The sequence below is a fragment of the Tenrec ecaudatus genome, chromosome 6, assembly GCF_050624435.1.
Source record: "Tenrec ecaudatus isolate mTenEca1 chromosome 6, mTenEca1.hap1, whole genome shotgun sequence".
Lineage (NCBI taxonomy): Eukaryota > Metazoa > Chordata > Mammalia > Afrosoricida > Tenrecidae > Tenrec > Tenrec ecaudatus.
In genome coordinates, this window is record NC_134535.1 from 75,757,461 (window position 1) to 75,879,356 (window position 121,896).

Genomic DNA, 121,896 nt, shown 5'->3' on the forward strand with positions numbered 1-121,896 from the left:
ATTGGCTCCTGGTGACTTATCATCGCAGATCCCTCTCATATTTAGTCTGTAGCAAAGAGGGCTGCCTCATTTCAGGTGTGTCTCTTCCCTTAGGCACAGGTCAGGTTCATGGCGAATGCAGGAAGATAAAGGCCAAGCCCTCTTCCCTCCATTCGGGACAACTCTGAAGGGGGCATCGTGGAATCAGCACAGGCTCGGTTGCAATTGCAAGAGCCTTCATTCTTCCCCCTCCCTGGCCTGTCTCCCTCAGGGCTTGTTCCTGAGTCCACTCCCCAATAAATCTCTCAAAAGCACACACATCTCTGGCTCAATGTCTGGGAAGTGAAGAATTAACCTGACTTGAAGAGCAGTAGGGCCTTTGTCCTCCAGTCCTGGGAGATAATCGTTCAGATCTTGGAATGTCGTGTCTTTCTGCCTACACGAAGGCTTTGGCCACGGCCTTGTCCAACACTGTAGTTTATGATGGGGGTGTCAGTTCTACCTCCAAGGGCACTGGAGACTGGAGACTGCAGATCAGCCACGTAGGCAGTAAGTGACGTGTGGCAGCGTGAAGGCATAGATAAGCTCTCCTGGTTGGCAATGCTGCATGTGTACCGTCACATTATGACCGATCAAGTTGACGCTCTCCAGGACTCCCTGAGGAACGAGTGACAATAAAGTTCTGTATTTGGATCCCTCTGGGGTTCTGCTCCATGTGTCTCTTTGGCTGACTGAATCATTTCTCTGTAATCAACTGTAACCAAGAGTCAACAGTTTCCAGCAAATTCTGTGAGCGCTGCTAGCAAATTAGCAAACCTGAGGGTAGTTTTGGGAAAACTTCCCCAAACTTTCAATTCCTGTACAAATGAGACTGTTTCCTTTAACTCTTTAATGACCTGAACTTCTACAGAAAGTGTTTCAAGGGACACTAATTACTGACCCGAGACACTAATTGTTCAGAGTATTTTATAGGCATATGTACATATATATACTTTTTAAATAAAAAAATCTAAGTGACCTTGGGTTTAACAATTTTTAGGTAAAACACTAAAAGAGCAGTTCATGAAAGAAAAAAATGCTAAGTTAGACTTCATTAAGACTAAGCTCTTCTGCAAAAATTAGAGAAGAAAAGTCTATGGTTAATTGTGTTGATTTACTTTTTCAGATTGATTTGTAGGAGCTTTTAAGATTTTTTAAATTGTTACATAAATTAACCCATTTATTACAGGCCAGAGAGGTTTCAGATAGTGGAGCTTCTACTGGTCTTTCAATTCCTTCAGTCTTCTGATGGTAGACTTTACTGTGACAGCAGAGGTGGTATTGTAGGTCCAGGCCCCCCCCCTACCCCCCCCCCCCCCCCCCCCCCCCGTCCCCCGCGACTGTCTTCATGCAGGAACCGCAGTGCCAGATGCCCACGGCGTGTCTCTTCATCTTGGTTTTGCCGCAGAAGGAGCAAGTGTACTTGGCATGTTGGCTGATTTCAATTTTCTTCACCATTTTCCTGAGGGAGGCGCAGTAACGGGTCCCATATTTGCCCACGATCCCGACCTTCTTGGTGCGTTTGGCCATCTTGCGCAAGCTAGTCCCAAACCAGAGAGAGCGCTTTTAAGATTTTAACGGATGTTAACAGTTAGTCACATACTAAATACCTTTTCTCCAAATCTAAGATGATTGGAAAATACACCATATGTAAAAGACAATTATGAAAGAAAAAAATAGATCCTACACTGTCAGACACTGCTAAGATGCCATTAATCACAACTCATTTTCTTAAAACTAAATAGTTTCCTTTTCCGTTTTTAAAAATCATTTTATTGGGGGCTCTTACAGTTCTTATAACATTCCATACATACATCAAATATATCTGTCATACATACATCATGTCATTCTATACATCAAGCATATTTGTAAATATGTTGCCATCATCATTTTCTAAACATTTACTTTCTATCTGAGCCCTTGGTATCAGATCCTCTTTTTTTAAAAAAATTGTTTTATTAGGGGCTTATACAATTCTTATCATAATCCATCCATCCATACATTGTATAAAGCACATTTGTACATTCATTGCCCTCATCATTCTCAGAACATTTGCTCTCCATCTAAGGCCCTTTGCATCAGCTCCTCATTTTTTCCCCTCCCTCCCCTCCTTCATGAGCACTTGATAATTTATAAATTATTATTTTGTTATATCTTGCCCTGTCCGACATCTCCCTTCACCCACTTTTCTGTTGTCCGTCCCCCAGGGAGAAAGTCACATGTAGATCCTTGTAATCGGTTCCCCCTAAATAGTTTTCTTTGAAAAAAAAAAGTGTTTTTGAGTGTCAGGGGAGCCAGCTCTTGACAACAATCATGTGTCTGGGAGATGCAATTGTATGGCTATAATATATAGAGATGACAGTAAAGTCATGGAGAATAAGAGAGATAGGAGAGAGAGTGAAATAACGGAGTCGGACACATTTCATGGTAGCGTGCTCACCTCAGCCCCTCTTGGTGGTCCATGTGGCGATGCGGGGTGGGGGTGGGGGAGATTGGAGAGGGGAGGAGAGCAGGGATGGAGGGAAGGAGGGAGAGGGAAAGAGGACCAGAGGAGAGCATGTCCTTATTGTTTGGGGGCTTTTCAAGGTAGCCATTAGTCATGCATATTCAGGAGTTACATACTTCACAAAGTGGGTGGTAATCGGTAAAGCCCCTGAGCTCACAGGTGAGGAAACCTAATACCTGCATTCAGGGAAAGCACGAGCGGGGATGGGCTCCGCAGTGGGAGAAAATCATCAGGGAAGGTCGGCTTTATTATATGCACATTATTTAATTAGGTGTGATTTTGAAGGGAAGTGTTTTCATAGTTTAAAAGCAACAACAAAACCCCACAAACAAGCAAATGCAGAACACTAGATAAATCACACCCTTAAAATAAAAAACAAGGGGAATAAATCAATCCGATTATGTGCTAGATTAGTTCCATGAGCATATGGATACAAAATTAGTTACAGCCCTTGGAAGGGGGAATCTAAAGTTGAGGAGCCCTAGAGCTTAAAATTCACTGTGACCCTAGCTTGCCTAGTTCTCCCTCCGGCCTCTAAGTGAGCCCTCAATGAAATGCTTCCCAAAGTCTCACGCTCAGCATCCCTCTGGAGCCCATCCCTGCTCCAGGCTGAGCGGGTGACTCTGCACCTGCTGCATAGGTGGCATGGCGAGCCTTCCTTTTGCCATCCGCCTAGAAGTGACTTTCACCGCCTCCTTTTTCCTTGATCTCAACCTTTCTTAACCTTTCCCCCCTCTTGTTTTTGTGCAGAACACATTTCTAAGAAAGGGATAAACTCCAAACCAAACCCATTGCCTTCGAGGCAAATTCAACTCTCAGTGGCCCTTTAGGACAGAGTAGAACTGCTTCCTAAGATTCCTAAGGTTGGAAATCTGCATGGGAGCAGACAGCCAATCTGCCTTTTGCAAAGCTGCTAGTCGATTTGAACTGCTGACTTTTCCATCAGACGACCAGTGCAGACTCCAGAAAGTCACCTGGCCTGTGAGAAAGGGTATGTAGGAGAACTTGCATTTCTGAAGAAGTCTTTTATTCTGCATTGACATTTGATCTGTAGTTTAGACATGAAATTCTAGGTTAAAAATAAATTTCCTCAGAAATGTGTAAACTTGCTTCTTTATGTTTTCGCTTTAATATGGCATTGAAAAACAAATGCTATCTGATGTCTAGTCCTTTACACATCACTTGTGCCTTCTTTGTTAAAGCTTTTGGGATCCCCAGTTTAACTCAATGTTTCAAAAGTTCTTGATGATGTACATTCGTATACATTTTATTTATTTTTCTAGGTGTTTGGCATGCCCGTTTAATTTAGATACCAACCTCTGCCTGTCTGTACGATTGACTCCACAGTTCTTTTCTTTCCATTTGCTGGTCTCCTTTTTTTAGGTATTGAATATTTTGTGTTTATACCTCAGTGTTTAAATCTTTCCACCTCTACTGAAGTTGTTTTTACCTTTTTGTTCTATTTTCTTTCTTTTTCTTTTTTCTGAGACTAGTGATGTGAAGAAGTCCCAGGCAATATTCTGCTCTGAGGAGGGCGGGGAAGGCACTGTTTCTCCATGCTTCACAACACAGCCTCAAAGCCCTTTACCGAAGAGCTGGGCTAATTCATAAAGATTACATCACCAGCCTAGCCCAAACCAAATTCACGGGCATCGAGTCAGTTCTGACTCATAGCGACCCTAGAGGACAGGGAAGAACTGCCCCCTGTGAGTTTCCAAGGCCAAAACTCTACAGGAGTAAAAAGCCTCATCTTTTTCTGTGGAGTGCTGGTGGTTTCAAACTGCTGACCTGGAAGCTGGCAGCCCAACCCGTAACCACTATGCTACCAGGGCTAGTGGAGATGGTTATAAGTACTTTGAGGGAAATAAAAAGGGTGATCTTTCTGAGAGTGTCCTGGGAAAGTGTCTCTGTAGGAAGATACCTCCTTGTACTTGAGCTAAGAGTGAGGGGTCAGGAAGGGGCTGGTTTATGAAAAGACAAAATGGAGTTGCAGAGAGTCTTCCCAGGACTCCCCTCTCCTCAGGTCATCTCCTCATAGATGTCACCTTCCCAACTTGGCCACCTCCGTCCTACCCAGGGACATCGATTTGTTCCCCCTCTGCAGGCAGGGCTGGTTTCAGAGGATGGTCCTGAGAGAATGGACTGTCTCCATCTTTGCACGGTGAACCTTCCCAGTCAACCTCATCTAAGAGCTCCACCCGATATCATTGCCTTAATTACTAAACCTGAAAGCCACCCCGCCGAGAGAGAGAGAGAGAGAGAGAGAGAGAGAGAGAGAGAGAGAGAGAGAGAGAGAGAGAGAGAGAGAGAGAGAGAGGGAGGGAGGGAGGGAGGGAGAGAGGGAGGGAGAGAAGGGGCACTATCTCTATTTTCTTTCTTTGTTCCATTTTCTTGGCCAGTTTCTCACCTTCATTCCCAACTTTTTTTCCCTAACTTTTCTTAGTGAACATTTTTTTTTCTGTTCATATGTTGCTTTTAAAAATTTCTTTTCTCTTTTATTTTTAAAGTCATTTTATTAGGGGCTCTTACAATTCTTATCACAATTCATACATCCATCCATTGTCTCAAGCACATTTGTACATTTGTTGCCATCATAATTTTCAGAACACTTGCTTTCTACTTGAGCCCTTAATATCAGCTCCTCGCTTTTCCCTCTCCCGCCCCTCTCCCCCTGCCTCATGAACCCTTAATAATTTATAAATTATTATTATTTTGTCATATCTTATCCGACATCTCCCTTCACCCACTTTTCTGTTGTCCATCCCCCAGGGAGGAGGTTATATGTAGATCTTTGAAATCTGTTCCGCCTTTCTATCCCATCTTCCCTCCAGGCTCCAGGTATAGCCACTCTCACCACTGGTCCTGGATCATCTGTCCTGGATTCCCTGTGTTTCCTGTTCCTATCTGTACCAGTGTACATCCTCTGGTCTAGCCATATTTGTAAGGTAGAATTGGGATCATGATAGTGGGGGGAGGAAGCGTGAAACAAGTAGGGAAAGTTGTATGTTTCATCATTGCTATCCTGCACCCTGACTGGCTCCTCTCCTCCCCGCAATTCTTATGTGAGGGGATGTCCAGTTGCCTACAGATGGGCTTTGGTTCTCCACTCTGCACTCACCCTCATTTACAATGATGTAATTTTTTTGTTCTTGAATGCCTGATTCCTGATCCTTTCGACACCTCATGGTCACACAGGCTGGTGTGCTTCTTCCATGTGGGCTTTGTTGCTTCTGAGCTAAATGGCCGCTTGTTTATCTTCAAGCCTTTAAGACCCCAGACACTATATCTTTTGATAGCCAGATACCATCAGCTTTCTTCACCACATTTGCTTATCCACACGTTTGTCTTTAGTGATCATATCAGGAAGGTGGGCACCTACTGATATGACTTTTTGTTCTTTGATGTCTGATACCTGGTCCCTTCTACACCTCTTGGTCACACAGGGTGGTATGCTTCTTCCATGTGGGCTGTGATGCTTCTGAGCTAGATGGCTTCTTGTTTACCTGCAAGCCTTTACTACCCTAGATGCTATATCTTTTGATAGTCGGGCTCCATCAGCTTTATTCACCACATTTACTTATGCACACATTTGTCTTCAGCGATTGTGCTGGGAAGGTGTGCATCATGGAATGCCAATGTAATAGAACAAAGTGTTCTTACATAGAGTAAGTACTTGAGTGGAAGTCCAATGTCCATCTGCTGCCTTAATACTAAACCTATAAATATATGCACATAGATCTATTTCCCTGCTATCCTATATAAATATATTTACATATGTACATGCCTGTATTTAAGCCTCTATAAATACCCTTTTTCTCCTAGTTCTTTCCTCTATTTCCTTTTACTTCCTCTTGTCCCACTATCATGCTTAGCCTTCATTTGGGTTTCAGTAATTTCTTTCGGTTACATTGCCCTTGCTGAATCCCTACCAGGCCTCTCACACTCTCATTGCCACTAATTTCGGATCACTTATTGCTCCCCTGTCCCTGGGTTGGTCAACCCCACCTCCTTACCTCCACCTTCCCCTCTCCTATGTCCCCCGGAACCATCGGTTCCGTTGTTTTCTCCTCCAGACTGTTCATCCAGCCTGTCTTATCGAGATAGAGCTGCAGAGATAATAATATGCACCAAAAAACAAGGCATAGGAAGACAAAGCAACAAAAGAGAACACAACCATGACAACAAAGAAGAAAACCAATGACCCAGAAAAGAATAAATTAATTTTAGAAAAAGAAAAAATTTAAATTATTAAAAAGAAAGAAAAACCTGTAAATAGATCAAGGTCTGATTTTTGACACCTAGGCGTGTCCTCCAGTCAAGTCCGGTGGGGTGCCACGTTCTGGCCCCTGAGTCCATCCTTTACACTCCCTCGGGAGCTCCCTGCTCTGCTCCCCCCGTTGCTCTGTCTCATGCCTTCAGTGTTTTGCCTCAGTGTCGCAGGGTCAGTCTGGGTCAATCCTGACACGGAGTCTCCAGTTTTGTCCCCTCTAGGGCCATGGGTCAGCGAGGGACGGCGTGTCTCACTCATAGTGGGATCAGCCATATGGTCCACTCTGTGCATTGGCTGTTCAGAGTGAGGATATCGTCCTCCAGGCCTGGTGGACCAGGATGTGCTCCACTCTCTCTTCCTCCCCTTCATCTGCTCCCGTGTGCTCTGATCAGACATGTCCCTCTCCCCTAGCTGCAGCTTCAGTGCCGTCCTCTCAGGTAAATTCTTCTCAGGGAGGGGTAGTTGTCCACGTAGCTGGTATGGGGGCTGAGCTCTCAGGCTCCTCCACTGACTCCCCCTCCATGCTGGCATGCTGTATTTGCATCCGGGAACACTGGATTTTGGTCCCTCTTTCCCTGTGGAGACACAAACAATACCCTCCCCTTTCCTCCCCCACCTCCTTTTTCTTACTGTACATTTTTTTTTATTAATAAATCTTTTTATTGGGGCTCATACAACTCTTATCACAATCCATACATACATCAATAGAGCAAAGCACCCTTATACATTTGTTGCACACGTTATTCTCAAAATTCGCCTTTCACTTGGGTTCCTGGAATCAGCTTGGTTTTCTTTTTTTTCTCCCCTCCCCCTCCCTCCTGAACATTTTTATTTTGGCTATTTACTTCTGGTTTTCATGACCTCTTCCTTATTCCTTGATTTCTTAAAATTACACCCTGTTCTTGTGTCATGGTGTTGATGTTTTCTCTTATCTCACTGAAGATACTAATTATATATTGATGTTCTTGTATCGTTTGTTGTTGGTTGGTTATAATCTCTACTGCCTTCAAGTCCTTGAGAGAGAGAGAGAGAGAGAGAGAGAGAGAGAGAGAGAGAGAGAGAGAGAGAGAGAGAGAGAGAAGAGTCTGCGTTTTCCATGCTGGAAAATTTTCTCACATGTCTTGTGAATGGTGACTGTCCATTCATATGTGAGGCTGCGGGACTCAAAAAGTTGGCCAGCAGCTCTGTGTGTCCGAGACATGTTGGTGGACAAACTTGACTGTGCGGTGAGCGGGCGGTGAGCTGGCTTTATCGTGAAGCCACCCAGACATCAGCATCTCTGTTTTCTGTGGAGTTAGTCGGTGACTCTAAGGATGGGTTCTCTGCATCCTGGAAACTGAGAGGTAAAAGGGGTCCCATTTCTGGGGACGGTGACTTTTAGTAAACTGACTTTCAGACTGGTTCTTTGTCTATGTTCTATTTATCTGGAGAAAAAACATCACACTTCCTGCTGGAAAGGTACCTGGAGAAGGAGGCACACTCGAGGGAGGATCTTATTCACACCGTCAGACAGTTTTCCTGGTTTTAGTCTGATCTCGCTGGGCCTTTAGGCTTCAGCTTCCTTCAGGCTGTGAGGTAAGCTACCATGCTGCTTCTTGGCTTCTTTCTTCAAGAGACATTTTGATATTTCCCATCCACTGTCAACTCACCTCCTGCCCTCTTTATTTCTTTTCTAGAAGGAAGAATTTGAGAGGAAAGAATGGACATAAATCCTTGTGCTCTGTTTACATGTTTCAAAATTTTTTAAATTTTAAATTATTTTATTGGGGCTCGAACAACTCTTATCACAATCCATACATCCATCCATGTGTCAAGCACACTTGTACATTTGTTGCCCTCATCATTCTCAAAACAATTGCTTTCTACCTAAGCCCTTGGTATCAGCTCCTCATTTCCCCCTCCCTCCTCAGTCTCCCCTCCCTCATGAATACTTGATAATTAAAAATTATTATTATTGTGTCATATCTTACACTGTCCGACGTCTCCCTTCACTCACTTTTCTGTTGTCCATCCTCCAGGGAGGAGGTTACATGCAGATCCTTGCAATCGGTTCCTCCTTTCCACCCCACCCTCCCTCCACCCTCCTAGTATCGCCACTCTAACCACTGGTCCTGAAGGGATCATCCATCCTGGATTCCCTGTGTTTCCAGTTGCTATCTGTACCAGTGTACATCCTCTGGTCTAGTCATATTTGTAAGTTAGAATTGGGATCATGATGGTGAATGGGTGGGGGAAAGCATTCAAGGACTAGATGAAAGTTGTGGGTTTCAGCATCGTTGTTACACTGCACCCTGCCTGGCTTATCTCCTCCCCATGACCCTTCTGTAAGGGGATGTCCAGTTGCCTACAGATGGGCTTCGGGTCTCCACTCTGCACTCCCCATCAATCACAATGATATGAGTTTTTGTTCTTTGATGCCTGATACCTGATTCCTTAGACACCTTGTGATCACACAGGCTGGTGTGCTTCTTTCATGTGGGCTTTGTTGCTTCTGAGCTAGATGACTGTTTGTTTACCTTCAAACTTTTAAGACCCCAGACACTATATCTTTTGATAGGTGGGCACCATCAGCTTTCTTCACTGCATTTGCTCATGCATGCATTTTGTCTTCAGCAATCGTGTCAGGAAGGTGAGCATCTCAGAATGCCGGATTATTAGAACAGTGTTCTTGTGTTGAGGGAGTACTTGAGTAGAGTCCCAATGTCTATCTGCTTCCTTAATATTAAACCTATAAGTATATGTACATAGATCTATTTCCACATCTTCATGGATAAATATAATTACCTGTGTACATGCCTGCATTTAGACCTCTATAAATGCCCTTTGCCTCGTAGTTCTTTCCTCTGTTTCCTTTAACTGTCTTGTCTCACTATCGTGTTCAGCCTTCATTCGGGTTTCAGTAATTCCTCTCAGATACATTGCCCTTGATTAAGCCCTACGAGGTCTCTTACACCCTCTTCGCCACAGATTTAGGTTCACTTGTTTTTCCTTTGTCTCTGGGTTTGTTAACACCATTTCCTTTCCCCACATCCCTCTCTCCCATGTCCCTGTAGAACTGTCTTTCCTGTTGTTTTCTCCTCCAGATTGTTCATCCAGCCTTTCTTATTTAGACAGACCTGCGGAGATAATAACATGCACAAAAACAAGACAGAACAAAACCAAGCAACAAAAGAAAACACAACAACAAGCCCATGACAAACAAAACACAAACAAACAGAACAACAAGAAAGAAAAGCTTGTAGTTAGTTCAAGGATTGTTTCTTGGCCTTTTAGGAGTATTTTCCGATCAAGTCTGATATGGCACCAAACCCTAGCCCCAAAGTCTATTTTTGATAATCCCTGGGGACTTCGTTGCTCTGTTCCCCTACTGTTCTGTTCCACGCCCTTAGTGTTTTGCCTCGGTGTGGTGGGATCAGATTGGACACAATTCCCACACTGTGTCTGCAGTGTTTTCCCTTGTAGGACTATGGGTCAGTGAGGGATGTCCCATGTCATAGTGGGACTGGCCATATATCTCTGTGGATTGGCCGCTCTGAGTGGGAATATCGTCCTCAAGGATGTGCTCCACTCTCTCTTCCTCACCCTTCATTTGCTCCCGTGTGTTCTGATCATACATATCCCTCTCCCAGAGCTGTAGCTTAAGTGCTGTCCTCTGGAGTAAATTCTTCGGAGGCGGGAGAGTGGGGGGCGGTTGTCCACGCAGTTGGGATTGGGGCTGGCCCCTCCATTTATTTGGATTTTTTGGTTAACATTTCAAACTAATCCCCCCCCCCCGCCCCGCTTATGAATGTTAAATGTCTATGTGATCATAATGGCTTCAGGTTTTATTTCATGTCAAGAAGCACCTTTTACAAATACTTTTAAGGTTTTTGTTTGTTTGCTTTGGTCCTGGAATTTATCTGAGTTCATTTAGTGAGGCGGATGGCCTCTGGATGGTGCAGTCTGTTAAGCTTGCTTGCCTACAGCAGGCCAGCGAATTATTTCATATGGCTTTTCTACCCATTGTCTCTATAACTCCTACCAAATGACCTTTTATTTTGGGTCTGGGTGGCAGAAGGTGGAAGAAGATACTGGAAGGATTATTTGCTATTTGCGAATGGTTAAGAAGACTCTTTGTGATTGTCGTTCTGCTGGGTATGACACAGGAGTGGAGATCTCATTGCCAACAGGAGCCAGGAGTGGAGCACATCCCCTGCACCCTGAGGTCCCTGTGAAGTGATCCTCCTTGATCCAGAAGACAGCTTTGACATCTCTGGAGTGACAGAAGAGCAGCAGCAGCAGCACCAGGAGCTAGAGTGGTGGAATTCCCAACCCAGAGAGCAAATGAAACCGAGTGCTTTGGGGCAGGAGGCTGGCTTGTGGAGTGGGGTGTGCGCATCTGAGCACTTAATTCAGGGGGCTGGGTCTGTTGAGCTGCAGAGCTGGAGCTGAGCGCCCTACAGTTGGCTCTCAGGGGTGGCATGCCCTTGGGGTATTTATTAGAAACCCTGAAAGAATTTTATAGCATGTCTTCACCGAACAACTCTGTCCTGAGCATTTCTACCTGAGTTACATATACTCTGTTAACTTCCACAATAAGTCTTATCATCACGAGCGTTGCCTGTGAGTTCTGCGTGGCCACTGCAATGATGGTAGAACCTAGATGAAAGTGCTGTGGGAGACAGAGTCACAACTAGCCCAAAGGTTCAAGCTTCAAACCCACCAAAGCACCCAGGAAGACAGGCCTGCTAATGCACTTTCAAAAGGTTACATCCCTGGAAACCCCATTGAATGGTTCTATCTGCATACATGGGATTGACCTGATAGCAACGAACAACAAAGTGGGCTTGAGAGCAGGCTTTTCCCTTTTACTGATTAATCAGTTCTCCTAACTCTGCTCATTGAAAAATGGACTTCTCCTCGCTCACTTGAAACACCTTATTATGTACTAACTTCTTAAGCATATTCTGATTCCTTGATTAGTGAATCATACTCGTTAAAAGTTGAGGACGGACATTTGTTTTTGCTCCTAGGTACTATCCTAGTAATTTTTTTATTCTGAGATATCTTAAAAACAAACTTCATTTTTTAGGGGACCATTAGGCTTATGGAAAAATGATACAGGAAATATATAAACCCTTGATTGTTTGGGTGCAAGTGCACAGGACCTTTTCTGTCACTTACTGGGAGTCATCGAGTCGATTCTAACACACAGTGCCCAGTAGCACAGGGTAGCACTGCCTTTGTGGGTTCTTTAGACTGTAACTTGTTGTAGGATTAGAAAGCCTTGTCTTTCTCCAGAAGAGTGCCTGGTGGTTTTGAACTGCTGACCTAGTGACTAGCAGCCTAAAATGTAACCCATCCACCGGGACGCCTCACAGGAGCATTTGTAGCAAGTTAATTTTGTTATTATTATTATTATTAATTTAAGGAGCTTTCAAGCTATAAAAAGGAATGGAGAGAACAAAGGCATGAGCGAGCAAACCAAACACATATGTCTGATAATCTTGGAACCTGAGTTTCAAAGGAAAAGATAGAGATATGGATGTAGAACTGGCAATGTGGGGAAGCTGTGCAAAAATGGCTAGAAAAGAATCAGATGGGTGAATTGCCAGCAAACCTGATGTAATGCCGCCATATTGAACTCTTGCAAGCAGCCTTCCAGACAGCAGTCACACAAATGCACACTGGTGGCTGGAAATGAGAAACACCGAAGACAACATCTTCATCCACACAGCCCAGCCATTATCAGGGACCACTATCACTCCTATATCCCCTAATCATCAATCACAGCAAATACCAACCAAATTAACCCTCCATTGTGCTACACAAAGAGTTAAGACCTGAACCCACACTCACATTCTCCATCACACCCACCAGAAAATATGAGTGATGAGTGCCTAAGAACACACTGACATATAATCATGAATTAAACACAAATACAACACCACAATGTCTTGGAGACAATAGATAATTTCACTTCACATATAAAAACAAGACAGATTGGCTTACACAAGTAATCAGAGGACAGAACCAGAAGATCTTTCTCAGGAAGAAAATGTATTGGGACCACTTGACAGGAATCCAAACTCCTTTGGCAGCTTGAGAGGAAGATCTACAAAAGCAGGGAAAGCAGACAAACTAAAAAAAATACAAAACTTAGAAGAATTCAGGAAAACACTACAATAACAAATTGACATCATAGATGAAAATTTAAACTATACAAAAAGAAGATAAATAATAATATTTTAGAAATAAGAAATACACTGGGAAAGCTACAGAGTAGAATTAAATCAATGGAAAGCTGAATTAGTGACCTTGAAGACAAATTTCTCAATGCAAATCTGCTGGAGTAACAATCAGATCAGAAAGAAAAAAATAAAGAAGAAAGTACTAGAATTGACACCATCAAAAGGAGTCCTTTTTGTGGAATCAGAATTCCAGAAAAAGAAGAGACTCAAAAACAAACACAGAGAAAATTGTGGAAGCGTTGTTGAAAGAAAACTCTGAGTTCATGAAAAGATACTCATGGAAGAAGTTGAACAAATCCCACACAGAATATACGCCAAGAAAAGCACCAAGATGAACCATAATCAAGACAAAAAAGAGCAATAAGACTATGCTGACTTTTCAAACACTATACAAATAAGAAGGCAATGGGATGGGATATATAAACCTGAAAGAAAAAAATTTCCAACCAAGAATCCCATGTCCAAAAAACTTGTTCCACAAATATAACAGTGAAATTGGGATGCTTTCAGATAAAAATTAGATCAGCATTGCAAGAAATACTAAAGAGAATTTGTTGCACAGACAACAACTCAAAATTAACATACGCAATGCCATTCAGAAGTCAACTCAGGTATAGATGCACCCAAAATAAAGCCAAACTAAAAAAAACAAGCTTACTGCCATTGAATCGATTCCAACTCATAGCAAACCTATAGCAGTCAGGCAGAAGGGGGAGTTGGCAGGGTAGGCTAGTGAAAAGATACCCAGAGCTTGTGAAAACACTTCAAGGACACTGTGAGAGGCCAGACCTCTCCCTCCCCTTCGGTGGCCTTCTAGTCCAAGTGCAAAAGGCTGACCATTACAGACAACTTTAAACATTGTTTCTTAGCCCGGGATCTGCAGACAACAAAGTTGCAGTGGAAAATTCCCCAGCTACTCCCTCCCCTAGACCGGAGATATAAAGCACCTCACCTCCCTTCCAGATGGCACGTGGGATGTGGAGGGTCCCCAGCTGGGTACCTGAGAACCTCTCCCCGGAGCTCAGGACACTCCCTTCCCTTTCACTGTACTCCCTCCCTCCTGGGCAGCGTGACTTCTCTGGCCCGAATTTAGGGACCTATGGACCTCAGCCAGGAGCTCTGAAACAAATCTTTGAAACTGTTTTCTGCCTTTGACTTCTTTCTTTCTTTCCATCCCCAAATCTACCTTACAATAGTGATTCTATAAAACAGAACTGCCTCTGTGGGTTTCCAAGGCACAGATTTTTACAGGAGCATAATATCATTTCTTTCTCCCATGGAATGACTGATGGGTTTGAATTGCTGACTTCTTAGCTAGCAGTCCAGCATGTCATCCATTACATCACTAGGGATGTGTTAAAATACACTTACAAGACTGAAAACAGGGAACTGGTGATGTAACTTTCTAATGAAGACTGTTACAAAGTAAAAAGAGGGAATAGTTACAACATTTCCAGCTGGAAAGGAAGTCAAGTAGATTTCAGGAACTAGGGTGAAAGGGAAGGCAATATGTGATAAGAGGAATATTGGCAAAGGATTATGCATGCAAAGGAGGACACTGGAAAGAAGGCAAGAGTTAAAGGTGACATGCACAAATACTATTATATAAATAATCTTGAAAATATGCATGGTGATCTGTGAGTAGATGTATGAAAAGACTTGCAGGCTCAGTGAGGAAGAGTAGAAATAGACTCACATAGAGATAGAGGTTTGAAATTTGCACGTGACTATTTATCAGCAAATACATCCATGAGTGCAGTAGAGCACATGGGGGGGCAAGCGAAGTTATAAAACTTCTTAGATGGACTTCTGGTAAGATGGCGACTGAGTAACACATACCAGAGGGACTCCGCAGAAATCAGCACAAGACAGTCACTAAGAGGGAAATTCCACACTGCCAGGTCACAGGAGGAACATCATAAAGATAAGTAGGCACAGATCCACTAGGTGTTGAGAAGCTGTGGGTTTTTGGCTTATCACGGTGGAGGTCAGCTAGGGCTTAACCTTAGCCCCGCCACTGTCTCAGCCACAGCTGAGATTCTTTGGAGTTGGCCCAAGGGATTTATCTCAACACAGTCACAGTGCTGCTGCCTTGGGGCAGGGTTTAAACCCCTCCAGCTCCACAGTCAGAGGTCAAGGCCCAGCTAAATTGTTACCTTTGTTTCCCTCTCTTCTCTCTTTCCCACCAGTCTCAGCTTTGTTTTGTTCCTTTGTATCTCCCTTTTTCTTTCTACGCCACTGCCAAGTTCTGGGTCGCTCACCTTAGCTTAGGGTATTTATGCCTGCCCTCTACCCAGCTGGGGAGCTCCACCCTCTGCATCATAACACAAGGTTGGGGAAATCTCACCCACCTTCCTCCAGGGGAAATTCTGCCTGCTCACGCACCTGTCCTCTGATGCGTCTATACCCACCTTCCTCTGGGGTAAATCCTGCTCACCCTTCTCTGGGGGAAATCCCACCTGCCTGCCTGCCCTCTGCAGTGCATAATACGCAGCTGGGGAAATCATGACCATCTTCTTCCAGGGTAGTCCCACCTGCATGGCTTGGGGAATTCCTACCACCGTCCTCTGCACTCCCACGTGACTGAGGTAACTTCCTGACACTTTCCATAGTGCCTCACATAGCCTAAGGCAGCTTGGTCAATGCTCTCTAGAGCGCCACGCTGCTGCAAGAGCCTCTGCCCAACCCATGCAGCGATATAGTTGACCAGGGAAATTCTGCCCACCATCCATGATGCTCTACACCAAAGTAGGCACACCGCCTGCTTTCTGTGGAACTCCCGTTGCAGCAGGAACCCCTGCACACCTTCTACAGTGCCTCAAGCTGCTGTGGACCACACCAACACAGGTTATTGTGATATCACTCAGTGCAGCACCATCCTCATGGGTACACAACCACCCAACCAGTGACCCTTGAGAGGACCATCAAACTTGCTCTTCAAATAACAGAATAATGATTGACTAGAGAAAGAGGGATGTCACAGGAGGATAAAGCTGTAGGCCAATACCATACTGCAATTAGCTGCAGACAGTTGGAAGAAACATTCCTAAGAGTCTTCTAGAGTGAGCCCAGTGCTCTTTGACTCACTGAAAAATGGCACCAGGATCTTCTAAAACAATGCAATTCTAACAGCAATCAGCCCCAACGATGTAAACAAACAAACAAACAAAAAAACCCAGGAGAAACAATAGGGAATGTCAGAAGATGCTCTGAACCTAACAACGTGCATTGAAGAAGGAGATATTGATCTGCCACAGAAAGAAACGTTTAGAATGCTGCTTGGAATCATACAGATATGAGGGAAACAATACAGAAAAAGGATGAAATGATAGAGGAGATAAAGACCACATTCAAAGGTAAATAAAAGAGCTTAGGGACAAGATAACAAAAGCCAGTAGCAGACTCATGGACTTTGCCAACTGACTGGAGGAATCAGAGAACCGCACCAGTGACCTAGAGGACAGCCAAGCAGATTTTAACAAACGTGAACAAAAGTCTAATAAGTTCATCAGAGCAGCTGAAGAAAACCTAAGAGATACGTCTGATGCTATGAAGAAGAACAACGTCAAAATAATTGGATTACCGGAGGAAGACACAACAAAGAACTCAACTGCAAAACAGTGAAAATTTTGGATTAAAACTTCCCCAGCTTAATGAATAAAAACTAGGTAACCATTCATGAAGCTTGAAAGAACACCAGCTTGACAGATTCCCAAGGAGAAGTCACAAAGGCACATAATAGTTAAGCTATCCAACTTTGAGGAAAAGGAGAAAATCATGAGAGCAGCTAGGGAAAAACAAGCAGTCACGTATAAAGATTCCCAAATAAGAATATGCTCAGACCTATCAGCAGACACTATGAAGAAGAGAAGAGAGTGGAATAACATATTCCAAAAACTGAAGGAAAATAATGAAAACCCAAGAATACTCTATCCAGCCAAATTATCAACCAAGATAGATGGAGAAGTAAGAGTCTTTCCAGATAAGGAAAAACTCAAAGAATATGTTAAGAGAAACCCAGCCCTACAAAAGATCTTTGCTGACCAAGTAGGAGCAGAAGAATAACACTCGCCAAGCACAAATAAGAGACTGCCCCATAGAACAACTCCACCCAGAGGGCAACAAAGAGAAAACATCCCCCAAGATAGCATTGGCTTAAGGGTGGAAAGAAGTCGAGAATGAAACACACACACACACACACACACACACGCACACACACATGCACAACACACTGATAAGAAAGGGAGGTAGGAAAACACCCAAAACAAAAGGTATAAGATGACTTCACAGAGTCCACAGATGGATGTAATAACCCTGAATATCAATGGACTGAACTCAGGCATTAAAAGACTAAGGATAGCAAAATGGTTTAGAAAACAACCTATCAATCTGCTGCCTACAGAAGACACATCTCAAGGCTACAGAAAAAAATAGGCCGAGAATCAAAGATTAGAGAAAAACATACCAAGCAAACAGCAATTCAAAAAATGGAGGGATTGCAATTCTACTCTCAGATAAAATTGAACTCAAAGTGCAAATCATAAGAAGAGATAAGGAGGGACACTATATAATGCTCAGGGGAATGGTAGACAAAGAACCACTAAGCATTTTAAACTTATATTCCCCTAATGAGAGACCCACTGAATATATCCATCTACTTGGACAGTTCCCCCTCCCCGCAGAAGAATGCACTTCAGAGCATAGCACTGAAGCTACAGCTCAGGGAGAAGGACATGTCTGATCAGAGCACACAGGACAGGAGCAAATGAAGGGGGAGGAAGAGAGAGTGGAGCACATCCTTTCCCACCAAGCCCTGAGGACAATATTTCTGCTCAGAGCAGCCAATACACAGAAAGAACCATGTGGCTGGCCGCACTATGAGACATGACACCCCTCATTGACCCATATCCCTATAGGGGACAACACTGGAGACAGAGTGCGGGAATTGTGCCTGATCTGATCCCACCACACCAGGGTGAAACACTAAGAGCATGCATCAGAGTAGCAAGGGCAGCAGAGCAACGAAGTCCCCAGGGAATACCAAAAATAGACTCTGGGATCAAGGCATAGCAGCCCATCAGATTCGACTGGAAAACATTCCTACAGGTCAACAAACAAACCTTGAACTATTTATAGGGTTTTCTCTTTTTTTGGTCGTTGGTTTGTTGTTGTTTTATTGCTTTGTTTTGCTCTGTCTTGTTTTCTGTGCATGTTATTATCTCTGCATGACCTTCTAGATAAGATAGTCAGGATAAAAAAAACTGGAGGAGAAAACAATGGGACGATGGTTCTGGGGGTACATGGGATCCAGGGAGGCAGGAGAAAGGAAGTGGGTGTTAATAAACCCAGGGACAAGGGAAAAACAATTGATCTTAAATCAATGACGACAAGGATGTAGGAGGCCTGATAAGGCTTGATCAAGGACAATGTAACCGAGAGGAATTATTGAAACCCAAATGAAGGGTGAACATGATCGTGGGACAAGAGGAAAGTAAAAAGAAAGACAGCAGAGAACTAGGAGGGGGACAAGAGGAAAGTAAAAGGAAATAGAGGAAAGAACTAGGAGGCAAAGGGCGTTTATGGAGGTCTAAATACAGGCATGTAAATATGTAAATATATACAGATAGGGAAATAGATCTATGCACATATATTTATAAGTTTAATATTAAGATAGCAGATGGACATTGGGCCTCTATTCAAATACTCCTTCAACACAAGAACACTTTGTTTTATTAACCTGGCATTCCATGATGCACACCTTCCCGACCTGATCGCTGAAGACAAATGGGTACATAAGCAAATGTGATGAAGAAAGCTGATTGTGCTTGGCTACCAAAAGATATAGTGTCTGAGGTCTTAAAAGCTTAAAGATTAACAAGTGGTCATCTAGCTGAGATGCACCAAAGCCCACATGGTAGAAGCACACCATGGTGCCTGTGTGATCACAAGGTGTCGATAGAATCAGTTATCAGGCATCAAAGATCCAGACAAAAAAATCATATCATTGTGAATGAGGGGGAGTGCAGAGCAGAGACCAAAGCCCATCTGTAGGCAACTGGACATCCACTTACAGAAGGGTTGCGGGGAGGAGATGAGCCAGTCAGGGTGCAGTGTAGCAACAATGAAATATACAACTCTCCTCTAGTTCTTAAATGCTTCTTCCCCACTCACTATGATTCCAATTCTACCTTACAAATCTGGCTAGACCAGAGTATGTACAGGGATACAGATAAGAGCTGGAAACACAGGGCATCCAGGACAGATAAACCCCTTAGGACCAATATTGATAGTAGCCATACCAGGAGGATAAGGGGAAGGTGGGTGAAAAGAGGGAGAACTAATCACACTGATCTACTATAAACCCCTCCCAGGGGGCTGGACAATGGAAAAGTGGGTGAAAGGAGACATTGGTCAGTGTATGATATTTTAAAAATTTATAATTTATTAAGGGTACATGAGGGAGGGAGGGTAGGGGAGGAAGGGAGAAAAATGAGAAGCTGAAATAGAAAGAAATGTTTTGAAATGAGGATGGCAACAAATGTACAAATGTGCTCAACACAATGGATATCTATATGAATTGTGAAAGAGCTGAAAGAGCCCCTAATAAAATGATTTTAAAAACAAAACAAAAAATAGCTTCTTAGACATAACCAAACACTTGAAGAAATGAATTGGTAGGCCTGGAGGCTCAGGACCATAGTCTTTGAGGACACCAAAGTTAGTTGGCATAACAATCCACAAAGTCTACACTCTACTTTGGTGAGTAGTGGTTGGTGTCTTAAAAATGAGTGAGCAGCCTTATAAAGTGCAACTATCAGTCTCTCCCTGTCCACAAGAAAGAAGAGTGATGAAAATTGAAACACATGGAAACAATAATTCTAATGAACTAATGGACCACAGAAACATTCGTTCATAACCCTGAGACCAGAAGAACTGGATAGTGCTTGGCTACCACTACCAACTGCTCTGAAAGGGATCCCATTAGAGAGTTCTGGACAGAGTGGGATAAAGATGTGAAACAACACTCAAAATCATGGAGATCTGGTTTGCTGGTTAGATAGAGATTGGTGGAATCCCTGAGATAACGGTCCTTGGTCACTCTTCAGATCTGGGACTGAACTCTTCTCTGTGGTTCAACTTTCAGGCAAACAATAAGCAGGTCTGTAAGTAAAATAAATTAACAACAACAAAAGAAGACATGTCCTCTTTTGTGTATCTATATAAGGCATTCAATTCATGTTTATCTATATAAGATAGGCAAGGATGTTCTGGGGGGCCGTGGGAAAGGGAGTGGTGGGAAAAGGAGCAGGAAGCCAATAAATCCAGGGACAAGGGAGCAACAAGAGATCTAAAATCGATGGCAAGGAGGGTGTAGAAGGCCTGTTGGGGTTTGATCAAGTGCAGTGTAGCCAAGAGGAATTACTGAGAGCCAAAATATGATAGTGGGACAGGAGGAAAGTAAAAGAAAACAGAGGAAAGAACTAGGAGGCAAAATACATTTATAGAGATATAAATATAAGCATGCATATATGTAAATATATTCTTATACAATGATAGGGATATAGGTCTATGTATATATTTATATATTAAACATCAAGGTAGCAGACAGACATTGGGCCTCTACTCAAGTCCTCCCTCAATGCAAGAACATGTGTTCTAATAACATGGCATTCTGTGATGCTCACCTTTCTGAAAAGATTGCTGAAGACAAAATGGGTGCATAAGCAAATGTGGTGAAGAAAGCTGGGCTATTAGAAGATATAGTGTCTGGGGTCTTAAATCTTGAAGGTACATAAGCAATCATCTAGCAGGGAAGCAACAAAGCCCACATGGAAGAAACGCACTAGTCTGTGTGATCACAAGGTGTCAACAGATCAGGGATCAGGCATTGGAAGACCCCAAACAATCATATCGATGCAAATGAGATGGGTTGGTGTGGAGACTCAAAGCCCATCTAGAGACAATAGGACATCCCCTTACAGAAAGATCACAAGGAAGGGACGAGCCAGTCAGGGTGTAGTATAACATTGACATAACACACAACATACCTCTAGTTCTTTAATGCTTTCTTCTACCAACTATCATGACCCTAGTTCTACCTTACCAAAAAACAGCTAGACCAGAGCATGGACACTGGTATAGATAAGAGCTCTTGACAAACAGAATCCAGGACACATAAACCCTTCAGGAATAATAATGGGAGCAGCGATACCATGAAGGTACAGGGAAGGTGGGAAGAGAAAGGGGAGAAAAGGGGAACAGATATCATTGATTGAAGTATAATAACACCTTCCCAGAGGGACAAACAACAGAAATGCAGGTGAAGGGAGACAGCAGATGGTATAAAATATGAAGACAATAATAATTTACAATTTACAAAGGGGTCACGAGGGTGGAAGGGAGGAGAGAGGGAGGGACAAAAGAGGAGCTGGTACCAAGGGCTCAAGTAGTCTGAAAATTGTGATGGTAACATCCGTATGAATGTGCTTGATACAAGTGATGTGTGCTTGATACAAGTGATGAATGTGCTTGACACAAGGGTTGTTATAAGAACTGTAGGAGCCCCCAATAAAATGATTTATAATAATAATAAATTTCTTTTAAAAAGGGAATAACCAAAGCATCTAGGAGTAACCATGATACATGAGGTAGACTTATTAGTGAGCAACAAAGATACATTCATTTTGAAAAAAAAAATCTTACATGCATATTCCTAAGTGAAAGGCCAGTCTGAAAAAACTACAAATTATATTCTTCCAGCTACAGGACATTTTGGAAAAAGCAAAACTATAAAGACAGTAAAAATGTCAGTGGCTTTCTGAGGTTCCATGGGAAGTGGGAAGGGATTAATAGATGGAGTATTTTTAGGACAGTGAACTCACATGACACTAGCCAATACCAAATGGTTGTATAATAGAGTGAGCCATAATGTAAATTATTGGCTTTATTTAATAAAAATAATGTATAAAAGAAGTAGAAAATCTGCCTACTGGCCATGGACCTCCCTTATATGCACATTATAAGAGCCATCTTGAAAGAGAAGACCTCTAATTGGTTGGGGCAACTCCTTCAAGCAGGGGTAGAAGGAAGAAGACCAACCACTTGGTGCCATACAACATTGAGAGAAGGCTGTGACAAATGAATAAGTCCTCCACAGTCATGAGAGGAGAACCTACTGGAAAGTCAAGCTAAAACCAGGGGAGGGGAGCATCTACATTTTAGAGGGGATACTGATATTTCTGCTGGTGGATATGGTGGGTAAATGGGGAGGAGCAATCTCACAATGGAAAGGAATGCTAAACAATAATTATAGGGAATTTAAGGGAGAATAAACCCAGTTCTATATGCATGGGTAGATATTTTGAATAAGTTTCTATTGAACCCTTGGTGAACCATACTACGGACAAAGCATTATGATGTCTTAGATGCTGGCTTTACAAGGTACACGGCACTCCCCAAGGGCCACACCAGGACTTAACATGGAAGGCTTACTGAACAAACTGGGCCCTACCACAAAACTACCTGTAGCCCTTGGATTTAGGATTGAAATTCCCCAATGGGAGAGGAAGGAAAGGATGGCTGCCCCAAGATTGTGGAAATGGCAGTCATTGGACCTTGTGGGCCCCCAGAGTTAGAGGTTGTTTGACCCCTGCCTCGTGGTAGTTTTTCTTCTTTGGCTAGCCAGAGATCAGATATTCCCAGAAGTTTACTGGGCTGTTTTCTGGAAAGAATATGGGAAGTTAAAGTTTTGTTTGCTTTTAGTCTGTTTGAAATGCTGAAAAGAAATGTGATTAATGTATATTTTGAACTCAGGAGGTGAAATCACTGTTTGAATTTCTCAGCTACTTAGTGAAAATGCTGGCTGTCAGAAATCCTGGCCCTGCCTTTATTCAGTCAGAGACCTAAGGCCATATTTTGTATCAATGGAATAGTTTAGATGAGGATTAAGATAAGCTAAATGAGGACTGAACTTGACTGTTTTCAGAATTGAGTTTAGTATTTGATTCTATTTTTTATACTGATTTTTTCTGCTTATTATTGTTGATATAATGATTGATAGAAATTATTATTGGGATTTCCCAATAGAGAGTTTGTAAGCCTGCTTGCCTTGAGACACTAAAATTTGATCTTTAGGGGGACTTCCAGGAAGATGGCAACGGAGTGACATATACCAGAGGGACTCTGCAGAATCCAGTTCAGGAGAGTTGCTTCGAGAGAACTTTAACACAGCTGGAACACAGGAGGAGCATCATAAAGATAAGTAGGCACAGACCCATGGGGTTTTGAGGGGCTGGGATTTTTTGCCTTACCTCAGTGGAGGACAGCTGGGCTTGACCTTGGCTGGAGCCAGGACCATTTGGGGCCCATAGGGGGTTGATCTCAACACAGCCACAGTTTGCCTCCCCTGACTCAGGGCAGGGTCAGGACCCTGAAGCTCAACAGGAGGAATCAGGGTTCAACTACATTGTTGCTTCTGTTTACATCTCTGCTCTCTGTCCCCCCCCCCCCCAACAGTCCTGGAGGTCTGTACCAGGGGCTTTTTCTCAGCACAGCCACAGCTTACCACCACTGTATCAGGGTGGGGACTAAACCCTCACAGCTCCATGGGCAAGGATTGGGGTTCAGGTATATTGTTGTTTTTGTTTACATCTCTGCTCTCTGTCCCCCCATGGGCTTTGAGGGCTGGGCAGGGGCACAGGGGCTTTTTCTAGGCTCAGCTGCGGTTTGCTGCTGCTGCCTCCCGTCAGGGACTAAACCCTTGCAGCTCCATGGGCAGGGAGTGGGACTTAGCTACATAGTTGTTTATGCTTCCCTCTCTTCCCTATATGCCCACACAGTGTAAACAGTCTTACTTTTTCATTTTTTCCTCCTCTTTGTCTCTTTCCTGTTCTCCCACACTCCACTGCTGATCTCCAGAACACTCCCCTTAGCCTAGGGCATTTATGCCTGCACCACACTCAGCTAGGTGAGCTCTACCCTGTGTAGCTAGCCCGAGGCTAGAGAAAGCCCTGCTTTCCCTCCAGGGGACACTTTGCCCAACTTCTCACCAGGAAATTCCTGCCTGTGTACCTGGGGGCATAAATCAGCTCAGCCAACACTCATCAACATTCCAAGCTGTTGCAGGAACCTCTGCTCAACCTCCTCAATATCAAAGCAAGCAACCCACCAATCTTCTGGGGCACTCCCCTGAGAGGGAAGCCACAGGAAGATAAAGTGGTAGGCAAATCCCATAGTTAAAATTAGCTGTAGGCAGTTTGAAGAAGAATTCCTGCAAGTCTCCCAGAGAGAGCCAGTGCTCTTTGACTCCCTGGAAAATGGCACCTGGCCCCTCTAAAACTATGCAAAGCGAATAGCCATCAGCCCCAATGACCTCAACGAAAAACCAGGAGAACCAAAAGGCAACAGCAGATGTTCCAAATATAACAACATACATAGAAGAAGCAGACATTGAGCTGCCAGAGAAAGAACTCTTCAGAATGCTGCTTGGAGTCATACAGGATATGAGAAAAACAACAGAGAAAAAGGATGAAATGATAGAGGAGATAAAGGCCATACACCAAAGGGAAATAAAGGAGCGTAGGGAGGAGATAACAAAACCAGTAGCAGAAACACAGACTTTGAGAATCAACTGGAGGAATCAGAGAACTGCATCAGTGACTTGAAGGACAGCCAAGCAGACTTTAACAAACGTGAACAAAAATCTAATAAGATCTTCAGAGAAGCTAAAGAAAACCTAAGAGCCATGTCTGATGCTATGAAGCCGAACACCATTAGAATTATTGGCTTACTGGAGGAAGACACAACAAAAAGTCATCTGCAACAACTGTGAAAGAATTCTTGGAGAAAAACTCCCCCCCCCCCCCCCCCCCGCTTAATGAATGAAAACCAGGCAATCATTCAGGAGGCTGAAAGAAAACGAACTAGGCTGACTCCCAAGAAGAAGTCAACAAGACACATAATAAACTATCCGACTTTGAGGAAAAGGAGAAAATCATGAGAACAGCTAGGGGGAAAAAAGCAATCACATATAAAGGATCCCAAATAAGAACATGCTCAGACCTATCAACAGGAACTATGAAGAAGAGGAGAAAGTGGAGTAACATATTACAGAAATTGAAGGAAAACAAGCAAACCCAAGAATACTCTACCCAGCCAAATTATCAATCAAGATAGAAGGAGAAGTAAGAGTCTTCCCAGACAAGGAAAAACACAAAGAATACGTTAGAAGAAACCCAACCCTACAAAAGATCCCTGCCGACCCAGTATGGGCAGAAGAACAACACTTACCAAGCATAAACAAGAGACTGCCACATAGAACAATCTCACCCAGAGGGCAACAAAGAGAAAACAGATCCCAAGATAGCATTGGCTTAAGGATGGAAAGAAGTCAAGAATGATACACACACATGCACAACACACTAATGAGAAAAGGAAAGTAGGAAAACTCCCAACACAAAAGGTAGAAGATGACATCACAAAGTCCACAGATGGATGTAATAACCCTGAATATCAATGGCCTGAACTCAGGCATTAAAATATTGAGATTAGCAGACTGGCTTAGAAAACACAACCCATCAATCTGCTGTCCACAGGAGACACATCTCAAGTCTACAGACACAAATAGACTGAGAATCAAAGGCTGGAGAAAGTCATGCCAAGCAAACAGCAATTAAAAAAAAGCAGGGGTTGCAATCCTAATCTTAGATAAAATTGACCTCAAAGTACAAACCATAAAAAGAGATAAGGAGGGGCGCCATATAATGCTCAAGGGAATGGTAGACAAAGAACCACTAAGCATTTTAAACATATATTCCCTGAATGAGAGACCCGCTGAAAATGTCAACCAAATATTCCAAAAGATTAAAAAAGAAATAACAACCTCAACAATTATAGTGGGTGACTTCAACACACCACTCTCCGAGAAAGATAGATCACAGGGAAAGAAACTCAACAAGCAGGCTAGAAATCTAAACACTACAATTAGACAATTTGACCTGATAGATATTTACAGAACTATTCATTCAAACACAAAATAAATTCACATTCTGTTCAAGCCCACTTTGCACATATTCAAAGATAGACCACTTACTGGGGCATAAGGCGAATATACATAAATTTAAGCTCATTGAAATCATACAGACCTCTCTCTCTGACCACTGTTCCATAAGGCTGGAAACCAACAAAAGGAAGACAAAGAAAACAAGAGCAAACAATTGGAGGATGAATAACTCTCTACTGCAAAAGGAGTGCGTACTGGTGCAGATCAGAGATGAAATTAGGAAATTTCTAGAAACCAATAAGAACGAGCACACGATGTACCAAAACTTATGAGACACAGCAAAAGCAGTCATCAGAGAAGTTTAATAGCAATACATGCACACCTGAGAAAGGAAGAGAGTCTCATGATTGATATGCTGGCACAAAATTTACAACAACTAGAGCAGAGTCAGCAGGACAATCCTACTAAAAGCAAATGAAAAGAAATTATAAAAATCGGGGCTGTGATTCAGGAGAGAGAAAATAAGAAACCTATGGAAAAATTAATATTGCTAAAAGTTGGTTCTTTAAAATGATAAATAGAATCAATAGACCACTAGCAACCTAACCAAAGAAAGGAGGGAACAAATTTCAATAGCAAGAATAAGGGATGAAAGAGGTAACATTCCCACAGACCCTAATGAAATCAGAAGGATAGTTACAGTACTATGAAGGATTGTACTCCAATGAATTCAACAATATGGAAGACATGGACAAGTTCTTGGAAAAACAATCCCTCCCTAAACCATCCTCGGTGGATGTCAAGAATCTCAACAGACCCATAGCAATGGAAGAAATAGAAAAGGTTATTAAGGGATTACCAACAAAAAAAAATCCCCTGAAACAGATGGCTTCACTGGAAAATTCTACCAAGCATTTAGGGAAGAACTAACTCCAATCCTACACAAACTCTTCCAGTACATATAAAAAGACGGCAAAATCCAGAACCCCTTCTATGAAACTAGTATAACTCTGATACCAAAACCGGGCAAGGATCCCACAAGAATTAAGAAACAAACCAAGACGAGACATCTGTGCTCCAATGTTCATTGCGACACAGTTCACAATTGCAAGGAGTTGGAAGCAACCCAAATTTCCATCAACTGATGAGTGGATTAAAAAACTGTGGTATATACATACAATGGAGTACTATGCATTGCTAAAAAGCAGTGATGAACGTATGAAGCACATCACTGTATATGGGATATGGGAAGAACTGGAGGAAATCATGCTAAGCAAAGTAAGTCAGGCACAAAAGGACAAGTACAACACGAGTCCGTGTGGTCAGCATTAAAAATAAATGCAAAAGGAGCATAGGAAAAAAGCTATTGTATACAAACTTTCTTGGGGTGAGGACCATGTAGTATGGCAGGGACCAGATCAAAGCCAGGGATGCACATGGTAGACAACTGGGAAGAAGGCAAGGAAAGGAAAAAAAAATGATGGAAATAAGAAAGAAATGGGTAATGAGGGCACAGAGCACTAACCCACCCAAGGGTATTATTTATATCTCTACAGGGAAAGAGGGACCAGACTTCAACCCAGTGCCCCAAGGTGTGAATGCAACATTCCGGCGTGGGGTCGGGAACTTGTGGAGGGTCTGGGGGGCTCGCCCTAGTCCCAAATACTAAGTGGACACCTACCCCTCCTCCTAGAAGCATTTATTTCAAAGGATGGCATTGAATCTGCAGCCCCGGGAGAGGGATACATCTAGCTCAGAAGCATCAAAGCCCACAGGGAAGAAGCACACCAGCCTGTGCGATCACAAGGTGTCGAAGGGATCAGGTATAAGGTATCATCGGAACACAAAAATCTTACCATAGTGAATGAAGAGGGGAGTGCAGAGTGGAGACCCTAAGCCTATTTGTAGGCCACTGAAGATACCCTTGCAGAGGGGTCTAGGGGAGGAGACGAGCCAGTCAAGGTGCGATGTAGCAAGATGAAAAATACAACTTTCCTCCAGTTCCTAAATGCTGCCCCTCTTCCCCCACTATCATTCTACATTGCAAGTCTGGCTAGACCAGAGGATGTACACTAGTACAGATAGAAGCTGGAGGTACAGGGAATCCAGGGCGGATGATCCCTTCAGGACCTGTGTTGTGAGTGGCGATACTGGGAGGGTAGAGGGAGAGGGGGTTGGAAAGAGGGAACCGATTACAAAGATCTACATGTGACCTCCTCCCTGGGGACGGACAGCAGAAAAGTGGGTGAAGGGAGACGTCAGACAGGGCAAGATATGACAAAATAATAATTTATAAATTATCAAGGGCTCATGAGGGAGGGCGGAGCGGTGAGGAAGGGGAACAAATGAGGACCTGATTCCAGGGGCTTAAGTGGAGAGCAAATGCTTTGAAAATGATGAGGGCAAAGAATGTGCAGATGTGCTTTATACAACTGATATATGTATGGATTGTGATAAGAATTGTATGGGTCCCTAATAAAATGTTTTTTAAAAAAAGGTTTACAACATGCCTGCATGAAGACCCTGAAAAGCTAAGCCCTGCCCAGTGTCTTGAGTGCTCAGGAAATTCGAAGGTGAGGAAACTTGCCTAGGGGGCTGTTGACAGATTGGAGAGAAAGAAAATGAACTCTTTGGAGTTATGAAATTTGAACTAGTGGTTTGTACTAGAGGCTGTAAAATCTGGAATCATAAAGAAACGCTCCTATCTAGAACTGAACATAAAACAGAGCCTGTGGGCAGGCTGAAATGCTTGCTAGGTATCCACCTGGATCCATTTGTTGAGTACAAGTGAGAGAAATGCAGCAATAAAGAGACGGGTTGAGTCTGGCCACTGACACCGAAGACCTGGTTCACATGGACTAGAGAAGAAAACTAGAGCAGTTGACTGGTATGACGTTCATGAGCTAGCCCAAGGGGGCTAGGGTTGTTGAGAATTTATGATGGAGCCCTTGGTCTAAAGCCAAGGCAGTCAAGGGGCACCTCCCTCCCACTATCATGATCCCAGTTCTATCTTACAAATCCAGCTAGACCAGAGTATGTATACTGGCACATATAAGAGCTGGAAACACAGGGAATCCAGGACATATAAACCCATCAGGACCAATAATGAGAGTAGTGAGACCAGGAGGGACGGACAACAGAAAAGTAGGTGAAGGGAGACATTGGTCGGTGTGAGACATTAAAAAATAATAACAATTTATAAATTATCAAGGGTTTGTAACGAAGAGTGGAGGAGGGAGGGGGAAATGAGCTGATACCAAGGGCTCATATAGAAAGAAAATGTCTTGAATATGATGATGGCAACAAATGTACAAATATGCTTGACACAATGGATGGATGTATAGATTGTAATAAGAGTTGTATGAGCCCCCAATAAAATGATTTTTTAAAGGGAATTTAATACTTCAAATTGGGAGGATAAAGGCTTGAAGTGGCTTATAAATTTTCATAGGTTGGGGGATATATATTCATAGAATTATAGGATTATGGCATAGGTATTCATTTAACTGCAATTGGTAGGCATAAAATATTGTTGTGTTGTTCACTTATAAAACATTATGTTTAAATCAGGCTTTGGCACATACTAAATTGTATATCTTTTAGTGTTATCCTGTTAGGACAGATATGATTTTAATATTGCTTTGTTTAAAAATTATATATGGCTACAGAGTTGTGTAAAAGTGTCTAGTTGACAGTGGGCAGTCTGTGGTAGTTACACAATCTCCTGTCAACTTGTGAAGGGGTGGAATCTAGCCTGTCATTTAGGTCGCAGCTTGATGGCCTCATTTGGAGGCGTGAAGGAGATAAATGTCTCACTGGAGGGCAGACACACTCTGCTTCACCTCTCTGTTTTGTCCTCCTGCTGACAAGCCACATGAAGCTACACTGATGCAGCCAGAGCTTTGGAGCTAGAGGAGCCATGTAGAGACCCACGCCAACGCTGATGCTTCCACGTCACTGGCTCCACAAGACTTACCACTCACTGGCCTGCAATCTTCCTGCACTCAGCGTCATTGCATGTGTTGTGTGAGTCTGAAGAGGAACTTATGGGCTGGTATCAGACATATGGGCTAATATTGGACTTATGGACTTGATCTGGACTAGTCTGGGGTGTTTCCTTAACAAAAAAATGCTCTTTGATATACAGTTCTGTCTTAAACACATATGAGTCTCCATGGATTTGTTTCTCTAGTCTACCCTGACTAACACAGAGGGTGTCCAATGAAAGAGGACCCAGAACCACCATATAGTTAGTATCTCAATGCTCTCCTTGCGTTAATATGGCAGGTATTAACCTGATAGGCAAGGATCTGCCCTTCTAAGAAATGATACAGGAAATATTTCTCCTAGCATCAATCCCCAGGCTCAATGTAAACAGAGTTCAATCAATTAAAAAATCAATGTGTACAAAGCAACAACTCATGGACTGCAGTTCCCAGTTGGTCTATTCTTTCATGAACTCCTCATATCAACAGTACCTTAAATTCTATGCCATTGGATAAATTATTGATACAATTGCTGATGTCAGATAGAACTTGGCTGAAAGCAGACTAGTTGAAAGATGTTTACTTGTGTTTTATTGTCTATATGAAAGCATTTAATTATGTGGATCCTAACAAACTAAGGATAACATTTGTGATAGTTTTTTTGTGTCAAAATGGTTCCCATATGAACATGTGGGCAGAGTTTAGCCTGTCAATTAGGATGCAGCTTGATTGGAGGGCAACTGAGATAAATGACTCATTGGAGGCTGGCCCCTCACTCTCTCTGCTTCACCTACCTGTTGATGAGCCACTTAGAGTCACGCTGATGGTAGCCAGAGCCCTGGAGATGCATGGACTGCCATTCAATCAACAAGACTTTGTACCTAACCGGCCTGTGATCTTCCTGCATTCTGCATCATTGGGTGTAGCTGTGTGGATATGAAGAGGGATTTATGGACTAGTACTAGACTTAAGGACTAGTATCAGATTTATGGACTTGATCTGGATTGGACTGGGATGTTTTCCTGGTATATAAGGGATTTTTAATATAAAGCTCTTTCTTACATATATATGAATGTCCCTGGATTTGTTTCTCTAGTCAATCCAGCTTAACACAACATTACCTAAGAATGAAAATTCCACATTTCATTGTGCTCATGTGAAATTTGCACATAAACCAAGTGGCGGTTTCTTGGGTTTTGTTTTTGTTTGTAAACAGAACCAGAAGACAGTACATACCTTAAAATCAGGGAAAATGTGCATTAAGTCTATATCCCTTCACTATATCTTTCTCCTTCTGTAAAGATTTAGAATCTTGACAACCCATAGGCCTACTCTGTCCTTTAGGGTTGCTTTAGTTGGAACTGACTGGATGACAGTGGGTGAGTTTGCTGAGTAAATAATCTGAGGAGCTGAACTAAATGAAGAAGAATCTGGCCTCAGAAATGGAGGAAGGTTGAAGATAAACAAGTGGCCATCTAGCTCAGAAGCAACAAAGCCCACATGGAAGTACACCAGCCTGTGCGATCATGAGGTGTCGATGGGATCTGGCATCAAGCATCAAAGACACAGAACAAAAAAAATCATATTAATGTGCATGAGGGGAAGCTCAGAGGGGAGACCCAAAGCCCCTCTGTAGACAATTGGTCATCTTCTTACAGAAGGGACACAAGGAAGAGACGAGGAAGTCAGGGTGCAGTATAGCACCATTGACATACACAACTTTCCTCTAGTTCTTTAGTGCTTCCTCCACCCCCATTATCAGGACCCCAATTCTACTTTACAAACCCAACTAGACCAGAGCATGTAAAAAATGGGTGAAGGGAGACAGTGGTCGGTGTAAGACATGAAAAAAAATTATAAATGATCAAGGATTCATGAGGGAGGGAGAGAGGGGGAATGAGCTGATACCAAGGGCTCAAGAAGAAATACATTTTTTTGAAAATGATGATGGCAACATATGTACAAATATGGTTGCCACAATGGATAGATGTATGGATGCTGATAAGAGCTGTATGAGCCCCCAATAAAATGACTGAAACAAGAAGAATTGGAGGAAGGTTCATTAATAGCCTCCAATATGCATATGATTCACAGACTTGCTTCCTGAAAGCCAAAAGGACTTGAAGTATTTAACTGATGAAGTTCCAAGACTTCAGTAAGGATTGCACCTCCACATAAAAATCCTCACATCTGAAAAAAAATTTTTAAATCCTCACATCTGGACAAATAAAATCATTATGATAATTGAAGTAAAGATTGAAGTTGTCAAGGATCCACAATCAACAGTCCTTGAAACAGCATCACATCAGATGTTGTTTGCATTGGACAAATCTGCTGCAAAAGAATTCTTTTAAAGTGTTACAAATCAAAGATGTCAACCTGAGGACTATGGTGCACCTGAGCCAAGCCAGCGTATTTTCAGTTATTTCATAGGTATGCAAAATCTGGCCAATGAGTAAGGAAGACGGAGGAAGAACTGATGCCTCCATGGGTGAAGAATATTGACAGTCTCATGACAGCCAGAGGAACAAACAACTATGTCTTGGAAGAAGTACAGCCAAAGTGCTACTTAAAAGCAAGGATGATAAGACTTCATCTCGTGTATTTAGTTGTTATTTTATTTTTATTGTGAATGAGGTGAATGTTTACAGAGCAGATGGCCAGTTTTATACTCAGCAACTCATACACACTTTGTTTCAGCACATACATTGTAGTCCTCTTGCTGTGCTAGCCTCTGCTCTGCCTTCGCCTTTTGGCTCCTGTTTCCGTTCCATCTTCTCTCCTGGCTCTCTGAACTTTGTCTTTGGGTACATGTTGCCCCTCGGATCTTAAACGATTGTTTCTCCTGTCACTGGGATGGGTTCCGTTTCTCACCTACAGGATGATTTAGGGCCATCTTGGGGGTACCAACTAACTCTCCAACCAGTAAGCCTAATCTCTTTAATGATTTTTTTGTTCTACATTTTTCTCTCACTCTATCCAAAACAGTGAGTGAGATTTGGGATCTTTTAATGTGCCTGGTGGCATAGTGTTTACATGTTGGACAGCTAACCACAAGGTCAGCAGTTCAAAACCACCAACTGATCCTCTGGGAAAAACCCAGTTTTTCTACTCTCATAAAGAATGATAGTGTCAGGGGCAGTGCTACCTTGTATTAGGTTGCTATGTTGTTAGGTGCCATTAAGTTAGCGCCGACCCATAGCGACCCTATGCACAACAGATAAAACTTTGTACGGTCCTGCACCATCCTCACAATTGTTCCTATGCCTGATCCCGCTGATGCAGCCACTGTGTCCATCCATCTCACCAAGGACCTTCCTATTTTTTGCCACCCCTCCACTTTACCAAACATGATGTCCTTCTCCAGGGACTAGTTTCTCCTGAAAATATTTCTGAAGTATGTGAGATGAAGTCCTTGCCTCTAAGGAGCACTCTGGCCCTACTTCTTCCAAGACAGAGCAGGTGGTCCTTTTAGCAGTCCATGGTACTTTCAATATTCTTCTCCAGCACTGCACTTCCAATGCATTTATTCGTCCAAGATCTTCTTTATTCAATGTCCAACTTTCACAAGCAATGGAGAATGCCATGACTTGGGTCAGGCGCACCTTAGTCCTCAAAGTAACATTCTTACTCTTCAATACTCTAAATGGGTCTTGTACAGCAGAGTAACCTAATGCAATACCCCTTCTGATTTCTTGACTGCTGCTTCCATGAGCATTATTGTGGATCCAAGTAAGACAAAGTCCTTGACAACATCAACCTTCTCTCCATTTATCATAATGTTACCTATTGGTCCAGTTGTGGGTATTTTGGGTTTTCCTTTTATTGAGTTGTAATCCGTACTGAGGGCTACAATCCTCGGTCTTCATCAGCAAGGGCTTCAGTTCCTCCTCACTTTCAGCAAGCAAGGTTGTGGCATTTGTCATCACCAGCTTTTGCCTGTAGAATCTTTCAAAATTGTAGTTCGAGGCTTGAATTTTTTTCTTGAGTTCTTTCAGTTTCAGATATACTGCATGTGTTCTTTCTTTTTGGTTTTCTAACTCTAGGTTCCTGCACATTTCATTATAATATTTGACTTTGTCTCCTCGAGCTGCCCTTTGAAATGTTCTGTTCAGTTCCTTGATTTTATCCCTTGTTCCAAATTTGCTTTTGTTACTCTAGAATTAATAGCAAGTTTCAGAGTCTCTTCTGACATTCACTTTGATCTTTTCTTTCTTTCCTGTCTTTTTAATGACCCTTTGCTTTCTTCATGAATGATGGTCTTGATAGCTTCCCACAGCTCATCAGGTCTTCTGTCGGTGTTCAATGAGTCAAATCTGTTTTTGAGATGTGCTCAAAATTCAGGTGGGATAAAGTCATGGTCGTATTTTGGCTCCTGTGGACTTGTTTTAATTTTCTTCAGCTTTATCCTGAATTTACATATGAGTAATTGATGTTTTAGCTGCTGTTATTGAACTTCTCCATCTTGTCTTGCTACAAATGTAGTCAATTCAGTTTCTGTGTATCTCATCTGGGAAGTGCATGTGAAAAAAAGGATTTGCTATGAAAAAGTTGATTTCGCAAGATTCTATCATGCGCTCTCCAGCTTCAATTCTATCACCAAATTAATATTTTCTTTAAAAAAATCATTTTATTGGGGCTCATACAACTCTTATCACAATCCATACATACATCAATTGAGTAAAGCACCCTTATACATTCATTGCCCTCATCATTCCCAAAATTCGCCTTCTGCTTGGGTTCCTGGAATCAACTGGTTTTCATTTTTTCCCTCCCCTTCCCTCCCCATTACCTCCTCCCTCTTGAACCCTTAATAATTTATAAATTATTATTTTATCTTATTTTACACTGCCCGGCGTCTCCCTTCACCCACCTTCCTGATGCCCATCCCCCAGAGAGGAGGTTATATGTAGATCCCCGAGATCGGTTCACCCTTTCTACCTCCCCTTCCCTCCCGGTGTCGACACTCTCACCGATGGTCCCGAGGGGTTCATCCGTCCTAGATTCCCCATATTTCCAGATTCCAACTGTACCGCTGTGCATCCTCTGGTCTAACCATGTTTGCAAGGTAGAATTGGGATCATGATAGATGGAGGGGAGTAAACGTTTAAGAACTAGAGGAAGGTTGTGAGTTTCATTATTGCTACACTGAACCCTGAGTGACTCATCTCCCCACTACCCCTCTGCAAGGGATGTCCAGTTGTCTACAGTTGTCTACAGATTGTCTACAGTTGTCTACAGTGCATTGGGTCCCAATCATGCACTCCCCTCATTCACGATGATATGATTTCTCCCCTGCCTTTGTTGCTTGAAATCTGGTCCCCTCAGCCCTTCATGATCACACATGTTGGTGTGCTGCTTCAATGTGGGCTTTGTTGTTTCTGGGCTAGATGGCTATTTGCTTACTTTCAAGCCTTTAAGTCCCCAGACACTATATCTCTCGATAGCCGGGCACCATCAGCCTTCACCACACTTACTTATGCACACATTCGTCTTCAGCATTTATGTGGGGAAGGTGATCACACAATGGTGGTTTTTGTTCTTTGGTGTCTGCTACCTGATCCCTTCAACAATTCGTGTTCACTTAGGTTTCTGTGCTTCTTTTCTGTGGGCTTTGTTGCTTCCAAGCTAGATGGCCGCTTGTTTGCCTTCAAGCCTTTAAGACCCCAGATGCTATATCTTTTTGATAGCCTGGCACCATCAGCTTTCTTCACCACATTTGCTTATGAACACGTTTGTCTTCAGCGATCATGTCAGGAAGGTGGGTATCATGGAATGATTGTTTAACTGAACAAGGTGCTATTGTATTGAGGGAGTGAGCGTGAGGAGGCCCAATGTCCACCTGCTACCCTACTACTGAACCTATAAATATATGCACATAGGTCTATTCCCCCCCGCCAAGTTCATATTTTCTAATTACTGTTCCTTCCTCTTGTTTCCAACTTTTGAATTCCAATTACTAATAACTATCAATTCATCTTGATTTTATGTTTGATCAATATCTGACTGGCAGCATTGATAGAATTCTTTAATTTCCTCATTACTAGCATTTGTGCTTGGTACATATATTTGAATAATAGTTGTATTTATTGGACCTCTTTGAAGGTCTATAGATATAATTCAGTCACAGGTAGCACTGCACTTTATGATGGATTTAGCAAGATTCTGATAAGGAATGCCTCACCACTCCTCTTGATTATATTATTCCCGACATAGTAGACGCAGTAAAGCATATGATTTTCTGATTCAAAATGGCCAATACCAGTCCATTTTGGATCACTAATGCCTAGGATATTGGTCTTCATGCTTTCCATTTCATTTTTGACCACTTCCAATTTTCCTGAAGTCATACTTCACACATTCCAAGTTCCAATCATTAGATTTTTTGCAGCTGTTTCTCTTTTCCTTGAGTTGTGCACCACCCGCAAATGAAGATCCTAAAGACTCCACTCCCACAGGGTTACCCAACTCACATCACTCTGGTCGCCTCCCCTCCAACAAATCAGCTCTTCTTCAGTCATATTTCAAGTCCCCTTGCACCTGCGGTGCCCATCTGCAGCAGTATCTCCAGCTATGTCCTGCTTCCTTTGTTTAGCCTTTCAGTGTTTGAACATATTTCAAAGTGATGCAGGTGTTCAGTGGCTTCTCCCTCCCAAGTGAGGAGCCTTGTTCTTTCTTCACTGAGTCACTGCGGCTCACCATCAACCCAATGGCAGCGAGTAAGACCCAGAACCTTCTAATGTAATTCTCCTCAGAACAGGTGGTGGTGGTAGCCAGCCACAATATAGTTCTCTTGGCCTCAGGATTGTGGAGACTAATATTTGTGTGGTCCATCTGCCAGCTGGACTACTTACTTCCCTCTATGTTACCTCGTGCACGTTGGACATGCTATCAGAAAGACACCAGGCTCAGTAAAGTCGAGGGTCAACTAGAAGGAGGAAGACCCTCCATGAGATAGTTACCACAGGGGCTACAGCAAAGACCCAATCAAGCCTGGAGTTTGATCAAACGGGCTCTGCTGGGCCAGTTAAATTCAAGGCAGAGAGGTTAGCTCAAAAGGTTCTGGTGACTGTTTGGGGGGACTTCAAAAGGCCATCTGCATGAATCCTCTCATTGGACAGAGGGCAATCATGGTGGCATCTTAAGAAGTTTTAAGAAAATTGAAAACTGCATTGATGGGAAAAGGACCAGGCAATGAAAATCATGCTAAAGATGATTTCCCCATGATAAAAATGCATCTGCTCATTCTTGGCGGGCAGCAAGGGCTATCCTAGAGAATTTTGTTAGAACACTGTATTCTATGCATCATACAACTCCAATCTTATTCCTGCAGATTTGTGTTTGTTCCCCGCACTCAAAGGGACTTTTAATGGAACACAGTGTGTAGCTCAAGAATGCCCAAACTGCCCTTTTGATGTAGCAAAGGCAAAGGGGGCAGAATTATTGAGGGCATGGTTGGAAAGATGGAATCCTCACCTTCAGAAGAATATAGATGTAGATGGAGGACAGATCAGGAAACAATAGCTTCACATATTGATATTTTTCTTTAATAAGCATTTCTGTGATTTTGTAGCAATACTTTTAAGCTTTTATATTCATGGATATACTTACAGCATATGGGTATACCCTCCAAAAAAAAACAGAATTCCCCCACAAAAAGCCTATTATTTATTTATTTAGAACAACATTATCACCTTCGAAGTACTCTCCCTAACACTTAATACATTTGTCAAATCTGCAATTCCCTTCTTGGAAACATTTTTCAATCTAATCTGTTTGGGTGGCTGACAGCCCTGCCCTCATTTTATTTCTTCACCTCTTGTACATCATCAAATTGCTGTCCTTTCATGTCCTTCTTTATTCACAGAAACAAAAAGAAGTCACACTGAGCAAGGTCAGGTGAGTAAGGTGCATTGGGTTCCCCCCCCCCAAAAAAAAAACCGGTGCACTGAGATGGTTGCATGAGCAAGTGCCTTGTCATGGTGGCAAAACTTGTCCCCCATCTGCCACAAATCAGAGATTTTTATTGGACATTGTTATGCTATCTTTTCAGAACCTCTAAATAGAAATTGATTAACAGTCTGACCTGGTGGAACAAACTCCAAAGGCACTATGAGTCTAAATTTTCATCCACTTGGGATGTTGATGGGTGTCCAGAATGAGTTTTGTCATCAATCTACATTTCACCTGTTTTGAAATGAGAAAACCACGCCTACACTGGGGTTTTCCCATAGTGCTGTCCTTGCAAGCTGTGTTCAACATCACATCAGTTTCTGCGGCATTTTTCCCGAGCGGAAAACAACATTTCACAACTGCACCCTGTTCTCTTAAATCAACCATCACAAAAAATGAGGTTCGAGAGAAACTGCTTTTATGAAAAAATTCACTGTGTCCAGGGAGAACTTTCCCAGGTGACTCCACTGGGTGCACTGACTCAGAGCAAGCTGCTAGATGCTTGCCTAGTGGGGAAAATGCATTCTAGGAAAGCTACTCCACCCAGCACAAGTCTGGGTGTTTTTTTTGTGGGGGCTACCCCTTGTAGATACATACATATGTAAATGTATGCTCCATCAAACATGTACCTATATTTTTGTGGATATAATTCTGTTCATCTTCCCACATGTGTTCACCTTCATGTCTATTCTTCCACTCGTGAGTTATTGTTGTTACTGTTACTGCGGATGCTGTATGAAATCGTATTATCTTTGCTATCTACACTTCTTTTGTCCCTCCCACTGTCTTCCCTTCCCGGGTTTATTTTATGCTGTTCTCCCCCTTATCGGGCACTCATTTGTTGTGTTCTGTGAAATAGGATCCTAGATGATTTGCATGTTGTGCAAAGACGATATTATACAAGTATGCAGGTAGTCTCTGGATTATAAATGATTCTGTTCCTAAGGGTGTCTTTAAGTTGAATTTTTATGTAAATTGGAACAGTTATATACAATTTGTATCTAATGTCACTTAGTCTTAATATATAGTATGTAGTACACCTTTCTAAGCATCAGAAATATTAAAGACAGGGATAGAGAAGAATGGAAACTGACTGTGGTAGCAATTATACAATACTGCTTGATGTGATTGCACTATGGAATTATATATATCAACTCCCAATTAATAATAAATAATAAAATTTTAATAGTGATCGATTTTAATTAATAGTAATTTTTAAAATTAAAGGAATACTTCCATATACAACAAACATCTTTAACATACAGTAATAATAATGTCTTAGTGAGTGTTGCCAAGTACCACCCATTTGTTATTATGAATCCTTGCATGTACCTCAGAATTTTAATATCATAGTGTGTCAGTCTCGGTAGACTAGAGAAACACATTCATAAACACACATATGTCTATAATAAAGAGATTTATATACAAGAGCAGTTGAATATTGAGAAAACATCCTAGCCCAGTACAGATCAACTTCACAAGTCCTACATTGACCCATATGCCCTAAACCAATTTATAGAGTCCTCTTCAGACTCACAAAACATATGCAATGATGCCGAAATGCAGGAAGACCACAGGCCAGTGGGTGGGAAGTATGATAGATCCAGTGGCATTGCAAGCATCTCAGTGCACGCAGGGGTCTCTACGTGGTTTCTCCAGGTCCAGGGTCTGGCTGCATCAGGGTAGGTCCATGTGGCTTCTTCTCAGGGATGTCTCGCAGAGAGTCAGCCTTGTCAGTAGAGTCTCCAAGGAGGTGCACAGAGAGAGTATGTCTCCTACCCCCAAGGAGGAAAAATACCAGAGTTCCCAGAATTCTCAGGAGAAGGCCATGCTCACACAAAGATCTCATTGGCTAGGACTTGATTGACAGACTAGACCCCGCCCCTTTACTCTTAATCCTCTCAAGTTTCAAATTGGCACCAGATTATGTAACTAGGTCACATAGACTTTATAGGGTTGTGACCTATATGTTGTAGGATGTTGCCTGAACAGACTTTATGTCTCAAGCCTGAACAGACTAAGTCTACACCCATTATGATCACATGAACACTTAAGATTATAAATGACAAGAAAAATATTAGTCTGATATTAACATTTCTAAATTTATTCTTATGTTATGTTGTAATTTACTTTCCTCATTGGATGAAGTTCATGTTTATGATAAGTACACACTGTCTTTAAGGGGTTGGGGAAATGGGCAACAGACAAGGACACACATCCTTAGGAGTTGCTTCTGAACAAAAGTTCTGAGATCTGATTTTTCTAAGTCAACAGAGTTCTCTCTCCCCTCTCTTTCCCTGTCTCCCGTGTCAAAGTGTCTCCCGTCACAGCTGAGGGCCAGTGCTCCTTGTTCCAAAGCTACCTCTCAAACTCCAACGGCAATTATGCCTATTTGTCCTTTTAAAGCCTCTTAACTCTCTCCTTCTACTATATGTAGGATGCCCTTGTTTATAATGTTGGCTGTCTCCTGTTGTCAAATTAATGAATCCAACACCAATAAAACTACATTGGTTAGTGTCCGTATTCTTAAATAAGTCAGAGGCAAGCTAGGAGGAATAGAGGGCAAGTCTCTTCCTCCAGTCCTCCTCCATCATGGGAAGTCCCTCACCCCAACAATCCGCTCTGTAGCTGCTGGCCTTGCAAACAGAACTAGGTGTTTCTGAGAGCTCCCTCTCCCACTAGTGACTACCCTTTTCAAAGGGGAAGTCCGTGCTGGGTTCCTTCCCTTGCCAACCCGCCTGAAACTCTTTGGTAACTGAAAAGAGATCTAAACATGTGCTTTTCTGGCTGATGATAGTTCCTCCGTTCACATCAGGACAGATCAGTTTCCTGGGGTCGTAGAGTGAAGATAGGAGGTCAAAATGTCCACTCACATCCCACCTCCTTCGGGAAAAGCAAAAGACCAGTTTGATTAAGGGAAAGGCTGCTGTCCCCAGAGGTAGCAGACTTATGCATTGCCACCATCTCCCTTCACCCTAAATGCTGAGAGCTTACGACTGTTACTCCTCTAGCCCCCTCTCACCCCATCAGCCAGCCCCAGATCTCGTGTCCCTCTTCAGGTTATGGAATCCATCATTTAATGCACTGGCTATCGTGCTGAGTCATGGAGCCACCGACAAAATTCACCAGTGATTTTCAGGGGAGGCCTGCAAGTAACATTCTTTTCAATGAATTGGCGAAGGGACCAGGTCCTCGTTTCTCTCATATTCTGACACAAACCGAGTATCTTCAGGATTTGGGTCTGATGCCCTTTCAACCGAGTGGACACAAGCCAGTGCCCAAGTTGGTCCATGTGCAAGGGGAGGAGTGAATGAGAATGCTAGCCTGCTCGTTGTGGGGGGTTGAGAACGTCTGGGGTATCATGGGAATGGAACGTGCTGCCCCAGGCCCTGAGCCATCCCCAAACCCCTCCCACTTCCCAGCTCCAGCTGTGCACAATCCTGGCAGTCATTTCCCATCTGGCTTCAAGGAACTCATGACTAATTCAGTGTGTGTGTGAGATTTCCACGGTAACAACTTGGAGAGCTCCACCCCATCAGCCCAGGAAAATCTCTCTACTGATTCCCTCAGGACTCTGATGGGGAAACAGGGCAGAGGCTGACACCAGCCCCTCTCATGGTTCCTTTAATCGAGAGCAATGTCTGAGTGGGTGCAAACTTAATATAGTTTTCCCATCTCTCCGCTTTCAGTTCCAGGCCTCAGACTTGCTATTTATGTACCACGATGTCTAACCTTCCAGGCCACCCCATACCTCTCTCCCCACCCCCTTCACACCGACCTTCACTAGGTTTGGGGCTGTCAAGGGTTGGGTGATGATTTAGAGACGAGCTTATCCTGGGTTTAGAGACCTCTACAAACCTTTTTGTCTTCCACCCATGGCATCCTGCTCATTCGAAAATTCCCTTAGAGATGTACACCCTCCTGCAACAGTTTTCATTAAATACACTTAATAGAATGTTTTACAAGCCCTGGTGGCATATGGGTTCCGAGTTAGGCTACTAATCATAAAATCAGCCATTTGAGACCACTCGCTTCTCCAATGGAGAAAGATAAGGTTTTCTACTCCCGTAAAATGTTGTCTTAGGGGAAAAAAAAGTTGTCTTAGAAATCATATTCTGAATGAGGGGGAGTGCGGAGTGGAGACCCCAAGCCCAAATGAACATCTCTTTAGAGAAGGGTGGCGGGGAGGAGACGAGCCAGTCACGGTGCGGTATAGCACCAATGAAACATAACTTTCCTCTAGTTCTTTAATGCTTCCTCCCCACACCTCACTATCATGACCCCAATTCTACCTTACAAATCCGGCTAGACCAGAGCATGTACACTGGTACAGATAATAACTGGAAACACAGGGAATCCAGGACAGATAAATCCCTCAGGACCAATAATGAGAGTATCGATACCAGGAGGGTAAGCAGAAGGTGGGGAGAGAAAGGGGGAACCAATCATAAGGATCTACATATAACTCCCTCCCTGGGGGATGGACAACAGAAAAGTGGGTGAAGGGAGATATCGGACAGTGTGACACATGAAAAAATAATAATAATTTATAAATTATCAAAGGTTCCCGAGGGAAGGGAGGGAGGGGGAAAGTGAGGAGCTGATACCAAGGGCTCAAGTAGAAAGCAAATGTTTTGAGAATGATGATGGCAACATATGTACAAATGTGCTTGACACAATGGATGGATAGATGGATTATGATAAGAGTTGTATGAGCCCCCAATAAAATGATTTTTTTTAAAGTGAGGGTTAGAAACCCACAGGCAATTCCACGCTGTCTTATAGGGTCCCTAGAAGTTGAAACCAACTCAAGGACCGCGAGTGAGGATTAAATGTTTTAGCTACCAACACTTCTGTATCACAGTGGTCTCTCCATATCCGGAGCAAAAAAAGAATGAAGAAATTCAAAGATGCATGAGAAAAATTAGTCCAAAGGACTAATGGATTGTATGAGCCCCCACCCCCATGACCCTGAGGTCAGAAGAACTAGACGGCCCTTGGCTACCATGACTGACCACTCTCAAAGCGGGTCACAAAGGAAGGCCCTGGGGAGAATGGGAGGAAAATGTGAAACACACTTCAAACTACTAACGAAGACCAGGCTTACCAGTCTGATAGAGACCGGTGGAACCCCTGAGACTTTAGAAACCCTTCTGGCCTGGAACTAGACTCACCCCAGTGGGCTCAGTTTTCAGGCCAATCAATGCAAGACAGAGTCAAAAGGTGAACCGGGACACCAAGGAGGAATGCACTTGTTAGCACACGTACGTAACTCCCCCCCCCCACCCCGAGATCAGAAGGGCAGCATGTGTCCAGCATGTGGCTCATACGACAGGAAGGGAGAGGAAAGACAGACTAACAGGGAGGAAGTAGGGACAGGACTGTTTTACATGGTGGGGATTGTGATCAATGTCACAAACCCAAAACGTCTGTGAATTGCTGGATGTAAAATCCATTTGCTCTGTAAACTTTCACCCAAACCACAAGAAAAGTTTTAAAAAGTTATTTCTAGAGAATTCCTCTAGAGAATTGTGAGCAGAGAGGAGAAACCAGACTGCAGGAAGACAATAGGCGAGTCTAAGGACCTAAGGGTTTTTCTTCCCAGAGTTCAGTCTTTTGGGGGCAGGCTGGCCACATGGCCTATCCCTTTGCACACATCCCTGCCATCGTCCCTGGAGAGACATGACAAATCAGAGATCAGAGAAGAGCTGGGTCAGCCGATCTCGGGGAGTGGAGGCTGGGGGAGGGTGGTCAGGATGCCATTGTGGGAACGGAAACTTAGTCATGCCCTCTGAGCACATGTCCCACACTCGGGCTACTGGCTGTAGGGGGCTTTGTTTGGGTGCCTGTGACAACTCTCGGGAAGCTGCAGAGCACTGTATAAATAGCTGGAGGTGACCTGAAGCAACCTTTTAAATGATGGGGAGTCTCTGTTTCCTTTTCTGTAAAACCACCCCCACAAGGTGGTTGTGAAAATTTAAATTGAGATGAGCTAAGCTCTTTGGCAGCTATTACTATTTGACTACATGACCATTGCAATGTCGCCTGTTAATCCACAGGACTGAGTAGAGCAGTGGTTCTCACCCTTCCTCATGCCGCGACCCTTTCATACAGTTCCTCATGTTGTGGTGAACCCCACCTCCCCCCAGCATAAAATTATTTTCATTGCTACTTCATCACTGTAATTTTGCTACTGTTATGAATCGGGTGACCCCTGTGAAAAGATCGTTGGATCCCCAAAGGGGTCGCAACCCACAGGTTGAGAACCGCTGGTTTAGACCCACCCCTGGGGCCACTGTGAGTCAAAATGGACATCACCCCAAACAACAACTAGTTTACCCCCAATGTTTCTGGTCATTGGAAAATACTCTCAGATATCAAACCTTGATCGTCCTGCTATCATTTTAGTTAAGTATATTTAAATAAATGTTTTCATTTCTTCCTCAGAACATCCCCTATGCTTTCCCAGGGCTCGAGTGAGTGCTCACTTAAAAAAACCCAAAACACATGTCCTGATCAGGTAAGAGGCATCAGAAGACCCCAAGTAAACAAACAAACAAACATTTTGTTGAGAATGAGGTGGGTCAGAGCAGAGACATAAAACCCATCTGTAGACAATGAGACATCTCCTAATAGAAGGCTCACAGGAAGGGGTGAGTCAACCAGGGCCAAATATTGCTTCGAGGAAACAACAATATTCCTCTGGTTCCTTGAGGCTTCCTCACCCCCAATATCAAGACCCCAGTCCAGCCTTTTACTGCGGCTAGGCCGGAGCATGTGCACAGGTACAGATAAGAGCTCACAACACAGGGAATCCAGATCAGATAAACTCCTCAGGAACAGAAATGGGAATAATAATACCAGGAGGATAGGGGGAAGGGAGATAGAGGAGGGGGGAAGAAACTTTGGGGAAAGGGAGACAGCAATCAGTGTAAGATATGAAAATAATAATAACATAATTTATCAAGGGGTCCTGAGGGTGCAAGGAGAGGAGGGAGGGTAAAAAACAGAGCTGATAGAAGGGCTCAAATAGAATGTAAATGTTTAGAAAATAATGATGGCAACATATATACAAATATGCTTGATACAATTGATGTATGGATTGTTATAAGAGACCCCAATAAAAAGATCTTTAAAAATAAATTAATTAAAAATGACGAAAAACATTCTTCATAACAACCACCATTTCTCACACTAACATATATTCCTAGCACCCACTCTCTGTTTTTCCCTTCTGAGGTGAAGACCAGAGAAGAACTGATGTATTTGAATTATGGTATTGGTGGAGAATATTGAAATTCCATGGACTGCCAGAAGAACAAACGGATGTGGAAGAAGTACAGCCAGAATACTCCTTAGAAGTGAGGTCGGTGAGACCTTGTCTCACATACTTTGGATCTAGTGTCTGCAAGAACTCGTCCCTGGAGAGGGACATCATGCTTGATCAAGGGTCAATGAAAATAGAAGACCCTCCATTAGACAGATTGACGCAGCGGGTGTACCGGTCGGCTCAGTGGTAGCAGGGATTGTGCGGGTGATGTAGAACTGGGCAGCCTTGTACTTAGGGTCACTATGAATTGGAAGCACCTGAAAGCAACAAGATAAGAGCCGTTAGCTATCTGCTATCTTACTCTACCTGTCTCTCTTGAATCCTCCTTATCTTTATTCTCCTGCCCTCCCTCACATCCTCAGCTCCTATCCCTCCCTGATCATCCTCACTAGTTCCTATGCCTTTATCTTTCCTGAAGGTACTGAAGCTGGATAGACAGAGCTGGAACTAACTGCAGATCCACACTGCTTGATGGAGGTTTCTATTAAGCCTCGGGTGAATCCCCTCGGATGACAGTCAAGGGATGTGAATGACCTTGTTATCAGAGAGAGCAGGGTAAAGTCGATCATGGCAGGTGCAGCTAGGTTAAAATGGAATGCCTTATCAATTGATCTCCCCTTGGACCCAGCGTTTAATGTTTTATGCACTCTTTTGGGATGAGATTTTCCCATGATTTTTTTTCTAGTCATTGTTGTTGAGCTGGTTTTGATTACTTCTCTGCTTCCTGTTTGTATTTTGTAGGATTTTCTATCTGTGAAGCCCAGGATAGGTAGACCTAGAGATAGGAACGGAATTGATCATCTCCTAGGGAGATAGCAGAGGAGGATGAGGGGACATGGGGAACTGACGGCAATGAATCCAAGAAGCGAGAGTTACGAACTTGATGGTGGTGGTGATCGCACAAGCGTCATTACTATAATGGGACCATTAAATTGTATCTGTGAAGTATAGCCCAGTAATTTTTTTTTTTTAAGAAAAACTGGTAAGATCTACTAAAGCTGAACAACAAGATCACTTCCTTTGAGTCAATGCTGACTCATAGCCGTCCTCCAGGACAGGGCAGAACTGTCCCTGTGGGATTCCGAGAATAACAGGGGGTTCTATGAGGAGTAGAAAGCCTCGTCTTTCTCCTGAGGAGCCGCTGGTGGCTTCCAATGTGCAGTGAGCAGCCCACCCTGTAACCGTTACTGCCACCAGGGAGCCTCAAGCTGAACAGACACAATCCAAAACACTTTTTTTTTTCTCCTAGTAGTTTCCTTCTAGATGGAATTTCCTGGGGGCTTTCTTTTTGGTTCCTGGTTCCTTAGCAATAGATTGTTTTTATTCAGAAAAAAATCAATAAAACTTTTTAATCTGAAAAAAAAAACCCCATAATATTCTATTTGTCCATGAGGTGGTTTCAAAAGAAGAGGAACTACAGGGGTTGAGGAAAGGGGAGGGAGGGGAAGGATGAGGAAGAGCCCCGTGGAGCTCTATTACGTCCTGGGCCCATCAGCATTGGGGATGGCCCTGTCATAGCCTCTTATTTGGTGGTCAGAGACCCTCTGTCCTCCTTGCTGGTCACTCGTCATTTGAGACTTAGTCACCCAATGTTACTCAGTTGGCTCCAGAGTGGGTCAGGGCACCCCGCACCATTGAAGGCAAACTATGAGTCAGGAATACCCCCACCACCTTGATGCTGGGGGGCAAAGGGTTACCCTGTGAACTCCCAGTCTTTCAGCCTGTGGTGTGGGCAAGAGTTCAGAATTGTGGGTCTGCTGAGAACAGGAGCAACTCTTTCTTTATTCCTATTAGCCCTACTTCACAGAGCATTTGTATGATGTGCAAACGTCGTGTGATTCAAAACAATAGAGCGACTGTTAATGTCCCCTGCTGCTTCCAGGCGAAGGAGGCTTTCTGCTGTGGTGGTTAAGTGGCAGTCCAGTCTGATCCCACCAAGCACTTCGCAAGACAAAGACAGGAGCCTTTCCACCGTGGGTCAGGATGGACTTGATGGCAGTGAGCTTGGTGGTTGGTGGTTGGAAGAAGCACTGCGTTTCAGCATGGTGCCTGGGAAGCGCAGGGGCCAGTGTTAGCAGATGAACCCCGGGGATGCAGTAGTTAAGTACCCGCTGCGAATCCAAAGATTGGCAGTTCAGACCCACCAGGAACTCTGCTGGAGAAAGATGTGACCATCAGCTTCAGTAAAAATGGACAGCCTTAGAAATCCTGTGCGGCCATTCTACTTTGTCCAGTAAGGTCGCTATCGGAACCTGAAATTTGGTAGCAATGCATTTGGTATGGGTTATGGAGTCAGCTGGGAGAAAGATGAGACTTTCTACTCCCCAAAGAGTTAGACTTGGGACCCCCGGGAGCAATTCTCCCCTGTCCTGTAGGGTAAGTCAGAACTGATTTGCTGGCGGTGAGGTTCTGTGTACGTAGCGGGGTCGGCATGGGGATTAGGCTTAGAGGGCAGGCCAGGTAGGATCTTCCTCTCCCCACCATCTCCCTGTCTGGATCGCCATTCCTCCCAGATCAGCGGTTCTCAACCTGGGGGCCGAAGGGTGCTTTCACAGGGGTCACCGATTCATAACAGCAGCAAAATGACAGTGAGGAAGTAATTTTATGGTTATGAAAATAATTTTGGTGGTTGGTGGGGGGGGTCACCACTACATGAGGAACTGTATTAAAGGGTCGCGGCATTAGGAAGGTTGAGAACCACTGCCCAATAGAAAGAGGGCAGAATGATTCCTCCCCCATAGAATGGCTGGAGAATTAGATGAGATAACAGGTGAAGCACCTAGCAGAGAACGTGAGTCGATTCCAACTCACAGCGACCCCTGCGTTCAGAGTAGAACGGCGCGCCCAGGGCTAACAGTCAAGTACTGACCATTTACATCACTCAGGAACTCCCAGAACATACTCCAAATCCAACCCAACTCACTGCCTGCCCTGGGGTCGAGTCTGACTCATGGCAACCCTATAGAGCAGAGTGGAACTACCTCTCTGGGTTTCGGAGGCTGTACATCATTGCAGGAGGCAGCCTCCTCTTTCTCCCAAGGAGCGGCCAGTGGTTTCGAACTGTTGACCTTGTAGTCAGCAGCCCAACGCATAATGAACCCATGGTACCACCAAGGCTACTTTAGTACATCCTAGGCATCTTAAAATACGTTTTTCTTCTCTGAAATAGCACTCAGGGTGCTCTCTCAGTGCTGGATTCCAATCACGCTCTTACCGAGGAATGCATTTAATAAACGTATCTTACACCTGTTTTGCAGCCTGAAGTGGATCGTGAGGTGGGCACTAGGGAGTCCGTGGTGAACTAACAGCCCAGACCCTTAGATGTTTGCTCACTGTTCTGATCAATTACCTCATGCAACGCTTAGGCAGCTCGGCTTCTGCCTTCTCTGCTAACTTTCCCCTCGGCCATGCCACTTAGAATGGGTCACCTCCAGCCTGGTCTCCTGGTCTCTTTATTTCAGCCTCCACCCTATCTGGAAGCTCCTTGAGGGCAGCCTTCCAGCTCTTTGGTTCTGTGTGCACACTCATTAAATGCTGGAAGCCAGGCCTTTCAAAGCAGATGCAAGGCTTCGAGAGCATTTAAAACCCAACTTGGTCTTGAAGGCCACGAATGGAGACTTCACTCCCAATTTTCGCACCTGATAACCAAATGCCTTAACAGTCCCCGTCTCAGCTTTATTTTTCTCTTATCCTGGAGTTCACAGTGGAAGGTGCAGGTTGGACCCAAGGGGGTTGCCAGCCCAGGGTCCTTGGGGCACAGGAATTCCCACCTCCAGGGAACGGCCACAGTACCTTTCCCTAGTCTCTGTTTCTCACCCTGCATGGATGCCAACCCCCAGGACAGAATTAAGTCTGCCCATCTGCAGCAGAGATCGTAAGCATTGCTTAAGATTCTGTATGGTCTGGTAGGAAAGGACAGAGGTCCAGGGAGTGAGTGATAAGCATGAGTAACGGTGACCTCAACCCTAGTGACGCCACTGGGTTCTCCTTGGCTTCCCCTCTCTGGTAGGGCAGGGGTTAATGGCGAATTGCAACATATCTCTGGGCTGAGTCACCACCCCTTGACACTCACCCCCCCCCCCCAACTCCCCTCAGCTGATGTTTTATAAAGAGCTCCAGAAGCCAGCAGAGAGAAAGGAACTGGAGGTAAGAGCCCCTTCCTAGGCCTGCTTCCTTAGTCTCCCTGAAACCGCAGGGCAGAGGACAGAGACAGTCGCCAGCTCCTGCCTGGTGCACCATGAACTGGCAGCAACTGTGGCTGGGTCTCCTACTGCCCATGACAGTCTCGGGCTGGGCCGTGGGGCCTGCAGAGAACGAGGCGGCCGTGGTGAGTCCCAGGGAACGAGAGACTCCAGCAGGGGAAGGGGAGGATGTGTCAGTCCAAGTGGCACAGTGCCATCCAAGCCTTCCTCCCGATCTTCATCCGGCCTGCCTTTCTCGTCTTTCCTCTGCTCTATGATTGACGTAGACTGTCCCCCCACCTCACCCCCGACCGAGCCCCCTCGCCGCCCCGTGTTCTACCGGAGCCTCTTCCCTGAGGTCCTCTCCTAGAGGTCCTCCACGTCTAGCCTCCCCTGTCCTGATGGGCCTGGTAGACTTTGCCTGAGACTGACCCCTTTTTCATTGGGCTTGCTCTCACCCCATCCTAGAATTACCTGCTGCAATACGGGTACCTACAGAAGCCTCTAGAAGGACCTGATGACTTCAAGCCAGAAGACATCACAGAGGCGCTGAGGTGAGAGTGGGCGTCACGGGGTCTTCTTCCCGCTTCTCTTCCTTCCCTTACCTCGGGCGCTCTGTTGCCTGCTCCAAGTCCCTGGCTGGGGTCTGGGGGCTGGGTGGTTGTCACTGTCAGGATGTTGGGCGTGTGGCAAGATGGGGATCCAAGGATACAGAACACAGTCATTGGATCGTCTGAGGCCCAAGGAACTGCTTTGCATGCCTGGATGGTATAAATATTTAACACACTCAGGTGCCAACCAACAAGTTGGAGGTCTTGGTCTACCCAAAGTTACCTCTGCAGGCAGGCGTGGGAATCCATTTCTGGAAAACAAAACAAAACCAGCCACTGACAGCCTGTGAAACACTTGGGGTCACCATAAGTCAGAATGCCCAAAGTACTAATGGTCACGTCTCACAGGAAGGATAATTGCCATGTGGCTGTGAGTCCCGCTGAGTTACAGGTGAAAAAGTGGTGTTACCTTTGGTGGAGCCCTGGGTGGTATAGTGGGTACTCGTCAGGCTGTGACCCACTTGGTCAACAGTTCGAAACCACCGGCAGCTCTGTGAGGGAAGGACTGGGCTTTCTACTCCCGTAAGCAGTTATTCTCAGAAACCACAGGGGTCACTCTGAGTCAGCATTGACTTCATGGCAGTGAAAGTAATTCAACTTTTATGATATTTCTAGTTTTGCTCTTATATTTTGAATCTTATGATTTCCCCCAGCCTGTCCTCAACCATATTCAGAGTCCCTTGAAGAGCTTGTATGCACTGGACACTGGGCAGGCTGGACTTCCGGAGAATACAGCTGGGAGAAGGTTGAGGGAGACTAGATCCTGATTAGGGGGAGAGGGTGGGGTGCTGATGGGAGATCGTTCAAAGGAGGGAAAGGGCACTTCCTCAGCAAGGGTGAAAACTGCCTTGTAGTCAGAAGATCCGATCCCCATGGGCCCTCACTCAAGTAAAAGACACTGAGATGAGGGAGATGGTGCTTGAATATTGCCCTTTCCATGGAATAGAAGAGAAAGTCCCAATTACCAGGCTTGGAGGCTGGGAGCGCCCGGCCAGCCGTGCTTGATGGTCACTCTGCGCAGCAGAGGACCATGGGGCTATCCCCAGATCCCAGACACTGCAGGGGTCCCAGCCCTGGGCTCTGCTCCGTTAGATCCATCCAGCTCCTTCCTTCCAGAGTTTTTCAGGAAGCATCTGAGCTGCCAGTCTCGGGTCAGCTGGACGAGGCCACAAAGGCCCGCATGAAGCTGCCCCGCTGTGGCCTGGAAGACCCCTTCAACCAGAAGACCCTTAAATACCTGCTGCTGGGTAAGAGCCGCGCCTGGGGACGAGGAGGAAGAGCGGGTCCTGCAAAAGCCTGGGCAGCTCCGCATTGACTGCCCACTTGGTCCCCGAGGTGGGTGGGAAGATCTACGCTTCTGATCTGGTTTTCTCGTTTGGTAACCAGGTCGCTGGAGGAAGACGCATCTGACGTTCCGCATCTTGAACTTGCCCTCCAACCTCTCACCCCACGTGGCTCGGGGAGCTTTGCTTCAAGCCTTCCGGTATTGGAGAGATGTGACACCCCTGACCTTCCGGGAGGTGAAGGCTGGCTGGGCTGACATCCGTCTGTCCTTCCATGGCCGCCAAAGTAAATACTGCTCCAGAAACTTTGATGGGCCAGGTAAGGACCTCCTCCTACCTCACAGATCTCTGTCCCCTTGAGCCTGAGACCTTGGCGTTTTAATGTTCAGGCCGTCCCCTATGCCCACTCGAACCCGATGGTCTCTAAGCACATTCTAATATTCCCCAGAGGAACAACTGGGCGCCTCCCTGGGCCTTTACTTAGCCTCCTCTTTAGAGATTGTGCCTCATTCTTTGACTTAAGTTCCCTACTGAAGGAGCATCACGGAGAGGACTATGCCAGAGAGAGAGTGGCCCGGGGCAGAGTCACAGGACAGAGTCACTGGGTATCTCTGTGAAAATTGGGTGATGACTGTGGGGGATGAAGGGATGTGTGGGGGTGTTAAAAGGAGAGGAGGAAGCATCCAAGGGACAGGAACTACAGACAGCGGGGTTTTAAGGAAAGGAGGAAATTGGGCAACCCAATGGTAGCACAGAGGCTAAAGTGGTTGGCTGCCAACCCAACGGGGCCAAGTTCAAACCCAGTCTACCACTGTGAAGCTCGACGGTCTTGGAGGTCCAATAGTGCAGGTCTACTCTGTCCTGTAGGAGCGCGGTGATTAGAACCCACTCAACCACAGCCGGTCTCCAGGGATCACCGGAGTTTGTAATGCCAGGGGGTTCCCCAGCTAAATGGCCTGCGACCTCCTCCTTCTCTTCATTTGTCCAGGGAGGGTCCTGGCCCACGCTGACATCCCAGAGTTGGGCAGTGTACATTTCGACGAGGATGAACTCTGGACTGAGGGAACCTACCGGGGGGTGAACCTGCGTATCATCGCAGCCCATGAACTAGGCCATGCCCTGGGCCTCGGACACTCCTGGTATACCAAGGCCCTCATGGCCCCGGTCTACGCTGGCTATCAACCCTCCTTCAAGTTGCACCCGGACGATATAGCAGGGATCCAGGCTCTCTATGGTCAGTCCCTTTCTCTGAGGAGCATGAGGGTTGGTCTGGTCAGCATCTCTTCTTGGGGGGAAATGGGTGGCTTACCTGCGTTCTCTCCCTGCCTGCTAATTCTTCTAATGTCTTCATTTTTGAGGACTCTTCTGCTTAATACCACTTCCGGGCCTCCTTCAGCTCACATCCATTCTTGGGATTGGAAACTACACATCTGAGCAAATCACTCTCCTTCCTGTTAGCTCTCAAAAGGCACACTTGCTTCCTGCTGATATCAATATGGGTTCACCTAGCCCTACGGGGAACTCTCTGGGCATTTCTATGGGCCTCTGAACTGAATTTACAAAAGATGGGGCAGCGGGGGTGGGGTTCGGGGTGAGGTTCCATGAGTTGTCTCTCAAACCACATGATTTCACCTGATAGGCAAGAAGACTCCCGAGAGAGAGGATGGAGAAGAAGAGACCGAGGTGTCCTCCGTAGCCCCAGTGCCAACAGAACCCAGCCCCATGCCAGACCCCTGCACTGGTGACTTGGATGCCATGTTGCTGGGTGAGACCCTACTCCTTCACGTGCAGACAGGTAGTGGGGCAGCCTGATGACCCCGAGGTCAGGACAAACGGATCACGTGGAACTTCAATAGCGGAGGAGGCGGATGGGATGAGATGTGTGGGAGGAACAACTGGGGGTCAATGGAAAGTGGACCCAGCAGATATTTACCTGGGTTGCCACCTAACAGAGCCATGAAATCATATTTGGAAATACTGAACTAGGAAGGAAACAATAGTAACCAGAGAGGCTCTGGCACCCGCTTGGAAGTGACGTGGAATGGAGGGTAAGGTCTTTACGCGGTCATGCTCTGTGGGGCTTTTGTTCTGTTGCTCGGGTCAAAGTTGAATTCCTTGGAGCAATGAAGGAGAAGTTGAGGCCTGGGTCCTTTCCCAATGTCTTCTTGAGGTCTGAAGGGGCATCAGTAGGCGGGAGGATGGGAGATGACCAGCCTGTCCAACACACCCACACGTCTCCACTTGAACCCTACCTTTTCGTACTTCCTGATACATCGCTTTCTCTCAGGGCCCCAAGGGAAAACCTATGCCTTCAAAGGAGACTATGTGTGGACTGTGACAGATTCGGGTCTGGGTCCCTTGTTCCGAGTGTCTGCCCTTTGGGAAGGGCTCCCTGGAAGCCTGGATGCGGCGGTCTATTCTCCTCGAACACAATGGATTCATTTCTTCAAGGGTAAGGGGATTGGTGACAGCATCTTATCTGAGGACTTAGTCCCCTCAGAGGGTGGGGGAAACATCTCATTTCTGGGTGACCCTGAAGGGCTGAAAGGTATCCTCTGAGGGCAGAAGGAGACTTGCTGCTTCTCTCTCCACTCTCAGGAAACAAGGTGTGGCGCTACATTAACTTCAAGCTGTCTCCTGGCTTTCCCAAGAAGCTGAATAGGGTAGAACCCAACTTGGATGCAGCTCTCTATTGGCCTCTCAACAAAAAGGTGTTCCTCTTTAAGGTACACAGTTCCCAGAAGGGCAAGTCCCTTTAGGGAGGGTGGGCCACCTCACACGGAGGAGCAAAGGATTGCTCTGGAAGGGGAAAGTTGGCGGGAGTGATATGGGGCCAGGCTTTGGTGGTCCCCCACATTCTTTCTCCAGCCTTCTCTTCAACCCCGCCACTCTCCTTCTAGGGCTCAGGGTACTGGCAGTGGGATGAGCTCGCCAAAAATGACTTCAGCAGCTACCCCAAGCCAATCAAGAAGCTATTTACAGGCGCACCAGATCAGCCCTCGGCTGCAATGAGTTGGCGGGATGGCCGAGTCTACTTCTTCAAGGGCAAACACTATTGGCGCCTCAACCGGCAGCTTCGAGCAGAAAAAGGCTTTCCCAAAGATACTGCCCAGAACTGGATGCACTGTCGGTCCCGGACCCCAGACAGTACTCCAGCCAGTGGGGGTACCATTGCCTCAGCCTTGGCTAACACCATCTTTTCATTGCCTGGTAACATCACTTTCCGAGAGCCGAAGTAACGCCTGAGGCAAGTGTCTGCTCACTAGAACTGGGCAGGTGCTACAGCCAGGGGCAGTCACAAGAACCCAGCCATTGTGTTAGGTCCACAGGCTTCCAAGAGGCCTCAGTTCTAGGCAGCATTTCCCTGTACTTTTTCCTTGTAGGATGGTGATGCTGTCGCTGGGTCAGACCCAACTCCACCTATTTCCTCCCTCGCCTCATCCTCCAGAGTGCTTCAAACTTGTCCTCTCCGGCCTTGGAGGACAGTAGTGGGGTGGGGAGCAGGGGTTGGTTGGGCCTCTGGCTAACAGGAGGCGGCAGCCTGGGAGGCTAGATGCCTGTCCTGTTCTTTCTAGATAAGGTGCAAAAGAACAGAATGGCCAGTAACTGAGCAAGGACTTTGAAATCCTTGGGAACCGCATTTATTTATCAGCAGGTTCACTACTCTCATTGGGCTTTGGATTTCCCTTCCGCACAATAAAAGTCAACACTCATCTCGCAGGGATTGCTGCATTAAACCATACAGTCTAGATGACGTGCAATGTCCGGTACATGTGTGCTTAATAAAGGTGAACTCCATGTTCCTCAGAGAGGGATGGTTTTTCCTGGGCTCTGTGTGTGAGTGTGTACAAAGCCGACTCGAGCCGTCTGAAGGCACCCCATCAGGGGACAGAGGATCTGTTGACATGGCTGACTCTTGATTTGGGGCTACAAAGAAAAAACAACAGCAGAAGCCAGACTCCCCAGTTTAGTATTCCATGCCATTTTATTCACATGCTCCCCCATTCTTCCTTCCTCCCGCCATGTCTGGCTGATCAGGGATGCGATCAATCGTCCTGTATGCTCTCTGGGGAACAAGGGAACAGACTTTGGAGAGTCGGAAAGTTAGTGAGTTAGTGGTTGGAACTTTTAAGGTCAAGGAGGAAATTAGTCTCAGCTATTGTGAAAGGCAGAGAAGGCACTTGTCTCCCATGCAGCCCAGACCAGGCTCTTGGGGGCCAAGGGGCAAGAGTCTGGCACATGGGCCAACGCTCAGTACTTGGAGCAGGAGGCGGTTCTGGTACGAGGCAGGCATGGAGCCAGGCACTGGTTTTCTCCAAGTTTGAGGAACACGGATGGGGAGCACCATGGAGGACAGTGTCCCCAACTGAGGTAGAAGAAGGGGGCTTTAGCCTATGGGGTCCAGGGAGAAAGGTTAACCAGGATCCCCACTCCCCCTACTGAAGGGCCAGTGGATTAGATCATGCTAGGATGCCTCTGTGTCCTTCTCCCCATCAAAAGGCTACCAAGAGTCTTAGGAGGCATTCTGACTTCCTAAAGGTCCTACAAAGACAAACCCCCTAATTTTACCATTGCGAAGCACACTGAGGCCAGGAGTCTAAGGCTCTCCCAGTTTGGAGAGATCAGAGAGTCGGTTTCTTTGGGGAACAGACATCTCTATGGTTGGATGGAGGTAGATACTCAACTTCCATTTATCGCTCCACCTCCCAGGGTTTCTCTCGAGCCCCAAAACATATCCCTACAGATATGGACTGCGTTGGCGTACACAGATAGATCTGTAAGCCCAAAGGTGAGGAAGTCTCTGTGTGGGGCCTGTGGACACTGGGCCTGCCCACCCAGTCTTCCTAGCCCTCTTACTAGGGAAGGTGGCAGCCTAGGGGGCGTAGGTTCAAGTCTGGGTGGAACCAGCTGGTGTGGTGAGGGGAACAGTGGAACCACAGTCAGAATCCAGGTCGAGAACGGTATGGGGGGCAGTGGCCTGGGTGCTTGGCCCCAGTTGGCGCTCTCGAAGACTCTGGAGATAACTCTGGAGAGGCACAGGGCAGAAAGGACAGAAGAAGTCCAGGTCAGGCTCTGCTTCCTACCCTGACCATCCCCGTGTGCCTTCTGCTCCATCCCCCCAGGGTGCCAGCCCTACTCACTGGAGCTAGGCTGTCAGCAGGGCTCCGGGCACTGGGGGGCAGCTGGCGGTGGTAACTACCCTCACAGAGTCCCACTCCTGGGGGGGTCCGGTGCCACTTGGCCTCTTGCTGACGGATGCGGAGGAGCTGGAGATGCCTCTGCTGGCGGCTCAAGATTACTGCTTGGGAGGAGGCAAGACAGGTGCAGGGAGGCTTCTTTAGAGCAGAATCTGCCTCCTGTGCTCCCTCCCCCGCCCCTACCAGACACCATAGAGAAACCTTGTGGACCTCCCTCTTATGGTCTTCTCATGCCTCATCGCTCCCCCCAATTACTCTTGAACGACAACGACAGTGCCTCTTTGGAATGGTCCGACCCACGCTGCCTTTGCTTCCGTAAGAATGCCCAGCTACTCTGCCGTTTCCCTTCACCAGTGCTCATCCCAGCCCCACTCCAACCTTCTTTGGCCCCTCCACAACGGATTTCCTTTCAAAGCCCTGGTCGACTCATCTCAGGAACACCCACGCTCTTCCCGCAAATGTATTTCTTCCAGTCTGGAAACGGGGGTGCCGAGTGGGTACGCATAGGATGGCTGTTTCTGTGCTAACTTACCACTGGCGTGGCCTCCATGTTCCTCAGCCATGAGCTTCCACTGGGCCAGGGCCCCAAGGGCACCCAGGGCTGGCCAGGCCCCAAGTAAGACCCAGTTATACCAGCAGAGAGGAGGCAGGGCTGGAAGGGCCTGCAGCCGTTGGCCCAGCCGACTGCCCAGTGCCAGCCCCTCCAGGAAGAAGTCAGCACAGGCCACCAGCACTGCAGCTCCTAGCAGGGAGGTGCCAAGAACTGTGAATGGGCGTGGCCACCGAAGGGTGAGCAGGGCTCCCAGCAGCGCCAGTCCCACCAGGCCCCCGGCTGGGATCCAAGCAGAAGGCGGTTGGTATATGGGCTCGGTGCCCAACAGCATGCCAGCGCCCAAAGTCAGGCCTAGCAGGAGACCAGTCAGGAAGAGCCCAACACTGCGAACCAGCATGGTGACCAGGCCACAGAGGAGTCCAATGCCCAGCGCGATGCCAGCGCTCACCTCCAAGCTCAGCTGTGTCTCCAGTACCCGCTCTTTATGGCACAACAGGAAGATCACCAGCGCTCCGGACAGCAGGCCAGAGAGAAACATCACTGCCTTGAAGCAGCGGTAGCCTGGGAAGGGAGGCAGGAGGCAGTGAGAGGCAGAAATTGAGGTCGACAGGGTTGGGTGAGGAAAGACTACGCAGGGGAGCTGGGGGGGGGGGTGAGAGGGATCGTTTCAGAGAAAGCAGGGGAACTGTGGGGAAATGGAAGGGGAAAGCAAATTATTCCAGGGGTGGAACAAGACTGTAAAGGCCTGGGGAAGGGCCACAGGTGCTACTGAGACAACAGGCGTGTGGCACACGGAAGGGAAGCATTCCTTGGTAGCGCAGTGGAGACGGCCCAGGAGAAGAAAGAGGGAGCATCGTTCTTGAGGGTGGCAGTTGTGGGCAGCAGCTCCCCAGGACCCTCACCGAAGCAGCAGTAGATGATCCCAAAACAGCAGCAAAGGGCGCACACTAGGGTAGGTGCCAGATCAGGATTGTTCTGGGGTTCCAAGATACACCTTGGGTCAGGAGGCTGTGGGAGTTGTTGGTTAAAAGGCCTGGGGTCAGAGGTCAGAACCAGGGGCAGCAAGGCTTCCTCCATGCCCAAAGAGGAGGTAGTCACAGGGGGGAGGTATCCATTCCTGTCATCCATCCATCGATGTCTTGCAGGGGTTGGGAAACCTGCAAGGGAGTAGGGGTAGTAACTCAGATGCCCATGACTACGGAGGAATCTGCAGATGTTTTCTTTTGAAGAAAAGTCTGTTTTGGAATGGCCGGACTGGAATCATTTAAGAAATCTGTGGGAATGGGTTCAGGGAAATGAGCAGGCTCCACATTGCCCTAAGAAACAAGGGCACCACCAAGTGAAACTCAGATAAACCAACAAAAAATTGTCATAAGCTAATGAGCCTTTTGTCTGCCCCCCAGCGTTTCCAGGTGACAGTGGAAGTAGGATGTTCTGGGTCTGGGGAGGGAAGGGTCCAAGGGCAGTAGCCAAAGGAGCTCAAGAAGCCCCAGTAGCTTGTTCCAGCTGGAAAGCTTATCCTATCTGCAGCTAGGGCTCAACCCACTCCAGTAGACTGGAAAGAAACGGGTTAAGAGAAGGGGAGCGGGAGGAGGAAGAGGAGAGAATGAGTCATGGTGGGGTTTTGGACAGCTGCTTTAACCCCAGAAAAGGAAGAGAGAAAAACACCGGACCCCCAAGGAGTAGGGAATAAGGCCCTAAGTAGAGGTGGTCACCCACACTTAGGGTTTTGAAGCCTCTGCTTCAATGTGGTGAAATGGTTGACCGAAGGGGTGACCAGCCACAGTCCAACTTTCATGGACCCTCATGGAAGCAGCCGGGCGCTTCCCCATGGACATTTCATATCCTGGTAGCCACTCCCGCTCCGCCCCTTCAGACACTGATCGGCTTTTTCCTACCTCTCCCTCCCCCCTGGAGTGTCAGGGCTGCCAAGGGGATTTAAACTCAGTTCCTGAAAGGAAGCGGACACCCAGGAGGGGCTGGCATTTGGGGCACTATCGGGATGGGTAGGGTGTATGCATGCATTTTCCTCCAGCTGTCGTCTTTCAAACATCAAGGTCCAATCAGGCTGGAAGGGCAGTTTAGGAAAACCCTGGAGTTCCTCTTCCCAATCCACTGGGAAGTGTGGGGACCCTAAGCAAGGGGAAGTTGGGGAGGGGGTGCCTACTCACCACCCTGGCGGGGCTGAGGAGAGCAAGGGGTGGAAGTGCTTCCGTAGATTCCCGGTTGCTTGCTTGCCGGATGGTCCTAGGCGTCAGGCTGGCTTGTGTGTGTATGGGGGTGGTGGTGGTGAGGGTTGTCCACAAGGGTACCCTCGGCCACTGTTTCCCCCTAAACTATTGCAAGTCGCAGCCAAAGTCCTGGCAGCTAAATGCAACCAGTTGGGGGTGGAGGAAGGGGACAGGGGGGGGTGACATCACGGAGGCGGGCTCCTTCAACTCTTTCCCCTGCGTGTGTGTGGGGGGGGACCTCGGATGCCAATTGTGCTATTTCAGGCCCAGAGACCCCCAAAGCACAAGGGAAGGGACCTCGGGGAGTACTGCGAGGGGCTTGGGCAAAGTATTCGCATACTTAGAGAACTGGCCAACTTGGGAGCTCAGAAGTACCCAACTAGGGTCCCCGTGTCCCCCTGGTTCCCGCTTGGTTCCTTCCACTTCCCAGAGAATTGGAGTATTGTCTTCTCGGGAACCGGGTGGTCGGGATGGGGGAACCAGGAAAAGGACTGTTACTGGCCTGGGGGCGCCAGCAGGGGATCCATGGGGGGGAAACCTTGAAGATCCAGGCAGGTTGGAAAGGTCTGATAGGAGTTGGTTTAAGAGGTTAGAGGCGCGTGCTCGGGAAGGGACTGAAGGCGACGGGACTCAGCCAAGTCTGCGTGGGGGCGGGTGTGTGTGTGTGTGTGTGTGTCTTTGCTGAAAGGCTCGGTATGCAAATGAGATGCAAAGCTGCATGCAGATGAGTGCAGTGTTACTTGGCACTCAGCTCCGGCCCTAACCCCAGCGGAGCCACATCCCCTCTCCCCCCCCTCCCCCGCCCAGTTTCCCGGCTCTGTTCCTAGACCGGGCCTGGAAGCAGCGCCCGGAGGGGCGGATCTGGGCCGTGGGAGCTACGGATTTCTAAAGGGGCAACTCGCCAGCGGGGTCAGGCGCTAGGGAGGGCCAAGGTTTGCCGGGAAAGGAGGGGCAGCGCTGCGGGGCGAGCGCGGGGGCTAGCCTGGGGCTCCCTTCCCAAGCTCCCATCCCTGCCGGATACAAAGGGGCCTCTGTCCGCGGCGGCCGCCCGCGGGGAACGGATCCGGGCGGTGGCTCCCCGGCGCCCCCTGGTTTTGTCCGCAAAGGCGACCGGACCGGTGGCTCGGGGCCTGCCGTCCGTGCCACCCTCGGCAGAGCCCGGCGATACCACCCGCGGAGCCCCGGGACTGCCCGCAGGCGTTGCGGCAGCGCCCACTCCAGGCGCTTCTGGGGGCGCCGCCCGCCGGGACCCTAGCCCTCCGGCACGCCTCGCCGGCCGCGCTCCTCTTCCTTCCCGTCCCGTCCGCCGGTGACCCCGGAAGTGGAAGCGGGCTCAGGTCGGCGGCCGACGCGGAAGACGGAAGCAGAGCGTGAGCGGGAGGCGGAGCCGGGGGAGCTGCTCTCGTAGCTCCCCCTGGCCCCGGACCCAGCTGCTCGAGGGGGAGGAGTTACTGCCGCCCTTCGGTACGTTACCTTCGTCCCAGCCGCAGGGGTCCGGAGGGGCGCCCAGGGCCACCCTAAAGTCCGCCCCCAGGTTTTTCTCTGAGGCTGCACAGTCCCCACCCTTCGGGGGGCAGCCTCTGGCTCCCCTTTCCGGCGGTCTTTCCGTCCCCCCCCCCCCTGAGAGTGACCCTACGACCACACCTTTTGTGGTACCGCTTAAAGATTACGGCTTTCTGGGGGACTAAAAGTAATGGATTGGGGGGAGGGTTGTGGATAGTTCAGCTCCGGCTTATTGCCTGGAGTAATGAATACCCCTGAAAGAACTTGGGAAGAAGCCCCTTCCCTCGGGAGGGAGGTGGGTGCGTTGAATGTCCCCCACTCGAAGTTTACTTAACCCCATCAGTCCATCCTTGATATCTTTGTTACAGGCACCAGAACCGACCAGGATGGCTGTGACCTGAAGCCCTCAGGAAGCCCTGGGTCATGGCCCAGAAGCATTCTGGAGGAAGAGGGTTATGTGGCGCCCTAGGCGGTGGTGGTGCTTCCCTCAGGACTTTAGGACCCTCTGTCGACCCTGACATATGTTCATTCTCAGGACCCAGGGACTCAGCGGGCACAGTTCTTAATGGTGCCCGCACCATCCCAGAGCAATCAGATCCTAAGAACACACAGCCCCCAAACCCAGCCCACTGGTCAGATCCAAGCCATGGGCCTCCCAGGGGTCCAGGGCCTCCTGGAGATGGAGAGGAGCCTGCTCAGAGTGAGTTATCTTCTGAAGAAGAGTCAGGAGTGGACCAAGAACTTGCAAGAGGGAATGAGGCCGAGTGCCAGGAAGATGGGAATTCTTTTACTTCCGATCCACCTACTTGCAACTGTCAGGGAAATCCTGGAATTCCTGAAGGTCTTCACTCCGAGGGAGGAGATAGCACTTCTGTCAACTTTTGCCACCATTGTACCGCCCCAGCCCTGGGAGAGGATGAAGAGTTGGAAGAGGAATATGACGAGGAACCTCATAAGTTCAGTGATTTTCCACGTGCGCCCAGTGGAAAGAAAGCTCCACCCCGAAGACAGCGGCACCGCCTTCCAACCAAGGAGGATGCTCGAGAGGGTGCACGCAGAGATCCTCGGTCCCCTGGGCGACATCGACTGGGTGGGAGGCGAAGTCAGGCACACAGACACAGAGGCCTGGGACTGTGGGGAGCAGAGGAACTCTGTCAGCTTGGACAGGCTGGCTTCTGGTGGCTGATTGAACTGCTAGTATTGGTAGGAGAGTATGTGGAAACTTGTGGGCATCTCATCTATGCATGCAGGCAGCTCAAAGGCAGTGATCTGGACCTTTTTCGAATCTGGGTTGGAGTCTGGGCTGTGCGGTTGGGAAGCTGGGTCCAGATGATATACCAGCTTCTGAGTCAGGGGTTTTGCTGTGGAGTCGGGCTGCTCACCCGTTTTCTTAGGCTACTGGGTGCTTTGCTGCTTCTGGCTCTGGCCCTCTTGTTGGGCTGTATGCAGTTGGCCTGGCGGTTTCTGGTAGGACTGGGTGACCGGTTAGGCTGGAGAGGTAAGACCACTTGGCTGGTCTCTCAGCTGGATTCTCCTGCCTTGCAGCGTTTCCTGGCTCTGCTGAGAAACAGCAGGCTGTGGCAGCAGCTGGTAAAAGTGGTTCAATGGGGTTGGCTGGAGTTGCCTTGGGTTAAGCAGAGGACTAACAGGCAGGGGGATGCACCGGTAGCTAGTGGGCGCTACTGCCTGCCTGAAGAGGAAGTGGCTCGACTTTCGACCATGGCTGCGATTCCTGAGGATGAACTAAACCCCTTCCACGTGCTGGGGGTTGAAGCCACCGCATCAGATGTTGAACTGAAGAAGGCCTATAGGCAGCTGGCAGTGATGGTGAGTATGTTCCCCTCTTTTCTAGTCCTATTTTGTACCCAGCTTTTATTTTCTATTCCAATTCGGGGGACAGTGGAATAAAGGGAAGACGGTACAAGACGCCAAGCTCGAAGACGAGGGATAGCTTATTCTTAGGAAAGGGTTAGTTGTAATGGATCTTCAGCCTCTAGCTACCATGGATCTGATCTTCCCTCAGTTTTCGTTTTTGGGTTTGTTTTTTTTCCCATCAGATTTTTTTTATTATTCAAGGCAATAAACCTCATAAGAACTGTTGTAATCACTTACCCTGGAATCTCCAGGTGAAGTCCTGACTAGGTGACAAGGCCTAGTCAGAGGGCCCCACAGCTGTCCTGCCCGGAACAAGTGTTATTAAACACAGGAAAAGCCAATTAGGCCAGAGAGCTAAGTGTGCAAAACAGCTTAGGCTCTGCGAGTGATTATTCCAAGACTAGGTAGAAGAAAACAAACAATGGGTTTAATATAAACATGTAATGCTATTGTTATTAGAAATAGATACTTGGTGATTGTTACTATTTATAGATTGCTCTTGCCATTTCTATCTAAGCATGACTATAAGGAACCTGTACGAATTGCATGGAAGTCTTATTTTTACCTAGCGTATATTGAACTGGATTAGGGAAACCACAGAGGATGGACCAACAAGATTTTCTTTAAAACTATCCAAGGTACAATAAAACCTGAGGGTTGTAATTTACCAAAGGGCTAAATTAGTAGTTTGGTTGAAAATGCAGTGAGGGATAGCCTTGGTGGAAATTCTCCTACTTGGGAGGGGTTGCTTGCTTTTGAGTTGTTACTATGTTGTTGTTGTTGTTGTTGTTATTGTTAGGTGCCTCTGAGTTAGTTCCAACACACAGCAACACAATAACAGAAGGAAACATTGCCTGGTCCTGCCCCATCCTGACAGTTGTTAAGTGGGAGCACATTAGTGGATCTGTTTCCTTGACGGCCTGGCCTGCCTCTTTTCTTACTGACCTGCCTGACCAAGTGTGTTGTCCTTTGCCACACTCTGGTCTCTCCTGATAAGGTGTCCAAGGTTCACGAGACAAAGTCTCACCGTCTTCATATCTGGGAGCATTCTAGCTCATATTTCTTTGTTCTCCTAGCAGTCCGTGGTACTTTCGATGTTCCTTGCAAATCTATAAGTGCATCAATTCTTCTGCGGCCTTTGTAATTCATTGTCTAACTTTTAGATGCATGAGTCCATTGAAAATACCATCGCTGAGGTCAGGCACATGTCAGTCCTCAAAGTGAGAGCCTTTGCTCTTCCACAATTTTAAGAGGTCTGGTGGTGGAGCAGATTTACAGGCCGTCATTTGTTTTCTTGACTGCTGCTGCCATGAGCAGTGTGGGTCCAAGGAAAATAAACTCCTTGACAATTTCAGTCTTTTCTCTACTTATCACGTTCTTGTTTATGGGAACAGTTACTTAAATTAGTTTCCTTGTATTGAATTGCAATCTTTCCTGAAGGCTGCAGTCTTGATTTCTATCAGCAAGCCCTTCAAGTCCTCTTCATGTTCAGCAAGTCAAGTCATCTGCACACTGCAGTTTGCTAATAAGCCACCCGCCAATCCTGATGCCTGATTCTTTTTCATAGACTCCAGCTTCTTGGATTATTTGCTTAGCATTTGGGTTGAATAAGGATAGTGAAAGAATATAACTGCCACACACCGCTCCTGAATTAAAATCACTTCTTTTCCCTAGTATTTATTCCCTTCTTTTGTTTGAATGACTGCCTCAGGGTCTGTGTTACAGGTTCTGAATAAGCACGATAGAGTATTCTGGAATCCCAGTTCTTCTCAAGGTGGTCCATAGTTGGTTATCCACACAGTCGAAGGTCTTTTCGTAGTCAGTAAAACACAGGTGACGGTAAGTAAACATCTTTCTGGTATTTTCTGTGTCAGCCAAGAGCCATCTGGTGCCAGCAACCATAGCGCTTCTTCCACATCGTCTCCTGTTGACGTAGTGCTACAACCGCTTTAAAATTATCTTCAGCATAATTTTGCTAGGATGCGATATTAATGATATTCTTTGATCCCACATTCTGTGGGGTCACCTTTCTCTGGGATGGGCACAGAGATCTCTTCCATTCTGTTGGCTAGGTAGCTGTCTTGTTGAACAAGTTCTTTTTGCTACAGTCACTGTATGTATCCCTATTTTTTTAGTAGTAGTTTTATTGGCATATAATTCAATGGAGTAAATATATGAGGGCAAGACTGTTCACACCCCTGGTCTGAGAGTTCCATTTCTTGTGAATATTTTGATAACGTCTTGCAGCATTCAATATTTTGCCCCTGGAATCCTTCAGTCTCTCAATGTGAGGCTTGATTTTTTTCTTTGTTTATTTTAGCTTGAGCTGTGCTGGGTGTGCTCGTTCCTTTGGACGTTCGAACTCTAGGCCTTTGCACCTTTCATCACACTGCGTTGTTTGAACTCTAGGCCTTTGCACCTTTCATCACACTGCGTTGTTCGAACTCTAGACCTTTGCACCTTTCATCACACTGCGTTGTTCGAACTCTAGGCCTTTGCACCTTTCATCACACTGCGTTGTTCGAACTCTAGGCCTTTGCACCTTTCATCGCACTGCGTTGTCACCGTGAGCTGCCCCTGAGTACTTTGTTCAGTTCTCTTACTTCATGTTTGTTTGGTTTTCGTTTGTTTGGCTACTCCCTACGAGAGTAAGTTTCAGAGCCTCTTTTGACATTCACTTTGATCTTGTCTGTCTTTGCTTTTTCACAGCCTTTGCTTTCTTCATTTGTGATATTCTTGATGTCCTCCCGCAGCTCATTAGATCTTCTGTCATTAGTGGCCATTGCATCAACTCTGTTCTTGAGACATTCTCTCAGTGCAGGTAGGAAACACACAGGTTGTATTTTTGGCTCTGATGGCCTTGTTTTCATTTCCTTCAACTTCACCCTGAACTTGCATATAAGCAGTTGATTTGATTGGCCCCTGGCCCTCTTTTGGCTGATAGTAGGACTTTTCTCCACTGTTACCTTTCCACACATATAATCACATTGATTTCTTTGTATACCATTTAATGAGCACCCTGTGTGTAGCTGTTGATTTTTGTTGAAAAAAGGTATTTGCAATTAAACTGGTGGTCTTGCAAAATCCTATGCTGTGATCTCCAACCAACATTGTTTCCATAACCAAGACCATATTTTCCAACTACCATTCCTTCTTATTTCCAGCTTTCAGATTCCGCCCGCCAGGAATTATCTGTGCACCTTGATTGTCTGTTTGCTCAGTCTCACACACAAGTTGGTAGAATTCTCAACTTCATTATTGGCTTTGGTGGTTGGCATGTTAAGTTTGAATAAGTTATATTAACTGGACTTGTAGGCATATAGGTAATATCTGTAAGAAAAAAAAAAAGGCTTGGTGGTCATATCTGACTTCCTTTGGCTATGCAAGGGACAAGGAGAATCCATCTCCACATCAGACTGATTGCCACCTTGGGGTCAGACATGCTTCCACCCTGCGTCTTTCTTTAGCCTATTCTGACACACTTGTCCCACCGTGGCACTCTTTCTGCTGGGTTCAATAATCCATTGTAATGACTACACGGAACTCAGAGAATACTCACAATTCTAGGGGCTTATTAAAGGAGTTAACATATTACCATAGGCGGGATCAGAAAATATTAAGGATACAGCAGAGTCCCTCTTCAGCCAGCAGCCAGTTGTTTCTCTCTAATCCTTATCCTCCCAGCCACGTGACCCTTGGCCTCTGGTTTTCCTGGGCCAGGAAGCACACCTACTGCTCTGCCTCAGTTTCATAGTGTCAGTGCTGCTCTTCCTCTGTTTCATGGTCCCCTTGCTTTGGTCTTTGACCTTAGTCTGGCACGGCCTCTACTGCCTGCGCCACTTCAGGGAGGGAGGGGTCTCGAACATGATTCCTTTGTGGCTTTTCTTCCTCGATGGTCCTGAGAAGCCTCCCAATTTCTACCAACTTTAATCACTGGCTGAAATTGAACAAACATGCAATCAAGGGGCATGGGTAAATTACTGGTCAGTGGAATTTGAAAATTGGAATCAAAGAGGAAGAAACAGTAGTTGGAAAATATGTTCTAGGTTATATAAACAATACTGGAGCTCACAGGATAGATGCCGCAAGACCAACCGTTTCTTTAACAATATAAATTGAAACTTTGCCTATGGACTTTGCTCTTAAATACAGGGACTGGCAACTGAAAGGACCCATTCCGTCCATTAGTGTTTCACACTCCCTGCTTGCATAGTCCCAATCCAGTCATTTGGTGGGAATTTCAGAGACATGGATAGCAGAGCCATATTAAGAAATTTCACTCAGAAACCCACAGGGGCTCGCAGGAGTTAGCATTGACTTGATGGCAGTGAGTTTGTTTGTTTGTTTGTTTAAAGATCAAGTAAAGGATATCAATTAAGACAACACAGACTTTTAAATCTAGCCTGGTGACTAATCTGTGCGCATTAACAATGTTTATTTGCTTAAAAAACTTCACATCAGCACATTGTCCTGTTACATACCGCACTGTACCCCAGGGTAGCTCTCAACAGCTTTTTGGCGATGAGTGCAGTGCCATTCCTCTCGAATGTCTCCTGGCATAATAAACCACGCGATCGTCCGGCTCCAGATGGCCAACACCAGTCCAGTTCAGCTCCCTGGTACCTCACTGTCTTCCAGTAGATTCTGACTCATATCCACCCTATCGGACAGGGTAGAACTGCCGCTGGGGGCTTACGGGCTATAAATCTTTACAGGAGCAGAAAGCAAAGTGGCTGGTAGATTTCAAACTACTGACCTCAGGGTTAGTGGGCCAATGCATGATCCACTCCATCCCCAGGGCTCCTTTATGAATGCCTAGGAGATTGATTTTTATGCCTTCTATTTTTCTAGTTACTTAATTTTCATAGATTCATACTTCAGACACTATGCACTCTGAATACTAATGAATGTTGGCAGTTTCCTTTCATTGTGCATCCGTGAAGGTCCACGATTGACTCTGCTTTGCGGAGGCAGCTCTTTCCCAGTCAAAATTTGAGTGCCTTCCGCCTGGAGGGCTCATCTTCTGGCAGTGTCCCCCTGCGCGCCATGAGGTTGTCCGTGGCTACAGACGATTCCTTCGTCAGTCTGTTCTTGGGCTGGACGCTCCACTGAAACCTGCGCACCATGGGTAACCCTGCTGGTATTTGAATTCCGGCAGCACCGCTTCCAGGATTACAGCAACACACAAGCCTCTAGAGCATCGGTTCTCAACCTGTGGGTCACGCCCCCCTTTGGAGGTTGAAAGACCCTTTCGCAGGGGTCGCCTGATTCATAACAGTAGCAAAATTACAGTTATGAAGTAGCAACAAAAATGTTATGGTTGGGGAGTCACCACACATGAGGAAGTGTATTAAAGGGTCGCAGCATTAGGAAGGTTAAAGAACCACTGCTCTAGAGCAGAGGCCCCCATGGTAATTTTTTGTGGCCTACGATGCTCTGAAATAAAATGAAAATAGAAAAAATTATTATGAAGAAAATAGCACTTAAGGGAGATCGAGGCAATGCCGTGCACACGATTCCCTCGTTGACCCTCTAACTACTGAAGACGAGTCTACACGTGGCCAGGTGCCTTTCCCGGGGCCTGTGGACGTGTATAAACGTGCTGACTCCGTTCTGGTGACGTGTGGAAGCGATCTGTCTGTCACGTCATGTACACAGCTCCCAACAGCGAGAAGGGTAAGAAGAGCACCCTGGGCGGTGCTGGGAGGAGTCAGACCCAGCGGCAGCTAGTTCACGTGGTTGGAGGGAAGCCATCCCGACTGAGCATCACGTTGGTCAGCGGTCCAACATTTTGTGGTTTTATTAGTTATGTTGTTATATTCTCCAGTCGCAACCTAAGAGGTAAGTGAAAACTAGGAGGAGAAAAGCGCTGGCAAGTTTCAGGTAAAAAATAATTTTAGTTTTATAAATACATTCAATAAAATAAATGTTTAAATAAAAGTAATTATATAGTGTTTTAATTATCCTATCCATATCCACTTCAAAAGATAAATTTAACAGAACTTGTCAATGTGATGTGGCCCACGTGAATCTTGCCTGTTGCACCAAGTGGCCCGCATTTTTTATTGAGTTTGACACCCCTGCTCTAGAGTATGACAGACTCATAGCTGATTGTTACTAATAGTTGAGGTTTTTTTCCCACCTTCATATTATTCTAGCATACCTCCTCTCTTGGAGACTAGCACTGTTAGAAATATAATCATTTTTCACTTCTCTTGGAATGGGAATATCGCTGGATCCCTCCATTCTTAACACATTTGTCCTCACACTCCAAGGTTCTCGCTTGGCCTAGACTGTCCATGAGAAGGCTCCTCCATTAGGACTTTATTTGGCATCAGTCAGGTGGCTAACTTTCTCTATTTGGGGGCTTGGAGACTTGGAGATAGAGCAATGGGAAGCTCTAGGATGATGGAAGATGATTATTTGTCTTGGAGGAAAAAAACTAGAGGGTGTAAACATCTTTTGGGCATCATGATAGGCTATAACATTCTGGGACAGCTAAGAAATAGTGGGCTATAATAGGAAGTATTGAGTAGACAGGAGAATTTTCAGGTAGAAACTAGTAAGTTTGAAGATATAGCATCTTTAGAATCCTTACTTTAAAGGATTGATGAGATTAAAATGGGAGGGCTTGGTATTATGTGTGCCTGGTAGGGTGACCACTCTCTCCTTTGCTTGCAAAAATGGGGTTTACAGTAGTAAAATTAGGATGGCCTAGGAAAGTTGAGATGGCTGATCACTCGAGTGCCATATACTTCATATGCATTTTCAGTTCTCTCAACAATCCATAGTAGAGTTTCACTCTGTTTAACAGTGAAGAACCAGGAGGGTGAGGGGGAGGTGGGGGAGAAAGTGGAACAGTTTACAATGATCTACATATAACCCGCTCCCGGGGGCGATGGACAGTAAAAAGTGGGTGAAGGGAGACATTGGACAGTGTAAGACATCAAGAAATAATTTGTAAATTGTCAAGGGTTTGTGAGGTAGGGAGGGTGGGAGAGGTAGGGACGGAAAAAAATGAACTGATACCAAGGGCTCAAGTAGAAACAAAATGTTTTGAGCATGATGATGGTAACAAATGTACAAATCTGCTTGACATAATGGATGGATGGATGGTGATAAGAGTTGTACGAGCCCCAATAAAATGATTTTTTAAAAATCCAAACAAAAAAATGATAAAACTTGAGTCTCAGTTAAATATTGAAGCTTGTAGTTACGATTGACATTTTGAACTTGAATCTAAATGTGTCTGTAGAATTGAGAGTTAGTAATCATTACGCTGTATCGACTCTCTTCTCAGATGTGAAAGAACCTTCTGAGGTGAGAGCGTTTTTTTTTTTAATCTTTTTATTGGGGCTCATAAGGCTCTTATCACAATCTGTACATACATCAATTGAGCAAAGCACCCTTATACATTCGTTGCACTCGTCACTCTCATAATTCACCTTCCAATTGGGTTCCTGGAATCAGCTCGGTTTCCCTTTTTCCCCCCTCCCCCTCCCTCCCCGATCCCACCCCTGGTCCCTTGATAGTTTATAAATAATTATTATATCTTATCTTACACTCCCCGGTGTCTCCCCTCACCCGCCTCCCCCTTGCCAATCTCCCAGAGAGGAGGTTACACATAGATCTCCGAGATCAGTTCTCCCTTTCTACATGCCCTTCCCTCCTGGTGTCGCCACTCCCACCGCTGGTGTTGAGGGGTTCGTCTGTCCTAGATTCCCTGTGCCTCCAGATCCCCACTGCACCGCCGTACATCCTCTGGTATAACCAGGTCCGCAAGGCAAGGTAGGATTGGGGTCATGATGATTGGGAGGGGAGGAAGTGTTCAGGAACTAGAGGAAGGTTTTGAGTTTCATTGTTGCAACACTGAACCCTGAGTGGCCCATCTCCTCCTCACTACCCCTCTGGAAGGGGTTTCCAGCTGTCTACAGGTGGGCATTGGGTCCCCATCATGCACTCCCCCTCTTTCACGGTGATGTGATTCTCACCACCACCCCACTTTTGATGTTGGAGACGTGGTCTCCTCTGTCCTTCATGGTCACCTATGTTGGTGTGCTGCTTCCGTGTGGGCTCGGTTGCTTCTGGGCTAGATGGCCGCTTGTTTGCTTTCAAGCCTTTAAGTCCCCAGATGCTATATCTCTCAGTAGCCGGGCACCATCCGCCTTCTTCACCACACTTGCTTATGCACACTTTCGTCTTCAGCCATTATATGAGGAAGGTGATCACACAATGATTGTTTTTGTTCCTTTGTATCTGCTACATGGTCCATTCAACACCTTGTATTCGCTTAGGCCGTGTGCTTCTTCTCTGTGGGCTTTGTTGCTTCTGAGCTAGATGGCCGCTTATTTGCCTTCAAGCCTTTAAGACCCCAGACGCTATATCTTTTTTTGATAGCCGGGCACCATCAGCTTTCTTCACCACATTTGCTTACACACACGGTTGTCTTCAGTGATCATGTCGGGAAGATGGGTATCCTGTAATGGCTGCTTAGCAGGGCGAGGTGCTATTGTATTGGGGGATTATGCATGAGGAGGCCCAATGTCCATCTGCTACCCTACTACTGAACCTATAAATATATGCATATAAATCTATTGCCCCCATAATCATAAATATATTTACATATGTACATGTCTGTATTTAGGCTTCTCTGTATGCACTTTGCCTCCTACTCCTTTCCTCTATTTCCTTTCGCTTTCCTCCCGACCCATTACCATGTTTAGCCTTCATTCTGGATTCAGTAGTTCCTCTCAGTTACCTTGCTCTTGGTCACACCCTTCCTGTCCTCCCCTCCCCTCCCTCCTCTGGTTTTGAACCATTCGCTGTTCCCTTGTCCCTGTGTTGGGCGACACCTCCTCCCTTCCCCTACCTCCCACGCTCTCATGTCCCTCCAGGACCGTTGGTCCTGTTATTTTCTTCTCTCATTATTTGTCCAGCCTATCTTGTCTAGGTGGACCTGCTGACATAGTAATATGTACATACAAATGGATATGACTTTGACTGCGCCCAAGTGGCCCATAAGAACATGGCTTTGACAAGCAACATCGGCACGCTGATAAGCAGAAAAGCCACTAACATACAAAATTTACAAGGTAAAAAACAAAACAAATTAAAAAAGACTAAACAAAAAGATAGCAAATATTAAAAGAAAAATTGCTAGTAGTTCAAGGTCCTTTCGTTGGCCTTTAGGAGTGTTTTCTAGGTGTAGCTTGTGAGGCGCCACGTCCTGGCCCGGGAGGTGAGAGCGTTTTTACCCGGGAGGGCTAGATTGGATCTGTGCTGAAATCTCTTATTTGCTTGATAGGTGCATCCTGACAAAAATCACCACCCCCAGGCTGAGGAGGCCTTCAAGGTTTTGCGGGCAGCCTGGGACATTGTCAGCAACCCTGAAAGGAGGAAGGAATATGAGATGTAAGTTGGAGCTGGAAAATTGTCAGGTAGGGTCAATGAAAAATCCTCGATAGCAGAGGCCTGGCCCTGTCGCTGGACAGGTCTATCTTTGTCAGTGGCTGGACTCTTCAAGAGGCCAGTGGATCTGTCCCTTGTCCCACCATCAATACTTTCTGATTTACAAAGCCTCTCTTTTCTTAGGAAACGAATGGCAGAGAATGAGCTCAGCCGATCAGTGAATGAATTTCTGTCCAAGCTGCAGGATGATCTCAAGGAGGCAATGAATACTATGATGTGCAGCCGATGTCAGGGAAAACATAGGTATGAAAGAGGAGGACAGGGATGGGATGTCAAATCTAAGTAATTGGGTAGCCAAAGACCTTTCCTATGAATATTATTGGAAGTTTTGGGATACAGGATAATAAAGGTTCTGAGGTTTCTACCTTTGCTAAGCTGAAAGAGATGGGAGATTTGAATTCACAGTTAAGAAAAGCTTTCAGTGTGTGTGTGTGTATATATATATATATATATATATATATATATATATGTATGTATGTATATATATATATATATATATATATATATATATAAATCAACAAGTGGAGATAACTTCAGACGCGAAGCAAATATGTCAGCAATGATGAGACAGCAATGCACCCTGGGAAGGCATGATGCATTGAGGAAGTTTCCTTTTGTTGGATTGCAGAAGGTTTGAAATGGACCGGGAGCCCAAGAGTGCCCGATACTGTGCTGAGTGTAATAGGTTGCATCCTGCTGAGGAAGGAGACTTTTGGGCAGAGTCAAGCATGTTAGGCCTCAAGATTACTTACTTTGCACTGATGGATGGAAAGGTGTATGACATCACAGGTACAGTCTGCCCTACGGAAGTACGAACCCATACTTCCTGATCTCATTTGTGCTCTAAGCTGTGATGTTTTGGTTAATTATTTCTCATGTTTACAGAGTGGGCTGGATGCCAACGTGTGGGAATTTCCCCAGATACCCACAGAGTCCCCTATCACATCTCATTTGGTTCTCGGACCCCAGGCACCAGTGGCAGGCAGAGGTAGGTGGTATTTACCCTTAGTTATCTATCCGTGATTCTAGTCTTGAACATGGCTTCGGAGGGCATATTTTAGGACACCTTGGACATGAGTGGCTTTTGACCAGCTACTAACCAAAAGGTTGGTAGTTCCAACCTACCCTGCAGCTCTGGAACAAAGGACTGGTGGTCCGATTCTGTCAAGAGAAAGCCAAGGAAACCCTGTGGAGCAGCGCCTCTCTGTAGCAAATGGGTCGCCCTGAGTCGGGTGGCCGACACGTTGGGAGCTAACAATGTGTTTCATCCTCTAAGAAGTTTGGGGATAACTCTCTAACTTAGATAAAACTATGTCTCTGGCAACCTCGCCTTTCATGTATTTCTTCATCTCTTAGAGCCACCCCAGACACCCCGCCGGCTGACCTTCAGGACTTCTTAAGCAGAATCTTTCAAGTCCCCCCTGGCCAGATGTCGAAAGGGAACTTCTTTGCATCTCCTCAGCCTGGCCCTGGGACCACCACAGCCTCCAAGCCCAACAGCACAGTACCCAAGGGGGAAGCCAAACCGAAGCGGCGGAAGAAAGTGAGAAGGCCCTTCCAACGCTGACAGCCCTTCTCTTCTTTCCTCAAATCAATGTCAGGGAGTCAAAAGGGCTGTGTACAGCACAGGATGGAGTTTGCTTTGTTTATTTTTAAATATTTAAAAAAGGGAAAACTTTAAGCTCAAACTGTTCACTGAGTACTTGTAGGAACCATTCTCCCTCTGCCCCGCCCCCCTCCGGCCCCAGTACCCAGGAACTGAATCTTGTCTTCAGACAATACCAAAGAAATAGTGGCGCGGACAAAGAACCCAGCATGTGGACCGGACAGTCTATCCCAGTGGCGTGAGAACTGGGTTTCCTTGGCGTTTGTAGGCCTTTGTCTTTTGCTTCTAGAGCAGATGACGCTTTCCCTCCCCACTTTTAAAACTATTGAGTCTATCTTGTTTCTTGACCCATGTCAGGAAGAGGCCCTCCTCCTTGCTCCCTGGACACTGGTTAACAGAAGAAAGCACGTAGCTCTAATTATAGGAGGTGCATCGAGTTCAGAGTGGGAACTTTGAATTCTTCCATTTTCTGACTTTGACCCTTGTGGGTAAGCACCCAAGTTCAGGCTTGTTGCTGCAGGGATGGCCAAAATCAATAATTTTTTAAAAAGTAAACTTACACTCTCTGCCCTTGGTTGAGGGGGAAGGCTGAGGGGATTCTCAGCAGCCCCCTTGTGATCCAAGGGTTTGTATTTTTTTAAGTTTGTTCATATTTGTATGTACACATCTATTTAAAGCCAAGGGATTATCTTTCTATAAATATATAACTGGCAACCTGCTCCCTCTCTTATTTGGCCATTTAGCTGGAACTCTTCCTCATTTGAGAAGCCTTTTTACACTGTATTAGCTGAGAGTGAAGGGCACCCCCTGCTGGACTGAAGGAGTGAGGATAAGTCAGTTTACTAAACCCAAGAGTCAAGCAAGCCCACCGCCATCCAGTAGATGCCAACTCATAGCAACCCTATATATATAGACAGAGGTTCCCAAACTTACTTGGCCTACTGCCCCCTTTTCAGAAAAACAATAACCAGAACCTTGTGTACTGTAGCCCAAAATCCAGGATAAAGTGTTGAGTATCTGCTTTGGCAGCCCCCCTATCATATTTTGGAAACTGCTATTATAGCGAGGGAGGGGTGGGGGTGCCTGTGGCTGTAGATCTTCACAGGAGGGGATAGCTTCCACTTGCTTCATGGAGTGGCTGACAGGCTTGCACCCACCCCCCTCACCGTGGTTAGCAGTACAGTGCTCGCCCAACAGTTTTATGGAGTGAAATATTTTTTCTTCCATAGTCTCTTATGACATCTTCCTACTTTATTTGCTCACCCAATTGTAGCCATATCTGAAAAAAGGTTTCTTTATTATAAGGAAGATACAATCAAATCTAGCTGGGAGGTGGTGGGAGTGGGAAGTATGGATAAAGGTAATCATCAAACAAGCTGTCCAAACGCATGGTTTCCCGCTGTGGAGAAGACACGTGGCCTTTACCTCACCTGCTTTTCCTGATTCAAAGAAATCAGCCCCTGACATGACTGGGTGGTTCAGGAGCCCCAGGTGCCAATATCTTCCTGGAAGTGGGCGGAAAGGTATATAGTTTTTTTTTTTTAGGCATTCGAGAGATAAATGATAGTATAAAGAAGGGGGCCGTTGTCCCCATGTCTTCCTCACACCTACAGTGCTTTTGCTTTCCCTGCACCATCCCTCAATACTTGTTGATCCCGAAGAGACGAACCCCGTGGAACTGGGGCAATTTTGGCAGCAGTACACTGAGCAGCGAGGCTGTGTTGATGAGAAAGTGAGCAGCATCATACTTGGTGTAGAAGCTGGCCAGGAGATAGCTAGGACAAGAGAGAGGAAGAGTGAGGTTTGCTTTCCCTTATCCATATTCATGACTTTCCAGTGATGTCTATTGTCTTAAGTGACCACTGCATGTAGTCCTAGGACAGCTGAAACACTCCAGCTAGATGAGCAGTAATCTGGGGAAAGTGTCAGCCTCCATGTTTTCTTAAAATTGCTAGTGACTAATGGCAAGTGATGAGACAATTCCAACCTGGAGGGCTGCTAAAGGCCTATTTGCTTCCACTCCTCAATCAGTGTTCACAGATTACATTCTCCTCTTTAGCAGTGTGAAAACATTTTATCTTATTTGCATCCTTTCCATTCCCCTACTACTAAGGGAGGGAGCAAGAAACGCTTGGTCATCTTTTGCTACTTTGTTACTATTTTCCCTCGGTTTTGAACTAGAATACTACAATATTGTCAGAGGGTCTTAGATGACTCATCCCCCCCCCTTTTTAAAACTTCCCTGTGGGCCTTTATACCTGGCTCTTGGAATTCATTCCTACCCAGCATCTCCCATCCCCCTACACTTACAGTACAATCGGAGAGATGCTGAGGAACTTGCGAGAAGAAGTAAACTGGAGGCCGTAGTCCATCTGCTCCCAGTGTGTCAGCAGCCGAGCTTTTCCTTGGTCGGGGGTCTCAAAGGGTGTCCCTTTCACTGTATGTAGGAAGACATACATAGCCTGGGAGGAGGGAAAGGGCATTATGAAAGGGCAGACTTGTAAGATAGGAATACAGCCCAAGGAGTGTACAAGGTAGGAATCAGACAATCCCAAAAGGAAGACACCCCCAAAGAAGCCCTGCTAAGAGTCTGGCTCGGTGCTCACCAGGTTGTGGAGGACGTTGGTCAGGGTCCAGACAACAGGGACGCTGAAGAAGGGGATGCTGAGGAGAACCACGTGCAGCAGCCCTACTAAGATGACGTAGGCCAGCCAGATGCCACGGCTGTTCATCACTCGAGTGTTGGGGTTTACTTCGCTGTGTGCCACCCCCACATTCATCCTATCACAGTAGAGGATCAGCAGAGGATTCAATTTCCTTTTACCTTGAGTGGAGCTTGTACCTCGCCCCCCCCCCCCCCCGCCCAACGTCCCACCCCTTTGTGTCCTGAATAGCCAAATCCCTGAACTCAAATGGGAATGAGAAAACTTACTCATTATACACAAGAAAAAGGTAAACCATAGGAAGAATATTCTGCATGTAGAGGTACGTTGTTACTTTTCACCGTAACATGCATGGGATGAGTCTAGGTTTGTTGGACCCGCTCCCAGGATCATCAGGAATGGTTAAGAGTATCTCACTTAAATGAGTATTAAAGAATCCTGAATAAGTTACATACTCCCCAAACCTCGGGGAACGGGTCATTTGCACTAAAAAGGAACCACCAGGAAGGCAGAAGGGGTAAATCAAAACCCAACACGGCCATGGGGTCAATTCTGACCAAGCAGAACTGCCCCAGTGGGATGGGTAGCCTCCCTCTGTGCCCGAGGAGCGGCGGTTTTGACAGCAGCCCAAGGCGTAACCTGCTCCCTCTGGGTCAAGCTACCTCTTCCTTTTCTGGGTCAGCCCATCCTCTTGGCCTATTGATACTTCACCCAAGAGTAAGCCCTGCAAGAACGTGCCCTGAGCTTTCGGAACGCCTAAAGAAAAGCCGCCCTCGCATCGACTCCGAGTCCGCCGTGGCTAGGGCCATCCATCCCAGCGCGGCCCTTTCGATTTCTGTAAGCTTTAGGGCTGAGGGTTTAGGGAGTGGCTCTTGATTGTCTCCTACCTGAGGTCTCTAACTAAAACTGAATGAACCCGCCCCCATGATACGTCCACCTCCCCTCTCGTTTCGTGGGCGCTCCCTCGGGGCTCTCTCCAACACTCAGTCTCCCAGTGTGTCATGCCTCCCACCTCCTCCTTTTTTTGTTCTTTAGCCTCCCTTTTCCAGTCTCCCAGTACCCCCTACCTGACAGTCCCTTCTAGGGCTTAGCGAAGGCTTCCACACCTGTAGTCTCCAGGAAGCAGCCACCTCCGCCCACCGGCCGCTCCCTATTGGTGGAACAGAAACAGCGCTGCCATCACCTATTGGTTGGTGGCCTGCAAGGGGGAAGCACAAATGGTGGCCATTTCCGTCGTTCCGCAGAGCCAGAGCCCGCCCTTTACTCCGTCCCACCTTTCGAGAGGGGTGGGGCTTGCTGGCGGGAGCGTGCGTGCGGGGCCGCCTTCTGGCAAATGAGGAGCGCTGATGGTGTGGGGTGGGAGTAAGAGTGGCGACGATTGGCCAGCGTTCGCTCTCTGCGCCTGGGCGGGAGCGCCGGGGGGCGGGGCTGCGGGTGGGGGCCTGGCGGGGGAGAGGGGGTAGCAAGATGGCGGCCGAGACGGTGGAGCTTCACAAGCTGAAGGTGCCGTGAAGGGGACTAGGGTTGAAAGGGGCCTTTTCTGGGGTCTGGGATCTGAAGCGTGGCTTGGGTCTTCACCTGCGTGTTCCGACTGCGGGCTTTTGCGTTTTGTTTTCCGGCTCCCGCCGTAGTTAGCCGGCTTTTCTTTTGTGCCTGCCTTTTCCCTGCCTGCACCTTCCCTACTTTCCTGGTTTTCCTGACGACTTTACTGTTATCCGTGCATGTTAGTTCGCTTCCCTGGTTTCCGTAGCTGTACCTTCGGTTACTCTTCCCTGTCGGTCGTGTAAGTGCCTTCTACCTTTTCTACAGAGAGCTGCATTACGTCCGTGGTCCCCTCACCGCCGGACACGGGACCCCCTTTTCGCTCTAGGTTGATAGTCCCGTCTGTTGACCAAAGCTGAGATTCCCCCTAGCAGGCAGTCGCTCTTAGATGTGTCTCTGTCTATCTAGGGTCGAAACGTGATCCCGAAAATGCTTTCACTCCTATTTACCGGTTGGGTTACGCCGCCGAAAACCTGGAGACTTTCCGGGGTCCGGAAGGCCTTAAGTAACAGTAAAGGCACAGGTACCTCAGCTCTCGACGACTTTCCAAGTCTCTTAGTGGTTCCTGGACCTCCGGGCTGCACCGCCCTACGTTCCCCTTTGGAGAGAGACAGCCAGTACTGTGGGAGAACCTTTTCAAGGTTAAGGATTACTCTGTCCCATTCCTGTGGCCGGTGGACTTCGCATCCCTTGACAAGAATAACTGAAGCCATTTAAAGTTATAGGTCTTGGTAGCTTTCTCACGGGTAATTGATCATTTTCCTGGAAGAAAAGAGTGGTTTCTTTTAGGGTAACCTTGAGAACAACTTCGGAAGTCGTCCTTTTGTATGTCTCAGGTAGCTTTCCCATCAGACACTCTGATCGCATCATCTTGGTTATCATGAGCAAAGCAGGCTGGTTGAGTCAGAATTGATGCGTTAGCACTTGATGACCAATCGTTAAAAGAACATCAAACCAGTAAATTTAATGAGAAAGGATAAGGAAAAGTTCCTTCTTTAGTCACCACTAGACACCAGCAAACCTTTTGGCGAAAGTTGATCATTTATCACCCTTGGATTCTAATTTTTTACTGCTAAGGGGTGTGTGTGTGTGTGTGTTGTGTTTTATTAAGTTGGTGATAATGCAATGTGTAGATTATATCAGCTGTCTCAACTTCATGAGTAAAACTTTGAGCCACTACCTTCTTTGTATGTATATACTTATTTATATATAAATTACACAGCTTACCATAGTCTACATATTAAAAAATAGCACACATGCAAAAAGGGATTTTTGAAAGGATGAAATAAAAGGAAACAAGAATAGAAAATCTAGTATATATATTTTTTTGACTCCTGGAGTAAATTACCAGCTGCCACTATGACTTGTTTTTATGGATTTTGCATTTATTTAGAGAGTTCCTGCCATCAAATAATGTATTTTTCAAATCAATGCTAAATTTGAACTTGATTGGATAAGTCATTTTTATACACTATCCTTAAGCTTGATTTCAGGTAGTAGAGAACATGAGGCATTCCAAAACAGCCTAAAAAGGACTCTTTCAATCATGTTTGCTTATCCTTGCTTTTTCTCTGGAGCACTTCTTAAACTTTGGGAGGTCACAGATATCTTTGAACTGATGAAAGGTATGGGCCCTCTCGCTAGATAAAGGCATGTTCACATATTTTGCATGCAATTTGAGGGCCCTCAGAAAACTATCTTGTAACCCAGAGGAGTCCTATAATTGTTACTTCCCGGACGGAAAGTTCATCTTTGGTTCCATTGGTGACCTTGGTCAAGTGTGTGTTCGTGACTTTCAGATTTACTTAGGGCTTTCTCTCTCTCGCTCTTTTTAAACTTTCCAAATTTTGTAAAGGAAATTTGGGACCTCATAATTAGGAATAGGATTTGAAGGAAAGCTATTTTCTATCTGAATGGACACTATAGAGTAAGTGCTAGCCATTTGAGCACACTTAGGGATGGAACTGTGCAAGTGGATGAGCTATCTTTGAACTGGAACAGATTTTTAGTCAAACATAAAATAGATAATCAAAGATTAGAACATACATGTAGGTAGTTGATGGTATTTCGGAAGGTGTATATAAAGGTAGAGTGATACTGAAATAAATAACATGATAGTGAAAAGAATCTTCTGATTGTGTAAGGAGTTTGGTGTAAGTCGTGTTGGCAGGAAGGATGTTCAGAACTGTTTTACGCTCCTGGCAGTCTGGAGTGATGGGATCTACTTACAATCTTTCGATGATGCCTGCCGGTCTCTCCAACTTAGTTCATCCCCTTCCAAAGACAGTCATCTTTCATTTTCTCAGAATGGCTATGTTCATTAATTTCAACCACCAACATAATTTACGCTGCTGCAAGCGGCGATCACAGCCATTCTCATGAGAGAGTGCTGTTGATCCATGGTGTTAATCCAGGTGGCAGTGCTTTATGCAGAAGATCACCACCATTACATGAAGTGAGACTGGGTGATCAAGCGTTTGCTAGGTTTCAGTAGTTCTGTCAGGATGTTACAAGTATAAGCAAGCTGGTGGGTTAGGTTGGTACTAACTATAGAGAGGTAAAGGAAAGATGATTTGGAATGTAATGTACGAATTTATATATTAGATGTTGAAAGATTAGGGTAGTGATAATTTTAGGTTGGGACAAGAAAAGCCAGTTTTATGCCGGAGAAAAGATAATTTCATATTGGGCTTAAGTGTCTTTGGGACAGCCCCTTAGAGATGTCTAGAGGCCAGCTAAGAATGTGGGTCTTCAAGAATTGAAAGTTTGTGGTAAAACCTTGTGAGTTATTTTAAAAATATTTATTGGGGACCTACCCTGTGCCAGCTGTCAAAGGGATCGGAGTTTAGCAATGAATAGAACGGACAGAAATCCTTACCCTTATAGGAATTGTATTTTACTGGGGAAGGCAGTCTTGGAAAGTACGGTAGGAAAGACTGTCATTTTAAATAGGGTGATCAGGTAAGTCATCAATGAGAAGGTATATTTAAGCAAAAACTTGAAAAACATTTGTAAGCATCATAGTAGTTAAAATTATAAACTTGAAACATCTGAGCTGGCATATCACCTCTATTTACCAGTTATAACACAAACTAACTGAATCTTTTAAAGACTAATTTTCATTATTTATAAAAGGAGGGTGTCATAATACCAATCACACAAGTTTGTTGTAAGGATAAAATGAGAAAATACGTTCAAAGGACGTAGCATTTTATGTGGCGTATGCTAGTACTTGAAGAATACAGGGGGAGGGGAATACAACGGTAGTAGTAGAGTAAAAGGGAGATTCTGTAAAGGAATCTGGACATAAAGAATGTCTGGAAACTGGTAGCGATTGTACAATTCTACTTGACATGATTGAACTGTGGAATGATTTGATATATTAAATCTCAATATATATTTTTATTTTTTAATAATATATATATTTTAAGTTGTGCAGTCATCACCCAAAGAAAAGAAAAATACATACTTGAGTTTCTACCGTATAAGATGTTATGGATGATATAAAATACCTATGCTGAGAGAATTTAAAAACTATATGGAAAGACAACAGTTGCAAAATATCTCTAATAAAAATTTTAATTTAAAATTTCTTATTAATAAGATAGAAATGTTCACAGTGCAATAAGTTAATGTCAGAATATATCATATGGTCATTTGAGCTATCCTTTCTCTGGGTTCATAGGTAGAGTGGAAAATGTTATTGATCCTGTGAAATAAGATTTTTAAAATAATAGCTTTTTGGATAGGTAATTCATACACAAGTTTAAAGGTACAAAAGAGTATACGGTAAAGTCTTTTCTCCTTACACTTGTTCCCAACTAAATTTCCCTTCCCAATTTCAACTAGTATTAGCTATTTCGTATTCAGACATTTCATGCATATGTTGTGTAGTTTTTCTATGTGTGTTTATATATGTAAATGCATATATACTTGTGTGTATATGTGTAGTTACATATATATTTGCATTAATGCTAGTGTCCTACATACCGTATTCTATCAATCAGCTTTTTAATAGACATCTTTGTTGGGCTAGGAGTCACATAGCATACAGTTCACTCAACATACCTTATTGGTTAAATAAATGATTTTTAAATTCCTGTAAAAATAGGTGATTTAATATTTTAAGTTCATCGCTTCTCAGCCTTTTGGCTAAGCTCAAGTGTATATTTTAAGTTCTTATTTAAGGTTTAAAAAGTTTCATTCTAATGTAAGTGTGCTAAAATGTGTGCAAAATAAAATTGTCATTTGGGGTTATTTTGTATTTTAATGTTTCCATGACCAAATCACTCTGTGGTTTGAAATTTTCGTTTTCAGTACTAGAAGGCATGTTGAACCAAGAGGGGGAAAGTTTTTGAAGCAATAGTGAATTTTGATTGAATTTTATGAGATGCATATGTCCCAAAGGGACTTTAATGGGAGGCTTGGTAGAATGAGGAGTCAGTCTCCCACCACAGTTAAACAGGTCCTTGTATTACTGTACTGCACCTGGGACAGCAGCTTCCCAAGAAACCCAAGAGACTGAAAATGTTGGTGGATGATATTTGTCTCACAGATCATAAGACGGTTAACTCATCTATTTCCCCTTTAAAATCATGTCCCAAAACATGAGATTTTATAGCATAGTAAGTGGGATAATACAGTTTTATATAAAAAATCATTATTATCTAATGTTCCAATTTGCCCAGGGAGGGGTATGATAGTGTTAAGAGGTGTTGAATGAGAAGAGACCTGAGTGGGAGAAGACCAAAACCCTCACACCTGGGCCAGTGGGTATCATCATGATAAATGGAGAAAAGATTAAAGTTGAGGATTTCGATTTGCTTGGATCCACAGTCAGTGCTCATGGGAGCAGTAGTCAAGAGATCAAAATGTGCCTGCATTGGGGAAATCTGCACAAGCACCGTTAAAATGTTGACAAGCAAGGATGTTCCTTAAAAGGCTGAGGTGTTCCTGACCCAAACTGGTATTTTCAACTGGTAAAGGTGAGGGTCAGTGGAAAGGAGAAAGACCTCTGACAAGATGGATTGACAAGTGGCTGCAAAACACTGGGCTCAGCCATCAGAACCTTGGTGAGGTTGGCAGTGTTTTATTCTGTTGTCTGTAGGGTCGCTGTGAGACGGAGCTAACAACAACAAGTTATGGTCCAAAGGCTGGTGCTGCTCGCGAACCAGCTCTGTTACTGGGTCGTGAGGTGCTGGGAACATCCTGTGGAGCCACTGGTGTGGTCAGCTGCTGACCTTTTAGTTGGCAGCCATTATGTTACCAGGTCTCCCATGGTTTTCAGTGTTGTTTTTCATGCCCTGGATTCGGTGCTGGCTTTTAGTGACCCAGTGGACAGTGGGACAAAACACTGCCCAGTTAGTTCTGCGACATTCTCCCAGTTACGTTTGAGCCCGTTGTTGAAGCCACTTTGTCATTCCATCTTAGCAAGGAATAGGCTGTCACCTTCTGAGGGAGTAACCACTGGAAACTATGAATAGTAGCGGAACAGTCTATAGAGAACCTGTTATTGGCATGTGGAGTGGAGCACACCTCTTCATAGGAAAACTGCCCCGCATACCACATGTGCCACCTCCCCAATCATTGTGTCTTTATTAGACACTTCGTACTTTCTTCTTTTGTTATTGAGGATACTCCCTGGTTGAAAATCCAGAGCTGCTGAACATTCTGTTTTCGTAATAAAGTCCTTCTAGTTGAATCTGTATTCTACCTTCTGGTTTGTCTAGATTTGTACTTCAAAACCAGCAAGACCCTCTTTGCTGTTGAGAATGTGCACCACAGAACACACGTCGATTCAACAATTTACACACTACAATTTAGTGGCATTAATGATCATTTTTAAGTTGTGGTACCGTCCTCACCCTCCCCTTCCAAGTTGTTAGCATCAGTCTTTCAGACCAAACACCTGTTACGGGCACTGGTCTGCGTGTGGGCTTTCTGGAGCCATTTTCTTGTTCTTAGATCAGCTCCCAGTAAGATTCTGTCAGTTAACCCATTCCCAGATTTACTTTCATTGCAAATCATGATGTGAACTTTTTGTGCTTGTTATAGATTGAATTGTGTCCCCTAAAATATTTGTTGTAAATCCCAATCTAGTTATGTGATATCGTAAATCAGTTTATTTTTGAGATATGAAGAGATTATATAAACAGGCAAACATAGGGGAAGAGAGTTGCCAAGCCGAATCGCCCAGGAGCAGAAACTTAGAAGGAAGCAGAAACTTTCTCCAGAGCCGAGAAAGCACAAAAAACCTTCCCCAAAGCTCATGCCCTGATTCCTGACCTCTACCCCCCCACCTGCAAACTACGAGAAAATAGATTTCCATTTGTTAAAGTCATTCCTTTGTATTTCTGTAGTACTACTAGATAACTCAGAAAGCCCTTGTAACCTGCGGTCTTTGTCATCTGAGTTACCTTTGAGCCTGAATGCTGTCTTGTTTCTTTCTTTTTTTGTATAAAGTGCAGGACTTTATATGTATTCTTTCTATATTGAATCTTCATTTTGATTCATTGTTCTCAAGAATTCTTTCCCCCTCCCACAGTAATTAGCAATTTTCCTTCCTCCAAATTGTGTTGCAAAGTTGATCAGAGTATTTATGGCTTCGTCAGGTTCTGATTTTGAAACAGTCAGTATAACTCGGTCATGCCATCAGATACTTCTTTCCATATTGAGGGATCCTTTAATCAATTCATTGTTGGTGTTAAGCTAGTTAGGACATCTTTCTGACTCGATAGTAGTTGAATATGTATGCCTGTATATGGTAGATTACAATAAAGGGTTTGTGATAGTAGGTGGCCAGAAGAATTTGCTTTTAGATCATTGGATTTGTTTCTTGAAGATTGGTTCATTCCATATTCTAGCTGACATGGTAATTTAAAAAGAATTTTTTAAGCAAAAAAATATGATGGCATGCACAAACAAACAGGTTAGGATTTTCGTTTTATTTGTTAGAAAAGTTCTTTTGCGTATTGAATATTGTTGGAGTAACTAGGTTGTCTCCTTGGGCTTGAGCCTGGTGGGATTAATGGGCAAATGTTTTGGACTGAATTTTCCTTTTCTTTTTCTTAGGAGAACTACTTTTTATTCACCAGGGTTATCCTGTTAACTAAGAAAAAAATTACTCTTACTTTTCAGCTTGCTGAACTAAAGCAGGAATGTCTTGCACGTGGCTTGGAGACCAAGGGAATAAAACAAGATCTCATCAACAGGCTCCAGGCATATCTTGAAGAGCATGGTGAGTGCTTTGTAAAAGCAAGAAGTTATGTGAATGAGGAGATCAATTTTCGGGCTCTTGTTACATGGACATTTTCTAATTTTCATTAAGGTTGTTGCTGACAAGCAGTTAATTAACTGCAAAGAAACTACCTCAGTGACTATAATACAAAGAAATGCATATATGTATATATATATTTACATTATAATTTTATTCTGGCAAGTTATTTAAAAGCTAGTGTGGTAATACAAGTTTCATTACCCTGAGGATTAGAAGGCTTGAGCGCTAGTTTTTGCTGTGCCAGAAGTGTACTAAGTTCTGGGCAGCCACTGCTTACATAGCCAAGTGTCTGATCCTGATTCTGAAATGAGAAAATTGCTTTCTGGACCCTTAGACTCCATAAGCCAGGGTGATTTCTGGTACCTTCTAGCTCACACATCCTCACTCTAAACCACACAAAACATGCTTAAGGTGTACTCATCCTGGGGTGTACAAATCTCCTCTCTAATTTTGGTTCCCTTTTATTTCCACTCTCCTGCTCCTACTCCCTCTCTGATTTAAGCACCTATCTTAATGTGTTTAGTATGTATGAGGGGACTTCAAAAAGTTCAAGATCTTTTAGTCCATTTTTCTTTGTTACTTAGCAAAAAGGTTTTTTAAATTCCATTTTTCTATAAGCTCTTAGAAGTCTCATATTTCTTATCTTGTTCTTATAAGTCGTGTTATGTAGTTTTGTGTACAGTATTTTTCTTTATTTAAATAAATGCCTCATTTTTATTTCTCTCTCTTTTCACAAAGTACTTACGCATTTTTTTTAATGTGTGCTTCTGGCATGTGACTGTGTAATCATCTAGTCTATTAATTCAGTTACTGCATAACAAAAAACCGACTGCCAACTCATAATGATCTTGTATGGGATTTCTGCACTGAACTCTTTGGTAGAGAGCTGCATTTTTCTCTTGTGGAACGGCAGGTGGATTTGAACCACTGACTTTATAAATATAAATGTGTACCGCATATGACTAAGCATTGCCAAATTGTTTCCAGAATTACTGCCATACATCTACACATTCATTGGCAGTGCCTGAGGGTTCTTGCATCTCCTTTATAAACCTAAATTTGTCATTAGCCTTTCTAATGTCCTAATTTTTGATAATCAATGATTATTTTCGCTTTAATTTCTCTAAAGTTAAAAATTTTTAAATAGGTCTCTGTCAATGGCCACTTGAGGTGGTTCTTTTTTGTTCATTTTTCTATTGAGACCATAACTCCCCTTTTCATTTACAAGTATTTACATTTTAGTACTTACTCCCTTGTTGGTTTTAGACATAAGTATATCTTTTCTGATGTGTCTCTGTTAACTGTCCATGATGCCCTTCATTATATAGAAATATTTAATTTAAAAACCTTTAGGTTTTTAGAAATTCCTTGCCACCATTAAATCTCAATGATAAAAATCTTTTATTAACTTTGTAGTTTCACTTCATCACGTTCAGATTTTTTTTTGTTGTTTTTAACTTAATGGAGTTTAATTTTGTATTAATGCAAGGTAGAAATAGAGTTATTACCTTCTCGGTGGAACAAATTTTATGTTAGTACAGCTTTCATTATTGTATTTTCTTTTAAGAAAGCAAATTATCATTTTAGCGTAAGTACAGTGACCTGAATGTTTAATATTCTATAGCCGAAGAGGAGGCAAATGAAGAAGATGTACTGGGAGATGAAACAGAGGTGAGTTGGAGAGCGTCGGGTCAGTTACTGGCCTGGAAGTGTACACTGCCTTGGCCATGTTGCTTCTCAGTCATTACAGAGGAGTTAGATGCAAACTCGTTTCAACCAAACCCACTGCCATTGAGTCAGTTCTGACTCATAGTGACCCTACATAAGAGGCTGTAAAACTTTTATTTTTTAATCATTTTATTGGGGATTCTTACACCTCTTAAAACATTCCATACATCAATTGTATCAAGCATATATTGCCATTATTTTCTAAATATTTACTTCCTTTTTGAGCCCTTGGTATCAGCTCCTCTTTTTCCTCCTCCCACCCTCATGGTCCCTTGATAAATTATAATTTATTGTTTTCATATCTTACACCGACCACTGTCTCCCTTCCCCGACGTTTCAGTTGTTCATCCTCCCCGAGGATGGGGGTAGGATTATGCGTCAATCATACTATCAGTTCCCCCCTACTCCCCACCCTCCTTTTCCCCTACTCACCTGTTGTCATCACTCCCATTTCTGTTCCCGAGGGGTTTATCTGACCTGGATTCCTTGTGCTGGGAGCTCTTACCTTGTACCAGCCAGTGTGCATGCTCTGGTCTAGCCAGAACTGAAAGGCAGGGCTAGGGTCATGATAGTGGGGGTGGGGGGTGGGATGTGGACACCTCAAAGAACTAGAGGAGTATTGTGTTTCATCGGTGCTTTACTGCGCCCTGGTTGAGTCATCTCTTCCTTGTGACCCTTCTGTGAGGGGATGTCCTATTGTCTACAGATGGGTTTGAGGATCTCTGCTCGACCCCCTTTGTTCTCAACAATATGCTTTTATTTGTTTGTTTTGGGCCTTCTGGTGCCTGTGACCTGATTCTGTCACACCATGATTCCATGAGGCTGTAAATCTTTTTTATTTTTTACCATTTTATTGGGAGCTCAAACAGCTCTTATGACAATCCATCCATCCGTCCATTGTGTCAAACACATTTGTACATATGTTGAGGCCGTAAACCTTGATGGGAACAGATAGCCTCATCTTTCTCCCTCTGAGTGATTGGTGGGTTTGAACTGCTGACCATTCATTGAGCAATCCAACACTTCCCAATAGCACCACCAGAGCTCATTGGAGGAGCATAATTAAAGGAGTGGAAGTTCTGGGAAACTGGTTTGATTTTTGGAGTTAGAATGTTCTGTTGATGGATTTTTATTCTTGAGTTATGATAACTAATCTTGCTTCTTTTGCCTTTAGGAAGAAGAGCCTAAGCCCATCGAGCTGCCTGTCAAAGAGGAAGAACCCCCTGAGAAAACTGTTGACGTGTAACTATCCCATTTTTATTTGTCTTGGTACAGGACCGATAGTTCTGGGGTTTTTTTCTTTCTTTTTTCCGATAGTTCTGGTTTTATTTGACTTAATATTTCACTATACTCCCCTGTTACATACTCTCTTGGCCTTTTCCTTTCTGATGAATGCATACATTTTCAGGAATCTACTTCAAATATGTGGTCCCAGTGAAGCGAAGTGATTTGTCTCTGAGTTATGTAGGAAGTATTTAGGACCTAATGATACTTCACACTTAGGCATGAGTGTCATTTTCCTAACCCTTCTTACACTTGGGTAGGAGCACCACCATAGGTAAATGCTCTCCAGAGAACTGTGTGAGGAGTTTTGTAAGGGAGGACAGTGTGTTTTAAGCCACCACTATTTAATTTTTTGACGTGTTACGGAGGAAGGGAATAAAGTAATACAATGGAAAGTGTGTCTCCCATTTTATTTAAACTGTTCCAACAAGGTTCATCATAAACATCTTGTATTTAAGGCTCTTTCCACAAAGATTGCCGTTTTCGACTGTAGGACCCCGGTGACATCATGGGCTATGAGTTGGGCTGCTAGCCACAAGGAGTGTAGAAATTGACAAGTCAGTACCTCTTGTCCCACCTTCTCCTGGCTTCCCAGAAGATTTTTGTATATCCTGGAGTGTTTTATATATACTAAATGTATATATACATGTATGCACTTTACATCTTTATTTCCCCATAATCCCATCGACCTTAAAAACTGAGTCAATGCCAACTTATAGCGACCTGATAGGACAGGATAGAGCTGCCCTGTGAGTTTCTGAGACTAACTGCTTATGGGAGTAGAAAGCTCCGTCTGCCTCCTGAGAAGTTGCTGTTGGTTTTGAACTGCGGACCTTGCAGATTGGACCCCAACATGTAAAACCATTACACCACCAGGCCTCCCATCAACCTTATGAAGTAATAGTAATTCTAGTGAGATGGTTGGTCTCTTGTTAACAAGAATAAACAAGCATTTATCTAGTTTCATATCATTTATAATAAAATCATGCATTCTTGTGTTTGTCTAACAATTTTTATCGTTTAGTAAGTATGTCAGAGGACCCCTGGTGGTGGGTTGCTAACCACAAGATCAGCAATGCAAGCCTGTCAGGTGTTCTGAGCAAGAAAGACGAACTGTCAGTAACTGTAAAGCTTTACAGTCATGTGGGAAGTCTCATACAGGGTTCCTGTGAGTCAAAATCAACTCAGTGTCATTGGCTTTGGTTTGAAAGTACACCCACAGGATAAATTCCTAGCAGTAGATTTGCTCAATCACACAGAGGTTGTACATTTTATATTCTAATAAACTATGGATAGTGGATTGCTTTTTAGAGCCAGCTAATAACTTCTCCCTGTAGGAGGTCTGTATTAATAGGAAGAGCGCCTTGACAACAGAGACTTGGAAACTTTCAGATTGGCTTGTGTGTGTTGGAGGTACTGAGGTTTGAAGTTGTTAGTTCATTTAGCCACAGGACACACAAAATGCATATCATTCTTTTTCTTTATTCAAGGCTTTAATTTTATCAATACATTTCAAAAGGATGTTGACAGTATGTTGGGATAATTTTGCTTCTTAGGGGGATAGTTAATGGTGAGACGGGAAGGTTATGGGTCCCTGTAGTTTGGTGAGATTATAGGTGAATGTGGCTAGGAGAGGCACATTTCTCTATGAAGAGTAGACATTTCCCCTTGCATTCCAGAATTCCTGTGTTTTTATTGCTTGAGTTTAATTGAAACTAAAGGGAATTGGAATAGAGCAAAAGGAAGCTGCTTCCATGCAGTTCCCTTTCTGTCTTGAGGGTGCCCTGCACTGATAGTGCTTCAGGATGGGAATGTGGAGCTAGTCATTAGCCTGGAGTTACAGAGCACTGCTCTCTTAATGGCATTGGACTTCCAAGTAAGACATTAAACTTACTTGACCCTTTTGTGCCTGAACAGGCTGGGGAGGGATGGAAGAAGCTGCATGGCCAAGAAATAGGAATAACTTGTACCTTTAAAGATTATCCAGGTTTAATTACAGCGCCTCTGAATATTTAAAAAGAGGTCACTTTTTATCATCTTTGGCCTCAGAGTCTCCAAAGAGTTCGCTTCTGTTCTTAGCTTGATATTTTCACCCCACCCCCACGGCAGCCACAGTAGTTAAATAGTGTAGAACTTAGTTGGTCAGCAGGGGGCACTCATTACTTGTCTTTCGGTCCTAGGACTTGCAACAAAAGGATGGAGGGAGAGAGTAAGTTCCTGTTCCAGAATTGCTTCCTCTGAAAATGTCATTAGACCATTACTACCTTGCAGAGCATCAAATGGGAAAAGTGTCCGGGACATTGGAACCAAAGCCGCCCATGTCTCTAAATGAGGGACCTTAATGAGACTGGTTATGACCCATGGTTTTATGGGAGTTGTTTGGTGGAGAGTTAATGCCCTTCCATTTATCCTGGGTACTTCCGAACTTTGTCTCCCGCCCCTGTGGTCCCGCCTTTTGTTTTCTCTTAGACCTTTTGACCAGTAACTTACCATGTTTTCCTAAGTCAAGCTCCCCTTGGCCTTTTCTCTTCCCACCCTCTTTGGCATTTTTATTTGCCCCACTTTGACTGTTCCAGCTGGAGCTACAGGCCCCATGGGGAAATAAGGGGTTTGTTAGAAAAAAACTGACCTGTGGAGTACTTACTCATTAATGGTTGTGATGAAAATTGAAAGCTGATATTCAATTTAAATGCTCGTTGGAGGAGTCAACATTAGAAGTAAATTCAAAGTTTTTAAATGAAATTATGTTATTCTTTTGAGTATTTCCCTTCAGCTTACTATATTTAATCAAACTCCTTACTTTCTGAGATAAGTAGGTTGGCACTTATGTGAGCTCTTCTTATAGATGATAGTTTAGGGAACTAAGGTTCTAATGGGCTTTGTGCTGTGAGTCTCTTTTTTAATCGAAAGAGATGGGGCATAGAAGGTGAATTGTTATATAACTCTAAGGTTTAGGTGTAGAAAATCCGTTTTTTAATTTAGAAAGATATGTATCTTTTCCAGGGCAGCAGAGAAGAAAGTGGTGAAAATTACCTCTGAAGTACCACAGACTGAGGTAGGTATTAGCTTCCTGTTCTATGTCTGCTGCTTGTTAGATATGCAGTCTCCACACTTTCCTTACTGCTCCTCCTTACCTTTTGTTCTAGTTGCATCATTTCATTTTTAAGTTTTCCATATAGGCAGAAAGCTAATATTGTCAGGTTTTGGTGTTGCTCTATTTCTCCAACTGCAATAAGAAAATACTTGGCCTAATATAATCTCTTTAAATATAATCTTTTGGTTTTAGTGATACTTCATGCTAAAATGTATACAAACCTAGAACTCGGCTTTAAGAAATGACAGGTTATAAGAGAAAAAAGATGTCGCCCTTCAGTTGCTACTCACTAGCAGTTGAGATGGAAGCTTTTTTTGGACCCTGTCTCCGATCTCTGAAATTGCACGCTAGCCCAGGTCTTGTACTTGTCCTCTTTGTAGCCTGAGAGCGTGAGACCACAAAGGACAAGAATGCTTCGTTTCAGAATTGCTGTGTTGGAACCAAGTTGTTCCTTGGATCCCTTTTCCAAGGTCAACCAAAACAACTTCTGGTTTGGGTACAATGTAGGTTTTATTTTATTTCCTCATTTGTCAGAGTGCGAAGGTAATGTTATCTTTTTATGTTTGCTTTGTGGGGAGGGAGGTTGAGATAAGCCTTAGGATAGATACAGTCTGATACTCTCTAGGATTATCAGTATTCTCAGTTAAAACCTTAAGAAATTACTCATGTTCAAACCAACTCTAACCAGCTTTTCTCTTAAAATAAGCAAACCAGAAATTGAGGTTTTTATCTTCCCTTTTAAATTCTTGTCACTTAGAGAATGCAGAAGCGAGCTGAACGATTCAATGTACCTGTGAGCTTGGAGAGTAAGAAAGCTGCCCGAGCAGCGAGGTAAGTGTCCGCAGCTTTTTGTATCTAAGAAGACGGTTTGATATTTGTTGATTTTAAGTAGCATAGAGGTTTTACTGTGGAAAAAATGAACAGCACATCTGATTTGAAGGTAGTATTTATAGATTGAGTTTTATTATCGAGTAGCTGACTTCTACCCCTAAATCTGATCCGGGTTTCCTTTTAGCTTATTCTGTAGACATGTGTGAAGAGGAGAAAACTGAACCTCTTTCATGGGGTTGTTAAAATTAGCTAATGATTGCAAAACTTGAGATCACAAGCGAGAGTGCCATGTGTACACTTGACACGGACACAGACAACCAGGAGTGTGAAAAGCTTCCTGAAACTCAGTGTGTTTTCTTTCTGCAGGTTCGGCATTTCTTCAGTCCCAACAAAAGGTATGATTTTAAGAGGCTCTTCTAAGAAACTTCGTCTTCCTTCTTTTCAGGCACAACAGATTTCATTTCTCCCAACTAGGGGGGACTTGTTAGCTTTCAAAGGCCTGAACTTTTTGATGTGCAGATAAGAGGGAGTGCTGACATTTGCTTTTTAGTCTTGACTAGAATCTTCAGGGACGTTTTAGTACCTTTCTTTCTTGTCTCTTATCTCAGATGAAGTAATTTCTGTGCACCTACCTAGTGTTGTGCTGACTTCTGTGAAGGATAACGGGAAAAGAATATCACTTCTCTATCTTAGGTATACTTAACTTAGCCACAAACTATTGCAGCATTATTTAGGGTAATAAATAATAGAGAAGTAGTAACTACGTAGTATATTGTTAATACATAGCAAAAGTGATACTGAAGAGAATCGGAAAATATTAAGTGAATAAAATCAAGGTACAAAATTATATATTAACAATGTGTTTTCCATTTAACTAAATAGTGTGCATAGATAGGAAGAATTATTTAAAGGATATATATATCAAATTGTTAATACCCATTTTCTCTGGTGGAATTTTAAGTGACTTTTTGTCCGTGTTTTAAAAATTTCTACAATCATTTTACTCTTGCAATAAAGCTATTAAGAATATAATGCTTATTTTCAAGGACTAGATTTAATCTAGTCATCCTTTTTTTCTGGTGGCCTTTGAGTTGTTTTAAGTATGATTAGAAAATGTTCCCTAAAGATCTTGTCGTGTTTATGTAAGATTTCCTGTCGTTGTCTCCCCTGCCCCCCCAACCGCTTGTTTCCCAGCACAAGGATGTGCTGTGCTTTGAAAAAGACCAACTAAATTTTGGCCACTGTGGTTACTGTTTTAGAAACAAAATTTTTTTTTCTGGCTCTCTTGGTTATATTAAGAGAGTTAGTAAAAGCACAACATTTTTTTCCAAATTGTTAGAGACATTAATTAGACTTTAGATGTTTAGATGCTGCTGTTTCAGGAAAGATGAAAGCTGAACTTAGTGCTTAGTATGAGTATAACATCTAACATCTAAGCAATAAAAGAAGGTCTGGAACAACAGCAACTGAACAGATTTGAAAGGAAACAGGGCCAGCTGGGAGTTCATGTTAATGAAGGAGGAACAACTCAAAAGAGGTGAAGAATGGTTACACCTCTGAAAAAGGTAATCAGTATCACAGAATTGTGCGTGTGAAAATAGTTAAATCGGTGTGTTTTTCTATATATATTAACAACTTTTTAAAAATTTGAAGTATAACTGCATTGTTACTTATTGAATCTAACATCCTAAAATTACAAAAATAAGTCAGGATTTTGGAGCATTTTCAAATGGCATATTCTTTGAATAAACATAATAAGACCTAATATTTCTTGGAATATGGAGGGGTTGTTTTAGCATACAAGGTTTGGTAAAAGTTCAATCCATGTTCAGTAATGTTATAGTGGAGAATTAGGAAACTCAGAAGGTTGAACTTGAAATTCTATAGTTTGAAGGAAAATATTCACTAGATTAAGGTTGAGCCTTGAGGCCTGTTCCCAATGTGCGTTCTTGGTGCTAATTTCACAAGAGACCATCATTGCAATAGTTAGTTCTTTTATTCAGATACGGCATCTCTAACAGCTTTATTAAGATAACATTTACTCAGACCATTCATATAAAGTAAGGGTTTTGTTTATGTCTCCATAAATTTGCCTGTTGTGGACATTTCGCATAAGCGTAATTCTATGTGGTTTTTTGTGACTGGCATTTCACTTAAGATATTTTCATGCATACTTACGTGGCAGGGGAGATGCCATGATCAGGAAGGTGGTTTTCCCAGGGTGAGGCTCACCCTTTGCAGTCCGGGTGTGCTGACCCCTGCGATTTCCCCAAATGTGGGAAACTCGACTGCATAATTTATGGTAGTGGGGGACTGTGTTCGTGCTATTAAAAAATAAACAAAAAGGGGGAAAAGATATTTTCATGCTTCATATTTTAACATGCATTACTACTACATTTCTATTGCTGAATAACATTACATTATATGTTTTTTTTAATCTTTTTATTGGGGCTCATAAAGCTCTTATCACAATCTGTACATACATCAATTGAGCAAAGCACCCTTATGCATTCGTTGCACTCGTCATTCCCATAATTCACCTTCCACTTGGGTTCCTGGAATCAGCTCGGTTTTCTTTTTTCCCCCGTCCCCCTCCCTCCCCGATCCCACCCCTGGTCCCTTGATAGTTTATAAATAATTATTATATCTTATCTTACACTCCCCGGCGTCTCCCCTCCCCCGCCTCCCCTTGCCCATCTCCCAGAAAGGAGGTTACACATAGATCTCCGAGATCGGTTCTCCTACATTATATGGTTATACCACATTTAAAAAAATCCATTCAACAGTTAATGCACATTTGGGTGAGTTTCACTTTTTGGTGGATATGAATAATAGTGCTATGAACATTTGCATACAAGTATTTGGTGAAGATATGTGTCTTTATTTCCCTTGGGAATATGCCTCGGAGTTGAATTGCTGGGTCAGTTAGTAGCTTTATGTTTAAATTTTTGAGGAATTTCTTGAGTGTTTTTACAAAATAGCTGACCATTTTAAATTCTCACCTGTAATGAATTTCTGGTGATAGTTTCTGGCTTTTCTTTGTCATCATAGAACAAATGACATTTGCTTTTATATTATTTCTGTGTTATCTTATTTGAAGACTGGAAACTTCTTGTGACTTTTCGAAATGTTGAATTTGTTTTTATTTGCTTCCTTAGGCCTGTCAACTGACACCAAGCCTATGGTAAGAAATATATATATTTTTTATCTCTTGCAGAACCATAGCTGAACCTTGTTTGGTTAGTTTTAAAGTTACAGACTTAACCTTCTCCCAAGATTAGAAGCAACCCTGAGGTCGTAAGAGTTCCTTGGCTGTTTATTTTTTATTGAAGTACTGAGATCCCAGAAAAATAAGCACATCTTCCAAGTAACTATTGATCTTTTTTCTACCATTCCTTTTCTTAATAGATTTTCTTAGCTAGAAGATAATGGGTATAACTCTTCAGCTTTAGGCCCTGGAGTTTTACGTGTTTTCTAACAGCTTTGGGTAATGCTAATTCGTAATTACCACCAGGGAATCTGTAGGAAACAACTTATGAGTTCTACTTGTAAGCACTGTTATTTTTCGAACATGCTCGATAAATTTGGCCCATGGGTGCTTCATTTTTTTTTAATTTGCTTTTTTTAAAAAAATCATTTTATTAGGGGCTCATACAACTCTTATCACAATCCATACATACATCAATTGTGTAAAGCACGTTTGTACATTCATTGTCCTCCTCATTCTCAAAACAGTTGTTCTCCACTTAAGCCCTTGGCATCAGCTCCTCATTTTCCTCCCTCCCTCCCCACTACCCCCTGCATCATGAACTCTTGATAATTTATAAGTTGTTATTTTGTCATATCTTGCACTATCTGACGTCACCATTCACCCATTTTTCTTTGCTCATCCCCCAGGGAGGAGGTTATATGTAGATCCTTGTAATCGGTTCCCCCTTTTCCAACCCACCCTTCCTCCACCCTCCCGGGTATTGCCACTCTAACCACTGGTCCTGAAGGGATCATCCGCCCTGGATTCCCTGTGTTTCCAGTTCCTATCTGTATTAGTGTACATCCTCTGGTCTAGCCAGATTTGTAAGGTAGAATTGGGATCATGATAGTGGGAGAGGAGGAAGCATTTAGGAACTAGAGGAAAGTTAGTTGTATCATCGTTGCTATATCACACACCCTGACTGGCTCATCTCACAGAGACCCTTCTGTAAGTAGCTGTCCAGTGGTCTACAAATGGGCTTTGGGCCTCCACTCCGCACTCCCCCCCCCCCCATTCACAATGATAAGATTTTTTGTTATGATGATGCCTGATATCTGATCCCTTCGACACCTCGTGATCGCACAGGCTAGTGTGCTTCTTCCACGTGTGCTTTGTTGCTTCTGAGCTAGATGGCCGTTTGTTTACCTTCAAGCCTTTAAGACCTCAGACACTATGTCTTTTGATAGCCGGGCACCATCAGCTTTCTTCACCACATTTGCTTATTCACCTGCTTTGTCTTCAGCGATCACATGGGGAAGGTAAGCATCATAGAATGCCAGTTTGATAGAACAAAGTATTCTTGCATTGAGGAGTACTTGAGTGGAGGCCCGATGTCCATCTGCTCCTTAATACTAACTCTATAAATATATGCACATAGGTCTATTTCCCCATCCTTATGTAAATCTGTTTACATATGTACATGCCTTTATTTAGACCTCTATAATTGCCCTTTGCCTCCTAGCTCTTTCCTCTATTTCCCTTGACTTTCTTCTTGTCCCACTATCATGCTCAGTCTTCTTTTGGGGTTCAAGTAATTCCTCTTGGTTACATTACCCTTGTTCACGCCCTACCAGGCCTCCTACACCCTCCTCACCACCAATTTGGATCATTTGTTGTTCCCTTGTCCCTGGACTTGTTAACACCACTTCCTTAACCCCCACCTCTCCCTCTCCCTTGTCCCCCAGAACTGTCGGTCCCGTTGTTTTCACTCCAGATTGCTCATCCAGCTTATTTTATTTAGACAGACCTTCGGAGATAATAATATGCACAAAAATAAGACAGAGCAAAGCCAAGCAACAAAATAAAACAAAACAACAAACCAGTGACAAAAAACAAAACAGAATAAGAAAGAAAACCTTGCAGTTAGTTCAAGGACTGTTTCTTGGCCTTTAGGAGTGTTTTCCAGTCGAGTCTGTTGGCCCCAAAGTCTATTTTTGGTATTCCCTGAGAGCTTTGTTGCTCTCTTCTCTTGCTGTTGTGTTGTACGCCCTTAGTGTTTTGCCTCCGTGTGGTGGGAATCAGATCAGGCAGAATTCCCACACTGTGTCTCCAGTGTTGTCCCCTGTAGGGATATGGGTTAGTGAGGGATGTCATGTCTCATAGTGGGGCCAGCCATGTGGTCTTCTCTGTGGATTGACTGCTCTGAGCGGGAATATGGTCCTCAAGGCTTGGTGGGCCAAGATATGCTCTACTCTCTCTTCCTCCCCCTTCGTTTGCTCCCGTGTGCTCGGATCAGATTCCGTGCTGTCCTCTGAAGTGAATTCTTTGGAGGAGGGCAGGGAGGCTTCATTATTACAGACTTATTTGACCTCTTAGTCTTGAGCTGTAGTTTTTGCCTTCTGTGCTCTGTTCCATTTTTTTTAAGCTGATTTTGTTTCATACCTTTATGCAGATTAACATGGATAAGCTGAAGGAAAGAGCTCAAAGGTTTGGTTTGAATGTCTCATCAATCTCCAGAAAGGTAAGGGCCATTGGATGGAAGCACTGCTGCGTGCTTTATTTCACACAGCCCTTTGAATCTCGCCTCTTATCGCTGACTTACCGTTGATTACGTGACAGGAGTTTTCAGAACTTTTTTTCCACAGGTGGTTTTCATACCTTCGACCCAGGTTTGCGGTTGAATTCAGTTATGTTAGAGCTTGTTAACATTATGTTACCTCCTGAAACAGTCATAATAATAGAAATTACATAATCAGCAGACAATTATGTCTTTAGGTCAGATGCCTGGGAACAAAATGAGAAGGCTATTAAATTCTTTCTGTCCCTCTAATGAGTAATCCTGTTTGGTTTATTAAGCAAGATCATTGTTGGTGTGATGGTGGTCTATTTCCCGGGGCATAAGAGTTTTGCTGGACATCTTGGAAAAAATGACCAGAAGTTTTCTATTTACCTAAACTCAACTGCCATTGAGTCGTGCCTACTCAGTATGATCCTATAAGAACAAGGAAGAAAAATCCCGAGGCATTTCTGACATTGTAACTCTTTACGGGGTAGACAGCCCCTTTTCGGAGCAGCTGGTGGTTGCTCCCAACACATAACCACTAAACCACCACAGCTCCTGGGGGCGGGACTAGGCGAGGACGATTGCAAACCAGAGAAACTGATTTTTTTTTTTAACTTATTTCCCAATGAACTACTGGACTTGTTTTATTCTTGAACGCTGTCCGAGACTCACCGCACAGTGATAATGCTTTTGTTTACGGGAAGAACTGGGCACTAGAAAGTAAATTCTTAATGTGTCTATGTATGACACATAATCTTGCACACAACTGTGGCTCCATCTTCCTTCTCTGTTGGTTGCGTTTTTTTTTGTTTTTTTTTACCACCACCACCCCCCCCGAGTTTTTATGTTTGTTAAATATATATAACATCAAGTCCATGTGTCCAGCATGACAGTAAAACCAGAGGTACTCGGTAGGAGTACATTCTGGCTTACGTGAAATAAGAAACATATAAGTTTAGAGGTAGGTGGAGAAATGATTTTTAATCCACAGGCAACAACTTAGTTGGGAAGGCTGATTATAAACCACATCATTTGTTTTTTGCTGGATGCCAGAGGAAAGGGTGGGTGCCTCGGACATATGGGGCCCTGGTTCTCACCGATTTTCCTCTTGTGTATTAGGGCTGAGTGTCTGAGAATTCCAGTGATAATGACCTTATTTTCTAGAAAATCATGTACATCTGTGTATTTCTTCAGAATTTATGAAGGTAAACGTCCGGTACTCAGTGCAAATGGACACATTTTTTAGAGGAATTTGTCTATCACTTCATACTGTTGACTTGAGTTTTGTTTTTGTAACATTTCATTACAAGAATATCCGCCCTTTTTCTTTCCCTAGAATTTTCCTCTATGGGGGACCTGTCTTCATTTTTAGTTCTTAAAAGACTTAGACACATTTATTAACTTAGTGGTCTTGAGCAAATACTAAGGTTTTTTCCATAACTTCTGTAAAACTGGAAGTAAACCAAATGCACCCTGGCTTGAAGAGCAAGTAATTATATATTTGAAGCTGGCTTTTTTTACATTAATTAACTCCTGTGTTAGTTGGTCATTGAATTTCCATTTTAAGTCTCTGAAGGGTTTGTTATCAGGTAGTGATGATTGGCAGAAAGACCTCTTGGCTTTAGGCTCCATTTTGTAATAACATTCATCATTTACTAATGTATGTAGTGTATTTTTTTAACAAGTTATTGGGGCTTATACAATTCTTATCACAGTTCGTACATATACATACATCAATTGTATAAAGCACATCTGTACAGTCTTTGCCCTAATCATTTTTTTCTCTTCTTTTCTTTTTTTACATTTTATTAGGGACTCATACAACTCTTACCACAATCCATACATATACATACATCAATTGTATAAAGCACATCCATACATTCCCTGCCCCAATCATTCTCAAGGCATTTGCTCTCCACTTAAGCCCCTTGCATCAGGTCCTCTTTTTTTTTTTTCCCCTCCCTCCCCGTAGTGTATTTTTTACATATAAGGGAACGTCAAAATGGGCAGATGGAATTAAAAGATAATGGAATTTCCCATTGAATTTTTAGAAGTCCCTTCATATGTTCTAAGGTAATGCTTTTCATGTTATAGACATTGCAAGACTGGCTGTTAAATGTTTCAGTTCATTGTATACTGATACTTTTAATAAAATACAACAAAAATATCCCAGCAGTGTTAAATTGCTTTGAAAGTTCCAAAAAGCTCTGTTCCAGGCTTAGTGAAGACTTGTAATAGTTTGGGGTCAAGCACTAAGACGCAGACCACATTTCGAATAGCACTTTGCTATAGCATGCGAGAGCTTCGAACGTTGATGGCACTTCCATTATCTTTTCATTCCATTTTCTCCACAAACTTTTTGAGTTCCTGTCGTATATATATCAGTAGTTCTCAACCTTCCTAATGCCGCGACCCTTTAATACAGTTGCTCATGTTGTGGTGACCCCCCCCCAACCATAAAATTATTTTCATTGCTACTTCATAACTGTAATTTTGCTACTGTTATGAATTGGGCAACCCCTGTGAAAGGGTTATTCCACCCCCAAAGGGGTCGCGACCCACAGGTTGTGAACCGCTGGTATATATGGTGGCTTACATTGACTCCTTTGCTTGAAAGTGTGGAACTTTTGAGATTTCTTCTTTGACCATGTGTAGTTCTTCCAATTATCTTAAACCTAATTTTAGAACTATCCTGATTTTAATAGTTTGCTCTAATTTTCCCCATAAGCCATTAAAATATCCTAACAGTGTTGTTCATTGAAACTTATAAAGTTAATCTATTAGAAAAAGTCTGTTGTTTACTTCAATAGTCATTAGCCATGTATAGTTCTTGGTAAGTTGAAATGTGACTATGAAACTGAATTATTAATTTTTTTCATTTAAATAACTATTTGTGGTTATTGCCTGATTTGGATGACTCAAGTCTAGTGTATAGTTCTTATATGGCACTTATATGGACGTGCTGTAGAAATCTTGCATCAAAGCACACATTTGAACTATTTTTAATAGCCCCAAATTGGTTGGGGCTTGTAGAAAATATAACCTGTTGCACAGTGAACCTAAAAGAAAATAAGTTGGAGGAAGGGATATAAGAGATAAAAGGAAGTACTCTATTTTCAGATCATTTGGGGATTGTAGCCGTGTTGTTTGCAACTGGCTACATTTCCTGGTAAGAGTTGCCTAGTTTACAGTCTCAGCTCAGCTTGTTCAGTCTCTGCGCACCTCTCTCTTTTATCATCAAAGCTGAGTTACCAAACAAATACCTACTATTTATTTAGTTGACTGAGGTCATTGACATGATTAAGTCTGTATTTATTGACTAACCAGGTCAACACACTTCTGCAGAGCTTATCCTGAGGTTTGGCGTTCTGCTATCACCTCCTCCTATATAATTAGGTCACCTGTCTTTAAACTTTGGATTTCTCTAGCCGTGGCTGTCTTTCAGCGTGTCATGCACTAAGAGTAGAAGGTAGTAGGTATGAAGATAACACTTCTCTATTCAGCATCCCAAGTAGGCGGGCGTCATCTATGCATAGGCTGGGTTTTCTTGAGCGCAATTTAAGTCCCTGATAACGTGCTGGTTTCAGGAGACTAATATAAGTAGTATGTGAAGTAAGTGAGCCATGGGTATGGGTCAGGTTTTTTTAATAATGATGACTAAAATTTTTAAAATTATTTTATTGGGGGCTCTTACAGCTCTTATCACAATCCATACATCCATCCATGTGTCAAGCACATTCGTACATATGTTGCCATCATTTTCAAAACATTTTCTTTCTACTTGAGCCCTTGGTATCAGCTGCTCAGTATTTCCCCTCCCTCCCTCATGAGGCCTTCATAATTTATAAATTAATATTTTTCTCATGCCTTACACTGACCACTGTCTCTCTTCATCCACTTTTCAGTTGTCCGTCCACTTGGAAGGGGGTTAAATGTTGATCATTGTGATCAGTTGATGGGTCAATATTTTTTAATAGCTTGAGCCCATTACAAATTTGAAACAGCAAAATTATTTTAATTGTGGTAAACATATAAATGTATAAGTGACATATAATATGCCACTTTTACAATGTTAACGGGTAGGCCAGTGACATTAATTATATTCATTGTGTTTAACCATCACCGTTAACCATTCTTGAATATTTTCATCATCTGGGCTGACTTGTTGACTCTCCTATATTTTAATTTCAGCTCCATTAGTATACTATACATGTTGAATAGTCTACAGAAAAAAATCTGAGTTACTGCTTTGCTGCTGTTCCCCCCACCCCCACCCTCAACCCCAAGAAAAGTCTATCCGTTCATGTGTCCAGCTCAGTTCTCAGTAAATACAATACTGTTGGTTTAGGATAATGGGAAGTGACAGGGCAAAGAATAGCACTGGCATTTATAGACATTTTTTTACACAAGAGGCTGTAAATTGCCCCCCTCCCATTCTTTGGACTATTGAAGGATAGAATGTCATGCCTTTTCTTGTGTAAGCCTTATGGTGACTGGGCTGAGAAACCTCCCACCCCCTCAAACAAAACAAAACCCAGATAAATAACCTCTGCCTGGTTGGTTCTGATTGATCACCAGCTAGGTTTTCTTCAGTCTTGTGCTTCACTGGTTGTTTTTCTCTGTTACTTAGTTTACCAGGCTTCCCAAGAGTAATAATGATGGGTCAGTCCTATTGGTGAAGGATAAGATGCGACCTGGCACATAGGAAACTTCTGTGCCCAGGATGTTGAAGTGAATGAATAAAGGAAATAAAGATGGGAATCCAGTTCAGCCAATACCATGATGGTTCACTGGACATTAGTGTCACTAAAAATTAAGTCTGAGCTTACCATTGTAATGTTAATTGACATAGCTTATTTGAGTAGGGTTTTTCCCCCCAAGCATCGGCATACTTGGCAAGTTAAAACTTAATAGACTAAGTAGTTATGGAAATCTAACAATGTGAGTATTAAAAAAACAAACCAACCCAAGTGCTAAGCAGCAAAGGAGTCTGGTGAATACTGGTCTTCAGAAATATGAAGGGCATGAGTTACTGCTTCTTGGCTGGTGATTAGAATTAGAAAGCATACACATCTTGTAGCCTTTCTCAGGATGTCTTCCTTATTTCGCTGTAGTGAGTTTTATTAATTTGGGGTTTCCATATAATTTTCCTAATGAGTCATTTCACTCTAATTTGCCTGTAGTTTTTGATGTTTTCTTCCTTGATGTTTGTACTGTATGTTATACCACATCCGACTATAAAAAGAAAACAAACTAAATGTTCTCCACTGACAATCTTCTGATTGAGGCTAATAACTAGATGATTACTTTCATTGATTTATTTTACTTTTCAACATGAATCAAAACTTAGTTTTTTTACTTGCAACAAATGTGTGTTTATTAATTTTAACATTTAAAAATCATTTTATTGGGGGCTCGTACAACTCTTATCACAATCCATATACACACATCCATTGTGTAAAGCACATTCGTACATTTGTTGCCCTCATCATTGTCAAAACATTTGCTTTCTACTTGAGCCCTTGGTATCAGCTCCTCATTTTCCCCTCCCTCCCTGCTCCCCCTCCGTCCCGAACCCTTTATAAATTATTATTATTTTGTCATGTCTTACACTGTCCGACGTCTCCCTTCACACACTTTTCTGCTGTCTGTCCCCCAGGGAGCGGGTTATATATAGATCCTTGTGGTCGGTTCCCCATTTCTCCCTCACCTTCCCTCCACTCACCTGGTATCACTACTCTCACACTGGTCCTGAGGGGCTCATCTGTTGTGGATTCCCGGTTTCCATTTCCTATCTGTACCAGTGTGCATCCTCTGATCTAGCTGGATTTGTAAGGTAGAATTGGGATTGTGATAGTGGGGGGGGGGAGCATTAAAGAACTAGAGGAAAGTTGTCTGTTTTATCGTTGCTACACTGCATCCTGACTGGCTCATCTCCTCCCCTCAACCCTTCTGTAAGGGGGTGTCCAGTTGCCTACAGATGGGCTTTGGGTCCCTACCCACACTCCCTCTCTCTCTCATTCACAATGATAGGATTTTTTGTTCTTTGATGCTGAATACCTGATCCCATTGACACCTCATGATCACACAGGCTGGTGTACTTCTTCCATGTGGGCTTTGTTGCTTCTCAGCTAGATGGCCACTTGTTTATCTTTAAGACTTTAAGATCCCAGACATTATATCTTTTGGTAGCCAGGCACCATCAGCTTTCTTCACATTTACTTCTGCACCCGTTTTATCTTCAGCGATTGTGTCGGGAAGGTGAGCATCATGGAATGCCAGTTTAATAGAACAAAGTGTTCTTGCATTGAGGGAGCACTTGAGTGGAGGCCCAATGACCTTCTGCTACCTTAACACTAAACTTATAAATGTATGCCCATAGATCTAGTTCCCCACCATTGTATATATAAATGTACTTATATATGTACATGCCTGTATTTAGACCTCTATAAATGCCCTTTGCCTCCTAGTTCTTTCCTCTATTTCCTGCTACTTTCCTCTTGTCCCACTCTCATGCTCAGCCTTCATTTGGGTTTCAGTAATTCCTCTTGGTTACATTGCCCTTGATCAAGTCTTACCAGGCCTCTTACAGCCTCCTCACCACCAATTTGGATCACTTGTTCCCTTGTCCCTGGGTTGGTTAACACCCACTTCCTTTCCCCCCACATCCCCCTTTCCCATGTTTCCCACCCTCCAGAACCGAAAGAAAGCCTGTAAATAGTTCAAGATCTGTTTGTTGACCTCTAGAAGTGTTGTCCGGTCGAGTCTGATGGGTGCCCTGGCCACAAGGTCTATTTTTGGTATTCCCTGGGGACTTCCTTGCTCTGTTCCCCTTGCTGTTCTGTTGCACGCCCTTAGTGTTTTGCCTCAGTGTGGTGGGGTCAGATTGGGTGCAATTCCCACACTGTGTCTCCAGTGTTGTCTCCCATAGAGCTATGAGTCAGTGAGGGATGTCGTGTCTCATAGTGGGGCTGGTCCTGTGGTCCTTCTCTGTGCATTGGCTGCTTTGAGCAGGGATATCGTCTTCAGGGCTTGGTGGGCCAGAATGTGCTCCACTCTCTTCCTCCCCCTTCATTTGCTACTGTGAGCTCTAATCAGACATGTCTGTCTCCCTGAGCTGTAGCTTCAGTGCTGTCCTCTGAAGTAAATTTTTCGGGGGGAGGGGTAATTTTAACATTTGTATTGACAGGATTTACCATTCAGTCCAATGGTCTGAACATATTAAAAAGGTGTGCAATCATAAGTACAATCATTTGTCCTTTTAGAGCATTTTCTCCCTCCTTGTACTCATTATGTTAACTCCCTATGTTCCCCCAGACCTATCTCCCTTTCCCTAATCCTAATAAACTGTTAGTCTAGTGACTGTCTCTATATAGATTTACCTATCCTGGATACCATATAGAGAAAAACATACAAAAACACACAGCCAAATAAAACAGAAAAGCAGTTGGAAAGATAACAGAAAATACAAAAATTAGAACAAATTTAAAATGTGTTAAAATAGAGTACAAATGATAAGGTGTTGAATTTTAACCTAACGACATCTGCTTTAGTCTACTTTCCAATGCACTCTTACTGATGGCCAGGTCAGTGGTCAGGACAAATGATGAGGCTTCCTCTTGTAAAGAGCTAGTCTGAGAAACCCACAGGGGCAGTTCTGCTCAATCCTATAGGGTCACTATGAGTCTGAATGTACTCGATGGCAGTGAGTTGGGTCAGAGGGGATTCACTGGAGACTTAATCTGTGTGGGAATCCTGCAAATGGATTTTGGGCTTTCACTGTCTCTATAGATTCTGCAAACTGGGGGCTCAGAATTTAAGCTCCAATACCTTACCTTCCTGCAGACTTATATTTTATTATTTACCATCCTTGGATCACACAGGTTGATGTGCTGTGTGTGGACTTAACTGTCACCTCACACTGTGTAGATGACTTCCTTTTTAAGGCAAGCCTTTATGACCCCATATGTCTTTCTTTGTGACAGCCAGGTACCATTTGCTTCCTTCACACTTTGCTATAGTGCACATCTCTTCATGGTCTCTTCATCAGGCAGGTTATTTTGACTCTTTTGAGCTTCCCATGTGGTTATTTATTTCTGCTTGCTTGGTCAGAAGTGGACTGCTTCTGAAGTTGAGAGAGCTAGTGAGCATGGTTTGATTTTTTTTTTTTTGAGAGGGCAGGGACTAAATGGTTGGTTCCAAACAGAGTAGGGTATTCTATTTGATTTTATTTCATTTACCTCCTTCCATCTGAAATAAAAGAAGAAATATTTATTGCTGGTTTGTTCATCTCCTTCAGACAGGGTTTTAGTGTAGAGGGTAGCCTTTGGATATCAAGAAAGAAGAAATTCATAACTTTTTTCCATCTTTTTTTTGTTAGTCATTTTATTGGGGTTCATGCACCTCTTACCACAATCCATACATACATCAGCTGTGTAAAGCACATTTGTACGTTCATTGCCCCAAATTCATAACTCTTAATGTAGAAATCGGTCACCCATCTTCTCCGAGGGATTTGTTGGGAATTTAGGAATGAGTTCTTTTAAAGGGAAGAATTGTTAGGGCAGTGCTTCGGACATTGCCGACACGGAACTGTAAAACCTGAGAGGAGTTTGGCAAAATATTTTATATAAAGAGCGATGGTAGAAGAATTAGCTTTCAAGGTAAGTTGGAAAAGGAGCCTCGGAAGTTTTTCTTCCATCCAAACATACTCTGGCAGCAGTGTATAGCATAAGTGCAACCTAACTGCTCCACAGGATCAAGAGAAATGTCATTAGTAAGACTGTAGAGAGAATAAACGCAATCTTCTTTGTTATATCTCAAAGGCTTTTGTGAGAAAACCTCACTCCTTATTTTAGATGGTCCTTATTTTGTTCCCCAAAATGCTACCACTTGAAAAAAAATGTATCCTTAGATTTAAGAAGGAAGCAGAGAGAGTAAAAAGGGATTGATAGATGGTAGTGATAACAGTTGACATTGCATATTAGAGAGGATGAATTTCAGGGAGAACTAAGACCCAACCCTAATATAGTCCAGCATTTCTTGGAGAATTTTGCATTTTAGGGCCCAATGAAAACCTAACCACCCCTTAACATCCCCCAACCCCTTCTGACTCATACTGTAAGACTTTGAAGAGGGGGGAAGATGTAATGGGGAATCATTATTCTTTTTTTCTTTTCTGTCTTTTTAAGATAAAAACACCCAGTGCACTCCCTCCACTGCCTACTGAAAAACCTGAGGGAGTGGTGAAGGAGCTGTTTAAAGGGACAACAATAGGGGAAACTCTGACCTCAGTTTACCCTCATCTGGTTCTTCATTTGTCCCTGCTGAGGAACAGAACTTGTCTTTTGTCTGTAGCACAAATACATCTTCACCTCTCTCCCTTCTCACTGCCCCTCCACCTGTTCTCTCACTCTCTTCTATTATGGTTCCAATCAATGATGTCATTATGTGTGCCATTCAACTGCTGTTGAAGCACTTGGCTGTAGGAATTTGGAAGAGCAAAGAGGCAGAATGGAATTTTTTCTCTTCTGGCGAGGCCTCTTGAAAATGTATTCTAATTTTATCCAAGAGAAATAGTCAGGTTTTTCTTTGCCTAACTTATCTTTCTAGTCCTTTATGAAGACTAGACTCATATGACTCACTCATAGACTTTTTTTTTGCCTAGTGGTGTATGAGAAGACATTGAACAATAAATGTTAAGAATATAGATTGGTTATTTTGAGGTGAAAGGTTATTAAATTTGCGGAAGTAAGATAAAGGTTTTGATATTATACCAACACACATGGTTATTGTTTTGCCCTGTTTAAACTGTATTTGGGAAGTTTCTGATAGAGGGTTAGACTTCTCTAAGGATCATGATTGAGACTACTAGGCTCTTGTACGTTTTCATTTTATTTTCCTCTTTATGATTTCATTTGAATCTAAACCAGAAGTAAGGAAATTTTTAGAAAAAAAAGGGGGCGGGGACCTCTCAGTCTTCCCTGCTTAACACCCTGCTCCCCCACCCCCCACCCCAGCGTCTTTGCATTCCTTCTAACATGTCAGAACCCATGACTGTGATAAAAACAAGTTTTCTTTCTCTGGTCTCTCTACAGACTTTGCCCTAAAAGGAAACACAATCTAGAAAAGGTGGAGAATGCTGTATTTTAAGTCTGTTTTACTTTTAAATACCTTGGGTTATTTTTTCTAGCCAAATAGGTAGCATTATTTTCTGAATGACGGTTTTTAAAAAGCACCACTCTTAGTAATTTTCAGAAACCTTTCTCTCCCATTATCTGTTTGCTGGTTCTCCATGTCCGATGTGGGATGACAGTAACTGGCTGTCGTTCTTAGGTATTTCTTTTCTGATTATGGTATGATGTGAGCTGACTATCTGAATCCAGGTTACTCAGCCTGCTAATGGAGAAAAAAATGACGTGTTGTTAGTTTATTGGTGGAAAATTTTCGTGCTAAGAGATTTTGCATGATATAAGAGCTGCAGCATTCTAAACATGTTTAAAATACATATTTCATGCCTGGAAATACTGAGAGTACTTCAGTAGTGCTATTCCTTGGATAAGATTGATTAAGGAAAGAGAGCATTTTATTTTTAAAAATGCATATGGGTTCAATTCAAGTTAAGATTTAGTAACTTCATAATAGCTTTATTTTTTTTACCAACTCACACAAAATACAAAGTCACTTTTCATGCCTAATATCCGAAACAGGTCAGATCCTGTAGCATTGTGGAGATGATAGTAGGGAGGAGGCATGTAATCAAATTGGAGGACAAGAAGGGGGATACTTATTGTTAATACTTGCAAACTGGTAAAGGACTTGTTTTTGTTTGTCTGTTTTCATGAAATTGGAGAGTTCTTGTTAAGGTTTAGAAAATGTTAACTCAGTTTCTCCACTCTTTCCTCATGTTTCTATATAATAAACAAATCTTAACTTTTATTTACAGAGCAAATTCTTAGAACACAATAGAAGTGTATTTTCAGGGTATACCATGCTTGGAATTCATGTCAGATGATGAATCTTTAACTCCCTAGCAGTGAAAACGTGTTAGTGAGGAGATTATATTTTAAATGCTTGGTGTGGGGTTGGAAAGCAAGGAGTTACAGAATCCTCCCCACTGTACGCATGCTTGGGTAGGAGCTGCTTGAAGAGGAAGAATAACTGGAAATGAAGGGAGCTCTAAAATAAGAGCCTTATAGGATGGACCCTTTATTACTCTATATAAAGGCGCCCTGGGGATGCTGTGGGCTGTCAACTGCAAGGTCAGCAGTTCGAAGCCACCAGTCCCTCCTTGAGGGAAAGGTAAGACAGTTCTACTCTGCCCTTTAGGGTCACTGATTTGGAGTTGACTTGATGGTAGTGAGTTTTTGGCTAAGTATAAGGGCCTTATAGGGTGAACTTCTTTATTGGTCTAGACATTGTTTCTCAAAGTAGGTGATACCACCCTCCAGGGGGTGCTGGAATGATGGGGGGGGGGGCTGCAAAAGCAGATACCTATACTTTTATCCTGAATTATGGGCTATAGTACAAGAGTTTTTAATGTCTGGCAGGATGAGGTGGGCTGAGTATTTTGTCTGAAAAGGGGCAGTAGACTAAATTAGTCTTGGAGCCTATGCTCTTAGATGAATAAGCAAAGTTCATGAGCTGAAAGAGAAATTCTCTGTTCCTTCCCTTTTCTTGCAGACTTTCTGCTTGTTGGTGTGCCTTTCTCCCTCTTCTTCTTTTCCAGTTCTGTAGAAAAAGGGTCTCCCATGTTTGCATCTACTGCCTCCCCCCTTCCTCACACACCTCAAGTGTGCTCTAATCCTACTTGGCATGTTCTTCTTGTACTGAGCTACTCTTGGTCGTAGGTTCTCTCCGCCTCTGTAAATTCAGGAAGGCGTCCTCCTTCCAGCCAGCTGGGGTCCTGTCCTTTGACGTCACTATGGCTGAGATACTGTCTGGAGGGAGCAGAAACTGTTTGGGAAGGTCCCTAGTATTTGGGACTACTGGACTGGCTGAGAATCCCCCCCCCCCTAAATTTTGGTCTGCATTTTGTCAAAGCTGTTTGCATTTGTTCCCAAATAGGCTGCACATTAAGAATCACCAGGGGAGGCTTTAAGTGCAGCTCTTACTTTGAGATTAAGATTTCTTTGGTTGGGATGAGACCAGGAATCTGTATTTTTACATTTTTATTAACCTAGTTAGGGAGAAATCTGTTTTCAGTGTGTTTATTCTACGTTTATGAATGATCAGGTAATTGTCCTCCTTTCTCTGTAAATTTTGGGTAAAGCAGCATTGCCCTTAAACTCTCCTCAAAAGATTTAGCTTCCCTCTGCTGACTTCTTGACATTTCTGCCAAGCTTTGCATCGCTTATCCTTAAAAGTGGCAGCTTCCTGGCTTTTAAGGGAGGGAGGTGGGGACTTTTAATAGAAACTTGGTTTCCGGGGGTCTCAAGTGTGAAGCCTTCATTTCCTCCACCTGCCTCGCTTTGTCCTACAATCAGCTAGAGCAAGACCGAGACGACCTCCTCTGGGGTTGAGCAGGAGTGGGGGGTGGGGGAAAGAGCCTGATTTGGACAAGAGAGAGAAAGAGTTGAAACCTAGTAAGTTTGCGTCTGAGCTGAGCCAAGCAGAAGAGTTCTCCCTTTGGACTTCAAGTTTGAAAGTTCAGCGGAGATAGTATTTGTAGGTTTGTTGTGGTTATAACGGTAAAGCTCTAGCACCTTAGGCGCCCTACAAAGTTGACTCTGTTCTCACAGTTGAAGGTGGTGGCTGACAGTCGATAAGATTGTTAGAGGAAGTATTTTATGTGTATGCTTTGACAGTGTGGGACTATTATTCCCTCCTTATTTACTGAGGTGGCATACTCTCTGCTGGTCCCGTCCTTCTCTACTCTGCTTAGGCCCTGTGCAATGGTTTTTAGAACCACCCTGTGTTTGTGATCTGGCTGACATAAAAGCTTTGGAATAAACATGTTTAGATGAATTTCAGAAACTGGGACAGGGAAGTGACAGCTGTGTGTTTAAGCAATGAAGTGTTTCTGAGAGGAAAACCATCAGTTGCTGTCATTCACCCTAAGAGTATGAAATTGGAAGCCCACTTACCCGGCAGTGTTTCATAACCTTTACCTCTGGGAAGTCAAGGCCATGTCATCATTAATCTACCATCGCCTGAAAGCCTCAGGCCCTGCTTTTCATCCTGCCGTCAGTCACATGGCAGGGAGACTCAGGAAAGTAACCATAAGACTCCTTTCTTTTCCTTTTTACCTCACTCTTACCCTTATGTGTCCTTGGAAAGTCGGATAGGCCTAAGCTAGGATAGATAAGCCATGTGTTAGTGTGGCGTTTCATTTACAAGAGGAACAGGTTTTTAAAATGTGGCCATCGTAGTTTACTTCAACAGTCTCTCCCACTACTTGAGAGAAAACCGAAGAGGAAAAACATGAAGGGGCTTCAAAAAATTCATGGAAAGATGTCGTCCCTTTTAATTCTTTTCTCTTTTTTGTCCACGGACTTTTTGAAGCTCCCTTATGTAGTTATAATGGCTGAGCCTCCCTAATACGCTCCTTGTCAAGTTATCTCTGCATTCTTTAGACTGGGATCTTCGTTTCTCACACATAGTGTAAGCAGGAATGTTGGGTGAGTGCCTTTGTTGCACTCACTGCCCAGGAACAAAACCCTAGGTTGGTTAAGTCTTTAGGTCTCGGAATAGTCCGGACAGGTGCGTTTTTAGAAATGGCTGAGTCCCACTTCCCTGCGTGTGCCTTGGCTGCACTCGGAGCACTGCTTTGTTTCCCCTGGTTTCTCCTAACGATCCAGAGTGGCACTGGCAAGAAGAGCGCAGAAGGCGAATGCTTCAACACATAGCCAGCCTACAGAGTGCTAATTCATTCCCATTGGGCTCTTTGACAGAGCAAAGAGCCATAGCACACAGGGCCGCGAACCTTGGGTAGTATTCTGTATTGTATTCAGGATAAAATTAGTGAGTTTTGTAAAAAAGTTCCTTTGATTGGGTCTTGAAGACACCGCGTTGGGTTTGAGGAGCTAAAGGCAGAAGTCCGTTCTGAGTGGAAACATTACCTTCAGTACTCTGGCTTTCAAGAAAACAAAACCACCCATGGTGTCTAGCTGCCAATGAACGCAGCTGATGTCCTGTTTACAGCTCAGTTGCTGGCTACAGTGCATATACCATGGAAACCATTGCCAAGATCCCTTCATTTAAAATTTCTCGTCATAACTTGGTGTTTTCTTCCCCTCTCTATTACTCCCATTATAGTTAGAGAGGACTGCGTTCTTCAGGAGCCAGCAACAGCCCTATAACTAACTTGCACTTTGTATTGCATTCTAAGCTGTCTGTGGACCACATGCTTCTAGTGGTTTGTGTTTTTTTTCTCCTTTTTCATAGAAATATTTTCAAAACCACTTGCCTGAGACAGGCCACACGTTTGGCTCCGAACTTGACAGCAGTCAGTAGAAAGAATACACCGTTGTACTATTCACAGTGATTCATCATAAAAAACCAAGTTGCTCGGGAAAAGCATATTTTGTGTCCCTCTGACCAGAAAGAAAAATTTCCCATGGGTCTTCAGTGCAGTGTAATATAATGTGAACAGTCACATATCTTTACAGTAACTCGGTGGTAAATTTGAAAGCCCAGGAGGTTAAGGATCGCTTTCTTACATATTTCTGTGTTTCCTATGCACTGAAAAGTACTGACCTGAAGTAGATACTCAGTCAATATTTGAATGACTGAATTAATTAAGTTTGTAGTTTCAGTATTTAAAATATTGATATGAATGTGTACCTGTGAAAACAATTCTTCAAGGGCTTTTAGAATGGATCTAACGAGGATTAGGTGTGTAGCGATACAAGTTGGGGTCTTTCCCAGTCCCCTGAGGTAGTTCCTTATGTCGACACTAGTTTTAACAGTCGTTATTAAGGAAGACCAAGAAGAACCTATGCATTTGAATTACTGTGCTGGCAAAGAATATTGAAGGTACTGTGGGCACCAGAAGACCGAGCAGGTCTGCCTTGGAAGGAACACAGCCAGATGCTCCTGAGAAGCAAGGAGGGCGCCACTGTGCCGTGTTCCTGGGACAAGACCTCATTCTTGGTAGAGGGGACGATCAGCAGGAAAGAGGGAGGAAGGAAAGACCCTCAATAAAATGGATTGAGAGAGGGTCCACAAGAATGGGCTTCAGCACAACAGTCGTGAGATGGTGCAGGACCAGGCAGTGTTTCTTGGGTTGTGCATAGGGTTGCTTGGAGTCAGAACCGACTTGAAGATATCGAAGGATCTTTGAGGGGGAATGGAGAAGACTGCTTTTTCCCACTGAGTGCTTACTGGTCATACCCTACACTTGGCTGCTGAGCACAGTCATCTGTTCAAACTGCTTGCCTGGAAATAGTTTCTTTGTGGGGGGCCTTTGCTGCTTATGTAGAAGAATAAATGGCATTTATGCCAGTCAGTAAATTTTTTAAAAGATTTCCAAATAAGAAAAAAATACAGAGAGAAGTTAATTTTGAGAAGTTTGTTTTCTGAAGGGCTTATTTTGGAGCCATCGTAGTCCCTTTTTGGAATAAGTGATGATGATCCCTGAGGGTTATTGAGCTTTATTACGTGTGGACAACGTCCTCTGCTGCTTCTATGATCATCCCGCACCGCACAGTCCTCTTCCTCATTGGTGGCAGTGCGGTTCTTGCGTGGGCTAAGGTGATGTGTGCTGAAATTGTGGGTATCCGTCACCTTGGCTTACTGCATAAACCTTGAAAAGTGAGAGGAGGGGAAAGTGAAGCGTATGGACCAGCCAGTGAGCGTCCAGTGTCTGCGTTTTGTTGGTGAAGTCGGGTCCCTCCTCAGATATTGAATGCATGTACGTTTTGAGGGGTTTGCATGTGATAGGAAATAAGAGTGCTTCAGATAAAGCACTTGCCTTCCCACACTGGAGCTGACATGTAAAGAAAGAGATTTGTTAGTGGTTGAGGGCTTGCAGGAGTGGCCCTGGGGGGGGGGCGGTTGCTGGAGAAGGGAATGGTTTACAAATGCATATGACACTAAGCTGGAGAGGTCAGTGCTGCCTGCAGATGCACAACCCCATTTGTGCACTTGAGCATGGCCCCGGGGAGCAGTGGGCCTGATGAATGCAGAGAGAGATGCGTTTTGATCGAGGTAATTTCCCTCAGATGGGTCTCTCCATCCCATGAATCAAAACCTGTCAGCAAGGAGCCAAAGATGGAGTGAAGTTTATTGTACATTTGTTTCCATGCGACACGGTCGCGCTAGAAGGGTCAAGTGAGAGAGATCATTAGAACCGTGTTGATTTACTGAGCCTGTTGTGCACTTTCCCTGCAGAGGGGAACCGAGGGCGCTGCTCGGGGAGGGAAGGGCAGGCATGCACAAAACAAATAAAACCCTCACTGGGCTCTGCGGGGGAGGGGTGGGCTGGCGGTTTGTTAGGGTGGGGAGCTGTATTGTTTTTCCTCCCTAGAGCCCCTAGTGAGTTGGAGCAGATGCTCTGCCTAGATCTCTCTCTTGGAGAGACACCAAAGATCTGATTAAAAAGGGAAGCTCATGGGGCAAGGCTAGAGAAGTACATTCCACCCCGACTCTTCCTTGCTCACCTTTAAGCACACAAGAAAATACAAGAAGTTGTTTTAGACTCCGATTTCTCCATTTTATGGAGAAGCAAAAAAAACATCAAATGGAAAGTGGCCCCACCCCTTCCAAAAGGATGGCTGCTTTGAGATGGATCTTTGAAAGGAGGCGTGGCCTCTAGGATTCCTGAGAAAGTAGCATCTCTCCCCCTTTGTGACTTGAATTTACCTAAATACTAGCACATGACCTAGTTCTGCTTCTCCCCATGGAGAGATGTAAGACACTCTCGCCTAACACCCCCAGATTGTCTGCCTATTGGCCCCAAAATGGAGGCATTTCATCTAGATTATTCTAAGGATTCTCATTTTGAGATCTCCGTTTCTATCCTTTATACATTTTTATCTTTGTGGTGGTTGAAAAAGTCAGGAAAATGCTCATTACCCCAGTGACTTTGGGAAAGAAAACTTCGGTGAAATGCTCTATTGTATTTTGTTTGAAATCCTACTTAAACTTATTACAGTTCAAATGGCTGATTAAGCAGAGTTAGGAAGAGATTCAGGCGAGAAAAGACTTAGTATAAGATTAATAGGTCTTCATAAGCAAATGCGGTGAAGAAAGCTGATGGTGCCCGGCTATCAAAAGAGATAGTGACTGGGGTCTTAAAGGCTTGAAGATAAACAAGCGGCCATCTATTTCAGATGCAACAAAGTCCACATGGAAGAACACACCAGCCTGTGTGGTCACGAGGTCCCGAAAGGACCGAAAGGATCAGTTATCAGACATCAAAGAACAAAAAATCATATCATTGGCTGCACACCTCCATGATAGGATCGCTGAAGACAAATGGGTGCATAAGCAAATGTGGTGAAGAAAGCTGATGGTGCCCGGCTATCAAAAGAGATAGTGTCTGGGGTCTTAAAGGCTTGAAGGTGAACAAGCGGCCATCTAGCTCAGAAGCAAAAAAGCCCACATGGAAGAAGCACACCAGCCAGTGCGATCACGAGGTGCCAAAGGGACCAAGTATAAGGCATCATGCAAAAAAATTTATATGTGTATATATGTGTATGTGTGTGATATATATATATATACCATATTGAATGAAGGGGGAAGTGCAGAGTAGAAACCCAAGGCCCAAGTGTCGGCCACTGGAGGTCCCCTCATAGAGGGGTTTAGGAGAGGAGATGGGCCAGTCAGGATGCGAGGTAGTACCAATGAAGAACACAGCTTTCCCCCAGATCCTGGATGCTTCCTCCCCCCAACTACCACGATCCGAATTCTACCTTGCAGGACTGGATAGGGCAGAGATTGTACACTGGTACATATGGGGGCTGGAGGCACAGGGAATCCAGGGTGGATGATACCTTCAGGACCAAGGGTGTGAGGGGCGATGCTGGGAGAGCAGAGGGTGAGTGGGTTGGAAAGGGGGAACTGATTACAAGGATCCACATGTGACCACCTCCCTGGGAAATGGACGGCAGAGAAGGGGGGAAGGGTGACTCCGGATAGGGCAAGATATGACAAAATAACAATGTATAAATTACCAAGGGCACATGAAGGAGGGGAGAGCGGGGAGGGAGGGGAAACAAAAGAGGACCTGATGCAGAGGGCTTAAGTGGAGAGCAAATGCCTTGAGAATGATTGGGGCAGGGAATGTATGGATGTGCTTTATACAATTGATGTATGTATATGTATGGATTGTGATAAGAGTTGTATGAGCCCCTAATAAAATGTTTTAAAAAAATTTTTTTAAACCACAAACCTGAAAAAAAAAAGATTAATAGGTCTTTTCTCTAGCTCCCTCTACATAATTATAAAAGAAAGGCATATGATAGGCTAGAAAGGGGACCATATTCTTATAGTGACAAGTTATCTGAATGGTGTGCAAGTGGTTGAAGGAGTGCACAATTCTTTTTGGCTAAGTGTCCTAGTGATCCTTCCTCCCTTTCCCAAAGAAAGGTATCTGTGGTACACTTGAGGTGGTCAATTTAAGAAAATTGAATCTAGAATAAAATGGCCTGAATTCTCACCCTGCTTTGTAAGTTAGTATTTGTGCAACATTGACAAATTATTTACTGTCTTCTCTCTAAGGCTCTGTTTTCTGTCTGTGAAATGAATTTACTTATATAGTATCTGTTTCATAGGATTGTTAAAAGAAGCAAGTAAGAGCTTATAATAGTTGGCTTAAGTAAAGTCATTTTGTGTTAAGCAAACATTCTGCACCAGACCCTAGGTGCAACCACAGGCCTTACAACATTCTCAGAAAAACCAAAATAGCCCCTTATCCTTAGAACTGGCAACAGACCACCCTGCTAATAAACTTTTAATTCTTCCAATCTCTCGTCTCAGTTGTTCTTGTCCGGCCTATGTACAACACAGCTTACATGTAAAGAACTTAGTACCATATTATTTACATGTTACTTCGTACTTACATGCTACTTACATGGGAGTGGCTCTAATGTCATCTTTGTAACTAATTTATGACTATTAAGACAAGAATACCTTTTTAAATTCTTGGAACCAACTTATTGTTGCCCAATCGTGTAGATTTCATTTATTGTGTACCCACTGGATTTGCTGGAGGTTAAAATTAAACTGGCAGAAAAACTGCAGGCACTCTGTTGTAGTGACTATGCTTTGATTAAATGATTGTTCATGTGTCATACTTTCACTCTCTCTCTCATTTTTTAAAACTATAAGAGAATAGCAAACTCCGTCCAACCCATAGTAAGCAGAAATCCCCTCTCCATTTAGGAGGCTGAGTTTTCCATATCTGAACTGCCAAAATTTCTTGAACTTGGACATTTGTGTTATGAGTGGCCTTTTGTTTCTCGACTCTACTTGTCTTGTGAGTATTGAGACCCTACTTCAGGTTTTAGGAGCCCCGTGGCCTAATGGTTACCAGGTTTGGCTATTGACCCCCTGTCCGCAGTTCTAAAGCGCCCGCTGCTCTTCAGGAGAAAAAGGAGGCTTTCTGCACTCATCAAGAGCTGCAGTCTCCTAATTCCACAGGAGCAGCTCTTCTCAGTCCTGTGGGTGCTGTGAGTCGCCACAGACTCTGTGGCCGTGAGTCTGAGGCCACGCTGCCTGCTCAGCTCTTTGTTTCTGTTGGAGCGAGAGTTCTTGACACAAGGCTGGTCAGCGTGCTACCATTGTACCCCGTGTGCTTTGTGAACGGGGCTAGTTTGTTTCAACCCTTGTGTTCTTCCTTGATAGTCTGAAGATGATGAGAAACTGAAAAAGAGGAAGGAGCGGTTTGGGATTGTCACAAGTTCCGCTGGGACGGGCGCCACAGAGGATACGGAGGTAAGTGCACCCGCGTGTTTCGGCAGAGCCCGTGACACGAGGGGGAGTAAGTGGAGTGGAGAAACTTGATGCTTTCCCAACCGACTACTTGTTAAGTACCCAGGCGACTTGATATTTTTCCTTTTGCATATTAATGTTTTCTGTGTGCAATGGCCACAATGGGGACCACTGATACATTTACGTCCGTATGAAAGCCTGTTACCCTAGTAACAGTCAAGGGGGCTTTGGTTTGAAAAGTGGCCCTCCCCACTCAGTACCACAGTAAATTCTGATACGGTGGAACGCTTTCCTGAACCTCAGTTTCGTCATCTGTGATATAAAGGTAACAAACATGTCTACCTCCAAGTTGCAATACAAAAATTAAATTAAGTGATTTTATGAAAAAAAAAAGATGAATTTATGTAGCATGGTCATCACAGTCCCTCACAATATTGTAAGTATTCACTAAATAACAGTGTTTATTATTTTTGTCTATCTGTCACTCATATTTCCTTTAGTCATTTAATGAAGGCCAGTCCTAACCCAGGGATAAGAATAATTTTATTTCTGAAATTATGGCCAATAGACTCCAATGAGATTTCTCATTCTTATGACTTTTTAAAACAAATTTCTCAAAATGGAAGAATAGCTTTTTATAAGACTTGTGTTCATTCATAATCCCAACTTTGCACATTCTCTGAGACTTTGAGCATTGACAAAACAGATAATGCTGGTTTGCTGACTTGAGAATATCTAATGAAGCCAAGCGCTACCTGGGCTGTACATATAGAGCAATAGAGATAATATTGAAATAATAAAGTGTTTAAAATTAGAGAATGATGTTCTCTTCTTGCTTTTATTTAATCTTAAGTGGCTACCTCCAGTCAGTGCCCAGTCAGTTCACTCTTTCAGTGAGGAATGGGGGAGGGGGCTTTTATTCTTTATACAAATCCAGGGGAGCGCATTACAAGTATCTAATGTGCTCTGGTGGCACAGCGGTTAAGTGCTCAGCTAATAACCTACAAATGACTGGTTTGGATCGACTGGCCACTGGTGGGAAAGATGTGGCACTCCCTAAAGATCACATAGAGGCTTCAAAGACTGGTGGGCAGTTCTTCCCTGTCCTGTAGGATCACTATGAGTTGTAATCAACTCAGCAACAACCGTTGTCTTTGGGTGTGTTATTTTAAGTATTTTCATAACTTACACAGGAAAGTAAGTAAAAAAAGTACTGGTTCTAGGGTTTCAATTCACATATCACAGGTTTATCCTAAGAAGAACATGTTTAAACATGTTCTGATGGCTGTAGACAAGATCTCCCAGTAATATACTTGTCTTCGTTGCTTTGGGGCACCTTAAAAAGAAAGGGATACTCTTGTTCCTAATTCTTGAGAAGTAAAAAAAATTTGAAGTTAGGGTTAATATAAAAAAATTTTTTAATATAAAAATTTTGACAAAATTCAGCTGGATATCTTCTCAGATCATTGAGAAAGCTTTACAAGTTTATGAGAATGTTGCTCCAGAGAAAGCTAACCGTTTTTAGATGGATCCTGGGTTTTAAGGAAGACTGGGAAGACCTTGAAGATGAATTCAAGGCAGAGGTCGGGTCTGAAGGTCATGGCGATTCTTTCTTGGTTTTACAAAGAGATAATCTTGACACATTTTTCGCAAAGTACACAGAATGACCACAGAAGCTTACTGTGGCGAAGTGTTCAGGAAGTTGGAACCTGCCAGAAAAGTCGCACTGAAGCCTGCTTGTCCCTCAACAGCCCCCGCATGTTGTGAGAGTAGCAAGGACCGGCTCCTGCAGCCTTCTTTCCCGCCCCACACACAACCTCTAAAAGGAACACAGCTGGAATCACTTGAGGATTCCAAAACTACCTTTCGTAGGAGGACAGTTCTTCAGGGAAGGGAAGGGTCAGGGCAGTGCTGCCTCGTGGGGTGTGCTGGAGTGGTCCCGAGGGACAGCACAAGCAGACAGCCACACTTCACCCTGCAGTATAGAAATGGGCAGTTGCCAGGGAGCACGTGCTGAGTGTTTTGGAGGGGTAGGAGGGTGATAAGCCAAATCTATTTGGGAACCTAGGACTTAGAGAGATGAAAACACTGCCTTCGGAAATGTATAGACCGAGATGAAGGGCATGTTGAGAAACAATAGCTTCACATTTTGATATTTTTCTTTAACAAAACAATCCTTTTTGACTTACCCTTGTACTGATAGGAGTAAACGTGGTTTGTGGTAAGATGGTTTCCTTAAAAGTACCCACCTTCTTGCTAGGTAAGGAGTCCTGGTGGCACAGTGGGTTAAGCATTGGGATGCTGGTAAAGACGGGGTCAGCTATTTTATAACCATTAGCAGCTCCACGGGGGGAAGGCAAGACTTTCTGCTCCTATAAAGATTTACGACCAAAACCCATGGTACTCAGCTACAAGTAGAGATTGCTATGATTATGAATAGGTTTGCAATGAGTATGAATCGACTAGTTGGCAGTGAGATTTATTTTGGAGTTTTTTGCCAAGGTAACGGTTATTAAACCAGGCATGTTTCCTAAACAGGTAAATTTGACCCCTCCAGAAGAAGAGAAATGAGGATTCTGTGAGGTGGCAAGGAACAGTGGCTTTTATTCTAAAGGAGCTGCTGTGTGTTAGGGAGGGACTTCTGTAGCCAGTAGCCATTATAGGAACCAAATCACTTTTGTTTGATTCCTGGTCTATTATGTTAATAGACCAGGTGGGGTGGGCTGGGCTGGGCTTGGCTTGTGTGCACTCAGCTTTCTTTTTAATCTAAATTAAACCTCTTGTGTGAATGGGATGAAGAAAATGTCCCCTCTTTTCTGGGGGCAATGGCTGGAGTGAGGGTGAAGGGTGCAGTACTGTTTTGTGAGTCACTCCTAGAACAAAAAGATCTTTCTCTTCTCCCCACCACTTCCCCTGATTTTGTGCCTTCTCACCAGAGCTCTTTCCCTTGAGAGATCCTTGACAGGGACTCACCCACACCCCTACCCCCTATTTATTCTGCTGGCATTGAAGATTTATATGCCTCTCTGTGAGTTTGAAGGCCTAAGGAATGGCTGCTGCCTGGGCCTGACTTCCCAGAAGGGCATGCTCCCCACCTTCTCCATGAATAGAGCGGGTTAACCCTTTGTCCTCTGAAATCTCCCATCTCCCCACTGACCTGTTAGAGTGCATTGTTTCCAGGGCTGGCTAGCTAGCTTGTAAGGACAGTAGCTTTCTCTCCTTGGGGAATCTTTCCATTTTTTTCTACCACTGCCTCCCATAGTTATTTTCCCTTTCACCTCCCTTTTTAACTGAACCGCCAAGGTCTAACTGAACAACTAGAGAGATTCAAGAATGGACTCTTCAGCTGCCACGATTAAGCTTGAACCTTCGCTCTTGGACCTTGTGACAGTCCATGTGAATGTGGATTAAGGCAGCCAGGCACCCAGGCACTGTTGTCTTGCAATCTAATAGATTTTTGGTGTTCTTCTTCTTCCTTCTAGGCAAAGAAGAGGAAAAGAGCAGAGCGCTTTGGGATGGCCTGATGCAAAGCTCTTGATGCTCTGTTCTCCAGCGGTTTCCATTGCGCGGATTCTTCATGGTCATGTATATACTTAAACCGACAGTCGTGTGCCTAGGTTCTGCCTCTCAACGAGGGAGCCATGTACCCCGGGTACATCCAAGAACTCCAGCAGCAGTTTTGCTGTTCCAACTTTAAGGTGTTGTGTTTTCTTGGTTTTGTTTTTTATTTTGACTGTTAATAATAAATAAATAAAGACTCTAAGAAACGGAGTGTGTGTTTTATTAGGTGCTTCTTTGAGTTGTTGGAGCCAGATTAAACCTTCTAAGGGGAGTTTCAAGGGGAAATATTACAAGAAAGACTAAGAAAAGGAGGGAGGGAATCTACCCACATAGTCCCCTCTCATATACTCATAGAGATCCTTTATCTACCATGAAGAAGCCAATTTACCTTCTGAAGCTTTGCTTCAGCTTGTTGGAAGAGTGGCCTGACATGTAAAATGATGTGATACTGTCTGGTTGCAGCTGACAGTCTGTGAACCCTACTGAC

The 121,896-nt window shown here is 44.1% G+C and overlaps 5 protein-coding genes and 1 non-coding gene across 9 annotated transcripts; 4 read left to right on the plus strand and 2 right to left on the minus strand.

Annotated features, from left to right (window-relative positions):
- The first annotated feature begins 49,406 nt into the window (after positions 1-49,406).
- Positions 49,407-55,177, plus strand: MMP19 (matrix metallopeptidase 19). Its single transcript, XM_075551522.1, has 9 exons — positions 49,407-49,620; positions 49,943-50,028; positions 51,202-51,332; positions 51,472-51,687; positions 52,357-52,602; positions 53,008-53,133; positions 53,656-53,820; positions 53,967-54,094; positions 54,269-55,177. The coding sequence occupies exons 1-9, from the start codon at positions 49,531-49,533 to the stop codon at positions 54,605-54,607; spliced, it is 1,527 nt and encodes a 508-aa protein (XP_075407637.1). The 5' UTR covers positions 49,407-49,530; the 3' UTR covers positions 54,608-55,177.
- On the minus strand, positions 55,057-60,132 carry LOC142450052 (transmembrane protein 198-like). Of its 2 annotated transcripts, none has more exons than XM_075551523.1 (5): positions 59,291-60,132; positions 58,022-58,276; positions 57,099-57,680; positions 56,510-56,670; positions 55,057-56,394 (listed from the first exon to the last, which is right to left on the minus strand). In XM_075551523.1, the coding sequence occupies exons 2-5, from the start codon at positions 58,245-58,247 to the stop codon at positions 56,257-56,259; spliced, it is 1,107 nt and encodes a 368-aa protein (XP_075407638.1). In that variant the 5' UTR covers positions 58,248-58,276; positions 59,291-60,132; the 3' UTR covers positions 55,057-56,256. The 2 variants fall into 2 exon arrangements, with proteins under 2 accessions (XP_075407638.1, XP_075407639.1); XM_075551524.1 differs by having other exon boundaries at positions 55,059-56,394; positions 56,510-56,667; positions 59,291-60,130.
- Positions 59,885-73,884, plus strand: DNAJC14 (DnaJ heat shock protein family (Hsp40) member C14). Its single transcript, XM_075551521.1, has 7 exons — positions 59,885-60,814; positions 61,222-62,680; positions 72,033-72,139; positions 72,320-72,439; positions 72,825-72,985; positions 73,082-73,184; positions 73,553-73,884. The coding sequence occupies exons 2-7, from the start codon at positions 61,277-61,279 to the stop codon at positions 73,761-73,763; spliced, it is 2,106 nt and encodes a 701-aa protein (XP_075407636.1). The 5' UTR covers positions 59,885-60,814; positions 61,222-61,276; the 3' UTR covers positions 73,764-73,884.
- A 1,196-nt stretch (positions 73,885-75,080) lies between these two features.
- On the minus strand, positions 75,081-77,700 carry ORMDL2 (ORMDL sphingolipid biosynthesis regulator 2). Of its 3 annotated transcripts, XM_075551528.1 has the most exons (5): positions 77,533-77,690; positions 76,409-76,583; positions 76,113-76,264; positions 75,414-75,577; positions 75,081-75,307 (listed from the first exon to the last, which is right to left on the minus strand). In XM_075551528.1, exons 2-4 carry the CDS (start codon positions 76,580-76,582, stop codon positions 75,442-75,444), a joined length of 462 nt encoding a protein of 153 aa, XP_075407643.1. In that variant the 5' UTR covers position 76,583; positions 77,533-77,690; the 3' UTR covers positions 75,081-75,307; positions 75,414-75,441. The 3 variants fall into 3 exon arrangements, with proteins under 3 accessions (XP_075407643.1, XP_075407642.1, XP_075407641.1); XM_075551527.1 differs by having other exon boundaries at positions 75,081-75,577; positions 77,572-77,700; XM_075551526.1 differs by having other exon boundaries at positions 75,081-75,577.
- A 212-nt stretch (positions 77,701-77,912) lies between these two features.
- SARNP (SAP domain containing ribonucleoprotein) lies at positions 77,913-121,619 on the plus strand. The gene is made up of 11 exons (XM_075551529.1): positions 77,913-77,968; positions 85,145-85,244; positions 86,908-86,954; positions 88,186-88,253; positions 91,299-91,350; positions 92,147-92,220; positions 92,587-92,615; positions 95,379-95,404; positions 97,863-97,931; positions 117,762-117,851; positions 121,331-121,619. Exons 1-11 carry the CDS (start codon positions 77,933-77,935, stop codon positions 121,370-121,372), a joined length of 633 nt encoding a protein of 210 aa, XP_075407644.1. The 5' UTR covers positions 77,913-77,932; the 3' UTR covers positions 121,373-121,619.
- Positions 94,391-94,550, plus strand: LOC142451916 (U1 spliceosomal RNA). The gene has a single exon (XR_012785021.1). It is a non-coding gene; the product is annotated as a U1 spliceosomal RNA (small nuclear RNA).
- Positions 121,620-121,896: the final 277 nt, after the last annotated feature.

Coding starts and splice junctions, on each gene's coding strand:
- ORMDL2 (XM_075551527.1), bottom strand. CDS start 76,582: ATGAATGTGGGGGTGGCACACAGCGAAGTAAACCCCAACACTCGAGTG. Junction 76,265..76,408: donor CCAACGTCCTCCACAACCTG/GTGAGCACCGAG, acceptor CCCTCCTCCCAG/GCTATGTATGTCTTCCTACA. Junction 75,578..76,112: donor AGCATCTCTCCGATTGTACT/GTAAGTGTAGGG, acceptor CTCTTGTCCTAG/CTATCTCCTGGCCAGCTTCT.
- MMP19 (XM_075551522.1), top strand. CDS start 49,531: ATGAACTGGCAGCAACTGTGGCTGGGTCTCCTACTGCCCATGACAGTC. Junction 51,688..52,356: donor CAGAAACTTTGATGGGCCAG/GTAAGGACCTCC, acceptor TCATTTGTCCAG/GGAGGGTCCTGGCCCACGCT. Junction 53,821..53,966: donor ATGGATTCATTTCTTCAAGG/GTAAGGGGATTG, acceptor CTCCACTCTCAG/GAAACAAGGTGTGGCGCTAC.
- SARNP (XM_075551529.1), top strand. CDS start 77,933: ATGGCGGCCGAGACGGTGGAGCTTCACAAGCTGAAG. Junction 86,955..88,185: donor TACTGGGAGATGAAACAGAG/GTGAGTTGGAGA, acceptor TTTTGCCTTTAG/GAAGAAGAGCCTAAGCCCAT. Junction 97,932..117,761: donor TCTCATCAATCTCCAGAAAG/GTAAGGGCCATT, acceptor CTTCCTTGATAG/TCTGAAGATGATGAGAAACT.
- LOC142450052 (XM_075551523.1), bottom strand. CDS start 58,247: ATGGATGACAGGAATGGATACCTCCCCCCTGTGACTACCTCCTCTTTG. Junction 56,671..57,098: donor ACATGGAGGCCACGCCAGTG/GTAAGTTAGCAC, acceptor CCTCCTCCCAAG/CAGTAATCTTGAGCCGCCAG. Junction 56,395..56,509: donor CTGCTGACAGCCTAGCTCCA/GTGAGTAGGGCT, acceptor GTGCCTCTCCAG/AGTTATCTCCAGAGTCTTCG.
- DNAJC14 (XM_075551521.1), top strand. CDS start 61,277: ATGGCCCAGAAGCATTCTGGAGGAAGAGGGTTATGTGGCGCCCTAGGC. Junction 72,440..72,824: donor CGATGTCAGGGAAAACATAG/GTATGAAAGAGG, acceptor GTTGGATTGCAG/AAGGTTTGAAATGGACCGGG. Junction 73,185..73,552: donor GGCACCAGTGGCAGGCAGAG/GTAGGTGGTATT, acceptor TTCATCTCTTAG/AGCCACCCCAGACACCCCGC.